Below are 140859 nucleotides of genomic sequence, written 5' to 3'. Positions count from 1 at the left end.
AGTGCATATATAGGATTTGATGCAAGCAACACGTTGTGACCCTGATTGAATAAGAATAGCCCAAACGGTTTTCATCATACAGGCTTTATTCCAAGGAGAGATCTTCTTGATGCCTAAATGCTAAACCCCTTCATTCTTTGGATGGAAACCTTAGTCCCAGCTAATTAACTTTAGTTCTTGTAGCTTTTGTGTCTTTGTCTTTCCATAAGAAAGCATTTGATTTCTGCTTCAAGAGTCTTGTGACTTTCTTTAAAATGCTCAACATGGGGTGAATAACTATTTATACTCTCTCCTCGAATTTCATAAGACTGCTCTTACAGAGAATTTCAGGTCTTCTGATTGTTTTCAAAATGGTTCTAGGTTTGAGGCCTATCATCAGCGCAAAACGTATGCTGATGTGGTTAAGGATGTTGGAAAAATGAGAAAAGGCCCCTTGGTTAATCATCTTTCCATTGTTGCTCCTGATATTAAAAGGTTGTCTAGTGATGATTGTTGGGAAATCATGCAATCAACATGAGCATATTGCAGTGGAATTGAAAATTCTTTTCAATAGTAAAATCAAATGTTTGGTTTGTTTAACATAGAAAATCTAATTAACTAGTAGTAAAAATATTGTTATACCTTCAAATCCTAATTGTCAAAATCTCAAAGTTCAAAATCCTATGAATGGAAACCTTCAAACATCAAGGCAAGTTTTTTAAGTGCTCAATCTCCAATGGTAATCCACGGACACCATAAGGCCAATTGGCTACTGTTAGCTACGGTCCTTTCGGTTTTCCTTTCAAGAATATCAAAAGTGTCTCTTATCGTTGTATAGGGTATGGCCCAAAGATTGTTATTTCATAAAATAATAATATCAGGGGTACAATTCAAGCCAAACTCGCAAGTTGGTGAACCACCTAACTCATGGATAGGTCTACTTGAAATTTTTTTATAATAATTCATATAATTGTATAAAAAATAATAAAATACAACTAAAATATCCATGAATTATCATTCATACATTTTTTTTTTCATTTACATAAAGAAACTTACATTTTACAATAAATAAATGATCAAATAGAGGCTTGCTTGAGCAATCTACCAACACCAATACACTAATCATTTGAAAATTTATTTGAGATCTATATTTATACGAAGGAATATGGTTTTTATATGAAGGAGTCTTAGACCAATTTAATTACCATTGAAGTTGTACCTTTTAGAGTTGTAAGGCCTTTCACAGTTTGGAAAAATAATTAGACTCTCATGTAAGTTGTAGACAAACAAAGACACGAACGAACAATAGAATTAGGCTCATCGTTAAATAAAATTCTTTTTTACTTTATATAAATAAAAAAGGGGTCATCGTTTTCCATGCTCTGCTTTGAGAATCTAATAAACAATTGCTTGAAGGAAAAATAGAATTAGATGTGGAGGCATAGTCACTGTCAAACCTTGTTCTATAAAATAATTACGACGTCATTTACATGCTCAATAGAATATTTGTATATTTAGGAAGTTCGAGGAATCGTTAAAAGACGATATTGCCCATAATGGTACCATTAAGTCGATTAAGCCTCGAACTAGTTCAAATAGGAATTTTAAGGTGAAATTAAGAGTTTCACAGTTTAGGGATGACTCAAAATGGTAATTCGGAGTTCGAGGATCAATTTGGAGTCAAACCGAAATTTTCACTATCTAGGGGCAAAATGGTCATTTGCCACTTTGGGACAAAATGAAAATTTTTAGAAAATATTTTTTGGCTCCATTTGACTTATTGGAGTATGATTTGAGTATTGGAGTATGATTTGAGGTTTAGAAGTGAAAAATTTTAATTTCGGTATAATTTGGAGTATAGGGGCGAAATGGTAATTTTACCACCTCAAGGGCAAATCAGTAAATTTTCACCTCGACATTTGTCCAGACCAGGGAATTTTATTCATCGTGGAAATGGATAAACATGAGAAATGTGTGGTGGAGAATTAAAGAATTAAAAGTCAAATATTTAAAATTTGAACCAATAAGGAAATGCCATGTGTCATGTTTTTATTATTTTATTATTTCTTTATAAAAAGGCAAAAAATCAGCCCATTTCTCCCATAGTGATCAGCCAAACCAGAAGAGAAGAGAAACCAAGGAAGAACAAACCCTAGGTGGGAAAAATCAAAGAGAAAGTGTTGGAATTCAAGGATTTGATCAAGAAAAGATAAAATTTCTTTAATTTTGCTAGTGATTTACCTTACCCATGCATTTTTCCTTAATTTTCATGGTTAAATTACATGTTTTCATGATGAATTCATGGCTGGTCAAAATGGGTATGGAGAGAGAATGATCTTGGATTGGTTTGATTTTTAGGTATGTTAGTGTTTTTAGGTGATTAATGATGTGTAGCATGAAAACAAGTGAAGAAAATCACCAAAGGTTTGGTGCCCATCAATAGCCGAATTCTCTAAGTGAATAATGAGGAAGAATGGGATGTTATTCTAGGTGATTTGATTAAGAAATAATAGTTTTTGGTGTAGGAATTAATGAATTATGGAAAGAAAATTAAGTAGGAAAAATCACGGAGTTAGTGTACCATTGTTGGCCGAAAGTTCCAAGAAGAAAAGTGAAGATAAATTTGCCTAATTGTGTGTTAATTAGTTGTGCTTGGTGAATTGAGGGATTAGAAAAGAAATGGAGCAAGTTGGAGTGAAATTGGACGCATTGGCCAATTTATTGGATGAAAAATCGACTTAGGCCAATACCAGGTCTATATGGCTACCCGTGCATTTTTCATTTCATATCATGCATATATATATCGAGCCTGAAATAGCTTATGACTGTTAGACACAATTTAATTGGAATATGTGTCATGGATTATGGCTAGGTGGTGAGCCATTGGATACGGGTAAAGGACTGTACCCGCGAACTGAAAATAAGAGTATTTCTACTCCTAGAACTGTGAGTAAACCTATTATCTTCTGAATTATCTAAAGTGATTTTTATCCGATTTTGTGATTTTATGAAAAATGAGTTTAAATGGTAAATCTTTATGTTTTATAAACAAAATGTGATTTAATAAAATGATTTCATAAAATTGTCTTGAAATTGAGTGATGGCTTTGAACATTTGAGTAATTGGAGACCATGTGATTTATTGTAAATTATGATTTGAATTAAATGGCTTGTGATAAATTGGCATGATTGGCTGAATTTATACCTGTGTTGAAAAATATGAACTGTCTGTTTTGCCTTGATAAATTGGTTAGTAATGTAATTGTCATGCTATGCCATTGAGATTTGATCAATTGGTGGATTAAAGATTAGCTACTGCAGTGGTGGGAGGTTCCGTGGACCAACCTATTAGAGGGGCATGGTAAACTCCTTTATATTCTCACCTCGGTCGTAGAGGCGCGTAGGGTATCTCCTGAGGTGGGCTTTTTGAGTGTACTTCACGTTAACCACCGCGTGAGAGTGAGACTCAACCAACGTCAAGGAATGGTTGTGTGTCAGATGCGAAAACATGTTTATGGGTATGGGACATTTAACAACCTTGGCGGTCTCGGTGGGATACCTTGACGAAGGTACCCGCGAGAATGATTTTGGCAGGAGCCAAGTTTTGAGAAATTCACGAGCCATATTGATTATTTGGTTGAAATGAATATTCGTGTTGTGAAAAATTTTCTGAAATGAACTATTTTTAATTGTCTCCCTTTACTCGCCTTTAGATAGTTTAGATAGTATCTGTTTACTCACTAGGATTATGTAATCATAATCTCACCCCTCTTTCTATCCATTTTTCAAGCTCAGGATAGTTTGTTGATAGTTGATTAAGACGAGAATTAATCTCGGAGTTGCATCCTAGAAAGTAAGGGTTTGTAGCCCTACACCTTCTTGGTCAGTTGGGGGCCCACGTGTCATTGTAAAAGTAATTTTATAGTTCAGTTATCTGATTTAAAGTATGTATGAACATATTTATCTTTTACACCATGTTTTGACGGGTTTCGGTATTTTTGAAGAAAAATGACGAAAATGCCCCTGTGAGCTAAAAAAATAATATTTTATTATTTTGATTTGGAAATTACTTATGATTTCTTGAAATGTGAGATTTAATAACTGTTGCTCACCGAAGAGATGCGAAAGCTGATGCTAAGCCTTGTGGGGTTTCGATTGGCATTCGGGGTAATGAATGCCTATCGAGACGTCGCGGCGGTTATCATTGGCCCGATGGGAGTTCCGAGTCGTGACATTTACTCCTAAGATTTCTTGCAAATATGCTTGTAAGGTTATTTTCAAAAGTAATATTTTCATTAAGTGTATTTCAATCATCAATCTATTTATTTATCAATGATTGTATTTGAAAAAAAAAATATTTTTAAAATAATATATTTTGTTGTAAAATGTAAAAAATAGCATTTTAATAATTGTTTTTAATTAATTAGAACACTAATTAACAAAATCCGAGTAATTAATAATATTTTAGATGCATTTTTTCCAGCATAGGCCTTGATGCATTCCTTTGAACTCTTATTTTATGAGACATGCTGTATTACTTTTCCTTGATACTTGGATAACCTAAGGCCAAAGCAAACATCCAAAATTTGTTCTTCTCTTATCATTCCTTTCTTCATGCCTTTAAAAGAATTTTTCTTCAGTGCTATAAATTTATGAGTCTCTTTGATTGTTTCCATTCAAGGCACATTGGCTGATTGGCATCAAAGGAGGCTCCACCGATCCTTCACCAGCTCTGATTGTTTCCATTCAAGGCACATTGGCTGATTGGCATCAAAGGAGGCTCCACCGATCCTTCACCAGCTCTTGGGGGTGAGTTTTCTTTTTTTTTTTTCTTCACAAAAGTAAAAAAGGGTTTTTAGATCTTTTGGATGAAACTAAAATAGTAAAAATAATTACAAACGTTTGAAATAGCTTTTAATTGGATCAATTTAGAACCTAGATACCAATAAACTTAAGAATTTGAAATTTATAAACCTAGGTTTTCAATGGAAATTTTTTTATTTTTAGTCGAAATAGGTGTTTTAGATAAGAAAAATTTGTGTTTTGATTTATGAAAATATGTTTAAAACACTTTAGTCGGTGCCAAATTGTCAAAAAAAAAAAAGAATTGAAGAGAGTTAAGAGGATTTGAAATTTTGGTTCGTAAATAAAAACAACATTTTAAACATTAAAGTATAACAAAATTTTTTTGAATATGGCATGTAACAATAATTTTTTTTAATATGGCATGTAGCAACCTTTTTTTATTAGTGACGTGTAACATGTTTTTGTACATGGAGTGTAATAACAATATTTTTTTTTTCAACATGACATGTAACATGTTTTTATATATGGCATGTTACAACAATATTTTTTTCAACATGGTGTGTAACAATTTTTTTTAACCCATGGTATGTAACATGTTTTTGTATATAACGTGTAACATCATAACGTGTAATTTTATTAAGGATATTTTTGTCAAACTTGGTTAAAAATAGTTGAAATTATAAAGAGAGTTATTTTTAAAGCATCCTATCTTTAAGAGTTATTTTTAAAAATGCGCCTATTTTTGAATTGAGCTTATGAGGAGGGTTACTTCTCACAATTTCTTCTATATTTTATAGTTTTTTTATTAATTTTGATTGCTCAATCAAAATTCAATTTTATTAAGTAGCAAGGTAGTTCTCTAGTAAGAGCCACCGATTTCTTTTTGTGTGGCTGAATGTTGGCAATTGTACAGGTTTACACTCAAGCCAAACCTTTTATGTTATTGGGAGTCTTAAGACAATTAGCTAAAGACTACCTATGACGTGTTGGGTTAGAAGCAATTCAATAAATTACATTTTTTAAAAAAATTAATACATAAACAAGTCTATAACTGAATCTGCACCTAAATATTTGACTCATTGATTGATGCATAGAGAATAGAGTTCAAATCTTCCCTCTCCCAATTATAAGAAAAAAGGTCTGTAACTGAACCAGTCAAACTAAGAAAACAAAAATAAAACAATATCCCAACCGATAGAACTATTTCATCACTTGCAACACTTTATAAATCAATGCAGAATATAAGCTGAGATTAAGCACAGATGAAGTCCGCAACACCCCAACACTGAAAAATATAAAAAACAGTTAATGCGCAGCAATACAGGATCTACTACAAAAGGAGGATCGAGGAGAAAATGATGTTATATTGATCATAGGAAATGTATAAATATTATCAATTGATCAGGACTTCATGAGTAATATGATGTTAGATTGTGTGCCGACTTATTTGATTTTTTTTAAGGCATTTGATTAGGGAATTGGAATATTTTTGCCTACTTATTTGATTTGATCATATTAGTACTTAAAAGTTTCATTCCTTTTAGTCAAAGGCGCATTGGCTCAGGAAGCATCAAGCCAGTTTCCACTCTGCTTCACCACTTCTTGGGGTTTGTACTTTCCGGGTGAGTGGATTTATTGATTAAGACTCAAAAGTAATATCATGTTAGAGCCACAATCAATTTGATTTGATCATATTAGTACTTTAAAATTTTACTTTATAATAATGAGTTTGAGTATTTAGCTTAAAGTAGCTTCATGTTATTTTTAAAAAAGAGATGGTTCAAATCTCCTTATTCTTTTGATATTTAAATAAAAACCTAGATAATTGTTTAAATAATTGTGTATATACACTTTTTTTAGTGGAATTCTTTATATGTTACAATTAATGCATAAACTATCTAATTTTTATCTATCTTTTTCCTTATTAACCTTCAACTTTAAATTAAAGTAAATTATTGTTTATAAGCATCGCAGCATTTGGCTTATTAGTTAGTACATGATCTCTCTACTTAAAAGTATGGGTTCGAATCCCCTTTCCATAAAAAAAATTATTCTTCATAAAATTTAAATTTAGCTATATCACAAACTAGAATTTGTATTGTATTAAATGATTCGAGACTTTAAATAATTATAAGATTAACATAACTAGTGAGTTTCGATAAATTTTATATCCAACTAAAAATACATGGCGATTGCAAGTATATAAGAAGAGATTTTTCATATATAATTAGAAGGAACATATAAATTATAAGTTTTCAGAATTGAGCAAAACATAAAATTTTGTAAAAAGAGTCAATAAGTTAAATGCAATTTCTTTAATTTTAGCATATTGCTAATATAACCATTAATCAGTAATACTCTTCATTGCAAACTTTTTTATTTAAATGATATTCATAATAGTAAATATATAATAAATAATAAGTGTATTTCAATCATCAATCTATTTATTTATCAATGTTTACATTTGAAATAAAAATATTTTTTAAAACAATAAATTTTGTTATAAAATGTAAAAAATAACATTTTAATAATTGTTCTTAATTAATTAGAACACTAATTAACAAAATCCGAGTAATTAATAATATTTTACATGCACTTTTTGCAGCATATATAGGCCTTGATATATGTTTTGAACTCATATCTCATGAGACATGCTATATTACTTGTCCTTGATATTTGGACAACTTAAGGCCGAAGCATGCATCCAAATTTTGTTCTTCTCCTATCATTCATTGCGTCATGCCTTTAAAAGAATTTTTTTTCACTGCTATAAATTTATGAGTGTCTTTCATTGTTTTCATTCAAGGCACATTGGCTGATTAGAAAGCATCAAAAGGAGGCTCCAGCAGTCCTTCACTAGCTATTGGGGTTGAGATTTCCCTTTTCTTTTTCCTTCATAAATGAAATTATATAAAAAAGAATATATAAAAATTTAGATCCTTGGATATGATTATATAAAAATGAAATTGTATCTTTTGTTGTCTGACCACCTCTTTTCTTTTTTAAAGATTTTATAAAAGTAATAATTTTACCCTTTGACTGAAATCTAAGTCAATAAAAGTTAAATACCATATCTTTTATATATTATTTTTATTTAATATTTTTATCAATTTTTTCTTAATTAAAAACCAATTTTTTTTACATATCAATAGAGTAATACATAAACAAGTATGTAATTGAACCGCTATTAAAAAAAAAAAAACGTATGTAACTGAACCAGTCAGAATGAGAAAACAAAAATGAAACAGCATCCCAAGAGATAGAGCTATTTCATCACTCACAACACCTTATGATTAAGCACAAATCAAGCCGACAACACCCCAATACTGAACAACATAAAAAACAGTTAATGCGCATCAACATCGGATCAACTACAGGAGGAGGATCAAAGAGAAAATGATGTTAGATTGCTCATAGAAAATAATATATTTATTTTCTTGTCAATTGATTAGGACTTCAAGAGTAATATGATGTTAGATTGTGTGCCAAATTATTTGATTTGATCAATTAGTACTTAAAAATTTCTTTCCTTTTAGTCAAAGGCGCATTGGCTCAGGAAGCATCAAAGCAGTTTCCACTCTACTTCGCCACTTCTTGGGAGCTGTATCTAGGTGAGTGGATTTTTTTATTAAGACACAAAAGTACTATGATGTTAGTCTCTATCAGTTTGATTTGATTATTTCCTCTTTTTTTATTTTAATAAGCAAGAGATAGGTTCATTCATTCATTATTGAAATGATGTCACTGGCCATGTTAAATTAATACAGCATGTTTGGTTTGTGAAATACATAATAATATAATAAAATAATTATTTTATAAAAATAAATTAAAATAAAAATATAATAGTTATTACGTAGTTTGATGTGATAATTGAAATAGGAAATGAATAGTTATTATGACCTATTACAGTATTTGATTGGTAAAAATAGCTTAATTTGGAATAAGAAAGTAATAAACGATAAAAGACAAAATATCTTTTATTATTTATGAGATTATTTATTTTTATTTTATTTTATAAATATTAATAATTTATAATTAATCTATTTAAAACATTAATAATTTATAATTTAAATATTAATATTTTATTTATAATTTAGTCATTAAAATTATAATATATTAACATTTTATTTATAATTTAAATGTTATTATGCTTATTTATTTTTATTTTATTTTATAAATATTAATAATTTATAAATTATTAAAAATATTAAGGTTTAATTGATCATTTAAATATTAATATTTTATTTATATTTTAATCATTAATATTCGAAGGGTTGTAAATTTCTAAACTTATGAGGGGTAATTTAGTCTTAACAAATTTTGAAGCTATTCCATTAGACATAGAATAGTTAATACCAAGAAGGGGTTGGGTGTAGTTAAAGAAGACTTTTTTTAATATATCAAAAGAACCTTGATAATTTTTTAAATAATTAGGTGCATATATAACTCTCTATTAATTTTTTTATTCTAACTTTTTTTAGTGGAATTCTTTATATGTTACAATTAGTGCCTGGACTGTCTAATTTTTATCTATCTATATATTTCCTTATTATCCTTAAACTTTTGATTAAAGTAAATTGTTCTTCATAAAATTTAAATTTAGCTACATCACAAACTAGAATATGTATTCTATTAAATCATTCAAGAGTTTAAATAATTATAAGATTTACATAGTGAGTTTCAATAACTTTTATATCGGGGAAGAGATTTTTCTTGATTAATAGATAGCATTTTCACTTGCACGGATAAGTTAAATGCAATTTCTTTGAGTTTAGCCTATTACTAATATAACCATTAATCAGTAATACATTTTCAGTGCAAATTTTTTATTTAAATGATAATGATAATGATGATGATGATGATAATGATAATAATAATAATAATAACAATAATAATAATAAACATGTGATTATGGAATTAGATGTCTTTTATAATTAATTAATTTTTACTATATTATTATTTAAAATTAATTAACTTTTAATTGTGAAATATCTTATTAATAAAATTATCTTTCAAAAATTTGTTAAAATTATCATATTTATATATCTCATTGGTTGTTTATTTTTCTAAAATATTATATTGTCATCCTATGATATTAATTAATATACACCAATTTTCTATAAACAAGCTACCAAATTAAGAAATTGATAACAAAAAATACATTAAGGAGTTTAGAATAATAAAGAAATTTGAAAAGTTAATGCCTTTTTCTCTATTTTTCTTTGTCCATCTTCCTATGTTTGCTTTTTGGGATGTCCAAACATGAAGTTAATTATATATGTATAGTTATTTCTTGTTTTAGGCAAACAAAAGACCGGCAATGACTATTGTTGAAACACTGCTAAAACTTTGGCATGGATGGGAGATACGAGTACTGGTTTTACTCAGCCTCTCATTACAAGTAATACTCGTTGCATTTGGTTCCAAAAGAAAGAGTACGGCAAGTACATGGGTCAAGGTCCTTGTTTGGTCTACATACATGTCAGCAGATTGGGTGGCAACTGTTGCATTGGGTGTTATTGCCAGGTCCTTGGGAAATAATATTCCGATAAAGCACCCACTCCAGTCATTTTGGGCTCTGTTCCTCCTCTTGCACCTTGGTGGCCCAGATACTATTACTGCTTACTCTCTAGAAGACAATGAGTTATGGCTAAGGCATTTTCTTGGTCTTGTTTTTCAAACAGGAGTTGCAATTTATATTTTATTGAGGTCTTCGTTCGACAGTGACACCACCTTCTTTTCTATAGCCATGCCAGTGTTCACTGCAGGAATTATCAAGTATGGAGAAAGGACTTACGTGCTCATGTCCTCAAGCACCAAGCTAGAACCTCCTTATTCTCAGAAACAGCTTTAACTAAGGACAACGACGTTGAAAATTCTGTAACAAGCCCAGTTGATGGCACCTTCCTACTTCGAGTTGATTTCTTTTTCAAGAGGCTGAAAGTCTTATTTGCAGACTTTATCCTTGATCGAAAGCAGGGACACCTTTGCAACAATATGATTCGCTGCTTGAAACCAGACGAGGCCTTTCAATTGGTAGAATTTGAGCTAGGACTTTTATATGATTTGCTCTACACCAAAGCAACGCTAGTCCACTCATGTTTTGGAATCTTTCTCCGCTGCATTACTTGTTTGGCCTCTGTTTCTGCATTGGTTACCTTCTCAATCATCATCGATGAGCACAAACACTTTCCGGTCGACATTTCCGTAACTTACTTCTTGCTAGTTGGAGCTGTTGTTCTTGAGGTTTATGCGCTGTTCATGCTTACTTGCTCTGACTGGACAAAGCTTTCGCTAGTTGGGCAAGAAACATGTTTTTCTTTAAAACGAATGACAAGGGATAAGAGGTGGTCTAGAAGCATAGCCAGGTACAACCTTATGAAGTTTTGCCTCAAAAAGGAGGGAACCAAGTGCATTAAAGTTGGACAGTTACTTGGAATCTATGAAAAATTAGAGAAGCATCGGAATGTGGAGTGGCAGCAAGGGATAGATGACGATCTAAAATGCCTCATCTTTGATCAACTAGGTAATAGACTTCAAAAACCTGAAGATTTTTCTAATGCTGAATTATGCAAGAAAGTATTGAATTATAGAGGTGAATGTGTGCTTGATGAGCTTAAATGGAGCACAACTGATGTAGAATTTGACGAAAGCATTCTTCTTTGGCACATTGCTACCCAACTCTGTTACCATGATGATAATCGGACTCAGGGTTTCAGTAGTCTCAATGCATGCAGCAAAATCAGCAGATGCCTATCGGAGTACATGCTTTACCTTGTTGTCATGTGTCCAAATATGCTACCCAAAGGGTTTGGTTATATAAGGTACAAAAAAGCCTGTGAGGAGGTGATCGATTTTTTTGGAAGAAAGAGAGACATGCAAATGGAAGAAGCCTGCAAAGAGTTGCTTGAAAGGGGCACTAATATTTTGCAAGGAAACAACATAATGGAAAAATTGAATGTCGCTTGAATCAAGCCCGTTATTCTCTCCAAAGGGTGCATTCCTGCGAAACAATTGCAAAATTTAAAACCTCCGAACCAGGCACGCAAAGAAAAGTGGGATATGATGAATAAAGTGTGGGTGGAACTACTGACATATGCCGCAGGTCATTGTGGATGGAAAGAGCATGCTCAACATCTCGCTAGTGGCGGACAACTACTTACTCATGTTTGCCTTCTTATGGCACATTTTGGCATTAGTGGACAATTCCAAGATAAGAGCTTTTACTTTCTCCAACTCCCTAGTGTCAAACCCTCCAAAAGAAAAACTTGGAAACTTTATAGGTGGATAAGATATATTAATTGTATATAATCAATTTATATTATCTTTAAGCATTTTTTTTAATTTTTCACTGTAATTTCATCACATTCATATATTTAAAATAAAAGTATTTTAATTTGAGCACATTTCTATTAAAAAAACAATCTATTTCAGTTTACCATTTCTTACACCATAGTTCCTCCTTCCTTGGCAAAGATGTAAGGTGCTGTTCTGCAAACCATTGGAAAATTAAATATTCAATGGGTTTGGTTATTTATATATTTTCAAAATCATTCAATTTTTTATTTTTATTCTTTATCACTATTTTTTTGACTTTTTGTTATAATCCTAGAATTTTAAGAAACTATTTTATTTTGTTTCCTTAAAATTATCTCTTGAAATAAACATTTGACACTTTTATCTCTTGGGTACATGAAAACCCCTGATATTGGAAAGAAATCTAAACTTTCAATAATTTTGATAAAATTTTAGAAATTTTTCTCACCTATAAATTTTTAAAGAAAGTTGGGGATGTTGATGATCTTTTTAACTGCATTGTTGATACCGTCAAATTCAGGTTACAAAGCTATTTGCAAGTGGCAAAAGACAAGCATACCTCTTTCTGTCAAAATATTGAATTACAAAGGTGATTGTGTGCTTGATGAAATGAAGTGCCTTGAGCTTCTTAAATGGAGCACAATTGATGTAGAATTTGACGAAAGCATTCTTCTTAGGCACATTGCTACCCAACTCTGTTACCATGATGATATTTAGAAATCGAGAGTCATTGACTACAGCAAAATCAGCAGATGCCTATTAGAGTACATGTTTTTGTTGGTATATGCCTTTGAGCCAATTGGATTGATCAAGGAATATATACTGTCATTTAATGCATATTTAATCACATAATTATATGTGATAGAGGTTTTCCTTCATGTTAGTGCAATAATAAAGAGTTATTAAGTACTAATTGGATGAAGCCCATGGAAAATAAAGGCCTTGCAAGAGAATTGTAAAGTTGTTACAATTATGAGATCACTATGCATCAAAGCTATGTTCTTAAAATTGTTCTTGGTCATTGTATTGTCAAGACAAGGCATTGACAATGTTCAAAGACTAGTACATGTTAAGCCTCCTTACTTGGAAAGTAAACAATTGATCTCATAGATTGAAATATATGGGATACTGGAGGATAACGTGTAGGTGCTTGTTAAAGAACAAGTTCACTGAATATGACCTGCTATGAGAACTTCATTTGGTATTTAACTCAAGTGCCTATGGAAAATGTTCTCATGTGATAGTCATGCAACTAGTTCTTAGACTTGAGACACCAAGTCATTTTGTATGGGGAATAACATACTTTGATTTCACCCTTACGGGTTTGGAGGTGACCAGATGCCTAAATAGGGTATGTTTGGGTATGCCATGAAGCATGCGAAAGTGAATGAGTGGTCAAGAGAGGATTCATCACCCCAAGTGATATGAGGGGATGTATCTCACTTGTTCTCAATTCTTGATTAACTTGTATAAAGTCTTTGGCCAAAGCATGATGAATTTGAGGAAAGTTAGTTTTCTAAATTTATAAGGTTAGTCATGAATTATGAGAACTAATATTGAATGTCATAAGTAGACACCGAGCCACACTTAATGACATATTCGGGATATTTGATGAAAGGACCGTATTACACTGAGAGGCTTATCACTGAAGGGCTTTGTCAAATTCTTTAATTGACTCTCTAATATTTTGGTGGTCATGATGTATTGCTAGATGCCACTCATAATCTATAAATATAAATTAATTATCAAATTGATATTTGATTATAATTTATATTTATTGCCAACATGTTAGAAGTCTAATGGGTCACACACATTAAGTGACATGATTGAGATTAAATAAGGATAATTAATTAAGTTGGACTTAATTGAAACAGACCAAAATAAAGTAAAAAATTAATTAAGTTCTCAGAGACTTAATTAAATTAAAATACAATTGTTGTATTTAGGGTTACAAATTAGTTTGGCTATATAAACATGTTATATTAGTAAACTAAAAAAAAAACTCTAAGCCTTAAACTACTTCTCAGTCGTTTCATAAAATAAGAAAAGAAAAAAAATAGTTTTCTTTGTTTGAAAAAAATAAGATTCGGCAAGAATTTTTGATCTTTTTATTTTAGAAACAAAACTTGCTAGTAGAAGTAAAAATCATACCTTAGAGAAAGTCTTATTTAGTCACTGTGTGGATTACTGTTAGAGGTCAAACACTTGGGTGGCTAAAGATTTGACAAATCCTAAAGATGAAGAAGTAAGGATTTTGATTTAATTGGCTATTGATTATGATATCTAGAGTAAGGTATGTAACTTTTAAACTTACGAGTGTTCATAATCAAATTGAAAGTTACATGAAAAACACAAACATTAATCTTGTAGGATTCGACTGTTTCTCTGATTAAATATTATTTTATTTTTTCGCTGCATTATAATTTTAATTTATTAATTATTTTCATGTTTGAGTATGAGGTCGAATCCTAACAACTTTACCTTGGTGTCATGTGTCCAAATATGATGCCCAAAGGGATTGGTTATATAAGATACAAAAAAGCATGTGAGGAGCTCATCTGTTTTTTGGAAGGAAAGAAACACATACAAATAGAAAAAGCTTGCCAAGAGTTGCTTCAAAGGGGCAGTGATGATTTAAAAAGAAGCAATATAATTGAAAAAGGGTTCTTTTTTCAAATAGGCCTCATGCATAAAGTGTTTCTGACAATAGGTCTCCTCATAATTTTAACTGTTTTTAGCCAAAAGAATTAAAATTTGGATAAAATTACCCTTAATGAAACTGACCCAGTTATTTGGTTTCGCATCTCAATCTGAAACCTATTAACGGGTCAAGTATATTTAGGTCTGCGCCTCAAACCAACTCATATTCTTTGAGTTTTTCTTGCCAGACTATTCATTTCTGGAGTATTTTTTACCAGAAAGAAAAATGTTTAAGCATTTTGAGCATTTTGGAGTAGTTTTTGATACACGAAGAAAACTTTTGAGTGTTTTGAGTATTTTTAAGTATTTTGGAGTGATTTTTGATATATGAAGAAAAACTTTGAACATTTTGAGCATTCTTTGTCAAATAGGCATATTCGATAATTATGTTTTTAAATGGAATATGGTGTGTCGTTTGAAGTTGTCGATCTTGTTGAATGAAATTCAGTAGTATTTGTGATTTTTGGGCATTGTATAACTAGTTTTTAAGTATTGCGTGACTGACTTTGGGTATTGTATGACTAGTTTTTAAGTATTGTGTGATTGGTTGATATGGTATTGCGTGACTAGTTGATAGGCATGGCGTGACTTGTTAATAAAGCATTGCGTGACTAGTTAGTAAGGCATTGTGTGACTTAGATATTGCTTAAAAATCAATCACGTAATGTCTAAAAACTAGTCACGTAATGCCTAAAACCAATCACGTAATGTCTAAAAACTAGTCACACAATGATTAAGTCACGTAATACCTAAAAACTAGTCTCGCAATACTTAAAAACCATTTTAATAAATTTCAACTCCTCAACTTTGAGATTCTATGAATAAACCAATAAACCCAAGAACCTAAAACACATACTTTTTTTTTTGCTAAGCCATGAAATTATGCATTTCATAAAAGATAGGTTACAAAACTCCATAACCCTCCAAAGCAAGACAACATATAGCCCTATCAGGAGGGCCTTGCTCACTCCCCTTATACAAAAACAAAATATACCTCATTTACAAAATATAATTTCAACTCAAAATCCCATAAAAAAATCAAAATCTCATAAAAAAAATCAAAATCCTTAGCAAACATGCTTAACAATTATCCTAATCCCAGACACAACAAAATCGTGAACCATAATAAAACCCATCAAACATGCTTTAGCTGTTCCTTCTCCTTGAGCAAAATCGCTGTCTGCAAAGAGCAAAATCGCAGTTCATCGCCCTTGAGAACCCTAAGATCCACCATCCAAAAAAATAAAACAAAATAAAATAGAGGTTGAAGTCATCTCTGCGCTTTGGATGGTGAGATAAACAGTATTTGACCAGAAAGAGAAACTGAAATTTAATTTTAAAAGTTTTGTCTGGATTGTGGGATAGAGAAAACTGAAATCATTTTAATTTGTCTGAAATTATTTAAAATGTATTATTATCAAGTCATGTCAAAAATTAACCAAAAATAGTTAAAATTATAAAAATGATATTTTTGAATTGGGCTTATGAGGAAAGTTATTTCTCACAATTTTCTCATTAAAAAATTGGAAAATGCTCAATCCAAATTCGTTGTTCCATCCAAGGGGTGCATGCTTGCAAAACAATTGCAAAATTTAAAACCCCTGAACCAAGGCAATTGGAGATGCAATGAAAAGTGGGAGATGATGAATGAAGTGTGGGTGGAACTACTGACATATGCTGCAGCTCATTGTGAATAAAAAGAGCATGGTAGTGAACTTGCCAAAGGCGGACAACTGCTCACTCACGTTTGCCTTCTTATGGCACATTCTGGCATCAGTGGGCAATTCCACGATCAGAGCTTTTACCATCTACAAGTGCCCAAGAAAGGATATTTTACGTCTTTCAAAAAAATTATTTTTGGCCTTTTTGGTTAATCATTTCATTCAAATATTGACACCTAATTATATATTACGCGTCAAATTTGAATCAAAGAAATATTTATTGATATAAAATGTTAGTGTATTTTCAAAATAAAAGATTATGTCATATAATGTAACTATTAGATTATAAATGGGTTTTTAATGTGAATGGTTATATCTCTTAGAAAAGTAACATATTGAAAAAATACCTTTAAATCCAAAAGTTGAGACAATTGAAAAACACCACACCTTAAGAGTTTGGATACGAAATGTTATCTTTTCATATTGTAGTTCAAAAATTATTTCTTATGGTATGAATGATTGTCCTTTCATAAGGTAATTATTGAAACAATACTTTTATCAAGGATTATGTCTTGCAAAATGTAGAGATATCTAAACAAAAGGTGTTCTAATGAAAGGGTTATGTCTTTGGGAAGAGATACTTGCAAGTTTATATAAAGAACTTGTTGTCAATCATTTTGAATAAGACAAAAATCGAAAAATTAAAAATAATAGAAGTGTTATGTTTTGAAAATAAATATAAATACTTGAGCTTCCATCATTTATCAAATGGAATCCAAATTCTTTATAATTTACTTGTTGCAGAAAGTTTTTTTTTTCTTGTGTTCTAAAATATATATGTAGTATTGAGAATAATTTTTTTAATTGTTGTGTTAACAATCAAGGGACCGAAAACATTATTTTGAAATAAAAGGGACCAAAAATTTCTTTTTGAAGTATTTTGAGAGAGTTTTTTGAATTTTACCCCATGAAATATGCCATCAAGTTTTAAATTAATTTTTTTCTCAACAGTTCTAAATTAATGTTACAAAATAATTTATTTTCTTATTACCTTGAAGAAGCTCCATTATTGGATTCGTTGAATATTTTGTAAAAAAGGACTTTGATTTTAACCTATTTTTTCTTTTTTTTCATAATGTTTTTTTTATTTTTCTCAATTCTATTCTTTATTATTTTTTTTTGACTTTTTGTCATTATTCTAGAATTTTAAGCGACTAGTTTATTTTATTTCCTTAAAATTATCTCTTGAAATAAACCAATGACACTTTTATCTGTTGACTAAATGAAACCCCTGATATTGGAAAGAAATCTAAACTTTAAATAATTTTGATGAAATTCTAGAAAATTTTCAGATCTTGAAATTTTCAAGAAAGTTTTCAGCTACAATTTCTTTAAACATCCATCATTGGTTGGCTTTCGTATGATGAAAACAAATATGCATCATGATGCAATTTGCGAATTATTCACGATATCGTACACCACATTTATTTATCTATATCATTATAATTATTTAATTGGGATATTAGTAATTGTATCGATTTTTTTATATTAATAAAATTATCTTATTTTAACCAAAAGAAATAATAGATGATCAAATCATATAGTTTTTATTACCCTTGAGAGATTCTTTCAACTTAAAAAGATAATAATTATTTTGAGATAATTTTCTTTGTGAAAATAAATATTAGGATTCTCTCCAAAGCTATTGACAAAACTCATAATTATTTTCACTTAAAAAAATTTAGAAAACTTGATACTTACAAACGTTTTCTAAAAATTCCATTGATTCACTTGTGACCACAGTCAATAAGCTTTCATTTCGAGTGTCATCAATCCACTTTTCATTCCAAAGGGAGCTTGATTTCCCATTGCCCACCATAACTCCAAGACACGAGTCTTGGACCAAGTTAATTGGTCTGGAAATTGTACCTCTCAGAGTTGTAAGGCCTCTGACAATTTGGAAAAATAACGAAATTCCCATGTAATAAAATTTTCCCACTCCTGTTTGTTTCTTCTTTGAATTTGTTGATGAAATAGGTTTGTCTTCTCCCTTGAGAATCTAATAGACAATTGCTTGAAGGAAGAATGGCATTAGATGTGGATGCATACGCACTCGTAATTAAAGATGCTCCGAGGAAAAATAGAATTACATGTGGATGCATATGATATGCATTGCAAAGATTACTTGTAAGGTTATTTTTAAAAGTAATATTTTCATTCAATATATCCTAAATCATCAATCTATCAATTAATCAATTAGTGCATTTAAAATAAAATAAGTTTTTATTTTAAAATGTAAAAAACAACATTTTAGTAATTGTTCTTAATTAATTAGAACACTAATTAACAAAATAAGAGTAATTAATAATATTTTACATGCACTTTCTGCACCATAAGCCTTGATATATTCCTTTAAACTCATATTTCATGAGACGAAACTATGTATTACTTGTCCTTGTAGATTATACAAAACCAAGGTCTAGAATCAATCTTTATGACTACTTGCTTTTAATTTTGTTCTTTTCTTTTCATTTCAAGGACATTCCTTGCTTCATGCCTTTAAAAGAACTTTTCTACAGTGCTATAAATTTATGAGTCTCTTTAATTGTTTTCATTCAAGGCTCATTGGCTGCTTAGAAAGCATCAAAGGAGGCTCCAGCATTCCTTCACCAGCTCTTGGGGGTGAGATTTCTTTCTTTTTTTTTTCCTTTCTTCATTAAACTAAAGAAAAGTTTAGATCCTTGACCACCTCTTTTTGTTTCTTAAATGACATTATAAAAATAATAATACTACCCTTCAGTAAAAATTAAATACTATATCTTTTATATATTATTTTTATTAATAATTTTTTTATCAATTGATCAAGACCTCTCTTTAAAAGTTTCATTGCTTTCAGTCAAATGCGCATTGGCTCAGGAAGCATGCATCAAAGCAGTTTCCACTCTGCTTCACCACTTCTGAGGTGCTGCATCTTCCAGGTGAGTGGATTATAAATATATATATATATATATATATGTATATAAAATTGGTTAGCATCGACAATAGGACTGCTCTTACTGGGAATTTGATGTCTTTTGACTGTTTTCAAAATTGCTCTAAGTTTGAGGCCTCGCATCAGCACAAAACTTATGCTGATGTGGTTAAGGGTGTTGGGAAAATGAAAAAAGGCCACTCTGTTAACCATCCTTCCATTGTTGCTCCTGATATTAAAAAGTTGTCATCTTATGAATGTTAAGATCAATTGGCTAGTGTTCGATCGGAGGCTCTCGGTTTTCTTCTTGAGAATGCCAAAAGTGTCCCTAATTGTTGAATAAGTACGGCCTAAGGACTCTTATTTTATAACATAATAATATCATGGACTGGGCTCAGATCAAGAAATCTTGTCTAAGACTTTGCTCGATTCAAGCTAAGCTCGCAAGTTGGTGAACCGCCTAATCCATTGATAGGTCTACTTTCATCTCATGGGTAAATGAAAATCCTTGATATTAGAAAGAAATCTAAATTTTTTCATAATTTTGATAAAATTTTAGAAAATTTTTTCATTTAGAAATTTTCAAGAAAGTTTTTGCTTACAAATTCTTTAAAATTCCATCACCAGTTAGCTTCCATATGATGAAAAGAAATATATATGCATCATGATGCAATATGTGAATTATTCACAATTTGGTTTACCACATTTATTTTTATTTATCTACATTATTTTAATTATTTAGAGATAATTTTCTTTGTGAAAATAATTATTAGGATTCTCTCCTAAGCTTTTGACAAAGATCATCCTTGTTTAATTTAAGACTCTTCTGCTTCATGGACGACAAAGATCATCTTTGTTTGGATCAAATGGAGAAGGGAATCAAATGTTTGAAGATATCTATAATAGAACCGAAAATGTTTAAGATCCCTTTGGGTGTTTCGTGTTACTTAGCTCGGTAGAAAATTAAACAAGCAGCATTCAAAATTCTTCGGGCTGGAACTGGTTGGCTGCACATAAAGTATGAATATGTGTTTATTTCTATTTTCAATTTTACCACTCCTGTTTGTAATTAATGAGAATCTAATAGACAATTGCTTGAAGGAAGGACAGAATTAGATGTGGAGGCATCTAAACCAAGGAGCGCAATCCATCTTTATGATTGCTTTCTTTCAATTTTGTTGTTTTCGTATCATTCCTTCCTTCATGCCTTTAAAAGAACTTTTCTTCACTGCTATAAATTTATGAGTCTCTTTCATTGTTCCCATTCAAGGCACATTGGCTACTTAGAAAGCATCAAAGGAGGGTCCAGCATTCCTTCACCAGCTCCTGGGGGTAATTTTGTATATCTTTTTTTGTTTTATTTTTATTAATATTTTTTTATCAATTGATCAGGACTTAAGAGTAATACGATGCTACATTGTGTTCCTACTTATTTGATTTGATATTACTACTTAAACGTTTCATTGCTTTCAGTCAAAGGCGGGTTGGCTCTGGAAGCATCAAAGCGGTTTCCACTCTGCATCACCACTTGTTGGGGGCTGTAAAATTTTCCAGGTGAGTAAGACAAACACACATGCACACTCTCTTGCGTTATTTGACAACTGACCACCCCTTTTTATATTCAATTTTATAAATAATGATACTACCCTTTCAACAAATAACACTACATATATTTTGACCCTCCCACAATACTCATGGTGTACAATCTGATTTTAATGCCCATAAAAGTGCAACACAAGAATTTGAATCTATCACCAAAGATTTCGTACTTTTTTACTGGGACGCAGCATAAAATTGTAAAGCAGTTCCAATAGCTAGAATTTCAGCTTTTGTTAGACTCAAGTTCACCTAAAGGACCAAAGAACAGACCCATTACATTACGATTACTGTCCCTAAGCACAACCTTACAGCTCATTACCCTCGACTTACCTCTAATAGGACCATCCACATTGAATTTCAGATCATCTTCACTTGGGAGAGTCCAAACAACCCCTTTTCTCAGGTCCACGTCTTCTTTGACCTAGTCAACATTCAAGGCATAGTCCACCATCCTATCTCCGCAATAGCATTCTCATTCTCTATTTCATAGTGTTAAAAATCAAATTGTTTCTAGCGAACCATAAAGACCTTACCGTAGCTCCTATCATAGCTATCCACCTTTTTCTCAAGGTGCTATGAAAAAAGGTTTCTGCAAAATTCCACCATTGATTGCATAGAAGAGGAGCAACCCACAGAAATCCCCATCAACAGAAAACACGACTCCGTATCGCCTACTAGAACTCACAAGAGAGTAAGATTTGTGCATATTCTTCCTCTATTTGTCTACACCGTGAACATAAAACATCCTCATGTTCAAAGGAAATTCCCCTGGTCCTTAAGAAGCTTTTTGTGGGAATGATTTCCAATGCAACACCACTAACCAAAAAAAGCACAGGGGGAACAGTTAACTTCCAGATAGAAGAATACCAAGCCCTCAGGTTGCCTGCTTGAGATTGAACTCCTATATATAACCTCCATAGCTTTCTTAACCAAGAATTGGTTAGACTGGTGATGTGACAATTAATGCATAGACTACCTAAACGGTTCATATAGGAACTGAATCAAACTTATATAATTGTAATTTTTTTTTTGTTGATTGAATTCATGCTTAAATTGATCCATTTTCAACCAACTTGCAAATATTATTATATATTGCCAAACATAAAGAACTTTCATATACAAGAATTTCCATTTAAAGAATCAACGAAACTATAATAATTATTTATCTCTAATTTCATTAATATATTAATTTTTTTTGTATGTATAATTTTGGACTATAGTTTGAGAGGTTCTTTTTTCCCATCCATAGATCATACAACACCCATCGCAAGATTTAAATTTGAGACCAACAAGAGCAAAGTGTAACGGTATTCAAAATTTTTTTGATAGAAAGATCAAAATTTGGTTTCTTTAACATAGGAAACCCCAACTAGTAATAAAAAGATTGTTATACCTACAAATCTCATATCTCAAAATCTTAAAGTTCAAAACCTTATGAACGAAACATCCAAGCACAAAGGAGTGTTGTCGCAAATCACAAATTTTTCAAGTGTCCACCCTCTGATGCTAATTCACACAAACGGTAAGATCAATTGGCTAGTGCTAGATAAGGGGCTCTCAGTTTTCTTCTTAAGAATGCCAAACGTATCTCTAATTGTTGTATAACTACGCCCTAAAGACTCTTATTTCATAATAGAAATGTTTTAAGACGCCTACTCCATGAATAGGTCTACTTGAATTTTTTTTTTAGTTATAAAAAATTATAAAATACAAATAAATGTAAAAAATAATATTTTAATAATTGTTTTTAATTAATTAAATACACTAATTAACAAAATCCGAGTAAGTAATAATTATTTCTTTTTTTGCTCAGCAAGTAATAATATTTTACATGCATTTTTTGCAGCTTAGACCTTTATATATTCCCTTGAACTCATATTTCAGGAGACATGCTGTATTATGAGTGTCTTTCATTGTTTTCATTAAAGGCACATTGGCTGATATTTTATAATTTTTATTAATTTTTTTTTGCTTAATCAGAATTCAATTTTATTAAGTAGCAAGGTAGTTCTCTAGTAAGAGCCGCCAATTTCTTTTTATGTGGCTGAGTGTTGGCAATTGTACAAGTTTACACTCAAGCCAAACCTTTTATGTCATTGGGAGTCTTAAGACAATTAGCTAAAGACTACCTATGACGTGTTGGCTTGGAAGCAATTCAATAAATCACCTTTTAAAAAGAAAAAAAAGATTGATATGTAAATAAGTTTGCAACTAAATATACACTCGAACATTTGACTCATTAGTTAGTATATGAAAAGTAAAGTTTCAATCTTTCCACCTCTAATTATAAAAAAGTCTGTAACTGAACCAGCAAACTAAGAAAACAAAAATAAAACAATATCCCAACCGATAGAGCTATTTCATTACTTGCAGCACTTTATAAACCAATGCAGAATATAAGCTGAGATTAAGCACAGATGAAGTCCACAACACACCGACACTGAAAAATATAAAAAACAGTTAATCCGCATCAGCACCGAATCAGCTACAAAAGGAGGATCGAGGAGAAAATGATGTTAGATTGATCATAGGAAATGTATAAATATTATCAATTGATCAGGACTTCATGCGTAATTAATATGATGTTAGATTGTGTGCCTGCTTATTTGATTTTTTTTTTAAAGGCATTTGATTAGGGAATTGGAATATTTTTGCCTACTTATTTGATTTGATCACATTAGTACTTAAAAGTTTTCATTCCTTTTAGTCAAAGGCGCATTGGCTCAGGAAGCATCAAGCCAGTTTCCACTCAGCTTCACCACTTCTTGGGGGTTGTACTTTCCAGGTGAGTGGATTTGTTGATTAAGACTCAAAAGTAATATCATGTTAGAGCCACAATCAATTTGATTTGATCATATTAGGACTTTAAAATTTTACTTTATAATAATGAATTTGAGTATTTAACTTAAAAGTAAGTGTATGTTTTTTCTTTAAAAAAAGTTGAGTTCAAATCCTCTTATTGCTGAGCAAAAAAAAAAAAAATCCTCTTATTCTTTTAATATTTAAAGATAAACCTTAATAATTATAATTGTGTACATACATAACTCTCTATTAATTCTTTATATATTAACTTTTTTTGGGTGGAATTCTTTATATGTTACAATTAATGCACGAACTGTCTAATTTTTATCTGTCTTTTTTCTTATTAACCTTGAACTTTTAATTAAAGTAAATTATTTTTTATAAGCATTTGAGCATTTGACTTATTAGTTAGTGAATGATCTCTTTACTTAAAAGTATGAGTTTGAATCCCATTTTCATAAAAAAAAAATTATTCTTCATAAAATTTAAATTTAACTGTATCACAAACTAAAATTTGTATTATATTAAATGATTCGAGACTTTAAATAATTATAAGATTAACATAAATAGTGAGTTTCGATAAATTTTATATCCAACTAAAAATACATGGTGATTGCAAGTATATAAGAAGAGATATTTCATATATAATTAGAAGTAACATATAAAATTATAAGTTTTATAGAATTGACCAAAACATAAAATTTTGTAAAAAGAGTCAATAAGTTAAATGCAATTTCTTTAATTTTAGCATATTGCTAATATAACCATTAATCAGTACTACTCTTCATTGCACACTTTTTTATTTAAATGATATTAATAATAGTAAATATATAATAAATAATAATATACATGTGATTATGGAATTAGATCTCTTTTATAATTAATTAATTTTTACTATATTATTATTTAAAATTAATTAACTTTTAATTGCTAAACATCTTATTAATGAAAATTATCTGTCAAAAATTAATAAAATTATTATATTTATATATCTCATTGGTTGTTTATTTTTCTAAAATATAATATTGTCATCCTATTATATTAATTAATACACACCATTCGTATATTAACAAACTCTTAAATTAAGAAATTGATAACAAAAAATACATCATGGAATTAGAATAATAAAGAAATTTGAAAAGATAATGCTCTCATCTTCTTTTTTTCTTTGTCCATCTTCCTATGTTCGCTTTTTGGGATTTCACAAAATGAATATACTTATAGATGCAAACACTATTTTATGTTTTAGGCAAAGAAGAGACCAGCAATGGCGATCGTTGAAACAGCGATTAAACTTTGGAATGGATGGGAGATGCGAGTGCTGGTTTTACTCAGCCTCTCATTACAAGTAATACTCATTGCCTTTGGTTCCAAAAGAAAGAGTACGACAAGTACATGGATCAACTTCATTGTTTGGTCTGCATACTTGTCAGCAGATTGGGTGGCAACTGTTGCATTGGGCATTCTTGCCAGGTCCCTGGGAAGTAATGCTCCGAATCAAAACCACTCACTCCAGTCATTTTGGGCTCCATTCCTTCTCTTGCACCTCGGTGGCCCAGACACTATTACTGCTTACTCCTTAGAAGACAATGAGTTGTGGCTAAGGCATTTTGTTGGCCTCGTTTTTGAGATTGGAGTTGCAATTTATGTGTTATTGAGGTCTTGGGTTGACGGTGACACTACCTTCTCGTGTATAGCCATTCCAGTGTTCATTGCAGGAATTATCAAGTATGGGGAAAGGACTTACGTGCTCATGTCCTCAAGCACGAAGCAGTTTAGAACTTCCTCATTAGACAATTTGTTACGTTTATATGAAGACAGCGGGGCAGAAATGTTTAGAGCTGACTCGTTCCTACTTCGAGTTGATAGCTTGTTCAAGAGGCTAAAATTTTTATTTGCAGACCTTCTCCTCGATCAAAATCAGAGATACCTTTGCAACAAATTAATTCGTGAACTTGAACCAAGAGTGGCCTTCGAAGTGGTAGAATATGAGCTGGGACTTTTGTATGATTTGCTCTACACCAAAGCAAGACTAGTCTACTCATGTTTTGGTATCTTTTTCCGCTGCATTACTTGTTTGGCCTCTGTTTCTGCATTGGTTACCTTCTCAATCATCATCGATGAGCATGAATACTCACCGGTGGACAGGTTCGTAACTTACCTATTGCTGGTTGGAGCTGTTGTTCTGGAGGTTTATGCGCTGCTCATGCTTACTTCCTCTGACTGGCTAAAGCTTTGGCTAGTTGTGCAAAAAAAATGTCATTTAAAACGAGTGAGAAAGGGTAGGAGGTGGTCTAGAAGCATAGCCAAGTGCAACCTTGTGAGCTTTTGCCTTCAAAAGGAGGCAACCAAGTGGATTATAGTTAAAAAGTTACTTGGCATCTATGAAATGTTAGAGAAGCATCAGAATGTGGAATGGCAGCAAGGGATAGATGACGATCTAAAATGCCTTATCTTCCATCAACTAGATAGGAGAACTAAAGAGCTTGAAGATTTCGATAATACCGAATTAAGCAGCAAAGTATTGAATTACAGAGGTGAATGTGTACTTAATGAAATGAAGCTCCTTGATGAGCTTAAATGGAGCACCGTTGATGTAGAATTTGACGAAAGCATTCTTCTTTGGCACATTGCTACCCAGCTCTGTTACTATGATGATATTAAGACAACTGATCTCTATAGTCTCATTAATGAATACAGCAAAATCAGCAGATGCCTATCGGAGTACATGCTTTATCTTTTCGTCTTGCGTTCAAAAATGTTGCCCAAAGGGATTGGTGAAATAAGATACAGAAAGGCCTGTGAGGAGGTCTTCGATTTTTTTAAAGAAAAGAGAGACATACAAATAGAAAAAGCCTACCAAGAGTTGCTTGAAGGGGGTCCAAAATTGGAAGAACTTCGATCTGATGAGTCTAGTATCCTTTTGAAGGGTCGCGATCTTGCGAAACAATTGCAAAATCTGAACAAGAGAAACCGGGGAAGGAAAGAAAAGTGGGAGATGATGAATAAAGTGTGGGTAGAACTATTGACATATGCCGCAGGTCATTGTGGATGGAAAGAGCATGGTCGCCAACTCGCCAAAGGCGGACAACTGCTCACTCACGTTTGCCTTCTTATGGCACATTTTGGCATCAGTGGCCAATACCGAGATGGGCAATTATCCCTTCGCCAACTCCCTAAGAAGAAGTTATTGACATGGTGGGAAAGAATTAAGATCAGTCATCATCGTCAACCATAGGATCATTCAAAAATTGAAGCTTAATTATCTGTTAATGGCATTTTTTAACATGTATACTTATGTGTCAAATTTTGAACTCGAAGAAATAGTTGTTGACATAAAATAATCATTTTATACCATCTTAAGGATTTTGTTTTTAATATATCATTGTAATTTCAGCGCATTCATATATTTAAAGTGAAGTATTTCATTTTAGATCTTATAATTTGAGCACATTTCTATTAGATATTCAATGATTTATATTGTCAAAATTATTCAATAAAACACTTGAGTTTTGATATTTAGTTTTACCGTTTATTTATTGTTTACTCAGTCAAAGATTATTTTATAAACATCACTGTGATACATAAAACTTTGCATAAAGCCAAGTCATGAAAAGAGACAGTTCATATGAGAGGAATTGCTCAAGGCAAGGAGCAAAGCACTTGATACAAACACCATAGTCCTATAACAGCAATTTCCATAGCCCTAGCCATCAAAAACAACACTAAGAATCCAACCTAGGCAGTAAACATCCAAATCCTGCCGAGTGAACGTATCCTAAAGACAACGTGGAATCAGATTTGCGCCCCTGCTGCCAAGAAAACTCTTCCAAATTATATCCCTTGCAAAAAACTCACAACACCACTGTAATCATATAACGAGAACCACGAGACAGCCGTAACTTTTGGAAGAAACCTCACCCCAACAAAACCAAATCAGTCACTATATTGCCCCATTGTCCCACCCAGATCCCCACTAAAAAAATGCAACAAACCCCCTGTTTCGCCACCTGCCCAAGTACAATCCCATTACACACACAGCCTCATAGATGAATTCAAAGCAAAACAAAACCCGCCCAAAACACCTCCCGCCAATACAAGCTTACGACCAAAATCAACCATAAAGCAATCACCTCTTAATATCTAAATAAGACCGGTGAGAATCCCTGTACGAGAATACTGCCAAACACAATTTCAAAAGCAACCACCAACCACCACGCAAAGAAACACACATGATTAATTCTATCATTTGCGTCAGGTATTTCCTGCAACAATACAACTAACAACTTACAATGCTAAGGTGTTGAGGATCATATTAATGTACAGCTTTTCAATGCTAGAATCATATTAATGCGCTTTTCAATGTTGGAGTTGCAATTTATGCGTTATTGAGGTCTTGGGTTGACCGTGACACCACCTTCTCGTGTATAGCAATTCCAGTGTTCATTGCAGGACTTATCAAGTATGGGGAAAGGACTTACGTGCTCATGACCTCAAGCGCGAAGCAGTTTAGAACTTCCTCATTACACAATTTGTTACGTTTATACCTATACAACGACGCAGATATATTTGGAGCTGCCCTATTTGTTGACCCCTTCCTACTTCGAGTTGATAGCTTGTTCAAGAGGCTAAAATTTTTATTTGCAGGCCTTATCCTTGATCAACGTCAGGGATACGGTTGTAACAATTTAATTCGTGAACTTTAGATCTACAAAAAATTTGTAAATACAATATAAAATTGTATAAATATTTACAATTATATTTAACTCTATCAACCATAAATACAGTCTTTAATCTAAGAAATTTCAACCTAAAGAATATAACCTGACATATTAGATAAAACAAAAACATAAAAAATATATAAAAAATTGAAGAGGTGAAGTAACTCGGATTTTATGATTATAATAAGAGGTTTGTCATGTCCAAATTAAGTAAGTCAGAATGAAGAATTATTTTTATAATCATCGCTAACTCTATATCTCCCTTTTTCATTTTTTTCAAACAAAAAACTAAGTCAACTCACTATGCTAATTTAATTTCAACTCAAGTTAAAAGTTAAGTCAAATAAATTTCAAATTTTTGTGCTATTATAATAAAAGAAAAAATTATTTAGTTTTTTATATTATTTTATTTCAACATAATGCAAGTTATTTATTTAAATTTAACTTTAAGTATGAAATTTTTTTTGAAATTTTTTTTTATAGAAGGAGAATTCAAACTTAATTTTTGTAAAGAAGATAAATTAATATACATATTTTACAATCAAATAATCAAGTAAGAAAATATTTATATATATTTATAACACCATAAATCTTTTGTACTTAAATATTTAACTTATTAATAAGTATATCTATCATCTACTTAAAGATTTATAATTTTTAAATATTTTTTTCAATTTAGTTCCTCAAAATCTCAATTTTGTTCAATTTAGTCCATATAGTATATATTTTTATTCAATTTAATCTCTATAACGTAGCATAAAAATTTTTTTATCTACCATGTGGCACTGACACGACAACATATTAGGGCCACATGGCGCTGCCATGTCATCAAGTCGATGCCACACCAGCAAAATATGTCACATCAATGTTGATGTCAGTGCTGACATCATCTTTTTAACAGTAAAATTCAATACCGTTAGTGAGAGGGACTAAATTATATCAATTGCTAAAATCAAGGAATTAAATTGTTTCGATTTTGAGTACAGAGACTAAATGAATAAAATGCATGGGTACAGAACTTGGTGGGTATTTTGACTAATTTTTAACTATATACTAATACGTTGATTTGCTAATTTGTTTCTTTTATTGAATGTCATTAATTATATATTGATTTGATAATTAAGAGTCATTTAAGTATAATTTGAATTTAATTTGTACATGTATAAAGATAGAGCTATGAATGCAAATCCCCTACCCTGATCTCATGCCCCTTTCCTGTCTCGACCTCAAAATCATGTCATCTATCTAAATTATTAAAATCTCTCGAACGATTGTATTCTTCTTCAAGTAACAGGTAAGCAGTGTTTCTTCTCTATAAGGCTCAAGAGAAGATGGTTTTCTATGTCTAACGATATTCAAAGTACTAGAGATTGTAAACTTCCCATTCCATTGCTAGACTAAGTCCAGATGGCTTCATCTTTCCGTCTCGGATTAAGAATAATAACATCATATGAGGAGCATTGAGTCTCTACTAAATCATCTGATCTAGCCAAAGGCCAAACCAAACTTGCAGCATTAATGACAATTGTTCCTTTCTGCTTGAAAGGGAAGAGTGCAACATTAACTACAGTTGTCCCTTTTATTTTTTTTTAATTGGAGAAGAGGATTCGAATATTATTTTTTAGACAATGGATCATGTATCAATCAATGAGTTAAATACTCAAGTGCAGTTACCATTTTTACTTGAAAAGGAAGAGATCATGAAATTATAGTGCATAAGCAACAAAGGCCCTTTAGGTTGGCAGCAATCAAACCAAAAATCTGTGGGTTTTCCATAATCTATTATGTTTTGCACATAGGGTTTGATATAGTTTCTTAGTTTCAAGATTTTCTTCCACCCCCATGAGCAATCACTAGACAGAGGAATAGATCACAGACTTCTGCCTGTTAGTGCATATATAAGATTTGATGCAAGCAACACGTTATGACCCTGATTGAATAAGAATAGCCCAAACGGTTTTCCATCATACAGGCTTTATTCCAAGGAGAGATCTTCTCGATGCCTAAACGCTAAACGCCCTTCATTCTTTGGATGGAAACCTTAGTCCCAGCTAATTAACTTTAGTTCTTGTAGCTTTTGTATCTTTGCCTTTCCATAAGAAAGCATTAGATTTCTGCGTCAAAAGTCTTGTGACTTTCTTTAAAATGCTCAACATGTGGTGAATAACTACTTATACTCTCTCCTCGAATTTCATAAGACTGCACTGACTGAGAATTTTAGGTCTTCTGATTGTTTTCAAAATGGCTCTAGGTTTGAGGCCTATCATCAGCGCAAAACGTATGCTGATGTGGTTAAGGGTGTTGGGAAAATGAGAAAAGGCCCCTTGGTTAGTCATCTTTCCATTGTTGCTCCTGATATTAAAAGGTTGTCTAGTGATGATTGTTGGGAAATCATGCAATCAACAAGAGCCTATTGCAGTGGAATTTAAAATCCTTTTCAATAGTAAAATCAAATATTTGGTTTGTTTAACATAGAAAATGTAATTAATTAGTAGTAAAAATATTGTTATACCTTCAAATCCTAATTGTCAAAATCTCAAAGCTCAAAATCCTATGAATGGAAGCCTTCAAACATCAAGGCAAGTTTTTTAAGTGCTCAATCTCCAACGGTAATCCACAGACACCATAGGGCCAATTGGCTAGTGTTAGCTAGGGGCCTTTCGGTTTTCCTTTCAAGAATATCAAAAGTGTCTCTTATTGTTGTATAGGGTATGGCCCAAAGATTGTTATTTCATAAATTAATAATATCAAGGGTCCAATTCAAGCCAAACTCGCAAGTTGAACCACCTAACTCATGGAATCTACTTTAAATGGTATCGCAAAACTTGAAATGTGTTTTTATAATAATTCATATAATTATATAAAAAAATTAGAAAATACACTAAAATATTGATGAATTATCATTTATACATATTTTTTTCATTTACATAAAGAAACTTACATTTTACAATAAATAAATGATCAAATAGAGGCTTGCTTGAGCAATCTACCAACACCAATCCACTAATCATTTGAAAATTTATTTGAGATATATATTTATACGAAGGAATATGGATTTTATATGAAGGAGTCTTAGACCAATTTAATTACTATTGAAGTTGTACCTTTTAGAGTTGTAAGGCCTTTCACAGTTTGGAAAAATAATTAGACTCTCATGTAAGTTGTAGACAAACAAAGACACGAACGAACAATAGAATTAGGTTCGTCGTTAAATAAAATTCTTTTTTACTTTATATAATTAAAAAAGGGGTCGTCGTTTTCCATGCTCTGTCCTGAGAATCTAATAAACAATTGCTTGAAGGAAAATTAGAATTAGATGTGGAGGCATATTCACTCCTAAGATTTCTTGCAAATACGCTTGTAAGGTTATTTTCAAAAGTAATATTTTCATTAAGTGTATTTCAATCATCAATCTTTTTATTTATCAATGAGTGCATTTGAAATAAAAATATTTTTAAAATAATAAATTTTGTTATAATATGTAAAAAATAACATTTTATTAATTGTTCTTAATTAATTAGAGCACTAATTAACAAAATCTGAGTAATTAATAATATTTTAGATGCATTTTCTGAAGCATAAGCCTTGATGTATTCCTTTGAACTCTTATTTCATGAGACATGCTGTATTACTTTTCCTTGATACTTGGATAACTTAATGCCAAAGCAAACGTCCAAAATTTGTTCTTCTCTTATCATTCCTTGCTTCATGCCTTTAAAAGAATTTTTCTTCACTGCTATAAATTTATGAGTCTCTTTCATTGTTTTAATTCAAGGCACATTGGCTGATTAGAAAGCTTCAAAGGAGGCTCCAGCAATCCTTCACCAGCTCTTGGGGGTGAGTTTTCTTTTTTTTTTTTCTTCATAAAACTAAAAAAAGGTTTATATCCTTGAATATGATTATATAAAAATGAAATTGTATCATTTGTTGTCTGACCACCTCTTTTTTTTTAATGATTTTATAAAATGATAATATTACCCTTTGACTGAAGTTTAACTAAATACTATATATTTTATAGTTTTTTTATTAATTTTTGTTTGCTCAATCAAAATTCAATTTTATTAAGTAGCAAGGTAGTTTTCTAGTAAGAGGCACCAATTTCTTTTTGTGTGGTTGAATGTTGGCAATTGTACAGGTTTACACTCAAGCCAAACCTTTTATGTTATTGGGAGTCTTAAGACAATTAGCTAAAGACTACCTATGACGTGTTGGGTTAGAAGCAATTCAATAAATCACATTTAAAAAAAAAATTAATATATAAACAAGTTTATAACTGAATTTACACCTAAATATTTGACTCATTGATTGATGTATAGAGAATAGAGTTCAAATCTTCCTTCTTTCAATTATAAGAAAAAAGGTCTGTAACTGAACCAGTCAAACTAAGAAAACAAAAATAAAACAATATCCCAACCGATAGAACTATTTCATCACTTGCAACACTTTATAAACCAATGCAGAATATAAGCTGAGATTAAGCACAGATGAAGTCCGCAACACCCCAACACTGAAAAATATAAAAAACAGTTAATGCGCAGCAACACAGGATCTACTACAAAAGGAGGATCGAGGAGAAAATGATGTTATATTGATCATAGGAAATGTATAAATATTATCAATTGATCAGGACTTCATGAGTAATATGATGTTAGATTGTGTGCCGACTTATTTGATTTTTTTTAAGGCATTTGATTAGGGAATTGGAATATTTTTACCTACTTATTTGATTTGATCATATTAGTACTTAAAAGTTTCATTCCTTTTAGTCAAAGGCGCATTGGTTCAGGAAGCATCAAGCCAGTTTCCACTCTGCTTCACCACTTCTTGGGGGTTGTATTTTTCAGGAGAGTGGATTTATTGATTAAGACTCAAAAGTAATATCATGTTAGAGCCACAATCAATTTGATTTGATCATATTAGTACTTTAAAATTTTACTTTATAATAATGAATTTGAGTATTTAGCTTAAAAGTAAGTGTATGTTTTTTCTTTAAAAAAGTTTGAGTTCAAATCTCCTTATTCTTTTAATATTTAAATAAAAATTGTGTAAATAATTGTGTACATACATAACTCTCAATTAATTCTTTATATGTTAACTTTTTCTAGTGGAATTCTTTATATGTTACAATTGATGCATAAACTGTCTAATTTTTATCTGTCTTTTTTCTTATTAACCTTGAACTTTTAATTAAAGTAAATTATTTTTTATAAGCACTTGAGTATTTGGCTTATTAGTTAGTGCATGATCTCTCTATTTAAAAGTATGGATTTGAATCCCCTTTCCATAAAAAAAATTATTCTTCATAAAATTTAAATTTAACTATATCACAAACTAGAATTTGTATTATATTAAATGATTTGAGACTTTAAATAATTATAAGATTAACATAAATAGTGAGTTTCGATAAATTTTATATCCAACTAAAAATACATGGTGATTGCAAGTGTATAGGAAGAGATTTTTCATATATAATTAGAAGTAACATATAAAATTATAAGGTTTATAGAATTAACCAAAACATAAAATTTTGTAAAAAGAGTCAATAAGTTAAATGCAATTTCTTTAATTTTAGCATATTGCTAATATAACCATTAATCAGTAATACGCTTCATTGCAAACTTTTTTATTTAAATGATATTAATAATAGTAAATATATAATAAATAATAATATACATGCGATTATGGAATTAGATGTCCTTTATAATTAGTCAATTTTTACTATATTATTATTTAAAATTAATTAACTTTTAATTGCTAAACATCTTACTAATGAAAATTATCTGTCAAAAATTAATAAAATTATTATATTTATATATCTCATTGGTTGTTTATTTTTCTAAAATATAATATTGTCATCCTATTATATTAATTAATATACACCATTCTTATATTAACAAACTCTTCAATTAGGAAATTGATAACAAAAAATACATCATGGAATTAGAATAATAAAGAAATTTTGAAAGTTAATGCTCTCATCTTCATTTTTTCTTTGTCCATCTTCCTATGTTCACTTTTTGGGATTTCACAAAATAAATATAGTTATAGACGCAAACACTATTTTATGTTTTAGGCAAAGTAAGAGACCAGCAATGGCGCTCGTTGAAACAGTGATTAAACTTTGGAATGGTTGGGAGATACGAGTGTTGGTTTTGCTCAGCCTCTCATTACAGGTAATACTCGTTGCCTTTGGTTCCAAAAGAAAGAGTACGACAAGTACATGGATCAACTTCCTTGTTTGGTCTGCATACTTGTCAGCAGATTGGGTGGCAACTGTTGCATTGGGCATTCTTGCCAGGTCCCTGGGAAGTAATGCTCCAAATCAAAACCACTCACTGCAGTCATTTTGGGCTCCATTCCTTCTCTTGCACCTCGGTGGCTCAGACACTATTACTGCCTACTCCTTAGAAGACAATGAGTTGTGGCTAAGGCATCTTGTTGGCCTTGTTTTTGAGATTGGAGTTGCAATTTATGTGTTATTGAGGTCTTGGGTTGACGGTGACACCACCATCTCGTGTATAGCCATTCCAGTGTTCATTGCAGGAATTATCAAGTATGGGGAAAGGACTTACGTGCTCATGTCCTCCAGCACGAAGCATTTTAGAACTTCCTCATTACACTATGTGTTTGGTTTACACTTTCCGGCAGAAAATTGTGGACCTGACTCGTTCCCACTTCTAGTTGCTATCTTTTTTGAGAAGCTACAAAGTTTATTTGCAGACCTTATCTTTGATCATCATCAGGGATACCGTTGCAACAAATTAATTCGAGGACTTGAACCAAGAGTGGCCTTCAAAATGGTAGAATATGAGCTGGGACTTTTGTATGATTTGCTGTACACCAAAGCAAGACTAGTCTACTCATGTATTGGGATCTTTTTCCGCTGCATTACTTGTTTGGCCTCTGTTTCTGCATTGGTTACCTTCTCAATCATCATCGATGAGCATGAATACTCACCGGTCGACATTTCCATAACTTACTTATTGCTAGTTGGAGCCGTTGTTTTGGAGGTTTATGCGCTACTCATGCTTGCTTCCTCTGACTGGCTAAAGCTTTATCTGGTTGCGCGAAAAAAATGTTCTTTAGAACAAGTGACAAAATATAAGAGGTGGTCGAGAAGCATAGCCAAGTACAACCTTGTGAGCTTTTGCCTTCCAAAGGAGGCAACCATGTGGATTAAAGTTCAACAGTTACTTGGCATCTATGAAATGTTAGAGAAGCATCAGAATGTGGAATGGCAGCAAGGGATAGATGACGATCTAAAACGCCTTATCTTCCATCATCTACATAGGAGAACTGAAGAGCTTGAAATTTACTCTGGTCGCATATCATGCATCAAACTATTGAATTACAGAGGTGAATGTGTACTTAATGAAATGAAGCTCCTCGATGAGCTTAAATGGAGCACCATTGATGTAGAATTTGACGAAAGCATTCTTCTTTGGCACTTTGCTACCCAGCTCTGTTACCACGATTATATTAAGACAACTGATCTCGATAGTCTCAACTGCAGTAAAATCAGCAGATGCCTATCGGAGTACATGCTTTATCTTTTGGTCTTTTGTTCAAATATGTTGCCCAAAGGGATTGGTGAAATAAGATACAGAATGGCCTGTGAGGACGTCTTCGATTTTTTTAAAGGAAGGAAAGGCATACAAATAGAAGAAGCCTACCAAGAGTTGCTTGAAGGGTGTCAAAAATTGGAACTACTTCGATCTCAGCAATATAGTATTATTCGGAATGGTTACCATCTTGCGGAAAAATTGCAAAATCTGAGCAAGAGAAACTGGTGGAGGGAAGAAAAGTGGGAGATGATGAATAAAGTGTGGGTGGAACTATTGACATATGCCGCAGGTCATTGTGGATGGAAAGAGCATGGTCGACAACTCGCCAAAGGCGGAGAACTGCTCACTCACGTTTGCCTTCTTATGGCACATTTTGGCATCAGTGGCCAATACCAAGATAGGAAATTATGCGATGGCCAACTCCCTACAAACCGTCAATTGGCATAAGCACATTCATATATTTAGGTCAAGTATTTCATTTTGGATCTTGTAATTTAAGCACATTTCTATTAGATATTCAATGGTTTATATTTTCAAAATTATTCAATAAAAAAATTTGAGTTTTTGATTTTTAGTTTTAATATTTATTTATTGTTTACTCAAGTCAGATTATTTGTCAACTTTGCATAAAGCCAAGTAATGAAAAGAGACAGTTCATATGAGAGGAACTGTTCAAGACAAGGAGGAAAACACCTGATACGAACACCATAGTCCTTATAACAGCAATTTCCATAGCCCTAGCCATCAAAAACAACACCAAGAATCCAACCTAGTCAGTAAACATCCAAATCCTGCCGAGTGAACGTATCCTAAAGACAACGTAGAATCAGATATGCTCCCCTGCCGCCAAGAAAATCTATCAAATTATATCCCTTGCAAAAAACTCACAACACCACTGTAATCATATAAGGAGAACCACGACACAGCCGTAACTTTTGGAAGAAACCTCACCTCAACAAAACCAAATAAACTCAGTCACTATATCGCCCCATTGTCTCACCCAGATCCCCACTAAAAAAATGCAACAACTACACCATTTCGCCACCTGCCCAAGTACAATCCCATCGCACACACAGCCTCATAGATAAAATCAAAGCAAAACAAAAACCCCCTAAAACACCTTCCGCCAATATAAGCTTATGAACAAAATCAACCATAAAGCAATTACCTCCTAATATCTAAATAAGACCTGTGAGAATCCCCGTACAAGGAAATTGGCAATCACAATATAAGAGCAATCACCAACCACCAACCACCACTCAAAGCAACATATAAGAGCACCAAAACTCTATCACTTGCATCAGGTATTTACGTCTCCTGCAACAATACAATTAACGCTTTACAGTGCTGAGGTGTTATGGATCATATAAATGTACAACTTTTCAATACCCGAACCATATTAATATGCCATGGAAAATCTATTACAACAAGCAAGAGATTTGGAATGACATATTGGTGTTTGAGGCTCATAACATCATTTTTCAAAAAAAAGAAATGCCTTACAATGCTGTCCATACTACGCGTGTGTTAAGACAGCTTCGCCAACCACGACAGAATTGTCACAAAAAATTCGGGTCGCATAAAACTTCTAGTCCTCTTGACTTTCCTCCAGATGGGCAAGCAACCCACTCTACCGAATCAGAGTCCTGAAGCTTATTTTAGTTTACCAGTGTATTTCATTGTAATTTCAGCACATTCTTATATTCAAAATAAAGTATTTGATTTTAGATTTTGTAATTTGAGCACAATTTTATTTTATTTTTTTAAAAAAATTATTTTAATTTACCATTTCATACACCATAATTCTTCTTTCCTTGACAAAAATGTATGATAAATATTTGTTTTGCAAACCATAGAAAACTAAATATTCAAAATCATTCAATAAAGCACTCGAGTTTTCTTTTTTAGTTTTAATATATATATATATATATATATATATATATATATATATATATATATATATATATAAGGGATATGAAAGAGCTGGGGCTATAATCCTAACCCTAGAGGGTGGCTGAACCTGTAAGGGATATGCCAAAGCCCTCATATATAGTTTTAAGTTTCTATATGAAGTAGTTGCTACGTATCAATCTTCCTCCCTCTTTTTTTTTTTAATTTTTTTTAGACACAATTACAGTCTTAATTACTCTTCAACCTAACCACTGATGAAATATACCATCAAATTCTAAATTTATGTTACAAAATAATTTATTTTATATATATAATCTTAAAACAAAAATGCATCATGATGCATTTTGCAAATTATTCACAAATTTGTTTCTCACATTTATTCTTATTTATCTATATTATTATAAGTTTTTAGTGTAATGACCCTTCTTTGGTCGCTATCGACATCCGAGACCTCTGAGAGATCCCCTCAAGTCCCCGAGCAAGCCTTAATGAAATTGCTCAATAACTCATTGTACACTTTTACTAAACCGTATTAATACTTAAACCATATATATTTATAACATAAATTCAACAATAAGCATAGTAATTCAATTTTGATCTTTAAGTCATAACATCACGATTAAATACATTGAGTTCAAAAAAAATCTCAAATTTTCATTTATGTCACGACCCGGAACTCTCCATCGGGCCCGTGACAACCTCCGCGACGTCTCGATAGGCACTTATTACCCCGAATACCGATCGAAACCCCGCAAGACTTAGTATCAGCTTATGCATCTCCCCAGTGAGCGACAGTTATTAAATCTCGCATTTCAAGAAATCATAAGTCTTTTTCAAATCAAAACAATAAAATATTATTTTCTAACTCATGGGGGCATTTTCGTTATTTTTTTTCGAAAACACCAAAACCCACCAAAAACATGGTGTAAAAGCTAAATATGTTCATACATACTTTCAATCAAATAACTAAAGTATAAAATTACTTTTACAATGACACGTGGGCCTCCAATTAACCAATAAGATGCGAGTCTGTGAACCTACAATTTTGTCGATGCAAGGCTAACTGAATTCCTTGATGCAATCGGCTATCTACCGGCTATCCCAAGACTAAAATGTGGGGAATTGAGGGTGGTGAGATTATAAAATCTCAGTGAGTAAACAGACACCATCTAAACTATCTAAAGACGAGTAAATGGAGACGAATTAAAATATTCTTTTCCAATATATATTTCATAACATGAATATTCAGTTTACTTAATTAATCAACATGGCTTATATATCTCACAAAACTTGACTCCTGCCAAAATCATTCTCGCGGGTACCTTCGTCAAGGTATCCCACTGAGACCACCAAGGCTGTTAAAAATTCATATTTCGCATAAAACACATTTTTCGTTGAACATCACAACCGTTCCTTGGCGTTGGCTGAGTCTCACTCTCACGTGGTGGTTAACGTAAAGTACACTCAAAAAGTCCACCTCAGGAGATACCTTACGCGCCTCTACGACCGAGGTGAGAATATAAAGGAGTTTACCGTGCCCCTCTAATAGGCTGGTCCACGGAACCCCCCACCACTGCAATAGCTAATCTATAATCCACCAATTGATCAAATCTCAATGGCATAGTATGGCAATTACATTACTAACCAATTTATCAAGGCAAAACAGACAGTTCATATTTTTCAACACAAGTATAAATTCAGCCAATCATGCCAATTTATCACAAGCCATTTAATTCAAATCATAATTTTACAACACAAGTAGGCAGTCTCCAATTACTCTATTTTCAAAAATAGTATTCGATTTTTTAGAAAATTTATAAAATCATTTTATAAAATCACAATTTCTTCTAAAACATAGCAATTTACCATTTAAACCCATTTTTCATAAAATCACACAATTGTATAAAACTACTCTAGATAATTAAGACGATAATAAGTTTACTCACAGTTTTCGAAAACTAAATTCGAGTACTCCAACTATTACTTCTCGGGTGCGATTTCTTTGCCCTTACAAGAGGATTCGCCACCTTGACAAATTGCACAATTAAGAGGTTTACTACTTTGGTACTAAACCAAAATAAACTAATTTTATGCTACTAATGCATGATATGAAGTGCAAAATGTCTAAATTTTACCTAAACGTGATGTTAGCCTATTTCAATCTTTTACCCGATAAATCGATATATGCGTCTGTTTAAACTCCAAATTAATTTTTTTCAGTTTCTATACCTCAATTGCACCCAAATTGACTTAATGTCCCTTAGTGTGATGCAAATTATCAGTCTCGATAGCAAATTACGAAAATACCCCTAGTGGGTAAAAATTCATATTTTTTCTCCGAAAATTCTCATTATTTTTCTAGGCTCATAATTCATCATTATTCATCATAATTCCTCAAATAAAACATCAAGATCAGCAGCCAATATTCCCCTAAAAAATTCGGCATAATGGGTTTCAATGGGAGAAAGTTATTTCTCTAACTTATTTTTGTTATATTTCAATATAACCTAACTAAAATTACTTAATTCAATTAAAATCAACTAAAACTCAAGCTCAAAACTCATCTATGGAGGTTTGGCCAGCATGGGTGTCCATACCCACTTTCTAATTTTGCATGAAAATGAGAAAAAAATGCATGGGTAGTGAATATCACAAGGAAAATCAATGAAATTTACCTTTTTAATGCTTAATTTCTTGATTTCTCTTGATTTTCCCCAAAATTTTCAGCTAGGGTTCTTATTTCTTTTCCCCCTTTTCCCTCCTGGTTTGGACGGCTTGAAGAAGATGAGATTCTGAAAATTTTGACCTTTTTAAAGGCTAAAATAAGATAATATTATTTTATTCATTTTTTTTGTTTTATTAATTTCTTAAATTCTAGCCATCCATTTGTTTCCAAATTTTCACCATACACTTGTCCCATATATCCATAGCTTAGATAAAATTCTCAGACTCATCCAAAGTCTTGGTGGAGTAATTTTTAAAATTTACACTTTTACTCCCGCAAAAGTCAAAAATTACATTTACTTCAAAAATTGAAAAATTACCCATTGATATATTTTTCATCCCTTATACTCATACTATTCTCCAATTTGTCAAATGTGATCTAATTTCTCTCAAAATCTCAAATTTTGTCTGTCGGTGAAAAAATTACGATTTTGCCCCTACACTCTAAAAATCACCGGAATTAAACTTTTTCACTGCCAAACCCTCAAATTATACTCTAATACTCAAATCATACTCCAATAAGTTAAATGGGGCCAAAAAAAAATCTTTTCTTAAAATTCTCATTTTGTCCCCAAGTGACAAATGACCATTTTGCCCCTAGATAGTGAAAATTTTGGTTTGACTCCAAATTGATCATCGAACTCTGAATTACCATTTTGAGTCATCCCTAGAACGTGAAACTCTTAATTTTAGCTTAAAACTCTTATTTGAACTAATTCGAGATTTAATCGACTTAATAGTACTGTTAGGAGCAATATCGTCTTTTAACGATTTCTCGAAATTCCTAAATATGCAAATATTCGATTGAGCATGTAAATGACGTCATAATTATTTTATAGAACAGGGTTTGACAATTTATATCAAAACTAATATTTATTTACATAATAATACCAAAGTACTACAACTCGACCTTTAACAACGAAACGACTCGAGAAAAAATGCTATGAGATGCCTTTACCTATCCACAGTGAACCATACGCGCCGATGATTACACGCTATGCCGATCCCTATCTGCAAAAAGGGAAAAAGAGAGGTGTGAGTGTCACAGATTCAGTAATCATCGGTTCCATGAATAAGACGTAGATGGGAAACAAGTAAACAACAGATAATTTTGAATATTAAAATGTAAGATTATAAAAACTATTTATTTCGAACGGTAGTTTGTGCCTTGTATGAAAAAGTGAGAATTTCTTATGCATTGGAATCATTTCAAGTGGTAAATCAATCAAAGCAGATAAAAGTTTCCACTCAAAAACAAATCAATAACCTTTTTCAAGACAATCATTTGAAATATTGATTTAAAACAATTGTACATAAAAGAATATCACCGTCGAAATCAATTGACATTTTACTCAAATCAAATTAATAAATTCGGACAAGCTCCTATAAAATTGAATGTTATTTAAATTTACATGTAAATCACAAATCGCCTCGTATTCGAGAAGTTAAAATTCATTTCACCGTAAAAATAAGAAAGTTGCGGAAAAACCGTTTAATTTCGTTTTCACCATATAAAGAAATATGAGTTTGAAAACTCAAAGATGCCACTCTCAAGTAGGGAATAGAAATAAACTCGTGATCCCGCTACCACGTAATAACATCCGGGAGCATCACTTCTACCAGATACCCACATTGCCATGACAGTCTCAACGATGTTGACCAACATCGAAGATATCAAATGGTCGCAACCACTTATCACTGGTGGCCTAGTCACGCACACAAACATCACAGGTTGTGACCCCCGCCACGCCTATTCATCCGTTGACAATCCGAAAGTTCACTAACTAGAGCTCATTCGTGCACGAGAATCACACTTAACCGATGTGATATCCGATCTACTATCGAATCTCTCGATTAAACAAAAACATTTTAAAAATTCAAATTTGATTTTCAAAAAATTATTTTAAATTATTCTCAAAATATTGATCACCGTATCATACTAAAACCCTCTTTTCATAAGATTTTCATTGTAAATATTTGCATGATATTTTTATACTAAAATAGCATGATAAATATGTAATAAATTCTATAAATACACACCACACAAATAATAAGACACATTTTTTAGATATAAATCATCTTGAAGAGCTTATTTTTTGATTTAGAACACTTTATGTATAATTTATTCTATATACTCAAAACACTTTTAAAATCATAACAATCACAAAATTTCTTAAAATTCTATCAATTCATATTTTTCATAATTTTTACATGTAAAATAAATCATACTTATGTATATATATATATATAATTACAAAAATTTTAAAATAAACATTTCCTGCGCACCTTACAATAATGAGACATTACATCACTATTTCTATTTACCGATTGCTCGTTACTTGCTCCGACGTACCGCAACAATACACTATCTTTACTTTCGTACTTCTCATTTGGGCTGAGTGGACCAAGTCTCCACCTTTCTTCTCTTTCCCTTTATCTTCCTCCTTGTTCCAGCCGGCCTTCTCATGAACCAGTATCGATGGACAGCACAAGCTCTCTCTGTCTCTCTCTCATCAAAACCCGGTCACCACAAGTCCAGCTTTCTCTCTTTCTTTTCCTCCCTTTCTTTCTTTCTTTTCTTTCTTTGGTGCGGCCGAACTTCCATCTCTCTTTTTCTGTCCTTTCTTCCTTCTCTTTTCTCTCCTGGTCTGGCCGAACTCCCTTCTCTCTTTTTCTTTCCTTTTGTTCCCGGCTTGGCAGATTTTCCTTCTGTCTCTCGGGTCCCAACTCTCCAGACCACTCTCTTCCTCTCTCTTTTTATTTTTTTTTAATTGGCCGGCTGATGCAAGAAAAAAGGACAAATAAATATTAATTTCATGTGCTGCCGTTTGGGGGAGAAAAACCGGACATCTCTTGTCCCATCATCCTTTTTTTTATTTGTTTCATTTCTTCTTTCATTATATGCACTGGCCGGCCCCCACATCTTTCACTCACAATCGGCTCTTTCTCCCTTTTTTTTATCTTCTCAATTGGCTGATGATAAAATGAAAGAGACAAAAGAAAGGCTTGCCTAATGTTGCTTCATGATGGGGTCGACACATGACAAGTTTCTTGTCAATGTTCCCCCACCCCTTTTTCTATCTACTTCTTTTATCATAGTTTTGTTTACTTGGCCGGCCCACCTTTTAACACACTTGCCTTAAAATGGTTTTGACTCTTTGTTTCTTAAAGTGTCGATTATGGTGAGAAGGAAAAAGATAATAATTTATTTGATATTGACTTTTCACATATAAAGATAAATTGGACAAGTTAATGTACTTATCAACTATTTTCTTTCTATTTCTCCACTTTATCTCACTTTACCTCTTATTTGACTTTTCTTTATCCTCATCCATCATTTCTCAATTATTTTATTATTTATTTTATTATTATTTATTTATTTTAATTTTTTAAATATTAAAATTTATATATAAATCTTCAATTTCATTTTATTTACTACATAACTTTTTAATTTTTATATTTTAAAATTTAATCCTTTCAACACGTTTAAAAATTCTAATTTCCTTCTCTTTTTCTTCTTTCACATGTATACAATCAAAATATTAAAGTTACACTTCAACGCGGTGTCAATATAATATTTAAATATTTACTTACCCACGTTAACTCGATTTAATAAAATCACGCGGTACAATTACCGTCATTTTTCTCCACAATTCTTCCTTACCTCTTCTCGCTCACTTAAATTAGTCTTATACTCTCCTTTCAGACTAATTTTTGTGATTAATAAAATATTGACATTTTGATATTATTTTATTTTAAAATATTCGTTTCACCCGTAACTATTTTTCGACACTTAAATTTGCAGCAAGTGACCTTTCGTTTTATCGACACGATCTTATTGATAATTAAACGAAGGCACGAGATATTACATTTAGAGATAATTTTCTTTATGAAAATAATTATTAGGATTCCCTCCAAAGCTTTTGGCAAGGCTCATAATTATTTTCACTAAAAAAATTTGATATTTACAACGTTTTCTGAAAATTCCATTGATTTACTTGTGACCAAAGCAATTGTCTCTGTAGTTCAATGCTCCACTGCCATTCTTTCCTTCTCACAGTGTCAAGAATCCACTTATCATAATTATTAGGATGTCGGTATTTTCTTGATTATCTTATACTTTATGAATATGTGTTTATTTTAATTTTTAATTTGCCCACTCCTGTTTGTACATTAATGAATTGTTTCGTCTTTGAATTTGTTGATGACATAGGTTCCTTGTTTTCCATGCTATGCCCTGAGAATCTAACAGACAATTGCTTGAAGGAAGAATAGCATTAGATGTGGCGGCATATGCACTCCTAAAGATGCTCAAAGGAAAAATAGAATTACATATGCGGACGTATATGCTCTGCTAAGATTACTTGTAAGGTTATTTTTAAAAGTAATATTTTCATTCAATATGTCCTATTCTTATTTCCTTGAAGAAGCTCCATTATTGGATTCATTGAATATTTTGTGGAAAAGGACTTTGATTTTAACCTATTCTATTTTTGTTTTATTTTTCTCAATTCTATTCTTTATTATTATTTTTTTGACTTTTTGTCATTATCCTAGAATTTTAAGAAACTAGTTTATTTTCTTGCCTTAAAATTATCTCTTGAAATAAACAAATGACACTTTTATCTCTTGGGTAAATGAAAACCCCTGATATTGGAAAGAAATCTAAACTTAAAATAATTTGATGAAATTTTAGAAAATTTTCTGATCTCAAAATTTTCAAGAAAGTTTTCACCTATGATTTCTTTAAAAATCCATCATTGGTTGGCTTTCGTATGATGAAATCAAATATGCATCATGATGCAATCTGCCAATTTTTCACGATTTCCTACACCACATTTATTTATCTATATCATTATAATTATTTAATTGGGATATTAGTAATTGTATCGATTTTTATATATTAATAAAATTATCTTATTTTGACAAAAAAAATAATAGATGATCGAATCATATATTTTTTATTACCCCCGAGAGATTCTTCTAACTTAAAAAAATAATAATTATTTCGAGATAATTTTCGTTGTGAAAATAAATATTAGGATTCTCTCCAAAGCTTTTGACAAAGCTCATAATTATTTTCACTTAAAAAAATTTAGAAAACTTGAGACTTACAAACGTTCTCTAAAAATTCCATTAATTCACTTGTGAACAAAGTCAATAGGCTTTCATTTCCAGTGTCATCAGTCCACTTTTCATTCCAAAAGGATCTTGATTTACCATTGCCCACCATAAGTCCAAGACAAGAGTCTTGGACCAAGCTAATTAGTATGGAAATTGTAACTTTTAGAGTTGTAAGGCCTCTGACAATTTGAAAAAATAACGAAATTCCCAAGTAATAAAATTTTCCCACTCCTGCTTGTTTCTTCTTTGAATTTGTTGATGAAATACGCTCGTCTTCTCCCTTGAGAATCTAACAGACAATTGCGTGAAGGAAGAATAGCATTAGATGTGGATGCATATGCACTCGTAAAGATGCTCCAAGGAAAAATAGAATTACACGTGGATGCATATGATATGCACCGCAAAGATTACTTGTAAGGTTATTTTTAAAAGTAATATTTTCATTCAATGTATCCTAAATCATCAATCTATCTATTTATCAATTACTGCATTTGAAATAAAAATAATTTTTTGTTTTAAAATGTAAAAAATAACATTTTAGTAATTGTTCTTAATTAATTAGAACACTAATTAACAAAATAAGAGTAATTAATAATATTTTACATGCACTTTTTGCACCATAAGCCTTGATATATTCCTTTAAACTCATATTTCATGAGACGACACTATTTGTTACTTGTCCTTGTTGGTTATACAAAACTAAGGTCTAGAATCCATCTTTATGACTGCTTGCTTTTAATTTGGTTCTTTTCTTTTCATTTCAAGGACATTCCTTGCTTCAAGCCTTTAAAAGAACTTTTCTACAGTGCTATAAATTTATGAGTCTCTTTAATTGTTTTCATTCAAGGCTCCTTGGCTGCTTATGAAGTATTAAAGGAGGCTCCAGCATTCCTTCACCAGCTCTTGGGGGTGAGATTTCTTTTTTTTTTTCTTTCTTCATTGAATTAAAGAAAAATTTAGATCCTTGTGTACACACAAATTTCTCGTCGAAATTTCTTGATTTGAAAATTATGAAACAAATACAAATATTTGATGATGTGAGTGATGACCTCTGTAAATTCCTCTAATTAATTTCTTCAATTCGTCTTCAAGAGTCACGAACTTGGATTTAGTCTTGATTGCGAATTTGTTTGATCTTTGCTTCAAGGGTCTTGACGACTTAATCTTGATTACGAACACTTGATCTTCGCTTCAAGGGTCTTGATGACTTAATCTTGATCATGAACACAGTATCTTGATCACGAACTTCGCTTGATATCTTGATCACGAACTTCGTTGTTGCTTGATCTTAACTTCAGAAATCTTCTATTCTTGTTGATCTCTGAAATGCTCTCAATCTTCGAATGCTCCCAATCTTCGAATGCTTCTGAATCTTCAAATGCCTCTAAATGAATCAAATGGCTTGGAGGAGCCCCCTATTTATAATGTTTGGTGGGAAACTTTGATGAGAATGTAATCTCTTTAAATTATCTCTAAATTATTTTAATTTATTTATAGATAAATTATGATGACTCATTAAAAGTCTTTTGATTGGCCGGACCTTGAGTCTTTGAATTTTGATTGGCCGAAGTTAGGTATTATTTTTAAATTATCTCAATTTATTTAGAGATAAATTAAACAATCCAATTTTATCTCTAAATTAATATAATTATTAGAGATAAATTAAATGACCAATAATTAAATTTTGATTGGTCAAATATAGGAATACTATCTCTAAATTATTTTGATTTATTTAGAGATAAATTGGATAACCAATAACTAATTTTTGATTGGTCAAAAGTATAAATATTATCTCTAAATTATTTTAATTTATTTAGAGATAAATTAGATGACCAATAACTAATTTTTTGATTGGTCCAATTTAAATATTATTTTTAAATTATCTCAATGGATAAATATATACCAATTGGTTCAACTATATGTCTTTAAAATAATCCAACCAATAAATTAATTATTTTATAATTAATTATGTGATTATGACATCATTAAATCCATGTGGCGACACGTAATTGGTTGATAATTTTTCTCCTTCTACACCTTGACCACCTCTTTTTTTTCTTAAATGACATTAAAAAAATAATAAGACTACCCTTCAGTAAAAATTAAATACTATATCTTTTATATATTATTTTTATTGATAATTTTTTTATCAATCGATCCAAACCTCGCTTTAAAAGTTTCATTGCTTTCAGTCAAATGCGCATTGACTCAGGAAGCATGCATCAAAGCAGTTTCCACTCTGCTTCACCACTTTTTGGAAGTTGTATCTTCCAGGTGAGTGGATTATATATATATATATATATATATATATATATATATCTATACTATATATAAAAGGAGAATCAGGAGTCACTGTTTTAATTTCATTCAATTGTATGTCCAATTGAATGACAAGTGTCATTCAATTGGATGTTCTATTTTTTTTTCTTCCATCCAAACGACGTCGTTTTCAGGTTGTCAACTCTTGCCTTTTGCCCCTTTGTTTGATAAAAACAACGTCGTTTTGCTCCTTTGGTGGGGTTAGATTGTTTTTTCCTGTTATTAGCTGAGGACGGTGAGTGATTTTATGGTTCTTTTTCCCTTTTGTTCACCTGCAAGGAAAAAAGAAGAACAATAGGAAGCAAGTCATTTTAGATTTTTTTTTGTTTTATTTGTATCCAACGAAAGGAGAAGAACAACAAGAAGATAGGGACAGCCGGAAGTTATTGAAAGAAGTAGAGAAAACAAAAAAAGTTGAAAAAGGAAGGGATGAAGAACTGCAGTGGTTGAAAGGTTTAACGGAGGCAAAGGAGAGAAGAATTCGATTGTTTTTTGTTGGTTAATGGGGAAAGGTAGGGCAATAAATCGTTTTTGGTTGATTGGGAAGAGAGTGGGCGAAGAAGGAATGAACGGTTCTTCAGTTTCCCAAGGGAAAATTGTTGTGGGGTGGGCGACGGTTTCGGTGGCAGGGACAAGGTAATGAAAAGAGAAAAAAGAGAAAAAACAGCAAAGTGCTCAAAACAAGGAAATAAGAGAGGAAGTAGAAAGGCGATAGATCCAACAGATTTTAGAGCTCGATGGCAAGGAGTTACAGATCGAAGAAGTCCAAGGTCTTGCCGAATCATCCGATGATGATCGTCACAAGACCTAACCACTCTAAGCATATCATCTGTTTTTGTATTATATGATTCACTATTTGTTATTGCAATTGGGATTTATTGTCGTTTTATCACTATCTTCTTAATTTTGGTTGGACTGAGGGAGGGGTTTAGGAAAAATTAAATTTATTAATATTGCATATTTCACTCTTTTTGAAGCTCACTTTATTCTTTTTGCTATTTTATTTTTGAATATTCAGTCTTTTTGTGAAAAAACAAATGCTATGTTTAACTATTGAACAGTATTTAGTCTGAATTAAAGGATTTTTAACATTTCGTTGAGTTTGATTGCTACGATTTATTATTCATGTCTAACTTTGTTTTTTCATACTGTAGTGGCGTTCCTTTAATTGATATCTAAGTGGTAATCATGTTCTCTATTTTACTATTATAAAGATTTTCGTCAATTTTATGCAAATAGTTTGAGATTGATTTTTATCAAATAGATATGGCAAAGGTTTATGATATACACCACAGTTTTGCCTTTTGGGAAGGGGGTGGCATTTTGAATTTAACATTATTATATGTTAAAGGTATTTACATATCCCATTTATTTTTAGTTCACATCGTTTAATATAAGTTGTGGTTATATGTGTTCATAAATTGTGGTTCTATCAGTATCGATTGATCATATTCTTATGTTCCTGATAGATAAAATCAGAAAATTTTTAGGAACATTGAATAGTTAACTTATTTAGTGGATTTTGATTTAGGTACTACTGTGAGAGGTTGGGTTTTGCTGTTAGAGTTTTATTAGTTTTTGAAACTGTGTCGTTTTGATCATTAGAAACAAGAAAACCATAAAGTATATACAAATTTATATTCTCTTCCTTCGTCATGTCAATTGTCAGTTGGCATGACTTTTCTGTATAATTTTTATGTTAATGCAGGCACTGTTATTGACCGGTCATTTGAGTTTGTCCCACTATTTATCAGTTTTTCCAATTCCTTTGCCTTTTTGTATTATAAATATTATACTTTTTTTTTCTTTGTAAGAGACACATTTATTTCTTTTTGTTTATAAGAGACACGTTTAGCTTCTAGATTACTCTTTGCCTTTTTGGTTTATCTACATTCTGGTTCTTTGTTTTTATCTGTTTCACTCATCTCGAAAGGTTCTATTTTTTTCTTATTATTGTTTTTTGTTTTTGATTGATTATCAATGATGTATTTTTTTGGTTTTGTTATTATAGTTAGATTGTGTTTATTTGTAATACAAACATTTACTTTGTCTAATATTGTTCACTGGTTTTCGTTTGTGTATGTTCTGCTATTTGATTTTTTTGTATTCCATTAGTTTCCAAAGACTGTACTTTTTTCTTATTATTCTTTTTTTTTCTTCACTGATTGTTAGGGATTCTTTTTTTTCTTTCAATAGTTTAATGTTAGCTTATGTTTTGTATCTTCTATGTGCATAAAACAATAAGTTTTACAATATATAAGCTACAGGAATACTTTATTTTGTCTAAGTCAATTTTTCTGTTATGGTTTGGTTGTTCTTTAACTAATAAGAAGACCTCTGTTTTTTTTTACTATTTTATTGTTTTGATTGTTCCATATAATTTTGATATTTATCAGTTTCATGATAAGATGTTTCAATTTGAAGTGTTTAAGAATTTGTTTTTATTATTTTCCTTTCTTTTATTCTATTACTTTTCAAATATCAAATATTTTTTTGAAGTTCAAAAAATTTGTATTGATCATAAAACTATACAACCAAATACATACAGACAATTCGTAGTATAGGTGTCAACCCCTGTATAGAGCTATAGGGAACAAAAAAACCTACAGCTTTCCATCCTTTTTCCCAAAGAGACCACACAGCACTCAAAAACAAAACAACCCTGCATTTCAATTAAAAAGACACAAAAAAACAAATTCACTTTCAACAAAAGAACTTAGCAATAAGAAAAACATTTTGTTGCTGACAGACACAAAAACACTAACAATCCAACAAATCCCTATCATGCTTAACTGCATACAACCTCTTTCTTTCTAACATTCCTTAGCCTCAGCATTAGTACCTTTTATCTAATTAGATCCTCTTATCTTTTGCACCTCAACTTTTACTACATTATTAGCTGTTTCATTTGTGGATCTCATAATCTGTTGCAAACTGTATCCATTTACAACCAGGTCATTGCAATTTCTTCCTTTCTTTAAGACAATTCTCTATGTTTTCTTTCCTATATTATACTTTATTGACTACAAATTGATTATATTTGATATTTATAGTATTTTATTTTCTGCACTATTTCCTGTACATATTGTTGATTTAATTAATATCTTTTTGTTTATTATACTTGAATATTATTATTCATTTTAAGTGTAAAATAAATTTTTATATTTCATATTCTTACAACCTAATGTCCATAACTACTAACTCCATTGATTATAATTTTTACCAATTATGATTACTGTTTCAATTGAAAACTAATTACCTTTTTCCATTCTGCTTTTGCAGGAAGAAATGGATAATGAATATCTTATTGACTTACAGCTGTTCAAACCACCAACACCAATCAAAGTCAAGATTCTTAGGATTTGGAAATCTACAACTCCAAACAATCCAAAAAATCTACTCAGTCTTGACTTTTTAATTGCTGATGTCAAGGTAAATTTCACAACACCATTTTCTCTGCCTAATTGTAAAAAACAATATATCAAACAATAAAACAAGTTTTTAACTTAATCATTATTCCTACTCACAGAAAAATGTTATGCAAGCGATGATTAGAGGTTTTGATGCACCTCTATTTATACCAATGTTGAAAGAAGGTGCTGTCTATCTCATTGACAAGTATCGAATTATGAAATCAAAGCACAACTTCAATGTTCTTCCTGAAGACCTGATGATAGTTCTATCAAGAATGTCAGAAGTAAAAGAAATTGTTGAAGACAACACTCAATATCCAGACTACTACTTCAATTTTGTTCACTTCAAAGATCTTCCTGATAAGATATAAAAAAAAAAAAATCTTGACAGGTAACCTTAAAAATACACTACAAAATCATAGTTTATTTTACAACAACTTTTCTCATTTTTTCTTAATTGTTTTTGCATGAAATAACATTAGATGTTATTGGCATTGTCACAACAATAACACCTGTAACAAAAGTGCAACTAAACAATAGAGATGTTCCTGTTCAAAAACGAGACATCTACATCCAAAATGCAAGGTAAATGAAAAATAATATTAACTTTGAAATTTTTAGAATTATACTACAATAATTTCATAACTAATAACTAGCACTATTTCATAATTTCATACAGTTGTGAGAGCTTAAAAGTTGTGTTGTATGGAGATATAGCATTATCCATTCAAGAACAAGAAATACTACAGAGAAACACAAATGTTGTGCTTGCATTTGCTGGATTGATGATTAAAACTTACATGCGTGAGTATATCTTATATTAGCATTATACTAACAGCATTGCATATTATACATACAAAATATACTAACAAATAAGTGCTGCCAATTTGTAGGATCATTGTATGCATCATCTTGCTCAGCAATAAGAATATACATTGATCCTGAAATTTCAGAGGTCCATGAACTCAAACAAAGGTAATGTTATCACCCTTTTGTTATTACATTCAACAATAAATATTAACATTAACAGAAAAAACAAAAAAACTAACAATGCATCATTATTTACTAGATACCAAAAACAACCCATACAAGCAGACCTTCAACTGTTGGAAGCATGCACTCAATTTCACTCTACACAACAATCCACAGTCTCAGACATTCATGTAGCTGATCTGCTGGCAATTGAACCAAAAAAGGCATTGGTAAAATATACTTCTACCTCTTTCTAACAAATAAACAAAAATCAGTAGTTTAACATCCTTAATGAAACAAAAATCATACTGTTTTTTACATGCACACAATATTGTTTTTGAAAATGATAGAATACAAAGTTCCAACTCACTGCAAACATCATTGATGTTCAAGCACCAAACGGATGGTACTACAACGCCTGTAATCAATGTGCAGTAGGTTTGCGATTCTGTGCTGGCAAATTTTGGTGCCCGATCCATGATGAAAAAACACCAGTTTTAACGTAAGTACCTTTAAAGTTTCTTCCAATTGGCATTACTAAAAAATTTATTTTTATAAATTGTACAAATGATGCAAATTTTCAACTTTCACTGCAGAATGATTTTGGAACTAATAGTTGAAGATCTAACTGGAAAAATTCAACTGCTTGCTTTTGGTCAACAAGCTGAAAAGCTAATCGGTGCTACCATTGGTGAGTTGGTTGCAATCAAAACAATAGACAAAATGGTACTTCCACTTCCTGTCAAAACACTCATCAATGCAAGAAAAACATTCAAAGTTGGCCTTACAGGAAAAGCAATAGAAGCTGGACTCACAATTTTCAAAATCTTTGACTTTGCCAACCTGACAGACTCCTCAACTGCAACATCCAAAATGTACAAATGAACAACCTATATGTTCCCAACCATCATTGCTGACAATCCAAGACAACCAATTGGAAATGCCACCATCACCAACAAATGTACAAGTTGCAAAGGAATTATTTCCAGAGGAGTCCTTAGGAAAGAAGATGAAAATTGAATAGGTAAACTCTTTCGATTCACTTACTTTTTTTTTACAACAATATGTAGAAGGAGAAAAAAATTATCAGCCAATTACGTGCTGCCATGTGGATTTAATGATGTCATAACCATGTAATTAATTATAAAATAATGAATTTATTGGTTGGATTATTTTAAAGACATATAGTTGAACCAATTCTCTTATTGATATATATTTATCCCTTGAGATAATTTGAAAATAATATTTAAATTGGACCAATCAAAAAATTAGTTATTGGTCATTCAATTTATCTCTAAATAAATCAAGATAATTTAGAGATAATATTCATATTTTTGACCAATCAAAATTTAGTTATTAGTCATTCAATTTATCTCTAAATAAATCAAAATAATTTAGAGATAATATTTATATTTTGACCAATCAAAATTTAATTATTGGTCATTTAATTTATCTATAATAATTATATTAATTTAGAGATAAAACTCAAATTGGATTATTTAATTTATCTCTAATAAATTGAGATAATTTAGAGATAATACCTAACTTCGGCCAATCAAAATTCAAGGACTCAAGGTCCGACCAATCAAAAGACTTTTAATGAGTCATCATGATTTATCTCTAAATAAATTAAAATAATTTAGAGATAATTCAAAGAGATTACATTCTCATTAAAGTCTCCCACCAAACATTATAAATAGGGGGCTCCCCCTAGCCATTTTCATTCATTCAGAGGCATTCAAAGATTCAGGGGCATTCGAAGATTCAGAGGCATTCGAAGATTGGGAGCATTCGAAGATTGAGAGCATTTTAGAGATCAAGAAGAATAGAAGATTTCTGAAGTAAAGATCAAGCAACAATGAAGTTCGTGATCAAGCAACAACGAAGTTCGTGATCAAGATATTAAGCGAAGTTCGTGATAAAGATATTAAGCGAAGTTCGTGATCAAGATATTAAGTGAAGCACGTTCGTGATCAAGACTAAGTCGTGAAAACCCTTGATGCGAAGATCAAGCAAGTTCGTGATCAAGACTAAGTCGTGAATACCCTTGACACGAAGATCAAGCAAATTCGTGATCAAGACTAAGCCGTGAAGACCCTTGACGCGAAGATCAAGTACGTCCGTATGAAGATTAAGTCGTGAAGACCCTTGACGCGAAGATCAAGCACGTTCGTGATCAAGACTAAGTCCAAGTTTGTGACTCTTGAAGATGAATTGAAGAAATTAATCAGAGTAATTTCCAGAGATCATCACTCACTTCATCAAATATTTGTATTTGTCTCATAATTTTCAAGTCAAGAAATTTCGACGAGAAATTTGTGTGTACAAATTTCTGGCACACCTAGTGGGACAATCTCTGCCTCTCATCTTCTTTCTTCAAGCAAATCTCCAAATATCTCCAAGTTGAAATGGCTCGTAAGAGGAGTATCGCCAATAAACCTATTGTCAAGCCTGCTAGAGTGAATCCTATAGTCTTTCCAACCTCATCATCAAGCACAGATGTTCCAACACATCCATATGGTACTCGGAGAAAAACAGAAGCTCTTACTAAATTGTATGATCAAACTCTCACAGTCCTTAACCCAAAATCCTTTGTATGATGCTTCTTCTCCAAGTTCCGAAGAAGTCCTTACCATGCAACTTGCTTCCTCTAAAGGATTAAGTACCAATCAACTCAAGGAATATGATGGCTACTCAAGCAGTAGCTCTGTTTCATCATCCCCTCACCAAAGCTCTTTATCAAAAGTCGATTCTGGAATGATGGTTGTCATCTCTAGAAGAACAAGTTGCGCTTCTTGCAAAGACTGTGGAATCTCTAACAACAAGCATCAGAGAAAAGGATGAACAAATTACCTCAATGATGGCAAAATTTAGTAGCCTTACTGGAAAGGCACCAATGAATCTTGGTCAAAATCAACGCCAAGATAATGAGGAGAATTCCACTACAGAAGTGGAAAATAATCTCCAACAAAAATCTAATGAAGCAGTCATCAATCAATTGAAGGAACTCATCAAAGAAGCCATCAAGGAACAAGTGGAAAGTGTCACTCAACCTTCATACACATATGCCAAGCCATATTCTCAAAGGATTGATCGCATGAAGATGCCACCAAACTATCAGCCACCAAAGTTCCAACAGTTTGATGGTAAAGGAAATCCTCGTCAACATGTTGCACACTTCATAGAAACTTGTAACAACGCTGGCACTTATGGTGATCTTATGGTGAAGCAGTTTGTTCGCTCTTTAAAAGGCAATGCTTTTGATTGGTACACAGACTTAGAGCTTGGGATGATTGATAATTGGGAGCAATTAGAACGTGAGTTCCTTAATCGCTTCTATAGCACTCGACGTGTGGTGAGTATGATTGAACTTACAAGTTCGCACCAATGGAAAGATGAGCCTGTGATTGATTATATCCATAGGTGGAGAAATCTCAGTCTTAATTGCAAAGAGCGATTGTCTGAGTCCTCAGCTCTTGATATGTGCATCCAAGGGATGAATTGGGGGTTACGCTATATTCTTCAAGGCATTAAGCCTAAAACTTTTGGGGAATTAGCTACTCGCGCTCATGACATGGAATTAAGCATGTTAGCCGCTGGAAATCAAAGACCTCCAGTGCAAGAGCCAAGGAAAGGTAAGCAAGATCTCCGCAAATGGGGCAAAGCTTTGGCAGATAAGGGCGAAGGAAAACAGTCTATGACTGTAAATACCAAGCCTATCAAAATGAATGCCAATTCAAAGAAAACCCAAGAAACAAAGCCTAGTCCCTCACAGGATAAAAAGAAAGAATCTTTGAAAGAAAGACAAGAGAAAAAGTATCCTTTCCCTGACTCAAATATCGTAGGAATGTTGGAAGAACTTCTGAAAGCTAAGCTCATCCAATTGCCAGAAATGAAGCGATCGGAAGAAGCTGATCAAGTAAATGACTCAAACTACTACAAGTACCATCGTTTAATTGGTCACCCCATTGAAAAATGTTTTGTCTTAAAAGACAAAATCATAAGTTTATACCAGGATGGGAAAATTGAGTTTGAAGAAGAAATGGCTACAGCAAATGTAGCATCAACAGCAAGCATGCTTTCTCCACTTAAAGTGTGGAGCAAGATAAAGTTCGGGTCCTTCGACTATATAATGTTGACTCCGAATGTAAAAAAAATGTCCAATCCTCAAGATAATGGGGGCAAAGCTTGTGGCTTTACAAGTGAGGATCTAGACAATGAAGGATGGATCCTAGTTACTCATCGGAGAAAAAAAAAGAAAAGTCTTCCCAAGGACATGCAAGTGCCAAAAAGATCCAAAATGGTGAAACAACCATCTAGGAAGATGATGCTAAAAGCAATGCCAAGAAAAATAAGTATGGGCAAGTGTGAAAATTTGATGGTGCAAAGGCCTAGACGACCAATCACTTTGAATGATTTCATGCCAATGCAATTCAAAAATCAAAATCCAATTCCCACATCATGTTTCCAAATCGATGAAGACGTTGGGAGTGAAGAAAAATTTAAGTTCAATTCTAATTCCTCTTATGGTGCAGCAATTACATTTTTTGACGAAGACTTATTGTTGGGGTCTACCCCTCATAATCGGCCTCTTTTTGTTCAGGGATATAGTCGTGAACAGAAGATCAATCGAATCCAAATAGATGATGGATCTACTGTCAACTTACTCCCACTAAAAACAATGAAAGAGCTTGGGATTCCTCTTGATGAATTATCAAAGAGTCACTTGATGATCCGAGGTTGTAATCTTGAATGGCAAAGATCTATAGGAAAAGTTAGACTTCAACTTTTCATTGATGATATGGAATCTAATCCATTATTTCATGTGATTGATGCTAAGACAACATATAACATGTTGTTAGGGCGACCTTGGATACATAAAAATGGTATAGTATCATCGACGCTTCATCAATGCTTCAAATATTGTAGAAATGATCAAGTGAAGACAGTCATAGTAGATGTTAAGCCATTTACTACAGCAGAGGCACATTTGGCTGATGCTAAGTTCTACTTGGAAAGTACTTTTGTCGAAGAAGTACAATCCAAAGGCGATCAGGGAAATGACGAAGGACAATCATCAAAGGGAAAGGGAAAGAAATCATCTTCATCTACAAAGGAAAATAATGACCTTATTGAAGGCTTAAAAAATTTGACTTTGCCACTTACTAGTTTAAAAGAGTCAAAATTCACTAAGTCTCCATTGAAGGGATTCGTAAGGCCAACAAAATGGCCATTGGTTGAACACGATGATCTTCTTTCTCAAAGAGCTAATGGTTTCGACCCTAATGCTTATAAGCTTCTAATAAGGGCTGGCTACAAACAAGAAGAAGTTTCTAAGTTGGTACATGAGCTTAGTGAACCAACCAAAGAAACTTCACAAGATCCTTCCAAGAATCGTAAAGTTTGGCAAAAAAAGGCAAATGTTGTCAAAGTTACAAAATCAGGGTTGGGATTTACATCCTTAAAGTTGAAGATTCATAAAGAAGCTTTAAGATATATAACGACTGAAGTTGACGATGAGGAAGAAACCCCGGTAGAGTCATCTAAACTTTCAGTTTTCGATCGCTTGGGCACAGTCACAACTCGAACTTCAGTTTTTGATCGATTAAGCATGCCCTCAAATCGAGGTTCAGTATTTAATCATATCAACAAAGATTATACAAAAGAGACTTTAAGAGATCCCATCAGTTCGAGGGTAAAAAGAAAACCTTCACAAAAGAGGAATAAAAAGAGCCTCGTGACATATGAATTAAAAGATTTTCATAGCATCATCCTTTCATGAATGAAAAGAAAAAGTGAATGGATTGTAACAAATGATGAAACATTAAAGGCTAGAAGGTGCACTATGATTGTGACTAAACAAGCCTCATCTTTAGAAGAAGAAGAGCAAGAAGAAATGGAGATCTTCACATGTAATCACATGTCTATAGTAAAAAGTGATGAAAAATCTGAAGAAGAAGATATCCAAGAGGCTCCTCCGTCATTAAAGGAAGGAAATCGACCTACAATTGATGAATTAAAAGAAGTTAACATAGGCACTACAGAAGATCCTCGTCCAATCTTCATAAGTGCTAGTTTAACTTTTGAAGAAGAAAAATCTTATATTGACCTTTTGACAAGGTATCGAGACGTCTTTGCATGGACTTACAAAGAAATGCCAGGGTTGGACCCTAAAGTTGCTGTGCATCACCTAGCAGTAAAGAAAGGCGTTCGACCCATTAAACAAGCTCAACGATGTCTTCACCCTAACTTGATTCCCCAAATAGAGGTTGAGGTCAATAAACTCATTGAGGATGGCTTTATTCGAAAAGTCAAGTACCCTACTTGGATCTTAAATACTGTTCCAGTTAGAAAGAGAATGACCAAATTCGAGTTTGTGTGAATTTTCGAGACTTGAACTATGCTTGCCCAAAGGATGATTTTCCTCTCCCTTTGACAGAAATAATGGTGGATGCAACAACTAGCCATCAGGCTTTATCTTTTATGGATGACTCATCTGGTTATAATTAAATTCTCATGGATCCAAAGGACGAAGAGCTCACTGCATTTCGAATTCCTAAAGGAATATACTGTTACAAAGTTATGCCTTTTGGGTTAAAGAATGCAGGCGCCATTTATAAAAGGGCAATGCAAAAGATTTTCGATGATGTGCTACATAGGAATGTTGAATGCTATGTGGATGATTTGGTGGTTAAATCCAAAAAGAGGGTTGATCATCTTGAAGATCTTTGCCAAGTATTCGAGAGATTGCGTCGATATCAATTGAGGATGAATCCTTTAAAGTGTGCTTTTGGAGTATCTTCGGGAAAATTTTTAGGATTCATAGTGCACCATCGTGGGATTGAAATTGATCAATCAAAAATAGATGCAATCATGAAAATGCCTGAGCCAAGCAATCTCCACGAACTTAAAAGTTTGCAAGGAAGATTGGCTTATATTCGACGCTTCATATCAAACTTGGCTGGTAGATGTCAACCATTCAGTCGATTGATGAAAAAGGATACGCCTTTTATTTGGGATGAGTCTTGTAGTAATGCTTTTAAAAGCATAGAGTCTTATCTACTAAGGCCTCTAATTTTAAGGGCTCCTACACCAGGACGTCCATTAATCCTCTATGTTGCGGCACAAAAACGCTCTTTAGGAGCACTATTGGCACCACAAAATGATGAAGGAAAGGAAAATGCACTTTACTACCTTAGTAGAACTCTTAATGGTGCAGAATTAAATTATTCTCCCATTGAGAAGACATGCTTGGCATTAATTTTTACCATAAAGAAATTAAGGCACTATTTGCAAGCTCATTCTGTGCACTTAATTTCACGAGCAAATCCCCTCAAGTATCTTATGTCAAAATCAATGCTAAGTGGGAGATTGGCAAAATGGGCTCTTTTGTTACAAGAGTTCGACATCACATACATCCCTCAAAAAGCTGTCAAGGGACAAGCACTTGCAGATTTTCTTGCAAACCATCCAATTCCAGATGATTGGAAATTTTTTGAAGATCTCCCAGATGAAGATGTTCTTTGCATTGAAATCCCTAGGCCATGGAAGCTATACTTTAATGGAGCAGCTCGACAAGATGGGGTAGGTGCAGGAGTCATTTTTATCACCCCAGAAGGAGAAGTATTGCCTTACGCATTTACTCTCATCAAAAATTGTTCCAATAATGTGGCAGAATACCAAGCCTTGATCATAGGTTTGGAGATGGCAGTGGATATGCAAATCACTCAACTTAAGGTGTTTGGAGATTCTAAGTTGGTTATAAACCAAGTCCTTACACTTTAGTTAAAAAGCTTGAGCTCTTGCCATATGTCAACTATGTTAAAAAACTTTTGAAGTGGTTTGACAAAACTAGCATAGAACATGTGCCTAGAAAAGAAAATAGGCAAGCAGATTATTTGGCTAATTTAGCGTCAGCAATTGCCTCACCAAATACAGAATTAAAAGTGCATCTTTGCAAGCGATGGATCATACCACCAATCACTCTAAGTGAAGAAGTCGACGTAGAGTCTAATGTCGTCTCAGTCCTTGAAGTGGGAAAAGAAGATTGGCGACAACCGTTGAGTGACTATCTAGAGCATGGCAAGCTTCCTAATGATCCAAGACATAAAACAGAGATAAAAAGTCGAGCTCCTCGATTTATTTATTTCAAAGATACACTATATTGTCGTTCCTTTGACAGAGTTTTTCTTCGTTATTTAGGAGATGAAGAAGCATACAAGGCTTTACAAAAAGCTCACTCAGGAATTTGTGGGGCGCATCAATCTAGAGCCAAGTTGCACTTCCAAATCAAAAGAATGGGGTACTATTGGCCAACAACGGTGAAGGATAGCATGGACTATGTTAAAAGATGTCAAGCATGTCAATTTCATGCCAATTTCATTCATCAGCCCCCTGAGCCACTCCACCCAACAGTTACATCATGGCCATTTGATGCTTGGGGACTCGACTTGGTTGGACCATTACCTAAGAGTTCCACAGGGCATCTCTACATACTCGCAGCCACAGAATACTTTTCAAAGTGGGCGGAAGCAGCCTCTTATCGAGAAGTAAAGAAAGAAACTGTTGCTACCTTCATTAGAACAAATATCATTTATCGTTATGGCGTGCCACGATGCATCATAATAGATAATGGAAAACAATTCATAATGGAGAAGTTATGTGCACAATTTAACTTCAATCAATATAATTCTTCTATGTACCACGCACCAGCAAATGGGTTAGCAGAAGCTTTTAATAAGACTTTTTGCAATCGTCTCAAGAAAGTTGCTAATCGGGCAAAGAAAGATTGGCCAGAGAAAATAGGGGAAGCTTTATGGGCTTATTGTACGACATTTCGTACACCTACTCAAGCAACTCCATATTCGCTTGTTTATGGTGTGGAAGTTGTCCTCCCATTAGAGCGTCAAATTCCATCATTGAGAATTGCCATTCAAGAAGGTCTTTCAAATGAAGATAATGTTCGCCTACGCCTTGAAGAACTTGAAGCATTGGATGAGAAAAGGTTGGAAGCACAACAACGCTTAGAATGTTATCAAGCTCGATTGTCTAAAGCTTTCAACAAGAAAGTTAAACCACGATCGTTCCAAGTGGGAGACTTAGTTCTTGCAGTGCGAAGACCCATAAACACTACACATCGTATGAGTAATAAATTTCTCTCAAAATAGGATGGACCATACGTTGTTCAAGAAGTCTACACTAATGGCGCATACAAAATTGTTGATCAAGATGGAGTAAGAGTTGGCCCAATCAATGGTAGATTCTTGAAACGTTATTATGCTTGAAGGTCAAATGCTCCTTAGCAAGAGCTTAAACTGCTTCAAAAAAAAAAAAAGCATGATAAGTTGAAAATCCTTAACAGGACGACTTAGACAAAAGTTAAGGCGAAAAAGAAAAAAAGCCTGCTAAGTCGAAAATCCTTAACAAGACGACTTAGGCAAAAGTTAAGGCAAAAAAAAAAAAAAGCTTGCTAAGTTGAAAATACTTAATAGGACAATTTAGGCAAAAGTTAAGGCAAAAAAAAAAAATGAACTACGTTATGACTTGATCCTTCTTTGTATTAGGAGGTACGTAGGCAGCTTGGTTCCATTGCCAAGTTCAGTCACACCACAAAAAAAAAAAAAAACTCTTGCATCAAGCATGGCTCAATTCTTTATGATGATGAAGCTACCAAGATAAAATATCGAAGAATAAATCAAACGTACTATTGAAGGATGGTTCAAGGTCAATAAATTTACAAACTTGTCCAAAGTATTCTTCAACTATGTTTTTCAACGAGGCTGAATCAACAGTTTCGCTATGGGAAGAAACAACCTCTTCTTCATATCTTCATTCTTGGAGACAATGAAAAGATCTTTGTAATCCTTGAAGTATACCATGGTGATAATAAATTGTGTGCTATTTTAAAGAGCACCTCCCAAAGATTAACAAGTGCTATTATAAAGAGCACCCTCCAAGGATAATAAATTATGTGCTAGAATAAAGAGCACCTCCCAAGGATCAACAAGTGCTATTATAAAGAGCACCCTCCAAGGATAATTAATTGTGTGCTGTTTAAAAGAGCACCTCCCAAGGATCAATAAGTGCTATTATAAAGAGCACCCTCCAAGGATAATAAATTGTGTGCTATTATGAAGAGCACCCCCCAAGGATCAATAAGTGCTATGATAAAGAGCACTCTCCGAGAAAAATAAATTGTGTGCTATTATAAAGAGCATCACTTTAAATTGCTGCCAATTTCTCTGCTTCAATTTGAGCTTGCTTTGATTATAGACTGATAAGTGTGAGATTTAACTGTCAATAAAATATCAAATTATTAGTCTAAAACAACAATTTACAAAAAAAAAAAAAAAGTTGAAGCAATAAAAAAAAAATCATGGCAACGTTGGATTTCCTTGGCATGGCAATTTACAATGGTACGTACAGGAAATTGATAAGAACATATTGGCCAATTCTTGGCCTCTTGAATGTTTGCCTATATTCATGTAATGTGGCAAGATGAATGGTGGTTTGGCATGGCAATGGAGACAAGTGGCGGCTTGCATATCAATTGAAAGAAATCATGGCTAATATAATTTTCTTTCCTAAGTGTGTAATGTGGCAAGATACAAAGTTCATGAGCCTTATAAATGTGGCAGAAAGATGATGTAACGTGGGCATTAGTCAATTGTTTAAATCTTGGCTTAGTTGTATAACATGGCAAAAGCATGAGGATTAAAAGACTTTAGCCAATTCTTGGCTCCCTTTTGGCTTTGTAACGTGGCAAGTGGTGGCTTATCATGGCAATTAGATAAATGGTGGCTTGCATGCTTTTAACATGGGAATTAAAACAAGTGGCGGCTTGTAGCTTGGGAATTGGAATAAATGGCAGCTTGCAAGATTTTAGCATGCAAAATAATGGGAGTTGCATAATTAAAAAAGCCCATAAGCAGGCGAATTCTACTGCCATGTTAATAAAGGGAAGAGAAAGAAAGGACAGCATACCTTATAATTTTGAGAAGATGAAAAAATCGGTCTTGCTTGCTTATGGAATATCCGTAATGCTCAAGTTGATTTTGATGTGCAAATTGACAAGGGAATTCCCTTTTTATAGAGTAAAAAGACAGTCCTTGTTGATTAAGGAATGTAATCCTAATTGCAATATACTTCTTTAAATAGTTTTATTGCAATATACCTCTTTCAAAATTATAGCTTTATTGCAATATACTTCTTCAAATAGTTTTATTGCAGTATACATCTTCCAAGATTATAATTCTCTTACCAATGAGCAAGCATAATGCAAATTTAATTTGGATTGCAAGTATACCAAGACACATTAGGATTTTAAGAAATCCTAGAAATTTTAAAATTTCAAGACTTGTCCACTTGTTACATTCAAAATCATGTGTGAACAAGTCTTGAGGGGGCATTTGTAGAAGGAGAAAAAAATTATCAGCCAATTACGTGCCGCCATGTGGATTTAATGATGTCATAACCATGTAATTAATTATAAAATAATTAATTTATTGGTTGGATTATTTTAAAGACATATAGTTGAACCAATTCTCCTATTGGTATATATTTATCCCTTGAGATAATTTAAAAATAATATTTAAATTGAACCAATCAAAAAAATTAGTTATTGGTCATTCAATTTATCTTTAAATAAATCAAGATAATTTAGAGATAATATTCATATTTTTGACCAATCAAAATTTAGTTATTGGTCATTCAATTTATCTCTAAATAAATCAAAATAATTTAGAGATAATATTTATATTTTGACCAATCAAAATTTAATTATTGGTCATTTAATTTATCTCTAATAATTATATTAATTTAGAGATAAAACTCAAATTGGATTATTTAATTTATCTCTAATAAATTGAGATAATTTAGAGATAATACCTAACTTTGGCTAATCAAAATTCAAGGACTCAAGGTCCGACCAATCCAAAGACTTTTAATGAGTCATCATGATTTATCTCTAAATAAATTAAAATAATTTAGAGATAATTCAAATAGATTATATTCTCATCAAAGTCTCCCACCAAACATTATAAATAGAGGGCTCCCCCTAGCCATTTTCATTCATTCAGAGGCATTCGAAGATTCAGAGGCATTCGAAGATTCGAAGACATTCGAAGATTGGGAGCATTTGAATATTGAGAGCATTTCAGAGATCAAAAAGAATAGAAGATTTTTGAAGTAAAGATTAAGCAACAATGAAGTTCGTGATCAAGTGACAACGAAGTTCGTGATCAAGATATTAAACGAAGTTCGTGATAAAGATATTAAGCGAAGTTCGTGATCAAGATATTAAGCGAAGCACGTTCATGATCAAGACTAAGTCGTGAAGACCCTTGATGCGAAGATCAAGCAAGTTCGTGATCAAGACTAAGTCGTGAAGACCCTTGACGCGAAGATCAAGTACGTTCGTGATCAAGATTAAGTCGTGAAGACCCTTGACGTGAAGATCAAGCACGTTCGTGATCAAGACTAAGTTCAAGTTTGTGACTCTTGAAGACGAATTGAAAAAATTAATAAGAGGAATTTCCAAAGATCATCACTCACTTCATCAAATATTTGTATTTGTCTCATAATTTTCAAATCAAGAAATTTCGATGAGAAATTTGTGTGTACACAATAATATCATAAAGAGAATCAAAATAAAAAGTATGTAATTCTATCATGTAAACAGGAGATGCAAAACACAAGCAAAGGAATAAGCATCAAACTTTTTGGACAAAGCAATAAGTTCTGCCATATATGCAGAATGTTTTTGTTATGTGCATATTACAACAATATATATGAAAAAAATCAACAGATAATATCACAATGACCAAATTTTGTATGCTACTATTTTGTTACTACTATCAATATGTCTACACCATTTTTTATGTATATTTCAAAAACTACATAAACACCTCTTACTTTACAAATATGTAATATACAATTTCTATTACTTATGTTCTTCTAACACTTCAATTTTCCACAAATGTACAAATTTGTTTTCTCCTTTATATACAATCAACTATTATGTAAGAAAATTAATTTACTTCATAAATAACTTTCTATTATTGAAATTTTTTTATCTAATTAACAACCCGCAGCATCGCGCGGGCTGTCTTCCTAGTATATATAAAATTGGTTAGCATCTACGATAGGACTGCTCTTACTGGGAATTTCATGTCTTTTGACTCTTTTCAAAATTGCTCTAAGTTTGAGGCCTCTCATCAGCACAAAACTTAGGCTGATGTGGTTAAGGGTGTTGGGAAAATGAAAAAAGGCCCCTCTGTTAACCATCCTTCCATTGTTGCTCCTGATATTAAAAAGTTGTCATCTTATGAATGTTAAGATCAATTGGCTAGTGTTCGATCGGAGGCTCTCGGTTTTCTTCTTGCGAATGCCAATAGTGTCCCTAATTGTTGAATAGGTACGGCCTAAGGACTCTTATCTCATAACATAATAATATCATGGACTGGGCTCAGATCAAGAAAATCTTGTCTAAGACTAGGCTCGATTCAAGCTAAGCTCGCAAGTTGGTGAACCCGCTAATCCATTGATAGGTCTACTTTTATCTCATGGGCAAATGAAAATCCTTGATATTAGAAAGAAATCTAAATTTTTTCATAATTTTGATAAAATTTTAGAGAATTTTTTCATTTAGAAATTTTCAAGAAAGTTTTCACTTACAAATTCTTTAAAATTCCATCACCAGTTAGCTTCCATATGATGAAAACAAATATATATGCATCATGATGCAATATGTGAATTATTCACAATTTGGTTTGCCACATTTATTTTTATTTGTCTACATTATTATAATTATTTAGAGATAATTTTCTTTGTGAAAATAATTATTAGGATTCTCTCCTAAGCTTTTGACAAGGCTCATAATTATTTTCACTTAAAAATGACGAAATTCCGATGCAATAAGTCGAACACAAACAAGGACAAGAATTAACAATTACTGGGCATCCGATAATCTTGAAAAGCAAGAATTTAAGACTCTTCTGCTTCATGGACGACAAAGATCATCCTTGTTTGGATCAAATGGAGAAGGGAATCAAATGTTTGAAGATATCTATAATAGAACCGCAAACGTTTAAGATCCCTTTGGGTATTTCGTGTTACTAAGCTCGGTAGAAAATTAAACAAGCACCATTTTTAGATTATTTCATTCTCAATTTCTCATCATAGAATTTCACCAAATCCATTTTTATCTTTTTTTAAATCGTATCTCATCAAAGAATTTCACAACTTTCACTAAATATTCTTCAATTTTTCATTCAGCTAATGATAATGGATGATTTGGTCATTTTCCCATTTGCTTACTAAGAAGATTCTTGGTTAGCATGGATCTAAAGATTCCCGGTTAGTTTTTTTTTTTTTTTTGAATGATGAGCACTGCCAGGCTGTGCTTGAACAAATATTCTGTTTTATAAAATACGTGGATGCTGCATTTATACATTCTCAAAGGCAACCTTGTTGTCAATGCTAGTTGGAGGTGAATTGAGCACTTGGAGCTTTAAAAACCAGAAAATAAGTATTATGTTAAAGAAAGGGTAGTCATGAGGACCAATGCCTCCGGTGATTTACTCGTTTCAGGATGCAAAGATTCCCGGTTAGTTAGTAAGGTGATGTTCTCAAGTCTTCTTATTTTATGTTAATTTTTTTCATTATTTTTTTAAATTTATGTTAATTGTCTTCATCGTTTCTTCACCAAATATATATGTTTTTATTGTGTAAGTTTTAACTCGAAGGTACATGTTCGTGTAATCATTGATTCGAGTACTCTTTTTTGTTCTCTTATTTTTTTTTAATTTTGATCATGATTTATGTAGTTCAAGTTTAGATTAAGGTTTGTTATAATACTAATTAGGGACTTTAAGCATGATTGATTGATTTAAGCACTAGTTGTGAATAGAGGTCGAGAACCTTGCATCATTTTCTTTGTAAACATCTAGTTAGGATTTTGCACAATGATATCAATAAGAATATGCTACATAATATATAATATATAAACCAGCAAGGCATTATTGTAGGACGAAATAAAATAGATAAAAACAAGGCTTAACGTCCTCCTAATGGGAGTTTTGATGTGGAAATGGTGGAATACTTTGTTCATTTTTGAAGAAATTATCTGGGTCAACCATGGCCTTCACTCGAGCCAATCTCAGGAAATTGCCCTTGAAGTACTTAGCTCCATAAACTTCCGCAACCTCAAAATCTGTATAGTTGCTGCCATTGCTGCCGAGGTCAAGGTCTCTATAGTTGAGGAATGCCTCCCTTGGGTTGTTGGAGACGTACGGAGCCATTGCAGCATGTACGTTTCTTGACCAGTTGATGTACTGTTTTCTGGCCTCCATGCTACCATTCGTCCAGTATACTCCATACTCAATTTTGTAAAGGTTTCCAGCTCTATGTGGAAATGGCGTTTCGGATGCTGATATCTCAGCCATTCTACCACCATAGGGGCTCATTTCAACAAAATTACTATCAGTAATTTCCATCAACCATTTCCATAAGGTTTCTAATCCAGTCACAGGAATCACGTCTTTGACGTAATCTGACTTGACTTTATAGAAAAATTTGTTCTGTCTTCTATTGAGCAAGACATCAACGGATGTTCCATTTTGGTAACCAGCCCAAAAAAGGGTAGACCGAATCCAACTCATTTCTAAGCAATTATCTTGCTTCAAACTTAATTCAGGAAAGCTCGCATTCATCAGTTGCAGAAGCCTTTCGGTTCCTCCAAGAAACTGACCTACGAAAGAAACTTGGACGGTGTTGTTGCCACTGGTTCCAGTTACCCCAACAGGCGTGGCTCTGATAAAAAGATCTCGGTGTAGTTTATGGGCAACTTGTTGCCAATGATAAACAATATCTGTTGCCCCTTGTTCCAAAGTCCTTAGCACCTGGAAAACATTGACTTTCGCAGGAACGCGAACCAGTTTGATTTTCCATGAGAGGATGACCCCAAAACTAGCTCCACCACCTCCATTGATAGCCCAAAATACATCTTCTCCCATGGACTCTCTGTTTAGTATCCTACCATTGACATCAATCATTTGTGCATCAATGACATTGTCCACAGTGAGGCCATATTTTCTCATCAAGGGCCCGTAGCCACCTCCACCGACGTGCCCACCAATGCCCACAGTGGGACAAATTCCTGCTGGGAAGCCATGGACTTGACTTCTCTCTGCAATCCGATAATAAAGTTCCCCAATAGTCGCCCCAGCTTGAACCCATGCCGTCTCACTTTCCAAATCGATCTGGATAGACCGAAGATTAAACAGATCAAGTACAATGAATGGAACATAAGACACATATGAAAGACCCTCGTGATCATGACCACCACTCCGAGTTCTTATTTGAAAGCCATAATGCTTTGCGCAAATAATGGTTGCTTGGATATGGGACTCATCCTGGGCTGCTATAATGGCCCCTGGTTTCGGAGTTAGAGGAGTTAAAAATCTAAGGTTATTTGCACTTGACTCCAAAACAGATTGAAAGGAGGAATTATTGGGGGTGTATATGGAATCAGTTATTGGTTTAGAAGAATTGGAATGTTTAGGAAGGCATCGCAGAAACTTATCCAGACCTGAATCTGATTTTACCAACGGAATTGAGAAAAAGAGGATGTAAACAATTCTGATCAATAGCATCGAGTTTGAAGCCTTCATGTTTCTGTTGGTGATTAAATTCTCTCTTGTTTTCCTTTGATCAATGCATATGTATTTGTTGAGAGTTAAGAATATTTAAGATATGTACTCAAGCTGAACCCTGACTAGGATCCTGTTGGATTTGACTTTTCTAGTAAACTAAATTGTCACGCCGGATGTAACATGTTAACAAGTTTGCAAGTTAAAATATTTATAGTTGACTTTCACATAATGGGAGGTAAGCAATGAATTGTCTTTACAAGTTCAAACTAAAAAAGTGCCCTGGATTACAATCAAGCAAAGTCAAAACATTCCTGAACTTAACTAGCCCTTGATCGGCCGCAGCACAAAGTACCACATAGCAATCAAGATCACGTCGAGATGCCAGACCACCAGAAGACTCAGGGCCAGCTGAACCAAAAACAGTTTTCTCCTAAAACCTACACCGAGTAGCCAAGGTCAAGGTCTTAGCAGCAGACCACCTTAAATTAAATACTTTAATGCAAATATTTTATCTTGTTATTAATTTGCATAATTAAAAAATTTGTTAATAAATTGTAAGTTAATGTAGAAACTCCAAATAGTTAGAAGTCTAACGTTCTACTCGAATCCAAGTTGTACACGTTACCTTCCTTTACAAGCCAGTAATATTCCCCGTTGCAATCCAATGCGTACCGTATCAAAATAAAATACTTGGTATTTTTATTTAATTCTACACATACCCAATAAATGACAATCTCCTTTTTTTGGCACATGTCCAAAAAATGTTAGGTCGGCAATATATATTTGAAATGATTTTTTGGAATGGTAATTATATTCTAACTAGCATACAGAAGAAGTTAATTAACGGTTGATATTAAAATTTACATCTAAATAAGGGCTTTGATTAATTTTAAAGAAAAGGTTAGAAGTTCAATTGATTTCCAAAAAAAAAAATACTCCAATTATATATATATATATAAATGTGGTGTAAGGGGTTCCAAATTTTTGTGAAGACTATAGTACGCTTTTGCTTTTAATCAAATTTATATTTAAAATTTAGATGTCATTTTATGACTTAATACATATTATTAGGCTGCTTCAAAGAAGAATTTGACTTTGACAAATAATTGTTTCACAATAAAATATTTCTGCAGCACATTAATGGGGGAGTAATCAATAAGAAGATATGGTTTAATTGTTTCTATACTATTTTCGTTGGACGGCACTGCAAGTCTGCAAGGTTGCATCCAGCCATGATGGATGCCAAGAGAAGGCTAATATAAAAAGTCATGTTAGATATGTATTAAATAATATTTTTCAAAGTTATTATTTTAAAAATAATATTGCTAATGTCTAGTAACTTATCATATTTATAGTCAATAATATAAAATATATGTGCAAAAATATTTTAAAACTATTATCTTAATTTTTTAAGATGATTATTAAATATTAGACTCTTACTTTGATTTGTTTAAAGAAGATTTGAATATAATTTTTTGAGTAAAAAATGTATGCCATTAAATTAAATTAAATGATCAAACTTAGTTCATTGAATGATTATTCTACGAAATAACCATTTATAGATTAAACCCCAAAATCGTGGATTAGCCATACTAGCTGCATGTTTGGTAAAAGGTGAGTTTTGTATGTAGCTCTAAATAGAATCTTAAACTCATAAAATTTAACATCCAATAAGAACTAATATTGATTTGGTAAACTTTTTTTTTCCTCATAGTTTGTTACAAACAAAACTTTCTATTTGTATCTAAAAATGGAAATGCATCAATATTCATATAAAAGGGCTTTCAAAATAAAACAAAAAAATTGACGGTTTAATCACATAGGCCAAGTGGCCAACCATATATCCAGGATAAACTTTAATTTGATGAACAAGAAAAACTAAGGTTTATATTTTTATTTATTGTCGATGTATTTATACACTATTACTCACGGTGAATCCTATTAATCACTGTAGAGTGTTATCTCACAAATGTATAAAAGTAAAAGTTTAAAAATCTTTCAAAATAAATATTTTTAAATTGTAAAAATTTATTTTTGAGAATTTCAACTTTTAAATTTATTTATTATCAAGATGACCAGATGACAAGGTTGATGGATAGTGTATCAAATATAAACCCGAAGAACTACTAATTCTTTGACAATAACAAATTAAAAAAGGCTTGTATATAGTGCTCATTTTGACTTCGAAGATGGAAATGGCGGAATACTTTGTTCGTTTTTGAAGAAATTTTCGGGATCTACCTTGGCCTTGACTCGTGCCAATCTCAGGAAATTAGTTTTGAAATACTTGGCGCCATAAACTTTTGCAACGGCAAAATCCGAGCTGTTGCTGCCATTGCTGCCGATGTCGAGATCCCTGTAGTTGAGAAATGCCTCCCTTGGTCTACTAGAGACGTAGGGAGCCATGGCAGAGTACAGTTTTCTTAGCCATCCTACGTACTTTTTGGTGGCTTCACTGCTCTCTTCCGACCAGTGTACGGTGTATTGAACTTTGTAAAGGTTTCCACCTCTGTGTGCGAATGCCGTTTCAGACTCGGGAATCTCAGCCATTCTTCCACCATAAGGGTTCATCTGGATCCATATGCTCTCTATTCGCATCATCATCTTCCACAAGGTTTCTAAACCCGCCTTTGGAATCACGTTTTTAACGTAGTCAGACTTGGTTTTGAAGAAGACTTTGCTCTGTGGCACTCTATTGAGCAAAATGTCAACGGATGTCCCGTTGGGGAAGCCAGCCCAGTAAAGCGTGGATTCAATCCAACTCATTTCTATACAGTCATTTCGTTGCAAGCCCAATTCTGGAAAGCTAGCTTGCACCAGTTGGAGAAGCCTGTCGGTTTGTCCAAGAAAATGGCCAATGAAAGAGACTTGTACCGTCTTGTTGCCCTTGCCATTCCCAGTGATGGCTACGGGGGTGATACGGATAAAAAGGTCTTCATCGAGTTTATAGGCAACTTGTAGCCACTTATAAACAAGATCTGTTGCCCCTTGTTCCAAAGTCTTTTTCACTTCGAAAACAGTTACTTTAGCAGGGACTCGAACCAGCTTGATCTTCCATGAGAGAATGACTCCGAAGCTAGTTCCACCGCCACCTCTGATAGCCCAAAAGACATCCTCTCCCATGGACTTTCTGTCAAGGATTCTACCATTGACATCAATTAATTGCGCGTCAATGACATTATCTATAGAAAGCCCAAATTTTCTTATCATAGGCCCGTAGCCACCTCCAGTTAAATGACCGCCTACGCCTAAGGTGGTGCAGACTCCAGCTGGGAAAGCATGGACATTGCTTCTCTCTGCAATCCGATAATAGAGTTCTCCAGTGGTTGCCCCTGCCTGAACCCATGCAGTCTCTCTAGCCATATCAATCTGTATAGATCGAAGATTAGACAGATCAAGGATGACAAATGGGACAGAGGACGCGAATGAAAGGCCCTCATAATCATGTCCACCGCTTCGAAGTCGTATCTGCAAACCGAAATGTTTTGCACAAAAGATAGTTGCTTGAGCATGAGATTCATGCAGAGCAGCTATAATGGCCATAGGTTTCAGGGTTGCATTTGCCTGTGTTAAAACTCTAAGGTTATACGCATGCAGCTCGTAAACAGATTGAAAGGAAGGATTGGTGGGAGTGTATATGGCATCAGCGATGGGTTTAGAAGGATCGGAATAATGTTTGGGAAGACATTGGAGAAAATCATCAAGCGCTGAATATGATGTCACCAATGGAATCGAGAACAAAAGGGTTGAAAGAAATGGTAAAAGTATAGACCTTGACGCCCTCATTTTTCTGCTAGCAAACTATAGAAGTACACACAACCTCAACCCAATTGGCTTGTGTAGTCTTCTTTGTTTCCATTCTATGGTGTATTTATAGAGTAACAGAAGGTCATTATAGAGTGAATGCCAGCTAATACTGTCGCAAAATTAATAACTCTAATACCAAAGTAAGCGTGTCCGGATAAGGAAGTGGGAAATCTGCAGGGATTTTTGCAGATTCTAGGCGATTTTACTTTAAGAAACATTTCTTTGATCGTAAGCACAGTGGTCAGCGGTGTGATTCAAACTTTAGGACTTCAAAACTAGTATCAATAATTCAGCCAAGAAGGTCTTAGGCCTCCAGGGACACGCAGCTCTACCCATTAGTTTTTTAGAAATTAAAATTTCTACCCTGCTAGTTCATAAGATTTTACTATAGCCTAAAAAGATTTGAAGGCTTTTCACTTAAGTCCTTAGAGAAAAGAAGTAGATAGCATTTATCCATATCTTGGGAGAAGACACTATTTTCCAAATAAAACAAAATAACACTATTTTCTTAGGAGAAAGACATTATTTTAAATATTGTGTTAAAATTGCATTAATTTTGAAAATAAGGACTAAAATGAAAACAAAATAAAACTTAAGGGAAATAATCACTTCGTGCACAAAGTTTCGTGTGCCTATGAAAAAGATAATCAATGCTGGGCCACATTCCCACTTTTCCCCCTTTTTGGTAAGACATGAACTCAGTTTCTTTTAATTTTATTAAAATACTGGAAGATCGGATGATATTTTGTTAGCTGTTTGACAAATATAATTTTTTTCATGACAAATATCATTATTTTTTTAATTATTTGATAAAAGATTTGTGTTTGATACACTATCTCAATGCATGGATTTTATATGTTATAGAATTGAACTAAATATATCACTTCACTAATAAATAAATTTAAAAATTAAGAAGCTTAAAAAATAAATATTCATAATTTTAAGATATTTATTTAAAATATTTTTAAATTTTTATTTGTACACTTGTATGAAATAACATTATTTGATGAATTAATAGTATACGAATCAGTCCACCAAATATAAGATCACATAGATATGAAAAAAAGATAGAGTGGCACAATCCGCAGTCTTTACATGGTCAATCTATAACACTTTTGGACGGAGCAACCCTTATGAGTCAAATGACATCAATAAAAAAATTTTTTGATGTTTAAAAATTATATTCTTATTTTTTTTTAATATTTTATTTGTATATTTTAAATTTACTTTTCACTTTTCTAAAATTAATTTGTTATTAAAGAAAAAATTAAAAAAAAAGAGCTAAAAAGGGAAGAAATACTAGTATAGGTAGATTAAGTAATGGTTACATAAATAAGATCACTTGAGGGAAAATAATAAATTCATCAAACGTTGAAGGAATGGAGGACTCATAATTGATGGAAATATTTTATTTTATAATTTATTGTCGCTGACTTCACTATATGGGCGGCTTTCTTTGAATATTATTTATATAATAATATATGTTACGTTGATCCATCTTCTTCAATCTTTTGGTCAATGGATGCACATGGTTGAGAGAGAAGGCCGAAAAGCAGCCCAATTGGCCAAGTGCAAGGGTAGAACAAGAGAAGAAGAGCATCCTTCACGTGGTGTTCATTTATCCCTCCTTTCTAGTTGCATTATTTGGTCAAAAAAGGAAAACCACCAGAAGAATCAAACATCACTCAATCAATTTGGCTTTGATTTTATTCATTTTTTCCTTCAAAATATGAGCTTCATTTGGGAACCCATATGTAGATTTTTGGGTCGGTTTGTAACCCTATATCAAGTTAGAACCTGATATTCCAACTCTGAAATCTTCCGAATAAGTCAGTTGGAGTTTATTAGATGGGATAGCTTTTGTTATGTACACCAAAAAAATTATACGGTTACTATGAATATTTTTGTGAATATTGACATATTGTTTTGGCATGATGTGTGGGTTGAGGAGAGATCACTCAAGGAGGTTCAATCAAGACTACTCCAACTTGCAAAACACAAGGAGGGAAAGGTCAACGAGGATTATAAAGGGGGAATGCTCAATGAGATAAAATGGGAGATTAATTTTCGACGGGAGGTACTTGATAGAGAGAAGGAAGTGCTAAAAAAATTATTACAATGTCTAGATGGTGTTTTTCTCATGCCTAGCTGAAATGACCAATTGATTTGGAAATGGGATGTGAATGGAAAATTCTCAATTAGGACATTTTTCAATAATGATGGGGAGAATGGGTGTGATGACAATCTAAAGGTATTATGAAATTTAATTACGATCAAACGTACAATGCTTCTTGTGGATGGCATACTTGGATAGTGCACCTACAAAATGTTTCCTTATCTCTGGAGGAGTCTCAATACCGGAAGAGGAGTGGTTATGTCCTTGGTGTAAAACTTCATTAGAGGATGGAAATCATGTGCTTTTATATTGCGAATGGTTGTAGACTATGTGGGGAGACATTATAAATTGGTGGGGAATATTGGATTGCATACCGGAATCCATGGCTTTGTTCATAAAACAACTAGCGGCGTTATTTGGGTCTACAGGATCATATAGTGGTTCATTGTGCGTGGGGACTATTTTGGGAGAGCAAAATGAGATGATTTTGTTGGATATTTTCAAATAAAAGATATCAGAATAAAAGAAAAAATTATGATCGTTGAAAATTAAAATTAAGAGAAGGGTTATATCTGTTGAAAATAAATAAAATAAAATAAAAAGAAAAGTCACGTCTATTTGGAAAGACTAACACGAGCAACTGTTTGAAATAGATACAAACAGTGTCTGTTGGAAACAGACATCTAAGCTTATAAAAGAGGACCCCATTTATCAACATAATCTATATTGAAAAATAGAAAAGTCATTCCTTCCTTTTTCAAATTTTTTTCAAATTTTCTTCTATATTATTTTCCTAAAGAAAAAATATTATAGAAGTTTAATAATCTTATTATACTCTGTTGAGTGCTCAATGGATTGATTTCGTCAGTGCAAAACAACGTCAATTACTAGGTTACATTATATCGTTAAGGTTTATACGCCGGTAACTCTTTTGCATACTACAAGTAGGGGCTAATAAAACTTTAAAAACAGTGGCATTGATATATGCTTTGAAGCAAATTTATAAGTTTTCTAGTTTGGTGTTCTAACATATTTTTCAAAAGAAAAAGTAGGGAACTAAAGGCAATAGCACAATTAGTGAAGCTAAGGGCACTACATTGGCTAAAGGCTATTGATGGAGAGGAGAATTTTGGTGTGGAATTATGGTGCGAAACCAAAAGTTGAGTACTTGCTAGGAAACCAATAGTAGAGGAAAATTTTGGTGTGCAATTTTATGCTGTTTTTACATGGGGGCAGTGTGTTAGCAGAAATGCTGTTGAATGGGGAGGGACTATAAAATAAATGTTAGGAGTAAAGCAATGTAGTAGCAGAGAAATTAAGGATGAGGGAGAAATCATGTATGAAGAAAAAATATATTTATGACAACAACATCACATGCATATCAAAATCTTTTTTTTTTTTTTTGCTTTTATGGCCATTAAGACTATCAATACGAAGCATCTGCAATTTTTTTATTATTATTCTTAAAAAATTAAATTGGAAATTATTATTCTTATTTTTTATTTTCTTATAAGTTAAAACAAATACTATTTTTACTTTTTGATTGAATGCAAAAGAATTATATACTGATCAAGCATCTCGTAAAATAGCATTAAGCAAGTGGTAAGGCAACCTTTCTGTAAGTGATTGAATATTTCTTTTTCTTTGGCTTCATTGAATTTCAAAGCATATTCCACCCATATGTAACATTAGTTTAGCATGTATTATAATATTTTAATCCATAAATACCTTAATTAACCAATAATCTTAGATAAAAAAAATCATCTTATATATTTATCGGCACTTGAATTTTAATCTATGTAAATGGGGTTTAAAGGTTGATACATGTCGTATTAGAAAATTTTATAAAAATTAATAAATTAATTAATTATTGAATAGATATATCAACTTTATTAAAATTCTGTATGTGTATAAATAAGAAAATTGATATAAAATAAATGCCATAAAATTATGAAGGTCTTTTATTTTTTCACGTTTTCACATAAAATTTGTTCAAATTAGACAAATAAAATACTATACTAGTATGATCTCTTTTCCTCAAATAAAATTTGGTTGCACAACAATCTTTTGTTTTATTCTTAAGAAAGAAGAAACTTAATTTTTTTCTACACTTCTAGCAACCGAAAAAACAGTTATAGACAGATAATAAATTAATAAAAATACTATATCTGCCACCATTTGATTCAGTTGCCTTAGTATGGAAGTATGGGAATACTTTGTTCATTTCTAAAGAAATTGCAAGGATCAACCTTAGTCTTAATATGCACCAATGTGTTGAAATTTCCCTTGAGATACTTGATTCCGTAAACTCTTCCTTCCATGTAGCTTTGTCTTCTATTGTGGTTGACACCCAAATCAATGTCTCTGTAATTGAGAAATGCCTCCCTTGGGTTTCTGGACGCGAAACGAGTCATGCATCCATGGAGCTTCCTCGTCAAACTTATGTAATGATCCGCTGCTTCAGTGCCAGGTTCATTCCAATTCGTTACGTATTGAATCTTCCATAGGTTTCCAGCTCTGTGGGGGAAAGGTGTTGCTGCCGATCGAATTTCAGCCATCCTCCCACCGTAAGGATTGAATATCAGTTGTGGCACCTGTAGTTCAATTATTCTCTTCCAAAGCCACTCTAAATCAGCCTGTGGAATTGGTTTCTTCACGTAATCTGATTTCCTCTTCAGGAAAACCAATGATGAAGAAGTTCGATCCAACAAAATTTCTGTTTCTTCTCGATGGAAATGTTGGTCCAGAATAGGACAGATTGAACCCAGCTTGTTTCAATGCAATCGGATTGAGCTAAACCCAGTGCAGGAAATCTCTCATTCATGATAGAAAGAAGTCTCTCAGTCTCCGAGGAACAAGGAAATGAATGCAGCCCTTACGGTCTTTTCTCCAGTGTTTCGACTGCTGTTTACAACATCCAGGACAAGTCTGACAAAGAGGTCTTCAGGCAGCTTATCCTCAACATGTTGCCACAGGTCTACAATATCCGTTGCATCTTCTCCCAAAGTTTTCTCAACCCGAAAGACACAGACCTTTTCGGGAACACGAACCAACTTAATTTTGTATCCAAGAACAACACCAAAGCTTGCTGCCCCACCTCCTCTAATGGCCCAGAAGATATCTTGACGCATGGATTTTCTATCATGAAGTCTGCCATTAACATCAATGAAATATGCATCGACGATGTTATCGACAGAAAGACCATATTTTCTCATCATATTACCATAGCCACCTCCACCAAGGTGATCACCGACGCCAACTGTGGGACAAACACCAGCTGGGAAATCATGTGTTTTGCTCTTCTGGGAGACTCTGTAGTAAACTTAACCAAGAGTTGCTCCTGTCTGAACCCAGGCAGTCTCGCTTGCTACATCTACATCAATGGATCGAAGATTGAACATGTCAAGGACAAAGAAAGGAACAGTAGCAACATATGATAAGCCTTCATAGTCGTGGCCACCACTTCGAATCTTCATTTGAATGTTATCCTTTTTGGCACAAACAGTGACAGCTTGGATATGGGACTCATGCATAGCAGTGAGAATAAGGAATGGTTTCGGGGTGAAGGTCTCACTGAATCGAAGATTTCGAATGTAAGATTGTAGAACGGAGGAATAGGAGGGATTTTGAGGAGTGAAGATTGCTGCGGAGATTGGGTGAGATGGATGAGAATTGTGTAGTAGACATTGAAGAAAGCTTTTCTGGGCAGAATCTGAAGTTCACTGTAATGAAATGGAAAGAAGGAGAACAGAAAGCAGTGAAACAACAGCAGCAGGCCTTAAACTTCCCATGATTTTTTGAATGATGTCCAAAGTGAGAAGATGTAGAAGGAATTTATAGGAAAATTGCTGGTTCAAGCTGGAATGCGTTGTACCAAAAAAGAAAGGTTCGAATATGTAGCAGCTATGTCATGCACACGTTCATCTCAGTCACTTCTGCACTCTCCCAAGGGTTAGAAGCTCAATTAGATCTTGTAAATGAGAATTCAATTTCAACTTTTGTAAGAAGAATATCATATATCTTCTAGTGAGTGAAATATTCAAGAATTAATTAAAACAAAAAAAATTACTTGAAAATGCTTAAAAAATTCAGACTCATAAAAACCATGGACTGTGTTCTTTCCCCCCTAAAATTAACAAAACGTTAATGAATATTTTCAATCAATTAATTGAGTTATCTATTTAATGAAAGTAACTCACCTAGCTATTTTATCTTTTTCTACAACTCGAATTCAATCATTAAAAACCTTCATGTAAAGTATATGTTCCTATTAAAGTGACGTCAAAGAAATTTTATATCAGTTACATTTCATATCGAATAGTTATAGAATACAATGAAATCTTATTTGTTTGTATCTTTTACTAACGAAATCAAATCATTAAAAACTTCTTATTGAGAGGCGAAAGGCGAAGTTATTAATCTTATACAAGATGTTTTGCAAGCAAATAATGTATAAGGGATTTGATTTCTTAAAGAATTAAAGAGGATTGTTATTAGAGTTCTTTTTTCAAATAGGCCTTATGCATATGGTGTTTTTGACAATAAGTCTCTTTATAATTTAAACTGTTTTTAACCAAGAAAATTAAAATTTGGATAAAATTACCCTTAATAAAACTGACTCATTTATTTGGCTCAGTGTCTCAACCTGAAACCTACTAACGGGTCAAGTATATTTAGGTCTGTGTCTCAAACCAACTCATATTCTTTGAGTTTTCTTCGCTATATTATTCATCTCTGGAGTATTCTTTACTAGAAATAAAAACGTTTAAGCATTTTAAGCATTTTAGAGTAATTTTTTATACACGAAAATTTTTTTTGAGCATTTTAAGTATTTTTAAGTATTTTGAAGTGATTTTTTATATATGAAGAAAAACTTTTGAACATTTTGAACATTCTTTGTTAAGTAGGCATATTCGTTAATTATGTTGTTCAATGGAATGTGGTGTATCGTCTGAAGTTGTTGATCTTATTAAATGGAATTCAATAGTTTTTGTGATTTTAGGTATTACGTAACTAGTTTTTAGGCATTGCGTAATTGACTTTGGATATTGCGTGACTAACTTTGGGCATTGCTTGACTAGTTTTTATGTATTGTGTGATTGGTTGATATGGTATTGCGTGACTAGTTGATAGACATTGCGTGACTTGTTAGTAAGGGATTGCATGACTTGTTAGTAAGATATTGTGTGACTTAGGCATTACTTAAAAATCAGTCACTCAATGTCTAAAAACCAGTCACGTAATGCCTAAAACCAATCATGTAATGCCTAAAAGCTAGTCACACAGTGATTAAGTCACGCAATATCTAAAAACCAGTCTTACAATAGTTAAAAACTAGTATAATCAATTTCAACTCCTCAACTTTGGGATTCTATGAATAAACCAATAAACTCAAGAACCTAAAATATATAATTTTTTTTTTGCTAAGCCATGAAATTGTGCATTTCATAAAAGATAGGTTACAAAACTCCATAACCCTCCAAAGCAAGACAAAATATATCCCTATCGATAGGGCCTTGCTCGCTTCCCTTATACAAAAATAAAATATACCCCTTTTACAAAATATTTCCTAAACAATTTTAACTCAAAATACCATAAAAAAAATCAAAATTCCCAACAAGCATGCTTAACAATCATCCCAATCCCAAACACAACAAAACCGTGAACCACCATAAAACTCATCAAACATGCTTTAGCTGTTCCTTTTCCCTGAGCAAAGTCGTTGCCTGCAAAGAGTAAAATCATTGTTCATCACCCTTCAGAACCCCAAGATCCACTATCTAAAAAAATAAAACAAAATAAGAAACAGTTTGATGTCATCTTTGCGCTTTGGATGGCGTGATAGATAGTATTTGACTAGAGAGAGAAATCAAGATTTAATTTTGAAATTTTATCGGGATGGCTTGATAGAGAAAACTGAAACCATTTTAATTTGTCTGAAATTGTTTAAACGATATTATTATCAAGTCATGCCAAAAATTGACCAAAAATAGTTAAAATTATAAAAAATAATATTTTTAATTGAGCTTATGAAGAAGGTTATTTTTTACAATTTCCTCTTGTTATTTGATTTGTAAAATGTTTCTAAAAGTTCTTTATCTGTAAAGATTTTTTCTGAGAGACATATCTCTTGAAAAATGACCGATGGTGACAGTAGCGGTGGCGAGTAACAGGCAAGTGATTTTAAGATTGGACGGCCGATCTACTTCCTTTGTTTTCATTTGTATGCCAATAATGCCTTTCTCCAAGACCCTTTCTGACCGTCTTCCCGTTCTTGCCCGTACCTTTGGTGAAACTCCAAGAACCATCCTGGGACTCTTCCAATTAGGCCTAAGGTGGAGCCTGCGGTTGGAGCAGCGTTGCTAACTTGGAATGATCTCATGAAAGAATGTCTTCAGGAACCCGATGTCGTACCGTAGATTTCTTTGTTGATTTCAGAATTCCGATAGCTACTTGTGCAACAGCTGTTGCATGTCAAGGTGTAAATAATATGAACAGAAATTATGAAGGAGCAGTGGCACTCCTGCACTGATCTATCTTATTAGGCATTTCCTTTTGGGAATGATGTTTCTAGAGGTGGTCTTTTATTACCAAAACAAGTGCAATATAACCAAAAATGGGAATCTCAATTGGATGTAATGCAACTGCTTATTAAAAAAAAACAAAAAGACAATATAAACTATTCATAGAAGACTTGAATTTCATAGTTTTGCACAGTTAATCGCTTAACTTATGAAGTTGGGTCGATTAATTCACTTCAGAAGCAAAATTCAAATTTGAGTTTCAAATTTAATCGATTAACATGAAACTTTAATTCGACTAAATCATTCCTGGAGTTTTTCAACTTTGTTGCCGTTTCACCTTAGTCCATTAATATTAAATATCAGTTCACTAAACTTCAGCATATTGCTTTTTAATTAACTTATCAAATTAATGGATTAATCTTACTTTTATTTCATCTTATTTGAGAACTTCCAACAATTCATTATCATTTTCAAAATAAAACAGAACTTGATAATTTCAAAAATTTTATGTCTATATGAAGGTATCTTTTCAATGGAAAACCTCTCGTATAGGTTAGCTCCATCATAAATAAACAAGTAACTTCTCTTTTTCTTTTTTGCCTTTAGAAAAAGGGTAATTTACTTTTCTTTATTTTCTTTAATACAATAAAAGATATTATGAGTCATCATTGTGACAAAAGCATAACATTGGATGTTGGTAAAGGCGGAAGAATTGAGCAGCTTCAAAGCAATTAAAATCTCAAGAGTAGAGTGGTTTGTATCATATTTGCAATTTACGGACGATACTGTCCTATTTTTAAGGTGAATTTTAAGGGACTGTGAAATATCAAAAGAGTTCTCATAGCTTTCAAATGAGATTAAAGATAAATCATGAGAAGACATGTCTCTGTCCCTTAGGGGTGCCGTGGGAGCAAGGAGAATTGATTGCAAGTGTATTTGATTGCAAGGTGGGTTCTCTTCCTTTTTAGCTATTTGGGGGTCACAGTATGAACCAAAAAATTTCGACATAGGTTGGTGGGTTGGCAAAGGAAACTTCTTCCTTTGGAGGTAGGGTTACTTTGATTAGTTCAGCTCTTTCATCTCTTCCTCTGTATTTCATATCAATCTTTAAAGCACCAAAGGAGTGATTCATAATGTCTTTGTTCATAAAACTGTTAGATAGTTTGTTAATATTGGACTTATTAATGAAAAGTTGTAACTAAAGAGTTATAAATAATTACCTTATTAAAATATAACTTTTAATTGAAAGGTTATTAGATATAATTTTTAATAGTTATATCATGAAAGATTATTAGATACAACTATTGAATAGTTATTTTATGAAAGAAAACAACTGTTTGAAGAGTTGCATTATGAAAAAAAAAAAACAAGTCTTTTCATTGAAAGACGTATATGTTGGTTTATTATATAAATAATATTCTTACACTGTAATTTTCACAATTCTGATAAGTGTGTTAAGGATTTTGTTGTATTCTAGAGGTTGAGAAAATACTTTAAGGAAAGTATTAATTCACAATCTCAAAGTCACTCTTCTTTCTTCTCAAAATGCCTTCCTTCTTCTCAAATATTTCTAACAATCTTAAGGTATTATCTCCAAACTTTTTATAATTATTTTGTGATGGAGACTGGGTTGGATTCAAGTGTGAAGGTTCACTTCTAAAATCAAGAAGTAATCACACTCGATAAGTTTGATGGAATGAATTTTACTAGATGGAGGGACATGATGGTATTCCTATTAACCACATTGAAAATTTATTGTGTTTTTGAGACGGATCAACCATCAAATCCAAAAGAGATCACGTTAGCAAAAGCAACATCTTTTGAAAACATTGTTGCAACAACTATTGCTGCAACCATTACTAATAGCATGTTTGGTTGGGGGAATGGCTAAGCCATTCCCCCTTTATTCCCAAGGGATTTTGGTTCCTTTGTTTGGTTGAGAAATGATCCAAAGAATAGCCATTTCATAAGAATGGTTATTCTCCAAAATCTTTCAAAACCAAGGAATAGCTAATAACATCCTCTCCCATGGTATTAGCTATTCCATGGTTAAGGAATAAATTCACAAATTGATAAAGACAAAAATACCTTTACAAGTTTAAAAAATTACAACTTCATTTGTATAAAATATTATTTTTCTCTCTCTCCTCTTTCTCTCACTTGATTCCAACTATTAATAAAATATTAATATTAAATTATAAATAAAATATTAATATTTATATTATCAATTATTAATAAAATAAATGATAAATTATTCCTATTTAAAAACAAAATAAATTAAAAATAAATAAACATAATATCATTTAAATTATATAAACAATATTAATAATTAAATAATCAATTATTAATATTTTAAATAAATTACCAATTATTAATATTTAAAAAATAAAGTAAAATAAATAAAAAATTAATCATAATAATATTTAAATTAAATAAAATATTAATATTTAAATTATCTATTATTAATATTTTAAATAAATAATCAATTATTAATTTTCAAAAATAAAGTAAAATAAAATAATTGATCATAATAATATTTAAATTAAATAAAATATTAATATTTTAAAATATAAATAATTAAATTATAAATAAATATTAATATTGAAATTATCAATTATTAATATTTCAAATAAATTATCAATTATTAATATTTTAAAAATAAAATAAAATAAAAATTAATCATAATAAAATTTAAATTAAATAAAATATTCATATTTAAAATATTAATTATTAATATTTTAATTAAATTCTAGATTATTAATATTTAAAAAATCTAATAAAAATAAAATGTCATATAAATAATAAAGGGTGTTTTTATCTTTTTATTTTCTATTCCTTTCTTTATCGAAAATTATTGTTACCAACCAAACACTACAATAAGTCATAATAATTATTTATGTCATATTCCTTTTGTCATACCAAACTAAGTAATAACTATTCTATTTTATTCCCACCTCATTCTATTCCCACATAATAGTTATTCTATTCTATTCTATTCTTGTCTATTCCGCCAACCAAACGTACCATAATGTTAACGTGGAGAAACAAAAATGTGATGAGTTTATATGTCGTGGATACATTCTCAATTCTCTCACTGATCAATTGTATGATCTCTTCAAACGTAAGACTTCAGCAAAGGAAATCTAGACTGTACTTGAGGAAACATACAAAAAGGAAAAAAAGAGTACGGATAAATTTCTTGCATTTAGATACTTCAAGTTTACCATGATAGATGCCAAACCAATTATGGATCAAGTACATGAGTTATGAATTCTGGCCTCTAAATTAAGCAAACTAGAAATAAAAAATCATTACTCACTTCAAGTGGGAGCAATTTTGTCCAAACTTCCACCTTCTTGGAATGGATATAGGAAAAAAATTTTGCATTCTCCAGAAAGTTTTACTATTGAAGAGTTTCAAACTCGTTTACATATTGCGATAGACAATTGTGCTAAAGATGCACTCATTCTTGGGTCAAATACAAATCTTGTTAGTGAAAAAAAAAAAAGGTTCTAGAAAATTGAAAAGAACTAGAGTGCAAAAAATTTGACTTCAAGAAATCCAAGAAATATGAGAGTGATAAAATGTGTTATCATTGTGGAAAGAAATGGCATTTTATCAAGGAGTGCCAGTTCAAAAATTTTGAAAATGTTGAAAACAAAATTGCTACTTCTAGTTTTAGAAACAAGGTAAACCTTGTTGAACGTGATGTTAAAGAGCTTGTTGCGATGGTGACTAAAATGCAATTGGAATGGTTACCGAAGTAAATATGGCTACTGTAACAAAACATTCAGAATGGTGGTTAGATTCCAGTGCTACTATTCATGTTTGCAATGATAAAAAGTAGTTCAAGAGTTATGACAAACTTAAGAGACTAGAAGAAATTATAATGGGGAACCATAATCCTACTAAAGTGCTTGGCAAAAGAACGGTTGAGTTAAAATTTACCTCAGGGTAGAAATTAACTTTACTTAATATATTCCATGTTCTTGAAATTAGAAAAAATATTGTATTTACGCATTTATTGTGTAAGAATGATTTTAAGATTATACTAGAATCCGATAAGGTTGTAGCATCGAAAAATGCTATATTTGTTGGAAAAGGATATTCCTGTAACAGAATGTTCGAACTCAGTATCAATGAAATGAATAATTCTTGTGCTTATACGGTTGAGCATTCTTTTGATTTATGGCATGCTAGACTAAGTCATTTAAATTTTCAATCTTTAAAATTTATGTCAAAACATGGTTATATTTCATGTCAAAAAGGTAGTGTTGAAAAATGTGAAATTTGTATTGAGGCAAAAATGACTAAGAAACCTTTTCCAAAAGTTGAAAGAAAATTAGAATTATTAAAACTTATACACTTTGATATTTGTGAACTAAATGGTTTACTAACAAGAGGAGAGAAATGGTATTTTATAACATTTATTGATGATTATTCTCGCTTCATTCATGTTTATTTAATGAAACTAAATGATGAAGCTTTTGACAAATTCAAAGAATTTAAAACTGTTGTTGAAAATCAAAAGAAAAGAAGATTAAATTTCTTAGAAGTGATAGAGTAGGAAAATATTTTCTAGACTTGTTTTCTCTATTTTGTAAAAAGAATGAAATAATTCATCAAAGAACACCTCCCTATGCATCTCAACATAATGGATCAGCTGAAAGAAAAAATAAAACATTAGTAAATATGATAAATAGTATGTTGTTAAAAGCAAAGGCTTCTTTTAATCTTTGGGGAGAAGCACTTTGGACAGCATGTCATATAAGTAATAGAGTTCTTTTAAAAAAATTACTTATGATGCCATATGAATTATGGAATAATGATATAAAACCAAAATTGAATTATTTGAAAGTGTGGTAGTGTATAACTTATTATAAAATCATAGATCCTCATAAGACAAAATTAAGATCTAGAGGCATTAAAAGTATTTTTATTGGTTATGCATAAAATTCAAAGCATATAAATTACTTGACTTAAATTCTAATGACATAGTTGAATGTATACATGTTGATTTTTTTGAAAACAAATTTGTTAATTTTGAAAAAGAAAAGCACATTGAATTGGCTCCAATAGTTGGTGAAAAAAGAAATGAAATTAATAAACCTCTTGAATCAAGAAGGAGTCAAAGATTAAGAAAAGAGAAATATTTAGATTTTGATTATGTTACTCTAGATTCAATTATTTTTGTAGTTGAAGGAAATAGAACCAATATACTAAATAAAACATCGATTCTACTAAATGTAGATGAAGAATCCAAAACTTTTAGTGAAGCAATGTCTTCAAGAGATGCAACCTTTTGAAAAAAAGTTGTGAATGATGAAATGGACTCAATAATATCTAATAATACATGGGTCTTAGTTGATTTACCTTCAGGTTCTAAACCAATTGGATGTAAATAGGTGTTTAGAATGAAATATAATACAGATGGTTTTGTACAAATCTTTAAAGGAAGATTAGTTGCTAAAGGTTTTAAACAAAAGGAAGGCATAGACAATTTTGATACATATGCTCCAGTAACTAGAATAGCATCCATTAGAACACGTATAGCATTAGCTTCAATCTATAAGTTGCATATACATCAAATCGATGTTAAAACAGCTTTTTTAAATGGTGATTGAAAGGAGTAAGTATATACGGAACAATCAGAAGGTTTTATACTTGAAAATGAGAAAAAAGTTTGTGAATTGGTTAAATCACTTTATGGGCTAAAGCAAACTCCTAAATAATAGTATGAAAATTTTGATTCATTCATATTATCATATGATTTTAAACATAATGGGGCTGACAAATGCATTTACTCAAAATTTACCAAAGATTATGGAGTAAAAATATGCTAATATTTAGCAATAACATGATCGGCATAATGAAACAAAGAAATATTTAACCTTTGTATTTAAAATGAAGGATTTGAATGAGGTTGATACCATTTTGGGTATGAAAGTTCATAAACATAATAATGGTTATGCTATTAATCCAAGTCAATATATTGAGAAATTGATCAATAAATTTAAACATCTCAATATAAAAGAATTTAGTACTCCATATGACTCAATTATGAAAATGCATGAGAATGGTGACCAAATAATTACACAACTTGAATATGCTAGTGCTACTAGAAACATTATGTATGCTATGCATTGCATTAGGCTAGATATTGCATTTGTAGTTTGCAAATTATCAAGATGTACAAGTAGGCCTAGTAAAATTCATTAGAAAGCCATTGGGAGAGTTCTTGGATATCTTAAAAGAACTAAAAATTTTGGCTTATATTATTCAAACTATCCAAGAGCATTAGAATGACACTCTCATGAAAGTTGGATTACTAGTACAAATGATAATAAGTCCACCTCAAGTTGGATTTTTACACTAGGAGGTGGTGCCATTAGTTGGGCATCTAAAAAACAAGCTTGCATCTCATATATAATAATGGAGTTTAAGTTTATAGCTTTAGTTGCAGTAGGAAAGGAAGTATAATGGTTGAAAATTTTGTTATTAGATATAAAATTGTGGCCACAACCGATGCCATACATTTCCTTATATTGTGATAGTGCTGCTACAATATCTAGAGCATATAGTGATGTCTATAATGAAAAATCTAGACATGTTAGTTTAAGACATTATTGCATTAAAGAATTAATCTCTAATGGGGTAATTACCATAACATATGTTAAATTTGTAAGTAATTTGATCGATCCTCTGATAGAAGATTTACCAAGGGATTTGCTAAGTAGTACTACAAAAGGAATGGGTTTAAAATCCCTATTAGACACCAAAAGCGGGAACCCAACTTTTAATTAGTAACCTCTAATTACAAAGTTCAATGTGGAAAAAAAAATTATTGTTAAGTATCTGTGATGCACTATTAGAACTTTTTTCTCAAAATCTTGTTTGAAAATAATGCAGTCCATTGCATATAGAGGGTGAGTTTATACTTTTTATGGAGTTTGAATATTATATTATGGAAAGAAAAATGTCTAGAGCAATTGGGACATTAATGAAAACTCCACCTACATAAACATAAGGAGTGATGCTGTTTCAACAAGAAAATTTTGGGAGATTCTCTTGTAAATGTTTATTATGAACAGGATAAGCACATGACCATTATGGTGCTATAAGTGGACGACCATTTACAGAAATAGAAATGAATATTATGTGTGATGTATCTTCAATTCTAACACTAAGAGTCGAGGTGCAATCTACAGACACCATTTACTTTGTTAGGGTTCTGAGATGCATTTACTAATTGATGGTTCAAATCAAAAAATACCTTCTTATATGCGTAATATTCATTTTGTGAAAAGTAAAAATAAATAAATATATATATATATATATATATCTTATAGAAAAAATCAACATTTCAAACTAGTGGGGAATTGTTAGATAGTTTGTTAATGTTGGATTTATTAATAAAAAGTTGTGATCAAAGAGTTATAATGATTACCTTATTAAAATATAACTTTTAATTAAAAGGTTAGTAGATATAACTTTTAATAGTTATATTATGAAAAGAAACAACTATTTGAAGAGTTGTATTATGAAAAGAAACAAGTCTTTTCATTGAAAGACATATACGTTAGCTTATTATATAAACAACATTCTTACACTGCTATTTTCACAATTCTGATAAGTGTGTTAAGAACTTTATTGTATCTTGGAAGTTAAGAACATACCTTAATGAAAATGTTAATTCACGCCCTCAAAGTCAATCTTCTTTCTTTCCAAAATTTCTTCCTCCTCCTCAAATATTTCTAACAAAAACGACTAGCTGCGTTATGTGGGTCTACGGGATATGGTAGTTCATTGTGTGTGGCGACTATTTGGGGAGAGCAAAACAAGATGATTTTTGAGAAGAAAAAGTGGGAACCGAAGGCGATTGCACAATTAGTGAAGCTAAGGGCACTATGCTAGCTAAAGGCTATAGACGGAGAGGAGAATTTTTTGGTGAGAAATTATGGTGGGCGAAACCAATGTTGATCACTTGCTAGGAAACCAATCGTCGGGGCTGAAAACATAAAGGAAGTGGTGTGGATGCCATCAAGAAATTTTTTGGGTCCATCGGATGTTGGAGTGCTTAAAAATTCCTCTAGAAATATTTTTGTAATTTTTTCTAGGCCTAATGGTGTGGCAGATTCAAATCTAGCTGAATTGGAGATATTCGTGGCATTAGTATAAGGTATTATGGATGAAGGTAGTTTTTTATGGTTAATCTGTGCTGATTTTTTTTTTCTAAGCCAATCAAAGATTTCATTAGAATTAAGTAGTAGGTACAAAAGAAGGCTTGTAAGCCATAGGTACAGCAACTGCAAGCAACAGATGAAAAGTACTCTCTGTTGCAAAGAACATAAACAAAAGAAAAAGCTAAAGACAGCCCCTGCCTACAAAATGAACTTAAAAAAAAACAGTGCAGCAAAGAGCAGCCAAACAGAGAGAAGATAGCTCATGATAGTAATAAAACAATGATGAATAAAACAAAGTGTGGTAGTCCATAATAGAGAGAAAGAACTGCAGGAGAGGTTTAAGTCAAATGAACCATTTAAGTCAACTCACCACCAAGTAGAAAATGATGTGTTATTATTGACACCATACTTTGCCAAGGAATCAGCAAAACCGTTGCCTTCTCTAAAGATATGCTTAAAAGAAACCATACCTAACGTAGCACAAAGAGAGTCCAACTCGTTAAAAGTACTCCTTTTATCCCACGATCGTTGTTCAACTGAGTTAATCTATGAGAGAGCTACATGCGAATCAGATTCAATGATTAAAGGAGATGCTGTGTAAGGAGTTGCAGCAAAGGGTAGTAGAGCCTTTAGGATGGCCATTAGCTTTGCAAAGTTGGAGTCCTGTAAGCCGAGAGGGCAGAAGAATAAGCCAACTACATAACCTTCCGAATCTCGAAGAACGCCACCACAACCAGCAGGTCCCGACTTACCTTTGGCCAAGTCATCGACATTAAATTTGAATTCACCAGTGGGGGGTGGAGACCATGAAGTGCCCACACGGTGGCGAGGTGGCATTCACTTCCTCAAAGAGAGACGTGGTTTGGTCCACCATCCCAAATCATCAATGGCATGGACACCTTCACAAGCTCGTATCCAAAACATTGAGCGCTATTTGATGAGGAAGAAAATTTGGAGGCCATTTTTGGAGATGCTGTGCTGATTTTACACGGGGCCAGTGTTTCTTGTTAGCAGAAATGCTGTTGAATGGGGAGAAAGTATATATAAAATAAGATTACTATTTGATACACTGACAGTATATAGTTTTTATATACTATCAAGTCACCAAATCTTGACACTTCATTAATGAGGTAAAAAGAATAAAATTCACTTTTTATTTCTTTCAAAATAATAAAGTCTCAAAACGATATTAAGTTTCAATATCAACCTTTTATTTCTTTCAAAATAATAAGGTACTATTACCTAAAAACCTCATTAATGAAATGTCAAGATTTGATGACCTAATAGTGTATAGAAGACATCAAATATTATTCCTATAAAATATATGGTAGGAGTTTTGCCTATTTCAAAGTTATGCATTGTCTAACCCTTTCTGTTTATAATAAAGATGAAAATTATATCTGTGACAACATCACATGCATATCAATTTCTATTTTTTTTATTGCTTTTATGGATCATGCCATTAAGACTAAGGACGTGAAGCGTCTGCAATTTTTTTATTATTATTCATAAATAATTAAATTAGAAATTATTATTCTTACTTTCATTTTCTTATAAGTTATAACAACATTGTTTTTTTTTTTTACTTTTTGCTTTAAAGAAAAAAAATTAAATACTGATCATGACGTAAAATAGCTTTAAGTGGTAAGGTGCTGAGCAAAAAAAAAAAAAAAGTGGTTGAAACTTTTGGTTTTTTTGGCTTCATTGAATTTGAAGCATATTCCATCCATATGTAACATTAGTTTAGCATATATTATAATATACGATTATAAAAAAAATCATCTTATACATTTATGGGCACTTGAATTTTAATCTCCGTAAGTGGTGCTTAAAGGCTGATTCATGTCTTATTAGACATGTTTATAAAAATTAATATTTAATTAGTTATTAAATAAATATAATATTAATTATCTAATCAATTAATTCGTAAAATTTAAAAGCTTCACCTGTGTATAAAATAATATTTTTATGATCTACAGTAAGTACCATAAAATTATAAAGATCTTTTTTTCACGTTTTCACATAAAATTTGTTCTAATTACACAAATAAAATATTATATTAGTATCATCATTTTTTTCCAAATAAAATTTGGTTGCACAACAATCTTTGTTTTATTCTTAAGAAAGTCGAAACTTATTTTTTCCTACACTTCTAGCAACCGAAAAAACAGTTATAGACAGATAATAAACTAATGAATACACTATATCTGCTACCATTTGATTCAGTTGCCTTGGTATGGAAGTGTGGGAATACTTTGTTCATTTCTAAAGAAATTGCCAGGATCAACCCTAGTCTTAATTTGCACCAATCTGTTGAAATTTCCCTTGAAATATTTGATTCCGTAAACTCTTCCTTCCATGTAGCTTTGTCTTCCATTGTGGTTGACACCCAAATCAATGTCTCTGTAATTGAGAAATGCCTCCCTAGGGTTCTTGGACACGAAACGAGTCATGTATCCATGGAGCTTCCTCGTCAAACCTATGTAATGATCTGCTGCTTCAGTGCCAGCTTCATTCCAATTCGTTACGTATTGAATCTTCCATAGGTTTCCAGCTCTGTGGGGGAAAGGAGTTGCTGTCGATGGAATTTCAGCCATCCTCCCACCGTAAGGATTGAATAACAGTTGTGGCACCTGTAGTTCAATCATTCTCTTCCAAAGCCACTCCAAACCAGCCTTTGGAATTGGTTTCTTCACATAATCTGATTTCCTCTTCAGGAAAACCAATGACGAAGGAGTTCGATCCAACAAAATATCTGTTTCTGTCTCGATGGGAATGTTGGTCCAGAATAGGACAGATTGAACCCAGCTTGTTTCAATGCAATCGGATTGAGTTAAACCCAGTTCAGGAAATCTCTCATTCATGATAGAAAGAAGTCTCTCAGAGTCTCCGAGGAACAAGGAAATGAATGCAGCCCTTACGGTCTTTTCACCAGTGTTTCGACTGCTGTTTACAACATCCAGGACAAGTCTAACAAAGAGGTCTTCAGGCAGCTTATCCGCAACATGTTGCCACCGGTCTACAATATCCGTTGCATTTTCTTCCAGTGTTTTCTCAACCCGAAAGACAGTGACTGTCTCGGGAACACGAACCAACTTAATTTTGTATGCAAGAACGACACCAAAGCTTGCTGCCCCACCTCCTCTGATGGCCCAGAAGATATCTTCACCCATGGATTTTCTATCATGAAGTCTGCCATTAACATCAATGAAATATGCATCGACGATGTTATCGACAGAAAGACCGTATTTTCTCATCATAGTACCATAGCCACCTCCACCAAAGTGCCCACCGACGCCAACTGTGGGACAAACACCAGCTGGGAAGCCATGTGTTTTGCTCTTCTCGGAGATTCTGTAGTAAACTTCACCAAGAGTTGCTCCTGTCTGAACCCAGGCGGTCTCGTTTGCTACATCTACATCAATGGATCGAAGATTGAACATGTCAAGGACAAAGAAAGGAACAGTAGCAACATATGATAAGCCCTCGTAGTCATGGCCTCCACTTCGAATCTTCATTTGAATGTTATCCTTTCTGGCACAAACAATGGCAGCTTGGATATGGGACTCATGCTTAGCAGTGAGAATAAGGAATGGTTTCGGGGTGAAGGTCTCATTGAATCGAAGATTTCGAATGGAAGATTGCAGAACAGAGGAATAGGAGGGATTTTGAGGAGTGAAGATTGCTGCAGAGATGGGGTAAGATGGATGAGAATTGTCCAGAAGACATTGAAGAAAGGTTTCCTGGGCAGAATCTGAAGTTCCCTGTAATGAAATGGAAAGAAGGAGAACAGAAAGCAGTGAAACAACAGCAGCAGGCCTTAAACTTCCCATGGTTTTTTGAATTATGCCGAAAGCGAGAAGATGTAGAAGGAATTTATAGGAAAATTTCAGGTTCAAGCTGGAATGCGTTGTACCAAAAAGGAAACGTTTGAATACGATGCAAGTCATCTATCATTTTGACCAGGAAGATTTCAACATGTAGGATTACAAACGTAATATAATTGGCCTTTGACATTCTGGATTTATGAATGTCAACTGTGAGTTATCGTTGGTGAAAGCAGCCATTATATTATTATATGTGTATGATAAAGGATGTGGCCGTCATACACGTTTGTTTCCAGATCTTCTACCCACAGGTGATAGGCTCCTGCTATGTCATGCACACGTTCATCTCAGTCACTTCTGCACTCTCCAAGGGACTTAGAAGTTCAGTTAGATTTTGTAAAAGAGAATTCAATTTCAACTTTTGTAACAAGAATATCATATAGAAATATTTAAGAAATAATTAAAACAAAAATGTTAATTGAAATTGCTAAAATAATTTGGACTCATATATATCACGGACTGTGTTTTTTTCCCCCTAAAATTAACAAAAAGTTAATGAAATTTTTTCAATCAATTAATTGAGTTATCTATTTAATGATAAGTAACTCACCCAAACATATTATCTTTACTACAATGATAGTGGCCGAGATAGAATTTCATGTATAGAGGAACCAACAAGAGATAGATTAGTTGTGGGGTCTAGTGACAGTGGGCTTGAGAATAATTCTATTGTAATATATTTTACTTTAATTTCTAAGTTTATTATAATTACTTGTTGACTAATTGCTCTTATCAGATAAAAAATTTATTGTAAAAGTAAAATTATAAAATTAAAAAAAATAAAAATATATTATAAAATTTTAAAACTTTTAGAGAGGACGAGATCTCCTACTAACCCTCTATTTTCTCTGCCACTTACTCGACTTCAATCATTAAAAGGCTTCATGTAAAAAATATGTTCCTCTTAGAGTGATGTTAAAGAAATTTCATATCAATTAAAGCAGGGATATACTAAGAATTTAAATATAATAGAAATCACTTCACTTATTATTAATTGATTTTTAAATTGAAAATGTCTTAAAAAATTGACATAATATTAAAAATGGTGTTACATCACCCATTTTTATTTTCTTCATAATAAATTGGTACATGATAGTTTATTATTTATACAGTTGAAAGAGAGTATTTAAATAATAATAATAATAATAATAATAATAATAATAATAAAGATAAGAGTCTCCAGTATTTCTCCATTCCAGTTTCCTTAACCAGTTTACGGTTGCCCAAACTACATCCCCATCATTAAACAATTTGTCTTTATTAGAAAAGAAGAGCAAAAGAACAGGGATTGACTTTTCAATGTCTGCCAAACTTTTTACATTTAGCTTTTCCGTAAATGATTTGTTTATCTAATTAAATTGTTCATTTTTATTATATTTAAATAAAATTAAAAATTTTTATTTTAAATCAAATAAATATTTCAAACTTAACAAAAATGTAAACGCCGTTACATGATAAAAATGTATAAATCTTTTCACATTCGAGCTAAAATACTAATGCCACGTGGAAGTCTTTTGTCAATTAGACAAAAGACCTGTAACAACGTACTAATTAGGATTTTAATAAAATTCTCAATACCTTTTGATAAACGTAAATAAAATTATAAACGATGTTAAGTTTAATGCCAACTATCTCCTTTTACCTAATACAAATTGAATAAAATAGTGTAGTATATGGATTTTATTATCTTTTATATGTATTGAAGAAATAGAAATGGGGTTGGGGCTAACGGAGGCAAAGCACATGAGCTGAACGTGCAGTGGCGTATGCAGTTGCCTGGTGGCATTCAAATGTTCAAACATAGAGAAAGGAAGAGCCCCATGAAAGGTGCCTAAGTTTGAGCTACTCATCTTCAGATTTTAGACTTGGCCTTAAAGGATAAGCTTTTCAAACTTTCAGTCAATTTTGGATGGCAACTGCCTTTTCAACTATTAATCCACATATATATTAGACACTCGAAGGATCAAATTTGGGGTACATTTATATATTTATTAATAAAAACGTTTGATTTAATTTTCGTAAAAATAAAAAAAGACAATAAAATAGAGACAAAGGGAGTGCTTATCTTCCATTAATAAGCACATAAAGTTTACTACTTCTTATGTTAAGTCAAAATTGGAGCTAACATGGGAGTAATTTATTTTTATAGGGTGGGATAGATGTTGACTGTGTTCTACCTTTTGACCCTCATAAAATGATGAAATCAAAGTGGATTTACGTAAATTACATCATGAACCCATAAAATGCAAGTGGCTTCTTTGGAGAACTCACTATTTTCTTCGAAAAGCAAAAAATAATAATAAAGAACAACAATAAAATGGAAAAATCTTACATATTTACTATTAAATTTCGTTCAAACTATTGACATTCTTTGACTTTTAACTAATTAATCAATTATTTTTTTTCAAACAGTAAAATAATGCATCTAATTATTTAATTATTACATAATTTATTTTTTTTGAATTGAGAGAATAGAGATTCAAACTCTACTCTTTGTACAAAGGGATCATACATCAATCGATTAGTCAAATAGACGGGTGTTATTTAATTATTACATGATTATTGATCAATCATTTCAAAAGTCATAAAATCATTTTCTCAAAAAAAAAAGTCATAATTTTGTTCTACTTTGTCTTGACAAAGTCAAAAGGGTATTTCTTTACGCTTTAGCCCGCCTCTTTAGTTCATTGAACTTCGACGAAAAAAAATACCATACACAATGCAAATTCCATAAGCAAATAATAATTTTTGATACATTAAATTAGATCTATAACTTTTTGATAGAATCAAATTTTGTTATATAAAATAAGAATTTATGAGTTTATAAATTAATTTAATATATAAATAGAGACCATAACGAGTCATTTTTTTTCAATAAAATTATAAAAATTATCAAGACAAATTATTAAAGATAAATTAGATGTACATGTAAGCTAAGTCAGAAAGACAAATATTTTAAAGACGGCGTTCTTTTTTGTGGGATATTTGGATAAGTGAGAGACGACATTTGGGTAACAAAAATAGACTAAATTGCTAACATATAAATCAAATGATTACGCAACTTTGTTGTATATATTAATCATTGTCTTATGTTGCTAGCTAGGCGACTGTCAATGTCATCCCCCTTTGATTAAAATAAGTCACGTTTTTGGTCACGGCACTCATGGTATTCGAAAATAACACTATCATTATATAATAATAATTAGTTATGATAATCGATACAATCTTTTTCATGATTATATAAAATGCAGATTCGTCAAAAAGTGACAAAAACATCATTTTCTTCGGATTTTACTTGATGAAGTGATTAATTTTAATAAAACAAATAATATAGTTAACAATTGTTGAGATGAGAAAAGAGTGATCTTTCTCAATTTCATTGTCTTTGTTAGCTCATCTCAAAATTAACTGCTTGAATATTGGCAACCGAATGAATTACGTACAAACATATGCCTTTGATCTGTTCAATATTTCTTTCATGGAACCATTGATTGAATGGCAACAATTGACTAAAGTTAATCTGAGCAAAAACCATTGACTAAAGTTAAAGTATGATTTAAGGGTAAACAGCCACGTACTTTGTGTAATTAAGTAAGATATTGTTCTACGCAAAACAATGCAAAATATATGAAAAGTGTCTTCTACCCTATGCCCAGAACCTTAAAACCCTATTTTCACCTGAGGGTTTTGCTTGTAATAGGCTAGGATAGGAACCCTTTTTAGTTTTGCATCCCACCATCAAGGAAGAAATTCAATTCTAAGTAGTTATGACTAGGTTTTATCTTTTTAGTTTTCACCAAATACATGTATCTATACAGCAACCATTCCTCGTGCTTCTGAACATGATCTCTGAAACCAAGATTCTTTGATATCGATTTGCTAGGACTTCCACTTTTGCTATTCTTAGAAAAGAATAATGCAACTGAGTTGTCAAAATAAATCTTTAAAGGTCTTTCCCAAGAGTTTATAACTCTGATACCAGAGATAAAATTCCTCAACTATACTGCTTCACAGTGGCCTTTTTCTTTTTTGAAAAGCATATGAATTGCATTGATAAATATATGAATATGTATAGTACAGACAAGGTAGATAAAAAAACCTTGCCTGTATTACATGAAAGTATGCCCTGTCACCCCAGAAAAACATCAGTATACAAAAAAGGCTAGCAGAACCACCCTTGCACATTAGCAGGGCACCAGATCAGAACCGAAACACACCCCTGTACAAACTGCTACATACAAGCCGACTCATTGTTATACATATTCAGCAAAAGTCAAAATAAATCACCATGCTCACAAGACAGGGGCGGATCCTCCTTTTGTAATGCCTACCAAAGTTTTTAAAAATTTTTCCATATTATATAAAATTTTTAAATATTTTTTAAATTGTTTTAATGGTTCCCTCAAAATAATTTGTTGTTTAATAATTAATACAAATAAAGAATAACAAAATGATCCCACATGCCTCACTCAACTTTAAAGTTTTTTTTTCCTTCAATTTATATTATTATTTTTATTTATATTTGTTTATTTTTTTTATTTCTATTCTATTTGCTCATATGTTCTAAGTTTTTATAGATTTTCTTTTTTAAATATTTACGAATCATCTACCATATTCTTTTTTTCTTTGGTTATGCTATATGTGAGTTTCATCTTTTACTTATCATGTTTTTTTTTTTTTTTCTGTTATGTAGATTTTATTTTTTATAATTTTAATCTTTAAAAATTAATAAATTATTATGTAATTCTTAAATATAAATTGTAATGTTACACTGTTACTTAAAATTCAATCAATGTATCATTTTTTATTAATTTTGATTCTGTAAAAAGAAATTATCTTGAGTATATCTTTTTAATATGTTTTATGTTTTGCTTTTTTTTACTCAATCAAATGAAAATTTTTTATTAAGTATCATGAAATTGATACAAAATGTTGGCAGAGCCAAGTAACACAGAACAACGAGACCCATCAAAGGTCTATTGTCCAAACAAATGCCTAAATAAACATAACAAATAGCCTGAGAGCCACATAGCAAAGGACCAAAGCTTTAAGGAGAAACACCTATCCAACAAAGGATAAACCATCTAAATAGAACGAAGGACCATCACAAAACAAGCATAAATCGGAGAGCTCAACATCTTCGAACAAACAAATTAGCAGCAATTGAAACAAAACTCATCAAGCCCAAGACATACCAAAATCAATAACAGACTAAAGCATTCTGCCCAAAACATCCTTGCCAATTAAGCAAACCAATAGAACCCTCATCTCAACCCATAACTCATACATGATTGCTGAAAACACAACGCCATAACACAACCAGAAAAAGCCTTTCACCCAACCTACTCAACTGGATCAAGTTTGGCACCATGCATGACTTCTTTGGCTGAGATAATTGTATGCAATAAAAATTTCTGGCAGCTGATAAGACCAAAGAAAATACCAACAACAAGCCCTGCGAAATTCCGAAGAACTCCTCCACAACTTGCCGTTCTTGCAAGAAAAGCATATCAACCTTATTGGGTCTGAATATTGACAAACTTTTTGAGTTTTTAATGAACAACTTGCACCACACAAGATGCAAATCGTCCAAATGATTCTCTTACATTTGAGCCACTAAGCCTCAGTTCTTCAACTCATGAATAAGAGCAATGTAAATCAAAACGTCCAAAACTCAATCTTAAAGAAATAGATGTTTTTAGTACATAATCAATAATTGATGAATTTGAATCCAGGAAACATAGTCGAGCACAACTTTATGAAAAAACTATTGTAAGTTTATTTTTTCTTGATTTACATGTTATATAAAATTATTTTCTATTATCAATCTTTTAATTATTAGTTAAGTTTAACATGTTAGCTATTTTTAAACCTTATTTCTCTGTCTTTGACCCCCCAATAAGAGTTGGCTAGCTCCACCCTTGAGCACACATATAATAAACAGCAAAACAACCCATCTCAATAAGCACACATATATCAGGCTTAAGCCGCAAAACTCAACATGAATACCCAGCATTTCATTCATTATTAACCGGTGCATATTCAGTTGCAACAGAGTTGAAGTTTAACAAGTTCACCTTAGGCTGAATCCACAAAAAGGTTTTGTGCCATTTGTACCCCATCTTTAGCCAACATGTCAACTACTTCAATGGCAAACCTAGGTATATGTTTGATCTGCCAACATTGGACCTTAGCAAGAAGCTTTGATAATTGGATAATGTGGGATCTCATTCTCCAAGGTACATTGGTCGGATTGAGGGTCTATTGCACCACATTGTGGGAATCACATTCCAACAATAAAATATGATTAGATCTCCACCTTGAAGTGGCATAAATCAAAACAACCTCTTTGAGTGCCAACAGCTCTACCATATTAAAGTCAGAGTGGCTAATAGACTTGGAGAAAAAAGTAAGAGTAACCCTATTCTCATATTTTAAAATGCCATTAATACCAAATTCCCTAAGGTTACTAGTAAAAGCTCCATTCGTATTGAATTTGAGAGCCCCAGATTCTAGTTTTTCCCATGTCACCCTATCCTTGATCCTTTTACCACGTTTGGTATTAATTCCTTCACTCGAAAATCTAGCAAGATCTCCAATAGAAAGGTTGAGATCTGGTCATTTAGCATTCATCCACCAAGCCACTTTAACTTTAGTGAGTTTAAAAACATGGTAGCCAGCCTAGTCTTTCCATTTGAAAACGGCCTCATTCCTAGCCATCCAAATAGCTTAAATGACAACATAACATGCCATTTTCCATATTAAATCATTACAATAAAGACTTGGCAAGCTCAAACCAAGAAAGAAAACAAGAAATGGTATCTTGGTGAGTGACTCAATCCACATTCCACATAGCTCCCCACTGTTGCCAAAGGGCTTACATTTTTCGTTTCTTAAGCCCCACTGCCTTAAGACCCCACGATCGATCCACCTCTTTTTCATTTGTCCAAACATGAAATCTTGACCCCGCCACTATCTCGAAGTAGACATTTTAGTGTTCATGCATTTACCAAATTCAAAATCCGAATATCCAACAAATTTTAGCTAGTCAGAGTGTTTGTAAGTAAGCATGTAGTTCCTAGTTCCCTATGGATATTTCATGACCTTCTTGACAGTTTTATAATGTACCATTCTAAGGTTACTTTAATATCTACCAAACATTCTTACTGCAAATTCAATATCTGGTCTAGTGCATACTTATGCATACAATAAGCTTCCCACTAGATATGCATAAGGTACACTTTTCAACTATTCTTTCACAAAATCATTTTACGGGCATTGCTTGAAATTTTCTCCTTTCACAATAAGTGCAACTATAAGAGAACTTTTCAAGGTAGGCTTTTTGAAATAAACCTAATTTCTTCAAGGATCTATCTTTGCATATCTCTATGCCAATGTTATAAGAGGCTTCACCTAAATCCTTAATTTGAAAGTTTTAAGAAAGACAATCTCACACAGCAACCCCAAGTCATTGCTTATGAGTAAATTGCAATCAACATAAAGGATTGAGAAAATGACTTTACGCCTACTAACTTTGAGGTATCACGTTGATCAACAAAATTTTCTATGAATCTAAATGAAATAACAACATTGTGAAATTTTGTATACTATTGGTAGGATGCTTGTTTCAATCTATATGTTGACTTTTTTAATTTCCAAACTATATGACTCTTTTTATAGAAACCTTTAGCTTGACTCATGTATAATCTTCTTCAAAATCCCCATTCAAGCATGTTGTTTTCATGTAAGCTACCAAAGCCATAAAAAAACTAAATGAATCTTTCTTCGACACTAGAGTGTCAAAAACATTTCTTGGTAATTAATGCATTTCTTAAGAAACACCAAATGTAATTTATATTTTATTTACCAAATGAAATTAATGTAATTTATTGTAGAAAGTACAAATATATATCATAAAGTCAATTGGTCCATAGTTTGCAAACCAAAAAGATTAGGTGGGTTAGGGATCTCTAACCTTTCTCACAAGAATCTTACCCTTCTTGCCAAATGGTGGTGGCAAATATGGGATAGATAAGGAAGGTCTATGGAGACATTTGATTGTTGGTAAATACGAGACTGGTGATACTCTATGGATTCCCTTTGTATCAAACACGTCCAGAATGTCATCGGTTTGGAAAAGCATTGTCTAGCTTCCATCCAATGAGGAAGTTCAAAATCTGATTGGAATACACACTTGCCATTGGATTATAGGAGATGGTGCCACTATCTTTCTATGGCTTGAGAACTTGCCTCTCTCCTCCAAGTATCCTCTTTTTTTCTCGTTGGCAGTGTACAAAGACATGCAAGTCACCAATGCCAAGCCTAATGGGACATGGTTTTTTAGTTTCAGATAGGCTCTTTATTCTTGGGAAAAGTCAAACTATGAGGAACTTTTGTGTAAACTATCTTCAGTTGTTCTTGTGTAGGGAAATAAGGATAAATTAGTATGGATGCATGACCCCTAGGGGAATTTCTCTGTGAAAACTTTTTGTTCTAGGTTAAATGCCGGTGATGATAATCATACAGTATGGTATCAATCTATATGGAAACTATTTATCCCACCAAAAGTTCTGTGCTTCCTTTGGCTTGTAGTCCTCAATGTAATCCCTACGAAGGCTTTTCTCTTCTCTCGTGGTGTGCAATTTAATTCCAATCAGTTGCGTTGCATTTGCTGCTATCTTGTTGAGGAGAGTTGTTCACACATATTACTCACATGCAACTTTAGTTAGCTCATCTGGGGCCTTGTTCTCTAATGTTGGGGTGTTGCCTGGTGTGCTTTTCCCACCACTTTTGACTTTATCTAAGAATGGTCTCTTTGCCCGTTTGGTGGCAATGCTTCTAAAAGATGGATGATCATCTGTGGCGCTACTTTATGGTCATTATGGCTAGCACGTAATGAATCCATTTTCAATTCCAAGTTTTGGGATGGTCTCCAAATCCTCTTTCTTATTAAGCTGCGCTCTATGTTTTGGATTTAAGCATGTGAAGGTAATGATGCGATCGATGATATTGGTTGGTGGTTTGATTCGCGAAACTACCTTTGTCAAAGAACCCAATTCCACCTTCAGTTTGGCATGTCATGGTTGTAGACACCTAAAAAATAAATAAAAAATATAAATTAAAATAAAATAAAATAAAATATAAAAAAATAAATAAAGAAAATAATAAAAAATTAAAAAAAGAAAAAAGAAGAAGAGAGGTATGGCTGGGCGTAGCCCAGCCATCCCTTCCCCAACCACCATGCGTGATGGGGCTCTGGCCACCAACTTCTTGGTGCCAGAACCCTATTGCCAGGTTGTCCAAATTTTTAGACAACCCAACTGTTAAAAAGAAACATGCAAAACCAAAAAAGGGGAGAACCACATATCAAAAAAATCTACCAGCAACAAGCTACAGTAGCCACAATAGAAAAAGATCCATCCACCAAAAAAACTGAAACACTCAAACAACAAAAACACAACGATTAACCCAAAAAAAGCCACAATCAAACACAAAAAAAAATAGAGCAAAAAGAAAAAAAGAAGAAGAGGGAGAGAGAAGAGAAGAAGAGTGCGACGTCGGCAAGGAGAAAGAAGAGAAAGAGAAGGAGGAAGAAAGAAAGAGGAAAAAGAAAGGAGAGGCCAGCGGGGGAAAGAAATGAGAAGAAAGAGAAAAAAATAAGAAAGAGAAAAGAAAAAGAAAGAGAGAAGAAGGGGGGAGCGGCTAGGAGAGAAAGAAAAAAAGAAAGTGAAAGAAAGAAGAAAGAGAAAGGAAAGGGAAGAAAGAAAGAAAAAAGAAAAAAGAAAAAGGAGAAAGGAGGTGGGGGGCTCCTCACGGTATTTTTTGGAGAAATTTTTGTATGTTGTTGTACCTTTGGTGGCTTACCTTGGCCCACGTAGTTTTGTCCTTTTTGAGCTAATCTAAACCTACACAAGGTAAGATCTAACTTGCATGCCTTTTTACTTTAATTTTTTTTATTTTTATTCATTGTGGTGGCTCAATTATTTATGTTAAAGACATATTATTAGGAGTATAAGGATAATTTAATTAAGACAAAAAATATATTATGTAGAGATTATGTGATATTTCAAAGTAGAAAAATAACAACAAAATATAAAGAGGTAAATGAAAATATGCGTAAATATTTGATAAAAAATGGATATAAACAAATATCCGAAAAAAAATAAAAAAATACTAAAAAGATGATAATGGTTGTAATAGTAAATATATATATAATTGGGATCAATATTCATATTTAGATACTTGTAAATATAATATATATATATATATATATAAACAAAAAATAAAAATAAAAAACAACGACATGATACAAATATAAAAAATTATAAGAAAAATGAGATGATTGTTTGAGAAATTCCATCTACGAAAGGCAAAGAGTTGTCTCTTTTAAGTGGATTTTTTTTTTGGTGCGAAGTTTGAGACGGATTTTCACCGAAGCGTCGGGATAAATCCAAACTCTAAACTCCAATACCCATTAAGTCAAATAGTCATTGTTAAAAATAAATAAATTTACATAATGTTGCATCCAAACTTAAATTAGTTAATTAGCTTAAATAAATATTACTAAATAAAGTTAATTTATTCGTTTGAAAAAATTAATTAATTGTTTATTTGATAAGTTATATAATCAAGTTAAACGTTAATCAACAATGTTAATTAAAAGATATGGATCTAAATAAAAAATAAAAAAAATAAAATTTAATAATAATAATAAAATAAATAAATAATTCATGAAAAAAAATGACAAAATAAATATATAAATAAGGTGATAAATTATTAAACACATAATTGGATGAATTATGAACCGCTTAAGTCAATAAACGCGTGCATGTAGACATCATCACTTTATCCTGTCATAGTATGCCACATTTATCTTGCAAATGGTGCGAGAGTTCCGATAATGGGATTTCTCCGAAGAGCTTGTAAAGAACAGTTCTTCCGGGGATATCTCTAGGTGAGAAAAATTTCGAGATTTCACCAAAGTGTTGGGATGGTCTTCGAATGATTTTCCAATAAAAGATTACCGACCCCATTATTTAAAATAAACAAGTCATGACATCATTTTACGCTTGCATCATGTGCATACGTAAAACCAAATAAAAACTCTCAGTCAGTCAATTTAATAAAAATTTAATTAATAAGTAGGGATTAAATTAAAAGTAGGCTATATTAAGATAACTTAAGATTAAATGGTACCGTTCGTGGAACGGGCGCCACGGAGGTGCTAACCCTTCTCCGTACGTAACCGCACTCCCGAACCCATCTCTAAAAATGTGGACCAGTTCTCATTCTTTCGACGAACCTAAAATTAATTTAGGACTTCGTCGATTAGAATCAGATTAATAGGTGACCAATCACATCTTAGATAAAAAAGATTGGTGGTGACTCCTAAACCATCTTAATTTTCGCCCGTGTCTGGCGGACGGGTTCCCAGACCCGCACGTTTCGACAATGGTTACCCCTTCCCATTAGTGAGTTTAAATTCAATGTTGATGGCTCACCCAAAGGTAAACCGGGACATGCTAGTTGCAATAGTGTGTTACGCAACTCTGATGGTTTTTTAGTAGGCTTGTTATTCATTCCATTTGGCTTGCGTGACTCCAATTATGCAGAATTAATGGGCATCCTGCATGCTCCACGCCTTTTTTCTGCCTCCACCTATGTCTCCTCTTCCTTAATTGCCAAATCGGATTCATGGGTTGTTCTCTCCTAGATTAACTGTGTGGATTGAATACCTTGGGAAAAATGGCACATGTTCAACGAGATCGATTCATTGCTGCTTTCGATTGGTAATGTGTCTTTCACTCACGTCTTTAGAGAAGGTAACTCATTCGTAGACTCTTCGGACAGGTATGGTGTTCATTTTCTACTCCCTTCTCTACTTGGTGGTGAGCCCATGATGTGCTGAATGATTCTAATGTTGCTGTTTTGTTTTATGTTCCATTGTCATTCTTGCTCTTGAGCTCTCTTTATCTGTTGATGTTTTCCTCGCTTGTTCAGTCTATTTTTGTCTTTTTTCATGTAGGCTACTTTAGGTTCACTTTGTTTGCTAGTGTTTTAGTTTTTTTAGCACAACAGTTGTTAATTGTTGCTTGCAGATGTTTGTACTAGCTGGCCTCTAGGCTAACATTCACTATAGTCTTAGTGATTTTAAGAAATTTTATCTTGGCTAAGCAAAAAATATATATATCATAAATCACTTTAAAAACACAAAAATATACAGCAAAATATTATTAAAAATATACATAAATGGATGTCTCCAAAGATATGAAATATTACCTTGCTTCAAATTCAAATTTTAAAATAAAAGAATAGAGATTATGAGATTAAAAACTACTACTTCTTTTTATATAATTCAAGACATGAAGAATCTTATTTATACATGAATATAATTAATTTGAAGAACGGATAGCAATGTCCTCATTTTCAGTACACAAATGACACATTATAACAAGGCTTTATTTATACTTAGTAAGAATCTAGGGTAGCGTTTGATATAAGGGCAGTGGAAGCACATTCCCTGCAATGTGTCCAATTTTTTAGTGTGAGTGTCCTCACTATCAATAAAGCACTAATCATATCATCAATTTTCCTCATCATCGTAAAAGAGATGGGATACTTTGTTCATGTCGAAAGAAATTTTGCGGATCAACCATACTCTTCACATGAATCAATCTGTTGAAGTTATTCTTGAAATATTTCAGACCCCAACTACTTGCTTGTCTATAGCTCGTGTAATTGCCTTTGTTGTTGCTTCCAAGGTCAAGATCCCTGTAGTTCATGTAAGCTGCTCTGGGAGATTTTGAAACGTAGGGTTCCATGTACTTGTAAAGCCTTCTCATAAAACTTATATGCTTCTGAGATGTTGAAGCATCTTCTTCTCCCCATCCCACTTCATAATGAATATTAAATAAATTCCCTGCCCTGTGAGGGAAAGGAGTCTCAGACTCTGTAATCTCATCCATTATGCCACCGTAAGGACTAAAGATGAGCTGAAACCACCCATGCTCCACTTCGTAAAACCATTGCCATAGACCTTCTAATGCAATTTCAGGAATAGGTTCCTTAACATAGTCCGATTTTCCTTTGAAGAAGAATGCTGTACGTGTCCTGTTAAGCAAAATATCAAAGGATTCATTATGTGGGATTCCTGCAAAGTAGAGGGTGCTTTGGATCCAGCTCATTTCAATGCAGTCTTCTTTAACTAATCCAAACTCTGGAAAACTTTCTTGCATCAATGCGATTAGTTGATCAATTCTACCAAGAAACAAGGAAGTAAAAGAAGCTTGAATTATTCTTTTTCCTTCTTGGCTTGAAGGCACGGCTTTTAAAAGGAGTCTGAGGTACAAATCTTCATGAATCTTTTCTGCAACAGATTGCCACTTATGAACAAGCTTTGTTGCATTCTCTTCCAATGTCTTTTTCACTGTAAATACAGTCACAATTGATGGAACAGAAACTAACTTCACTTTCCAAGCAACAATGACTCCAAAACTGGCTCCACCACCTCCTCGAATGGCCCAAAACAGATCTTCCCCCATAGAGTTTCTATCAAGAATTCTTCCATCGACATTAACTAAGTGTGCATCAATTATTTGATCAGCAGCAAGGCCAAACTTGCGCGTTAACATGCCGTAACCTCCTCCGCTGAAATGACCCCCAATGCCCACAGTGGGGCAAACACCAGCTGGGAAGGCAAGAGTTGTGCTTTTCTCTGCAATTCTGTAATACAGTTCACCTATAGTTGCACCAGCTTGAATCCATGCAGTGTTATTTTCTTTGTCAACATCGATTGATCGTAAGTTAATCAAATCAAGGATGACAAACGGAACTGGAGAAACGTAAGAAAGACCCTCGTAGTCATGACCACCGCTACGAATTCTAATCTGCACGTCATGTTCCCTTGAGCAATTAATGGTTGCTTGGATGTGGGAAACATGGGAGGGCGTAACTATGACCGAAGGTTTCGGGGTAGTTGGTGTAGAAAACCTAGCATTCCGAGCGGAAAGCTCCAACACGGATGAATATGATGAACTGTTTTGAGTGTAAATGAGTCTGGCGTTAATGTCAGAATGTAGGGAAAGGCATTGCAGAAAGCTCTCACGAGTATGGACCAAAGTTGCCCACGAAAATGAGAATAGAACAATAAGAAAGAGAGGCATCGAGAAGCTAGGCGATTTCACTTAGGGTTACTCGATTTTGTGCTTGAGAGATTGCCAGGCTTCCCATCTCATGCTTCTTTTATAATTTGGATTTGAATGAAAGAAAATAAAGATAGGTGAATGGGAGCAATCAACAACACGGAAAGTCAACTTGGATTTGATGAAAATAATTATTTAGAGGTGAAAGAGAGCAATCCACCACGTGTAAAATTAATGTGGGTATGATGAAAAGATTTAACACGGGCTAAAACGTAGACAGGGATGTATCAACTTATTCAAGTTCGAAGGCAGCTTTAAATTAATAGTTTTGCCCCCACTGAGATTGACAAAACATCAAAACATGGAGTATATGAATCCTTTTTGGTTGAACAATCAACTTTAGATTTACATTATTGTATAAGAAAATATACCACAAATCACTTAAAGAAATACAAAAGTATACCACAAAAATGTTACTAAAATGTATATAAATGGACGTCTATTGAGAAACTCTAATGATTAAAACTTGAATTTATCTTGCAAATTTCGAATTTAAATTTTTGAAAAATAGAATAGAGATTACGAGATACTATTATTATTTTATATAATCGAAGACAGAAGTCGTCTTATTTGTAGATGTACAAGCTTCGAGGGTCTGAGAGAGTCAAGCAAGAATCGGAAGTCACCCTAGTTATGGGAATTGTTGGCAAATCACTGTCTGCAGTTTGGAGTGAGAGTATTTTGTCTAGTGATTTTAGGTACTCATGCTCGTACTGAAGGGTCAATGTCTACTGGGTTTCGGTGGATTGCTGCTTTTGATCTTTGTTGGAACGTTTGGGTTATGTGTGGGGCACTCAAATTGTTATATATTGCCAGGGGCTACAGAAGGAGTGGCCATGTATTTATGCAAAAAGCGGTCACTAAGGCTGAACATAAGTCTCCTGCATGCCAAGCTAGAGACGTATTTCAACACCATGTGTTTCCATATGGTTTTCCTTTGTTATTACTTCCAAGGTCAAAAATAAGTTCCTTAACATAGTCCCATTTTCCTTTAAAGGATTTTGCAGTATGTGTCCTGTACTAAGCAAAATATCTAAGGGTTCACTTTATGGGATTTCTGCAAAGTAGAGTAACTTTGGATCCAGCTCATTTCAATGCAGTCTTGTTTAAGTAATCCAAGCCCTGGAAAACTTTCTTGCATCAATGCGATTAGTTGATCAATTCTACCAAGAAACAGGGAAGTAATAGAAGCTTGTATGAAAGCTCCAGCATGGATGAATAGGAAGAGCTGTTTTGAGTGTAGGCGTGAATGTGAAAATGTAGGGAAAGGCATTGCATAAAGCTCTCGTGAGTATGGGCCAAAGTTGCCTATGAAGACAACAAAAAGAAATAGAGGCATTGAGAAGCTAGGCGACTTCATAGGGTCACTAGCTGGAGAGATTACCAGATCTCCCTTCCCACTCTTCTTTTAGCACCCAAGGTCAATGCTTGTGCTCTTGCGCCCTATTCCATTGACAAGTTACCTGTCAATTACCTCTTTGACCAACATTTCTGTGTACATTTCTACTTTTTCTCCAATACTTGCCATTTGGATATGTTGAAAAGAATTTGAGGTGAGGTGAAAAAGAGCAATTAACAATGCCTAGAGTTCAAGTGTGGGGATTTATTAAAATGTCTATATATAAAATTAGAAACTTTAATAAAATCATTTTTTGCCTCATAATTCAAATTAATACTTTTGCCTCCTCTAAAATCTATAAAAATCTAAAATCTAAAACATAAAAATCTTCTTCCATCAAAAAATAAACTTTAGATGTCATAAAAAAATCTTAACTATAATTTTATGCGAAATTGCTTACTATGTCTCATCTCTTTACAATTGTAGGTAAGAGTCCATATCATCTCCTACATAGATAACAATTAATGTTGTGCATGATAATAAACAAAGAAACCTTAACTAAGTTAAAAGTTAGATATCTTTAATTTAAAGCCACTGAATGGAATTAAATTTTTTTTATAAATTGGATAAATTTTATTAATAATAATAATGTTCCATGCAACTCACATAAAATACTTGATTGATCTTTATCTTAAAAATACTTATATATAAATACAAATGTTTCTAAAATATAATGTTTGAAATATAAACACTACAACACTTTTTACTTTTTAATGCACAATTTTTGTTACAATTATTTTAATGTAACTAAATTCTTCCTATAACATTTAATACATTTTTATTTAGCTGCACTATTTAAAATGTAATCACTTAAAGTAAATTAAAATAGAGTTATCTTAAAATAAATTAGAATAGATTTTGATAAGAGAAAGAGAAGCCCACAAAATGAAAACAACTATGGCCCATATAATTATTTTACAAGGACAACCTAAGTAAACAATCTGCCTTTTGTGAGTCTTAACAATTCTTTTTTCCTACTGTTCGACTCTTCCTCTCTCTTACTTCATTTCGCACCAAACTTTTTTCAGATTGTTTCACTCTCCATTTCTCATCATAGAATTTCACCAAATCCTTGTTTTTTCTTTTTCTTGAATCGAATCTCATCAGATAATTTCACTAAACATTCTTCGATTGTTCATTCAGCTAATGATAATGGATGATTTGTTCATTTTCCCATTTTCTTACTAAGAAGATTCTTGGTTGGCATGGATCTAAAGATTCTCGGTAAGTTATTACAGTGATTTTCTCAAGTCTTTTGACTTTATGTTAACTTTCTTCATTATTTTTTCAAATATATGTTAATTTTCTTCATTATTTCTTCACCAAATATATATGTTGAAAAGAGCTTTTATTGTGTTTCAGCTCATAGTTACATGTTTGTGTAATCCTTGATTCAGGTACTCTTTCTTTGTTCTCTCTTTTTTAAAAAAAAAAATTGATCATGATTTATGTAGTTCAAGTTTAGATTAGGGTTTGTTGTAATACTAATTAAGGACTTTGAGCATGATTTATTGATTTAAGCACCAGTTGTGAATAGAGGCCGAGAACCTTGCACCATTTTCTTTGTAAACATCTAGGTAGGTTTTCATGTTATGATATCAATAAGATTACAGTTGAGCATGATTTCATAAAATGAAAAGCTATTAAATTAAAAGTTGGAAGTATAAAGAATACCCTGCACTGATGCGAGCAACTTCTCTTGCAAGAAGAGAAAATAAGCTCTTTAGTTTATGGTGGAAAGACCTTTTATGTAGTTTGTAGATAATAGCTCCTCATGATCTAAATGTTTAAGTCCTGGTTAAATTTTCAAGTTCTTTAAAATGCCCCATACTTTGATATAGTGATAAATAAAGCTTATCGGATATAAATTGAGGTATAATAAGGTATTTTGGGAACCAAAGAGACAAGATAAAATTTTTAGAATAAAATAATATTTTATTAATAAAATAATATTAAAATATTAATATTTAACCGGATGTCGAAATCAGTCATGAAAAAAAAGATCATATGGTTAATCCAAGTGGGGGAGAAGATGTAAAGCCTGACTTTATAAAATAGTTGTCATGACATACATGTGATGGATAGCATGTTTGCCAGCTATAAGAGTTCCGAAGAATTTACAAAAGTCGGTATTGTACCTAGAGGTACAACAAAGTTGATTTAAGCCTCGAACTAGATCAAATAGAGATTTTAGGATGAAATTAAAAATTTAAAGTCCTAGAATGACTTAGAATGGTGATTCGGAGTTCGAAGATTAATTTGGAGTCAAACCGAAAATTTCACTATCCAATGGTAAAATGGTAATTTTACCACTTGAGGACAAAATGGGAATTTTTTTGAAAGATTTTGATCACATTTGACTTATTGGAGTATGATTTGAGGTTGAGAAATGAAAAATTGTAATCCCGGCATTTTTCTGAGCATAGGGGTAAAATGGTAATTTTGCTACCCCATGGGTAAAATTGTAATTTTCCACCACAAGGACACTTGTCTAGCACATGGTCTTCCCCTATCTTCGTTTTGACCTTTGACTAATCATGTGGTGGAGAATGGAAGCATAATTATTAAAGTATAAAAAGAAAAATGGACCAATAAGAAAATGACAAGTGTCAAGCTTAGGATATTTTATTATTTAACTTAAAAATCAGCATAAATCAGCCCATTATCTCTCCAAATATTCGGCCAAGCAAGGAAGAGAGGAAAAGAAAGGAAGAACAAACCCTAGGTGAAGAATTTCAAGAGAAAAAGTGTGGAAAATCAAGGAAAACAAGTGAAAAAGGTAGGATTTTTCAACTTAAGCTTGAAATCTATTTTCCTTGAGCATTTCTCCTTATTTTTCATGCTTAAATTACATGTTTTCATGATGAATTCATGGCTGGTCAAAATGGGTATGGAGAGAGAAAGATGTTAGATTGATTTGATTTTAAGTTATGTTAGTGTTTTTAGTTAGTTTAGCATATTTAGAAACAAAACAACAAGAAAAGAATCCATTTTCCCCATGAACCTTCAATGGCTGAACCCTATGTGAAGTGTAGAAGTAATGAATTGATTTTGTGATCAAGTGAATTGGTTGAAAAATTGATGAAATGATGATTTATGGTGAGAAAATGGAATGAGAAAATTTTTAGTGATAGTGCACCACAATGGCCGAAATTTTCAAGAAGAATTGTGAGGGTTGTTAGGCTGAATTTTAGATTATTGGAATTGTATTTAGTGAATTAAAATATTAGAAATGAAATGGAGCAATTTGGAGCCAAATCAGACACAATTATCATTTAATCGGGTAATTTGCCAAATTAGGTCAGCACCGCATTTAAGCGGTAGTCGGATAAGTTGCATATCATATTATGCATATACACCGAGCCTGAATTGATTTTATAATGGTCAAGCATTAATGTGGTGAATTATGTATTGTATATTGTGGGTAGGTGGTGAGCAAATTACAGTGGTAAAAGTCAGAGATTGTGCTTGAAGATTGAGATTAAGAGTACATCGACTCCTAATACTGTGAGTAACCTTACTATCGTCTTAATTATCTAAATTGGTTTTATCCGATTTTGTGAATTTTATAAAAAATGAGTTTAAATGGTAAATCTTTTTGTTTTACAAACAAAACGTGTTTAAATAAAATGATTTTATAAATTGTCTTGAAATTGAATGATGACTTTGAAAATAGAGTAACTGGAGACCACTTGAGGTGCTGTAAATTTATGATTTGAATCGAATGGCTTATGACAATATTTGCATGAATGGCTGAATTGATATTTGAGTTGAAATATATGAAATATGTATTTAGCCTTGAAAGACTGTGAATTACAATAATTGTCATATCATGTTATTGAATTTTATTGATTAGTGGGATAATTATTAGCTTACTGCAGTGGACGGGTTTTCGTGGACCAACTTATTAGAGGGGCACGGTAAACCCTGTTGTATCTTACCTCAGTATGAAAGGCGCGGGTGGATAACTCCTGAGGCTAAAACTTTTAGAGCTTACTTCATGCCAAACCACCACGTGAAGGGGAATTCAACCAACGCTAAGGAACGACTATGTTTACAAAATAAAAACATGATTTATGCGTACATAACTTTTTAATAGCCTTGGCGGACTCGGTTTGGGATAGCCCTCAGTCAAGGTATCCTTGATAACTGAGTATGAGAATAATTTTTGACATGAGCCAAGTTTTTAAGATACTTATAAGCCATATTGATTATTTAAATGAAATGAATATTTATGTTGTGAAATACATATTTAGATGGAATATTTTAATTGTCTCCATTTACTCGCCTTTAGATAGTTTAGATGGTGTCTATTTACTCACTGGGATTTTATAAGCTCACCACCCTCATTTCCTCACATTTTAGGCCGGGAAAATTTCATAGTTAGCTAACTTTGACAAGTACCTTCATTTGGACTTGAATCGGCAAAAGCTGTAGGTTTTTAGCTTTCGATGCATTTTGGTTAGATGTGGGCCCATGTGTCATTGTAAAAGTAATTTTATGCTTTGGTTATTTGCTTTATAGTATATATGAATATAATTCACTTTTACGCTATAAGAATTATTTACCGATAGCTTTATAAAAATTATTTTACAAGAAAATAGTTTATTTTATTGAATATTTTTATTTTACTCAAATGGTCAAATTCTCACTTCAAATGTACGTTTTAGATACTTAATTTGTTTTTAAATCACTAAATATATATATTTTCTGCTTACCTACTACATTTTTAGTAAGTTTTGAGATTTTCAACGAAAAATGACGAAAATGCCCCTGTGAGCTAAAAAATAATATGTTATGTTCTAATTTGAAAATGACTCGTAATCATTCGAATTACGATATTTGATAATTATTGCTCACCGGGGAAGTACGAAAGCTGATATGAGAGTCTTGCGAGGTTTCAATCGGTATTCGACGTGAAGAATATCTGTCGAGGCTTCGTGGCGGTTGTCACGGGTTCGATGGGGAGTTCCGGGTCGTGACATTCTTAGATTTTGCTTTCAAGGGAAAGATGGTGTTCATTTACTTTATATTGATCCAAAGTACCAGAAATGCATTAAATGGCCTGACTTTGAATTTCCAATAAAACAACTTTAATCAATTCAAAGCAAATTTCAGTTTCTTTGCCTTCAATCGAATGTATCTACCGGGTGCAAGCTCTTAATTGCATTGGGCTGCTATTCAAATTCCTATGTCTTTTCTTCATTTCTTTTTTCTTTCTTCTATTAATCTATTTCTTAATTTATATTTGTTTGGCATAGTATTTCAATAATGAAAACTTTAGAGTGGTATTGACAAGTTGCATTATTATATTAACCATTAATTTTGTTAGAGTGCTTTATGACATCTAAGTATATGAGTAACAGAACAAGGATAAAATAGTTTGCTAAGACTCAACAGCATTGGAGATTAATGCTTTAAAAGGTATTGACAACAATAGTGCTGTTAATTTATCTCTCTTTATCCTTTCATTATCTTTTCATTTTGATCATGATATAGTTCAAGTTTAGATTAGTGCTTTTAAAATATTATACTTTTAATTTATTTGTTAATTTGGTATGAACGTGTCAAGGAAAGGTCTTCACACCTCAATGATACCCTTTAGTTCACATCCAGTACAAAATCTTCTAAGGTGATCTTAATTTACATTTACTCTGTGTTAATTAATCAAGATTCCATGTGTTCCACTTTCTCTTTGTTTAAAATGCTGCTCCAGGATGAAGATGTAAGTATTAAAATATAAGTAAATAAGAATTAAGATATTATTGTATTTTTTAGTAAGAAGATCCAGTATTTATTTTATCAACCTTATAATACTTTTCTTAGCTAGTAAAAGCGAGAGAAGAAAGGAAAACAGAAATGAAATAAAACTTGGAATGTGAGGAAAATGAAATAGAATTCTAAAGCAGATATCCCCATTTAAGAATAAAGTGACATACGTTTGTGATATTTTGCTACCTTATATACTTGAAGTATAATGTATTGGCCTATATGGTAATTCCATTACATATAAATCATGTTTAATGTTATAGAAGCAATTTTACGAATTTACTTTCATATTCAGAACTTAGAACCTGTAATTCATGGTTAAGGGAGGAAATTAGATTCCTTAGATGAGACATATTTAAGAGTCTATGAAAAGCTGTCTATATGCTTGTGAAACTAAGCCTATAGAAGGTATGTCCTTTTAAATTATGAAAATTTCCTATGTTCTGTTAGTATATTACCATTTTTTTCTTTGGTGCTTTGTCATTATGTTTTCACATCAATTCTATTAATTTACGTAATTTTGTTTTTCTATGAGTGTGTGGTGTGGGTATCACATACATCTTACATTCAAATCTTACAAATCAAGAGAAAATTTGTAAAAAATCATCCTAAAGTAACTTTGAGGTTAAGTTCGATTTTTTGAAATACTATTAATCCATGTTGTCAAGAATGTGCTTTCCAATCTTCAATGTTATTTCTTTTTTTACTCAACCAATCAAAGATTTCATTGATAGTGAATATAATTACAAAAGGTAGTAACTGCTACTCAAAGAGAGCAGTGACGTCGCCTGTTAAACAAACTAAAACAATATGACTCTTGTCAAAAAAGTCCCCACATCATGAAACAGAAAATAAGTAGAGAAAACTGAGATAGAAAAAATGATCAAAGATGAAAGGATGCCCCTATCCTCTGTATTGTGACAGCATCAAAACAAAAACAAACACACCATAAACTAAAAGGAGCAAATTATGTGAAGAAAAAGTATCTAAAAGCAGGCTGCAATAGTTATCACCACCAAGCAGAAAAAGTAGAATTGTTGTCAACCCCATACTTGGCTAAGGAATCAGCAAAGGCATTACCTTCCCTTAGAATGTGTGAGAGAGTGACATGACCAAGTGAGTGAAGGAAAGCATCAATTTCGTTAAAGACTCGCAAGAATTCCAAGGTTGATGCAATTCATTATTAATCCATGAGGTAGCAACCTTTGACTCAAATTTGATGATCAAGTTAGACCCATTATAAAGAGATGAGGCAAAGAGGTGCAAAGCATACAGGATGGCCATAGGCTCCGCAATGTTAGACTCTTGGCAACCAAGGGGGCCAAAGAAAACCACAACAACAAATCCGTCCGAATTCCTAAGGATGCCACCGTAACTAGTCGACCTCGGTTTGCCTCTAGTAGAGACATCAACATTGAATTTGAGATCACCGTCATTGGGGGGTTGCCATAAGACACCTAGACGTTTGTGGAGAGGAGTCCTCTTGGGAAAGGAAATGCTTGGTTCTATCCACCAGCCAAGGTCATCAATAGAGTTGGTTCCCTCACATGCATCATCTAAAACTCGTGTAGTACCATCCTAAAAGAGAATTAAATATGAAAGAGGACAAATAATGAATCTTTTTATAACATTACCAGTTTTCTATGTTCCCTTTTTTTTCCTATTTTTGCTTTATTTTCAAATCAAATCAAAGAGGATAAATAAATTTTTGTTAGTTGGTCAATGAGTATGCTTTGTCTCATATTATATAACGAACTACTTGCAAATTAATCTTTGTAGGTAAAGAAGGTTGGGAACTGCAATGTCAGATGGTTTTATTAGGTAGGAGAATGGACAAACAAATATGTATAGAGAGGAATTAAATAGAAGAAGAGAGACAGAAAGAGAGATTACTAAAATTAGTTTATCATTCTTAATGAAATCCCATATTGTACACATTGTAAAGACCTTTGAAAATGGTTTTTGAGGCAGTAGTTGTTGTAATTTGATTTTAGAGGAACATGTGTTTTTATCATAAAACGTGGTGCAATTTGTTGCATATTAGAAGCTTGTATATGTCTTTATCTTATACCTTTTAATTGCACATTTTATATGCTACCATATGATTTAAGGTTGCAGCATAAAATATACAACTGCACTTTAATTTTGTTGTTGAATCCCATAAACAAGTATAGCCATGCTTTTCCATACATTGACTGCATATTTTTCACCTATGGCGCCTGCAATTTTTTTTGCAGCCAAAGGTAAAAAATGTTGTAGTGAAATAATTAAAATTTTGTACCATAAATCTATAAATTATTCAATATAATTAGAATTCTTAATTATTTACAAATTAGATAAACCGTATTAACATTTATCATGGAAAATAGTCATTTGATGCAATTAGAATACTTACTAACACTTAGATAAATCTTATTGTTATTATTAGTACATAGACAAATTTGCTTAAGATAGAAATTTTGTTTTTCTAACACTACAACAAATTTGACATAAAACAGCATATTTTTAAAATGTTTTATAAAAAATATTTTTAATAACACTTTTTTTATATACTTTTTAGAACATTTTGTAGATTTAATTTCACTATATAAATTTTTATATGCATTATGAACAAAATGTAACTATAGAAATTGCATACACTAATAAACATTAAACGTTTTATATTGCTACCAAATGTAAAAAAAATGAAACCAAAAGTTAAATAGTTGTACTTTTTAAGATTTTACTACACAAAAATATATGTTGTTTAAAAAAGTGTGATTAAAACTCAATTTTGTTATAATAAAAATTTTTCCAATTTAGGATGACAATTCTTGTAAACACTAACACATGTCCTTAAAATTGCTGCAAGAAATTTATACCTAGTTGATTTCTTGATAGTCAAAAAATTTTTGAATTACTACCTCTTGTTCAATTAAAATATAAATTCTTATCTTCAAATTTTATGTTGTAAGTCTCGAATTCGAATCTTGAAAGCAAAAGGACGGAGATTACAGGACAAGAAAGTGTTATCTCTTTTCACCTAACTTAAAGCACAAAGAATCTTATTTGTTAATGTATATAATGAATATAAATATTTTGGAGACTGCATAACGATGTCCTCAATTTTCAATGCATGCATCTAACCAAAGTGCCTTTATTTTGGTTCCATGTACTTGCAAAGCCTTCTCATAGAACTTATATGCTTCTGAGATGTTGAAGCATCTTCTTGCCATGCTACTCCATAATTAATGTCATATAAATTCCCTGCCCTGTGAGGGAAAGGAGTCTCAGACCCTGCACTCTCGTCCTTTATGCCACCGTAAGGGCTAAAGATAAGCTCCATCGTCCCAGATTCCTCTTCGTAAAACCATTGCCATAGACCTTCTAATGCAATTTCAGGAATAGGTTCCGTAACATAGTCCCAGTTTCGTTTGAGGAAGCTTGCAGCAATTGTCCGGTTAAGCAAAATATCAAACGATTCACCTTGTGAGATTCCTGCAAAGAAGAGGGTACTAAGGATCCAGCTCATTTCAATGCAGTGTTTTTTAACTAATCCAATCTCTGAAAACTTTCTTGCATCAATGCGATTACTTAATCAACTCTACCAAGAAACAAGGAAGTAAACAAAGCTTGTGTTGTTCTCTTTCCTTCTTGGCTTGAATTCACGGCTCTTAGAAAGAGTCTGATGTACAAATCTTCATGAATCTTTTCTGCAACAGATTACCACTTGCGAACAAGCTTTGTTGCATTCTCTTCCAATGTCCTGTTCACTGTAAATACAGTCACAGTTGATGGAACAGACACTAACTTTACTTTCCAAGCCACAATGACACCAAAGCCGGATCCTCCACCTCCTCGAATGGCCCAAAACAGATCTCACCCTGTAGAGTTTCCATCAAGAATTCTTCCATCGACATTAACTAAGTGTGCATCAATTACTTGATCAGTAGCAAGGCCAAACTTGCGCATCATCATGCCATAACCTCCCCCGCTAAAGTGACCCCCAACACCCACAGTGGGGCAAACACCAGCTGGGAAGGCAAGAGTTCTGCTTTTCTCTGCAATTTTGTAATACAGTTCACCTATAGTTGCACCAGCTTGAATCCATGCATTGTTAATTATTTTGTCTGTGTGATTTTCTGCGCCAACATCGATTGATCGCTGTTAATCAAATCAATGATGACAAACGGAATTAGAGAAACATAAGAAAGACTCTCGTAATCATAACCACAACTTCGAATTCTAATCTGCATGTCGTGTTCCCTTGAGCAGTTAATTCTTGCTTGGATGTGGGAGACGTTGGAGGGCGTAACTATGACTGAAGGTTTCGGGGTAGTTGGTGTAGAAAACCTAGCATTCCGAACGGAAAGCTCCAAGACGGATGAATAGGAAGAACTGTTTGCAGTGTAAATGAGTCTGGCGTTTATGTCAGAATGCAGGGAAAGACATTGGAGAAAGCTGTCATGAGTATGAGCCAAAATTGCCCACGACAATGAGAATAGAACAAGAAGAAACAGTCATTGAGAAGCTAGGCGACTTCATTTTGGGTTACTCGATTTTGTGCTGGAGTGATTTTCAAACATCCCATCCCATCCTTCTTATAGCACCCAAGGTGAACACTTGTGCTACGTTACACTTTTACTAACACCTAATTTTGTTGACAAAGATACGTTACGTCTAGATTTCATTGTTGACCAATATTTGTGTACGTACATTACTATAATCCCCTTATTTACATTGGTTGGACGTTTCTCTTTGTAATCAAGTTTTGTATAATTTGGATATGGTGAAAAGAAAATAAGGAGCGTAGAGAGAGAGAGAGAAATTAACAATGGCTAAAACATAGACAAGGATGGAGCATAGGAATCTTCAAATTAATACTTTTGCCCGCACTGAAATTTATCAAAAATTAAAATATGGAGCATAGGAATCTTCTTTGGTTGAAAAATCAACTCTAGACTTACATTATTATATAACAAAATATGCCACAGAATGTTATGAAAAATATACCCCAATTCATTAAAATAAATACCAAAGTATACCATGAAAATGTTCTAAAAATGTATATAAATCATTGTCTATCTTGCAAATTTGGAATTCGAATTTAAAAAAAAAAGAATAAAGATTATGAGATGAAAAACTATTACTTTTTTTTTTTATAATTCAAGGCACGTAAAGTTTTATTTCTAAATATATATATATTGAAAAATACATAAAGATATATTCAATTTTTAATACACACATAACAGATGCACTTTTATTTATGCTTAGAGAGAATCTAAAACCCCATATAGTATGAGTATCCTCTCTATCAATAAAGCATTATTTAATTATATCATCTATCTTCCTCATTCTCGTAAAAGAGTCGGGACACTTTGTTCATGTCTAAAGAAATTTTGTGGATCAACCATATTCTTCACATGAATCAATTTGTTGAAGTTATTCTTGAAATATTTAAGAGCCCATCTGCTTGCTTGTGTATAGCTTGTGTACTTGCCTTTGTTATTACTTCCAAGATCAAGATCCCTGTAGTTCATGTAAGCTGCTCTGGGAGATTTTGAAACGTAGGGTTCCATGTACTTGTACAGCCTTCTCATAAAATTTATATGCTTCTGAGATGTTGAAGCATCTTCTTCTTCCCATGATACTCCATAATGAATGTTATATAAATTCCCTGCCCTGTGAGGGAAAGGAGTCTCAGACTCTGAAATCTCATCCATTATGCCACCGTAAGGACTAAAGATAAGCCCCAACGTCTCAGATTCATCTTCGTAAAACCATTGCCATAGACCTTCTAATGCAATTTCAGGAATAGGTTCTGTAACATAGTCCGATTTTCCTTTAAAGAAGCCTGCTGTAACTGTCCTGTTAAGCAAGACATCTAAGGATTCACTTTGTGGGATTTCTGCAAAGTAGAGGATACTTTGGATCCAGCTCATTTCAATGCAGTCTTCTTTAACTAATCCAAACTCTGGAAAACTTTCTTGCATCAATGCGATTAGTTGATCAATTCTACCAAGAAACAAGGAAGTAAAAGAAGCTTGTACTGTTCTTTTTCCTTCTTGACTTGAATTCACGGCTCTTAAAAAGAGTCTGAAGTATAAATCCTCATCAATCGCTTCTGCAACAGATTGCCACTTGTGAACAAGCTTTGTTGCATTCTCTTCTAATGTCCTGTTCACTGTAAATACAGTCACAGTTGATGGAACAGAAACTAACTTTACTTTCCATGCCACAATGACTCCAAAACTGGCTCCTCCACCTCCTCGAATGGCCCAAAACAGATCTTCCCCCATAGAGTTTCTATCAAGAATTCTTCCATCGACAGTAACTATGTGTGCATCAATTATTTGATCAGCAGCAAGGCCAAACTTGCGCGTCATCATGCCATAACCTCCCCCGCTAAAGTGACCCCCAACGCCCACAGTGGGGCAAACACCAGCTGGGAAGGCAAGAGTTGCGCTTTTCTCTGCAATTCTGTAATACAGTTCGCCTATAGTTGCACCAGCCTGAATCCATGCAGTCTTTTCTTCCGTGTCAACATCAATTGATCGCATGTTAATCAAATCAATGATGACAAACGGAACTTTAGAAACATACGATAGACCCTCGTAGTCATGGCCACCACTTCGAATCCTAATCTGCATGTCATGTTCCCTTGAGCAATTAATGGTTGCTTGGATGTGGGATACGTTGGAGGGCGTAACTATGACTAAAGGTCTCGGGGTAGTTGGTGTAGAAAACCTAGCATTCCGAACGGAAAGCTCCAACACGGATTCATAGGAAGAACTGTTTTGAGTGTAAATGAGTCTAGCATTAATATCAGAATGTAAGGACAGGCATTGGAGAAAGCTGTCGTGAGTACGGGCCGAAGTTGCCCACGAAAATGAGAACAGAACAAGAAGAAAGAGAGGCATTGAGAAGCTAGGCGACTTCATTTTGGGTTACTCGAATTTGTGCTTGAGAGATTGCCAGGCTCCCATCCCTTGCTTCTTATAGCACCCAAGGTGAATGCCCTGCCTTGCAACCTATTCCGTTGACAAGACACGTTGCGTCTCCATTTCCATTTTGACAAATATTTGTGTACATATATTTCTACGTTTCTCCCCTTATTTTCCATTAGTTTGACGTTTCTCTTGGCCATCACGTTTTGTATAATTTTTTACGAAACTATATACGATGTCTCATCTTTCAATAAAATTAGTTTAAACAAAAGAATATATCGTTGTCAATTGCAAAACAATGAACAAAATACATTGTTTTTAGTTCGATTGAAGGTTTTTGACCAAAATATTTAATGTACATAACGAGAAATATATTTTTTATCTCATTACTTTTGTTGTCACGTGCAATGCATATGAATATTTATTTTATTCTTTATTTTTAAATAATAATTATTATAAATATAAATATTTGTAAATTTTTGTAATATAAATAAATATAGATTAGATATAAATTTTCCAATCGGTATTTCACGATATCAACAAATTTTTTCATCTGTAAATGCCCTTTCATTTTAATAGTCACATGCTAACACATAGAGATATCTCTTTGTAAACTATATATTTTCCAAAGTTGTATGCTTAAGAGAATTTTCTTTTATCTTCTTTCAAATTTTCCCACTTAGGACGACAATTCTTGTTAACCCTAACACATGTGTTTAAAATTTCAGCAAGAAATTTATACCTTGATCAATTGAACTATAAATTTGTCCAATAGCTTGAAAGAATTTTTGTCGAAGCTTAAACTTGTTGCAAGAATTCCAAATAAATAAATAAATAGTCAAATCTCCCCTACCAATTAATCTCGTATTTATCGTCATATTGACTCAAAACATAATTAATATATAATTGCTTGAGTATAGACTTGAAAATTACACAAAGTTTTATCATTAAAAGTCAAAGATAGTGCTATTGGAAATTACACAAATATTTATCAAAACATATTTAGTAATTAATTTTCCTCTCTCTTTCTCTCCCATATCCAAAATAAGGATAAGTACAATTTGAAGATAATGATAAATTAATTAACTTACACGTCTTAAATTCCTCTTGTATCATTGGAAACAAAAAGGTCAAAGAGTCGTTCGCAATTTATCGTAGAAAAAGTTTTACAAACTTCCTTTCTCGAAGCAAATGAATGCGTCATGAGATCCTAAGACCAAAGGATTTTGGAAATACATCACGGCATGAGGAAAGATAAACATACCAAACCCTTTTTCCACGTGAAATAACTGCATGCACGGGGTCCATATATAGACTATAGTTGCCGGGAAAATTATTCAGTTGGTCACAAAAGTTTTTCGAATTGTTTTGTTTCGATCATTCACCTTTCGGAAAATTACACTTTGATCACTAAAATTATGAACGTTGTACATATATATTTCCATCATTCACCTTAAGATAAAAACAGAAATGTCAAGTAGAATTTAAATAAATATTTTTTAAAATTCTATATATGGAAAGAAATACGCAAATCAAAATGGGCGTTGATCGATTTAACATGTTTAGCACTTGTCGGTACTCCAACATATCTCCAAAGCTCTTGGCATACAATTACTGAGCTAAAAGAAAAAATAATTGTTGCTTAAATGTGGGAGGGCGTACAATTAAAGGTATGATTAAAAAATAATGATATCATCTATCTTCCTCATTCTCACAAAAGAGATGGGACACTTTATTCATATCTAAAGAAATTTTGCCAATCAACCATACCCTTCACATGAATCAATTTGTTAAAGTTATTCTTGAAATATTTAAGAGCCCATCTGCTTGCTTGTCTATAGCTTGTGTAGTTGCCTTTGTTATTACTTCCAAGATCAAGATCCCTATAGTTCATGTAAGCTGCTCTGGGAGATTTTGAAACGTAGGGTTCCATGTACTTGTAAAGCCTTCTCATAAAATTTATATGCTTCTGAGATGTTGAAGCATCTTCTTCTTCCCATGATACTCCATAATGAATGTTATATAAATTCCCTGCCCTGTGAGGGAAAGGAGTCTCAGACTCTGAAATCTCATCCATTATGCCACCGTAAGGACTAAAGATAAGCTGCAACGTCCCAGATTCATCTTCGTAAAACCATTTCCATAGACCTTCTAATGCAATTTCAGGAATAGGTTCTGCAACATAGTCCGATTTTCCTTTAAAGAAGCCTGCTGTAACTGTCCTGTTAAGCAAGACATCTAAGGATTCACTTTGTGGGATTTCTGCAAAGTAGAGGATACTTTGGATCCAGCTCATTTCAATGCAGTCTTCTTTAACTAATCCAAACTCTGGAAAACTTTCTTGCATCAATGCGATTAGTTGATCAATTCTACCAAGAAACAGGGGAGTAAAAGAAGCTTGTATAAATGCATGTCATGTTTTCTTGAGCAATTAATGGTTGCTTGCTGAGCTAAAAGCAAAAATAATTGTTGCTTAAATGTGGGAGGGCGTACGATTAAAGGTTTGAGGGTAGCTGGTGTGGAGAACATAGCATTCCGAATGGAAAGCTCCAGCATGGATGAATAGGAAGAGCTGTTTTGAGTGTAGGCGTGAATGTGAAAATGTAGGACAAGGCATTGCAGAAAGCTCTCGTGAGTATGGGCCAAAGTTGCCTATGAAGACAAAAAAAAGAAATAGCGGCATTGAGAAGCTAGGCGACTTCATTGGGTCACTGGCTGGAGAGATTACCAGATCTCCTATCCCACTCTTTTTATAGCACCCAAGGTCAATGCTTGTGCTCTTGCGCCCTATTCCATTGACAAGTTTCCTGTCAATTACCTCTTTGACCAATATTTCTGTGTACATTTCTACTTTTTCTCCAATGCTTGTAATTTGGATATGTTGAAAAGAATTTGACGTTAGGTGAAAAAGATACAATTATAATTTTATACGAAATTATAATTTTAAACTTATTCCGTCGAAAAATATTTATGTGAAAAAGATACAAGCATAAAAATCTTATTCCGTCGAAAAACAAACTTTAAACGTTCATAAAAAAATCTCAATTATAATTTTATGCGAAATTACTTACTATGTCTCACCTCTTTACAATTGTGGGTAAGAGTCCATATCATCTCCTACATAGATAACAATTAATGTTGTACATGATAATATACAAAGAAACCTTAACTAAGTTAAAAGTTAGATATCTTTAATTTAAAGCCATTGGATGGAATTAAATTTTTTTTATAAATTGGATAAATTTTATTGATAATAATAATGTCCCATGCAACTCACATAAAATACTTGATTGATCTTTATCTTAAAAATACTTATATATAAATACAAATGTTTCTAAAATATAATGTTTGAAATATAAACACTACAACATTTTTTACTTTTTAATGCACAATTTTAGTTGCAATTATTTTAACATAACTAAATTCTTCCAATAACATTTAATACATTTTTATTTAGCTGCACTATTTACAGTGTAATCACTTAAAGAAAATTAAAATATATTTATCTTAAAATAAATTAGAATTGATTTTGATAAGAGAAAGACAAGCCCACAAAATAAAGACAACTATGGCCCATATAATTATTTTACCAAGACAGCCCAAATAAACAATCAGCCATTTGTGAATTTTAACAAATCTTTTTTCCTATTGTTCAACTCTTCCTCTCTCTTACTTCATTTCTCACCAAACTTTTTTCAGATTGTTTCACTTTTCATTTCTCATCATCGAATTTCACCAAATCCTATTTTTTTTTCTTTTTCTTGAATAGAATTTCATCAGATAATTTTACTAAACATTCTTCGATTCTTCATTCAACTAATAATGATGGATGATTTGTTCATTTTCCCGTTTGCTTACTAAGAAGATTCTTGGTTGGCATGGATCTAAAGATTCTTGATTAGTTATTAAGATGATTTTCTCAAGTCTTTTGATTTTATGTTAACTTTCTTCATTATTTTTTCAAATTTATGTTAATTTTTTTCATTATTTCTTCACCAAATATATATGTTGAATAGAGCTTTTATTGTGTTTCAGCTCATAGTTACATGTTTGTGTAATCCTTGATTCAGGTACTCTTTATTTGCTCTCTCTTTTTTTAAAAAAGAATTTGATCATGATTTATGTAGTTCAAGTTTAGATTAGGGTTTGTTGTAATGATAATTAGGGACTTTGAGCATGATTTATTGATTTAAGCACCAGTTGTGAATAAAGCCTGAGAACCTTGCACCATTGTCTTTGTAAACATCTAGTTAGCCTTTCATGCCATGATGTCAATAAGATTATAGTTGAGCATGATTTCATAAAATGAAGAGTAGTTAAATTAAGTTGGAACTATAAAAAATACCTTGCATCGACGCAAGCAACTTCTCCTGCAAGAAGAGAAAATAAGCTCCTTAGTTTATGGTAGAAAGACCTTTTATGTAGTTTGTAGATGATAGCTCTGCATGATCTAAATGTTTAAGTTTTGGTTAAATTTTCAAGTTCTTAGATTTGGTTTTTCAAGGCAAAGATGGTGTTCATTAACTTTATATCAAACTAGAGTACCAGAAATGCATTGAATGGCCTGACTTTGAATTTCCAATAGAACAACTTTAATTAATTTAAAGCAAATTTCAGTTTTTTGGCCTTCAATCGAATGTATCTCCAGGTGCAAGCTCTTAATAGCATTGGGCTGCTATTCAAATATCTATGTCTTTTCTTCATTTCTTTTTTCATTCTTCTATTAATCTATTTCTTAATTTATATTTGTTTGGCATAGTATTTTAATAATGAAAACTTTAGAGTGGTATTGACAAGTTGCATTATTATATTAACCATTAATTTTGTTAGAGTGCTTTATGACATCTAAGTATATGAGTAACAGAACAAGGATAAAATAGTTTGCTAAAACTCAACAGCATTGGAGATTAATGCTTTAAACGGTATTGACAACAATAGTGCTGTTAATTTATCTCTCTTTATCCTTTCATTTTCTTTTCATTTTGATCATAATATATGTAGTTCAAGTTTATATTAGTGCTTTTTAAATATTATACTTTTAATTTATTTGTTAATTTTGTAGGAACGTGTTAAGGAAAGGTCTTCACACCTTAATGATACCCTTTAGTTCACATCTAGTGCAAAATCTTCTGAGGTGATCTTAATTCACATTTACTCTGTGTTAATTAATTAAGATTCCATGTGTTCCACTTTTTGTTTGTTTAAAATGCTGCTCCAAGACGAAGATGTAAGTATTAAAATATAAGTAAAAAAGAATTAAGATATTATTGTATTTTTTAGTAAGAAGATCCAGTATTTATTTTATCAACCTTATAATACTTTTCTTAGCTATTAAAAGTGAGAGAAGAAAGGAAAACAGAATGAGATAAAACTTGGAATGTGAGGAAAATGAAATAAAATTCCAAAGCATATATCCCCATTTAAGAATGAAGTGACATAAGTTAGTGATTTTTTGCTACCTTATATACCTGAAGATTTATGTATTGGCATGTATGGTAATTCCAATACATATAAATCATGTTTAATGTTATAGCAGCAAGTTTACAAATTTACTTTCGTATTCAGAGCTTAGAACCTGTAATTCATGGTTGGGGGAGAAAATCAAATGAGACATATTTAAGAGTCGATGAAAAGCTTTCTATATGCTTGTGAAACTAAGCCTATAGAAGGTATGTCTTTCTAAATTATGAAAATTTCCTATGTTTTGTTAGTCTATTACCATTTTTTTATTTGGTGCTTTGTCACTATGTTTGTGCATCAATTCTATTAATTTATCTAATTTTGTTTTTCTATGCGATTTTGGTGTGGGTATCACATACATCTTACATTCAAATCTTACAAATCAAGAGAAAATTTGTAAAAAAATGATCCTAAAGTAACTTTGAGGTTAAGTTCGACTTTTTGAAATACAATTAATCCATCTTGTCAAGAATGTGCTTTCCAATCTTCAATGTTTTTTTTTTTTTACTCAGCCAATCAAAGATTTCATTGATAGTGAAAATAGTTACAAAAGGTAGTAACTGCTACTCAAGGAAAGTAGTGACTCCGCCTGTTAAACAGACTAAAACAAGATGACTCTTGTCGAAAAGGTCCCCACATCATGAAACAGAAAATAAGTAGAGCAAACTGAGATAGAAAAAATGATCAAAAATGAAAGGATTCCCCTATCCTTTGTATTGTGACAGCATCAAAGCAAAAACAAACACACCATAAACTAAAAGGAGCAAATAATGTGAAGAAAACGTATTTGAAAGCAGATTGCAATCGTCATCACCACCAAGCAGAAAAAGTAGAATTCCTGTCAACCCCATACTTGGCTAAGGACTCAGGAAAGACATTATCTTCCCTTAGAATGTGTGAGAGAGTGACATGACCAAGTGAGTGAAGCAGTGCATCAATTTCATTAAGACTCGCCAAGAATTCCAAGGTCGCTGCAATTCATTATTAGTCCATGAGGTAGCAACCTTTGAGTTAGATTCGATGATCAAGTTAGACCCATTATAAGGAAATGAGGTAAAGAGGCGAAAAGCATAAAGGATGGCCATAAGTTTTGCAAAGTTAGACTCTTGGCAACCAAGGGAGCTGAAGGAAACCCCAACAACAAACCCGTCTGAATTCCTAAGGACGCCACCATAACCAGCTAACCTCGATTTGCCTTTAGTAGATCCATCAACGTTGAATTTGAGATCACCATCATTGAGGGGCTGCCATAAGACACCTAGACGTTTGTGGAGAGAAGTCCTCTTGGAAAAGGTAATGCTTGGTTTTGTCCACCAGCCAAGGTGATCAATAGAGTCGGGTCCTTCACATGCATAATCTAAAACTCGTGTAGTACCATGCTAAAAGAGACTTAAATATGAAAGAGGACAAATAATGAATCTATTTATGAAGTTACCAATTTTCTATCTTTCTTTTTTTTCCCTTTTTTGCTTTATTTTCAAATCAAATCAAAGAGGATAAATAAATTTTTGTTAGTTGGTCAATGAGTATGCTTTGTCTTATATTATATAATGAACTACTTGTAAATTAATATTATCTTGCAAATTAGTCTTTGCAAGTAAAGAAGGTTGGGAATTATAATGTTAGATGGTTTTATTAGGTTGGAGAATGGACAAACAAATATGTACAGACAAGAATTAAAGAGAAGAAGAGAGAAAGAGAGTGAGATTACTAAAATTTGTTGATCATTCTTAATGAAATCTCATATTGTACACATTGTAAAGACCTTTGAAAATAGTTTTTGAGGCATTAGTTGTTGTAATTTGATTTTAAAGGAACATGTGTTTTTATCATAAAACTTGGTGCAATTTGTTGCATATTGGAAGGTTATATGTGTCTTTACCTTATGCCTTTTAATTGCACATTGTATCTGCTACCATATGATTTAAGATTGCAGTCATATAATATACAACTAAACTTTAATTTTGCTATTGAATCCCATAAACAAGAACAATCATACTTTTCCATACATTAGCCGCAAAATTTTCACCTATGGCGCCTGCAATTTTTTTGCAGCCAAGGGTCGAAAATGTTGTAGTGAACTAATTGAAATTTTGTACCATAAATCTGTAAATTATTCAATATAATTAAAATTCTTAATTATTTACAAATTAGATAAACCTTATTAGCCTATACAATGGAAAATAGTCATTTGATTCAATTAGAATGCTTACTAACAATTAGATAAATCTTATTGTTATTATTAGTACATAGACAAATCTCTTTGGAAACTACATAATTTCCAAAATTATTTGCTTAAGATAGAAATTTTGTTTTTTTAACACTATAACAAATTTGACTAAAGACGGCATATTTTTAAAATGTTTTATTAAAAATATTTTTAATAACACTTTTTTTATATACTTTTTGGAATATTTTGTAGATTTAACGTTACTATATAAATTTTTATATGCATTATTAATAAAATGTAACCATAGAAATTACATATACTAATAAAGGTTGCATCTTTTTATATTGCTACTAAATGTGAAAAAAATGAAACCAAAAGTTAAATAGCTGTACTTTTTAAGATTTCACAATACAAAAATATATGTCGTTGAAAAAAGTGTGATTAAAACTCAATTTTGTTGTAGTAAAAATTGCTGCAAGAAATTTACACCTAGTTGATTCTTGATAGTCAAAAACATTTTGAATTACTACCTCTTGTTCAATTAAACTATAAATTCTTATCTTCAAATTTTATCTTGTCAGTCTCAAATTCGAATCTTGAAAGCAAAAGGGACAAAGATTACAGGATAAGAAAGTGTTATCTCTTTTTACCTAACTTAAAGCGCAAAGAATCTTATTTTTTAATGTATATATTGCATGTAAATATTTAAGAGACTGCATAACGATGTCCTCAATTTTCAATACATGCACCTAACCACTAAAGTGCTTTTATTTATGCTTAGTAATAATCTAAAATCATGTTTAGTGTGATGTGAGTATCCCCATAATCAATAAGGCACTAATTATATCTTTTACCTTCCTCATTCTCACAAAAACGATGGGATGCTTTGTTCATGTCTAAAGAAATTTTGCAGATCAACCATACTCTTCACATGAATCAATTTGTTAAAGTTATTGTTGAAATATTTAAGGCCCCATCTGCTTGCTTGTCTATAGCTCGTGTAATTGCCTTTGTTATTACTTCCAAGGTCAAGATCCCTGTTGTTCATGTAAGCTGCTCTGGGAGATTTTGAAACGTAGGGTTCCATGTACTTGCAAAGCCTTCTCATAAAACTTATATGCTTCTGAGATGTTGAAGCATCTTCTTGCCATGCTACTCCATAATGGATGTTATATTTTCTGTGTAAACATCGATTGATTGCATGTTAATCAAATCAATGATGACGAACGGAATTAGAGCAACATAAGAAAGACTCTCGTAGTTATGACCACCACTTTGAATTCTAATCTGCATGTCGTGTTCCCTAGAGCAATTAATTGTTGCTTGGATGTGGGAGACGTTGGAGGGCGTAACTATGACTGAAGGTTTCGGGGTAGTTGGTGTAGAAAACCTAGCATTCCGAACGGAAATCTCCAAGACGGATGAATAGGAAGAAGTGTTTGCAGTGTAAATGAGTCTGGCGTTTATGTCAGAATGTAGGGAAAGACATTGGAGAAAGCTGTCATGAGTATGTGCCAAAATTGCCCACGAAAATGAGAATAGAACATGAAGAAACAGAGTCATTGACAAGCTAGGCGACTTCATTTTGGGTTACTCGATTTCGTGCTGGAGTGATTTTCAGACATCCCATCTCATCCTTCTTATAGCACCCAAGGTGAACACCTGTGCTACGTTACTCTTTTACTAACACCTAATTTTGTTGACAAAGATACGTTATGTCTAGATTTCATTGTTGACCAATATTTGTGTACGTACATTACTATAATCCCTTTATTTTCATTGGTTTGACGTTTCTTTTTGTAATCAAGTTTTATATAATTTGGATATGATGAAAAGAAAATAAGGAGCGTAGAGAGAGAGAGAGAGAGAGAGAAATTAACAATGGCTAAAACATAGACAAGGATGGAGCATAGGAATCTTCAAATTAATACTTCTGCCCGCACTGAAATTTATCATAAATTAAAATATGGAGCGTAGGAATCTTCTTTGGTTGAAAAATCAACTCTAGACTTACACATTATTATATAACAAAATATGCCGCAGAATGTTATGAAAAATATACCCCAATTCACTAAAAGAAATACAGAAGTATACCATGAAAATGTTCTCAGAATGTATATAAATGATTGTCTATCTTGCAAATTTGGCATTCGAATTTAAAAAAAAAGAATAAAGATTATGAGATGAAAAACTATTCACTTTTTTTTATAATTCGAGGCACGTATATAAAGTTTTATCTCTAAATATATTTATTTTGAAAAATACATAAAGATATATTCGGTTTTCAATACACACATAACAGATGTACTTTTATTTATACTTAGAGAGAATCTAAAACCCCATATAGTATGAGTGTCCTTTCTATCAATAAAGCATTATTTAATTATATCATCCATCTTCCTCATCCTTGTAAAAGAGTCGGGACACTTTGTTCATGTCTAAAGAAATTTTGCGGATCAACCATACTCTTCACATGAATCAATCTGTTGAAGTTATTCTTGAAATATTTAAGAGCCCATCTGCTTGCTTGTGTATAGCTTGTGTAGTTGCCTTCGTTATTACTTCCAAGATCAAGATCCCTGTAGTTCATGTAAGCTGCTCTGGGAGATTTTGAAACGTAGGGTTCCATGTACTTGTAAAGCCTTCTCATAAAATTTATATGCTTCTGAGATGTTGAAGAATCTTCTTCTTCCCATGATACTGCATAATGAATGTTATATAAATTCCCTGCCCTGTGAGGGAAAGGAGTCTCAGACTCTGAAATCTCATCCATTATGCCACCGTAAGGACTAAAGATAAGCTCCAACGTCCCAGATTCATCTTCGTAAAACCATTGCCATAGACCTTCTAATGCAATTTCAGGAATAGGTTCTGTAACATAGTCCGATTTTGCTTTAAAGATGCCTGCTGTAACTGTCCTGATTGTACCTGTCCTGTTAAGCAAGACATCTAAGGATTCACTTTGTGGGATTCCTGGAAAGTAGAGGATACTTTGGATCCAGCTCATTTCAATGCAGTCTTCTTTAACTAATCCAAGCTCTGGAAAACTTTCTTGCATCAATGCGATTAGTTGATCAATTCTACCAAGAAACAAGGAAGTAAAAGAAGCTTGTACTGTTCGTTTTCCTTCTTTGCTTGAATTCACGGCTCTTAAAAAGACTCTGAAGTACAAATCCTCATCAATCGCTTCTGCAACAGATTGCCACTTGTGAACAAGCTTTGTTGCATTCTCTTCTAATGTCCTGTTCACTGAAAATACAGTCACAGTTGATGGAACAGAAACTAACTTTACTTTCCATGCCACAATGACTCCAAAACTGGCTCCTCCACCTCCTCGAATGGCCCAAAACAGATCTTCCCCCATAGAGTTTCTATCAAGAATTCTTCCATCGACAGTAACTATGTGTGCATCAATTATTTGATCAGCAGCAAGGCCAAACTTGCGCGTCATCATGCCATAACCTCCCCCGCTAAAGTGACCCCCAACGCCCACAGTGGGGCAAACACCAGCTGGGAAGGCAAGAGTTGTGCTTTTCTCTGCAATTCTGTAATACAGTTCGCCTATAGTTGCACCAGCCTGAATCCATGCAGTCTTTTTTTCCGTGTCAACATCAATTGATCGCATGTTAATTAAATCAATGATGACAAACGGAACTTTAGAAACATAAGATAGACCCTCGTAGTCGTGGCCACCACTTCGAATCCTAATCTGCATGTCATGTTCCCTTGAGCAATTAATGGTTGCTTGGACGTGGGAGACGTTGGAGGGCGTAACTATGACTAAAGGTCTCGGGGTAGTTGGTGTAGAAAACCGAGCATTCCGAGCGGAAAGATCCAACACGGATTCATAGGAAGAACTGTTTTGAGTGTAAATGAGTCTAGCATTAATACCAGAATGTACGGAAAGGCATTGGAGAAAGCTGTCATGAGTACGGGCCGAAGTTGCCCACGAAAATGAGAACAGGACAAGAAGAAAGAGAGGCACTGAGAAGCTAGGTGACTTCATTTTGGGTTACTCGATTTGCCCTTGAGAGATTGCCAGGCTCCCATCCCTCGCTTCTTATAGCACCCAAGGTGAATGCCTGTGCTACATTACACCCTGCCTTGCAACCTATTCCGTTGACAAGATACGTTGCGTCTCCATTTCCATTTTGACCAATATTTGTGTACATATATTTCTACTTTTCTCCCCTTATTTTCCATTAGTTTGACGTTTTTCTTGGCCATCACGTTTTGTATAATTTTTTACCAAACTATATACTATGTCTCATCTTTCAATAAAATTAGTTTAAACAAAAGAATATATCGTTGTCAATTGTAAAACAATGAACAAAATACATTGTTTTCAGTTCGGTTGAAGGTTTTGATCAAAATATTTAATTTACATAACGAGAAATATAGTTTTTATCTCACTACTTTTGTCGCCACGTACAATGCATATGAATATTTATTTTATTCTTTATTTTTAAATAATAATTATTATTAATATAAATATTTTTAATAATAGATAATTGTAAATTTTTGTAATATAAATAAATATAAATTAGATATAAAATTTCCAATCGATATTTCATGATATTAACAAATTTTTTCATCAATAATGTCCTTTCATTTTAATAGTCACATTCTAATAACACGTAGACATATCTCTTTGAAAACTATATATTTTCCAAAGTTGTTTGCTAAAGATAGAATTTTCTTTTATATTCTTTCAAATTTTCACACTTTAGGACGACAATTCTTGTTAGCCCTAACACATGTGTTTAAAATTGCAGCAAGAAATTTATACCTTGATCAATTAAACTATAAATTTTTCCAATAGCTTGAAAGAATTCTTTTTGAAGCTTAAACTTGTTGCAAGAATTTCAAATAAATAAATAAATAGTCAAATCTCCCCTACCAATTAATCTCGTATTTATCATCACATTGACTCAAAACATTATTAATATATAATTGCTTGAGTATAGACTTGAAAATTACACAAAGTTTTATCATTAAAAGTCAAAGATAGTGCTATTGGAAATTACACAAATTTTATCAAAACATATTTAATTAGTAATTAATTTTCCTCTCTCTTTCTCTGCCATATCCAAAATAAGGATAAGTACAATTTGAAGATAATGATAAATTAATTAACTTACACGTCTCTCTTGTATCATTGGAACAAAAAGGTCAAAGAGTCGTTCGCAATTTGTCGTAGAAAAAGTTTTTACAAACATCCTTTCTGGAAGCAAATGAAAGCGTCAAGAGATCCTAAGACCAAAGGATTTTGGAAATGCATCACGGAATGAGGAAAGATAAACATACCAAACCTTTTTTCCACATGAAACAACTGCATGCATGTGGTCCATATATAGACTATAGTTGCAGGGAAAATTATTCAATTGTTCTGTCACGACCTGGAACCTCCCTCGGGCTCATGACAACCGTCGCGACGTCCCGATTTACACTCATTAACCGAAATGTCAATCAGAACCCCACATGGCTTACGTATCAGTTTCTTGCCTTTCTTGTGAGCAATCATTGTTAAACATTCCGTTTTAAATAATTACTAATCGTTTTCGGCTCAAGTAAATCAAAAGATAAAATTTTTTAAAAGGATTTATAGACAAATATTACTATTCAAAATATTGATAAAAATATAATATTTTTATATAAAATAATATTATAGAAACACGTGTAAGTAAAATAAATTCATACATACAATAATTTACAAAATTATAATGTACAATAATAATTACAATGACAAGTGGCTCGTAAATACACCAAGTGTTGGTGATAGTAACCTACTGTCTGTGAGATAGAGAGGTCAACTGAAATCCTCGACAAAATCGGGTACTTACAAGCTACCACAGGCTTCAAATATTTGGAAAAGAGGTGGGTGAGATTTTGCAATCCCAATGAGTAAACAGACATTATTATAAATATCTAAAGGCGAGTAAAATGGAGGCAAGTTTAAACAATAAATCACAAACCATTTCATAAGGTTTTCAATTTATTTCTTAAACCATAAAATATTTGTAATTTACCAAAACAGTTGTTAAGGCTTATGACTTTTATTAGAAACAGGGCTCAAGCCAAAAACTAGTCCTTAGGGATACTTTGGTCGAGACATCTAACCGAGTCCGCCAAGGTTGTTAAGATATTTACATGTTAAACACATGTTGGTTTTGAAAACAAGTCGTTTCTTGGCGTTGGTCGAGTTACACATTCATGTGGGGGTTCGACATGAAGTAAGCTCTAACACTACCCAAGGAGTTACCCTCCTCCCCTCTACAACCGGAGTAACTATGCAACCGAGTTTACCGTACCCCTCTAATAGGCAGTCTACGAAAACCCGTCACTGCAGTGACTAAACCCACCAACTTTAATAAAATTTCGACAGTATAACGTGGCTTTTATTTATTTGCCCAACTTGCATAGTAAAAGACAGCTTACATAAATTTCCAATGTAATTATAAAATATAGCCACATATACTCATATATCATAAGCCATTCATAGGAAAATATATTTTTCAAGACAATCGGCAGTCTCCCATTACTCAATTTCATGATCAAAAGTTTCTTATTTCAGATAATCAACACTATATATTTATTTGTCATATTTATTTCTAAAACATCAAAAGTCTCATTTTAATCTCATTTTCGTTCCATAAAATACATAAAGAGCATTTAAAAATAAACTCTAGATAATTTACAATAATAATAGGTTGACTCACAGTTTTCGAAAACTAAATTCGGGTACTCTAACTATTACTCATCGGGTGCGATTTCTTTACACTTGCCAGAAGATTCGCCACCTTGAAAAATTGCACAATTAAGAGGTTTACTACTTTGGTACTAAACTAAAATAAACTAATTTATATTACTAATGCATGATATGAAGTGTAAAATGTCTAAATTTTATCTAAACGCGGTGTTAGCCTATTTCGATCTTTTACCCGATAAATCGATATACTCGTCTGTTTAAACTCCAAATTAATTTTTTTTTCAGTTTCTATTCCTCAATTGCACCCAAATTGACTTAATGTCCCTTAGTATGGTGCATATTATCAGTCTCGATAGTAAATTACGAAAATACCCCTAGTGGGTAAAAATTCGTATTTGTACTCTGAAAATTCTCATTATTTTTCTAGGCTCATAATTCATCATTATTCATCATAATTCCTCAAATAAACATCATGATCAGGAGCCAATATTCTCCTAGAAAATTCGGCATAATGGGTTTCAATGGGAGAAAATTATTTCTCTAGCTTATTTTTGCTATATTTCAATATAACCTAACTAAAATCACTTAATTCAATTAAACTCAACCAAAACTCAAGCTCAAAACTCATCCATGGAGGTTTGGCCAGCATGGGTGTCCATACCCACTTTCTAATTTTGCATGGAAATGAGAAAAAAAAAACATGGATAGTGAAAATCACAAGGAAAATCAATGAAATTTACCTTTTTAATGTTTGATTTCTTGATTTCTCTTGATTTTTCCCAAAATTTTCAGCTAGGGTTCTTATTTATTTTCCCCCTTTTCTCTCCTGGTTTGGAGGGCTTAAAGAAGATGAGAATTCTGGAAATTTTGACCTTTTTAAAGGTTAAAACAATATAATATTATTTTATTTATTTTTTTAATGTTTTATTAATTCCTTAAATTCTAGCCATCCATTTGTTTCCAAATTTTCACCATACACTTGTCCCACATATCCATAACTTAGATAAAATTTTCAGACTTATCCAAAGTTTTGGTGGAGTAATTTTTGAAATTTACACTTTTACCCCCGTAAAAGTTAAAAATTACATTATTGCCCCAAAAACTGAAAAAGTGTCCATAGACATATTTTTCATCCCTTATACTCATACCATCCTCCAATTTGTCAAATTTGATCTAAATTCTCTCAAAATCTCAAATTTTGTCTGCGAGTGGTAAATATACGATTTTGCCCCTACACTCTAGAAATCACTGAAATTAAACTTTTTTACTTCCTATCATTAAATTATACTCCAAATAGTTAATCTTGGTCAAAAATTTCACCCCATGATCAAATTATTATCTTAGGTGGCAAAATGACAATTTTACCCCTAAACATCAAAATTTTTAATTTTTTTCCAAATGAACCTTCGAACTCCAAACAATCATTTTTAGTCATTCCTGGACTGTAAAATATTAAATTTCATCCTACGATTCCTATTTGAACTAGTTCGAGGTTAAATAAATTCAAGTGTACCGTTAGGTACAATATCGGGTTTCGTCTATTCTTAGAGACTTTCTTAGCCTAATAACATGCCACTCAGTGCATGTATGTCATGGCATGTGTTTATAGGGTCGGGTTTTACAATTCTACCCCCCTAAAAATAAAATTTTGACCTCAAAATTTCATTTACCAAATCCGACAAATAGATGCGGGTATTGGTTCCTTATTTGATGCTCTACTTCCCATGTCATTTCCTCCATTCGAGTACTTTTTCACAACACTTTGACCATTGAAATACTCTTGTTCCTCAATACTCGATCCTTTCGATCCAAGATACTCAAAAGTTGCACCTCAAACTTCAAATCGTCATGCAACTCAATCGAAGGTGCTTCGAGAATGTGAGAGGGATCTGGTACATATTTCTTAAGTATGGAGACATGGAAAATGTTGTGGATCCAATCTAACTCCGGAGGTAGTTCTAACCGATAAGCCACTGGTCCAATTCTCTCAATAATTCGGAATGGTCCAATATACCTCGGGTTAAGCTTTCCCCGCTTCTCAAATCGAATCACACCTTTCCACGGAGAAACCTTAAGAAAAACTCTATCATCGATCTCAAACACCAAATCTTTTCTCCGTTTATCTGCATAGCTCTTCTGCTTATCCTGGGCTACCTTTAGCCTCTCTTGTATAACCTTGATCTTGTCATTAGTTAGATCAATCAATTCCACACTAACTAACTTTCTTTCACCCACTTCATCCTAACAAAGTGGAGTACGACATTTCCTTCCATATAAAGCTTCGTACGGTGCCATACCAATGCTAGACTGAAAGCTGTTGTTGTAAGCAAATTCCACTAACGAAAAGTGTCTATCCTAACTCCCAAGAAAATCCATGGCACAAGCCCTCAACATATCCTCCATGGTTTGGATAGTCTTCTTTGACTGACCATCCGTCTGTGGGTAAAAAGCAGTGCTAAATTTCAATTTGGTTTCGAGAACTTCTTGAAATTTCAGCCAAAATCGAGAAGTGAATCGAGGATCTCGGTCTGACACTATAGAAATGGGAACTCCATGTAGCCTCACAATCTCATCTATATAGAGTTGAGCTAGCTTCTCAATAGAGTATGTACTATGGACAGTTAAAAAGTGAGCGAACTTAGTCAACCGATCTACGATCACTCAGATCGCATCCTTTCCCCTCTGTGTCCACAGCAGTCCTAAAATAAAATTCATAGTTACATGCTCTCATTTCCACTCGGGAATAGATAAAGACTGAAGTGTACTTACTGGCCTCCGATGCTTCGCCTTAACTTGCTGACATACGAGACACTTTGCTACGAATTCTGCTACGTCTCGCTTCATTCCTGGCCACCAATAATTCTCCCTGATAGTCATATACATCTTGGTGCTTCCAGGATATAATGTATAGGCAGATGAATGGGCTTCTTCCATGATCGCCTGTCTTAGTTAGTTTCCCTCAGGAACACAAACTCGATCTCTAAACATCAAGACGTTATGCTCTCTGAATCTAAATTCACTAACTCCCCCATCGATCAATTTTTGAATTTCTTTTCTTAACTCATCATCAGACCTCTGAATGTCCTTGATCTGGTTAAGTAATGAAGGTCGCACAATGAAGCTTGCCAATAAGGATCCATCCTCACCATTTCTCAACTGGACCCCAAGAGATTTTATCTCTAATAATACTGAAAAATAACAATTCTGAAGTGTTGCTAAAGACGATGAAGACTTACGACTTAAAGCATCAGCTACAACGTTCGCCTTTCCCGGATGATAGTCTATCACCAAGTCATAATCTTTTATCAACTCCAACCATCGCCTTTGCCTCAAATTAAGCTCCTTCTGAGTGAGCAAATATTTTAAACTCTTGTGATCCGTAAATATCTGACAATGCTCACCATACAAGTAATGCCTCTAGATTTTTAAAGCAAACACCACTACTACTAACTGTAAATCATGGCTAGGGTAATTTGCTTCATGCCTCTTTAGCTGTCTAGAAGCATAGCCACAACTTTTTCATCCAGCATCAGTACGCACCCCAACTCAAACTTTGAGGCATCACTATATACTACAAATCCCTTACCACTCACAGGAAGTGTCAATACTGGAGTAGATGTTAATCGATTCTTCAGCTCCTGAAATCGACTTTCACACACATCGTCCCACTTAAACTTAACTCCCTTACGAGTTAGATGGGTCAAAGGAGCTGCTATTAAGGAAAATCCCTGAACAAACCTCCAATAATAACCGACTAATCCAAGAAAACTATGAATCTCCGTCACTGTCTTAGGTTGCTCCCATTGTAAAATTGCCTCTATCTTCTTGGGATCAACATATATTTCAGCTCCCGATACTACGTGTCCCAAGAATACCACTTCTTGTAACCAAAAGCCATGCTTCGAAAACTTTGCATACAACTGTCTTTCCCGCAAAGTCTGTAATACTATACGCAAGTGGGTAGCGTGCTCATCATTATCTCTCAAGTAAACCAGGATGTCATCAATGAACACAATAACAAACTTGTCCAAGTAAGGGTGAAACACCCTGCTCATGAGATCCATAAAAGCTGCCGGTGCGTTAGTTAACCCGAAGGGCATGACCAAGAACTCATAATGATCGTACCGAGTCCTGAACGCTGTCTTGGGTACATCCTGTTCTTTAATCCTCAACTGATGATACCCAGACCTCATATCAACCTTAGAAAACACTATAGCTCCTTGTAATTGATCGAAAAGATCATCAATCCTCAGCAATGGATACTTGTTCTTAATGGTCATTTTGTTAAGCTGTTGGTAATCTATACATAACCGAAGTGTACCATCTTTCTTTTTCACAAATAAAATCGGTGCTCCCCACAAAGATGTACTAGGGCATATAAAACCTTTGTCCACTAACTCTTGCAACTGTACTTTCAACTCCTTCAACTCTGCCGAAGCCATTCTATATGGAGAAATAGAGATAGGGGTAGTA

The 140859-nt window shown here is 32.6% G+C and overlaps 6 protein-coding genes, 1 non-coding gene and 7 pseudogenes across 9 annotated transcripts; 4 read left to right on the top strand and 10 right to left on the bottom strand.

Moving 5' to 3' along the window:
* The first annotated feature begins 10104 nt into the window (after positions 1-10104).
* On the top strand, positions 10105-19697 carry LOC108662404 (uncharacterized). Its single transcript, XM_088807296.1, has 5 exons — positions 10105-10604; positions 10673-11630; positions 11826-12067; positions 19359-19440; positions 19563-19697. Exons 1-5 carry the CDS (start codon positions 10105-10107, stop codon positions 19695-19697), a joined length of 1917 nt encoding a protein of 638 aa, XP_088663422.1.
* Positions 19698-23757: 4060 nt separating this feature from the next.
* Positions 23758-27251, top strand: LOC108662403 (uncharacterized). The gene is made up of 2 exons (XM_018122735.2): positions 23758-23817; positions 25084-27251. Exon 2 carries the CDS (start codon positions 25102-25104, stop codon positions 27070-27072), a length of 1971 nt encoding a protein of 656 aa, XP_017978224.1. The 5' UTR covers positions 23758-23817; positions 25084-25101; the 3' UTR covers positions 27073-27251.
* Positions 27252-28715: 1464 nt separating this feature from the next.
* LOC148761955 (small nucleolar RNA snoR8a) lies at positions 28716-28808 on the bottom strand. Its single transcript, XR_016027263.1, has one exon. It is a non-coding gene; the product is annotated as a small nucleolar RNA snoR8a (small nucleolar RNA).
* A 5816-nt stretch (positions 28809-34624) lies between these two features.
* Positions 34625-36611, top strand: LOC108662402 (uncharacterized). The gene has a single exon (XM_018122734.2). It carries the CDS (start codon positions 34648-34650, stop codon positions 36565-36567), a length of 1920 nt encoding a protein of 639 aa, XP_017978223.1. The 5' UTR covers positions 34625-34647; the 3' UTR covers positions 36568-36611.
* Positions 36612-52097: 15486 nt separating this feature from the next.
* Positions 52098-53766, top strand: LOC148761954 (uncharacterized). Its single transcript, XM_088807614.1, has 7 exons — positions 52098-52196; positions 52291-52415; positions 52505-52586; positions 52681-52813; positions 52934-53085; positions 53180-53274; positions 53374-53766. Exons 2-7 carry the CDS (start codon positions 52397-52399, stop codon positions 53466-53468), a joined length of 576 nt encoding a protein of 191 aa, XP_088663740.1. The 5' UTR covers positions 52098-52196; positions 52291-52396; the 3' UTR covers positions 53469-53766.
* Positions 53767-67564: 13798 nt separating this feature from the next.
* Positions 67565-69284, bottom strand: LOC18595153 (berberine bridge enzyme-like 7 pseudogene; annotated as a pseudogene).
* Positions 69285-70930: 1646 nt separating this feature from the next.
* On the bottom strand, positions 70931-73065 carry LOC18595152 (berberine bridge enzyme-like 17 pseudogene; annotated as a pseudogene).
* Positions 73066-77350: 4285 nt separating this feature from the next.
* Positions 77351-78949, bottom strand: LOC108662387 (berberine bridge enzyme-like 8 pseudogene; annotated as a pseudogene).
* A 13004-nt stretch (positions 78950-91953) lies between these two features.
* On the bottom strand, positions 91954-93713 carry LOC18595147 (berberine bridge enzyme-like 8). Its single transcript, XM_018122561.2, has one exon. The coding sequence runs from the start codon at positions 93696-93698 to the stop codon at positions 92088-92090; it is 1611 nt and encodes a 536-aa protein (XP_017978050.1). The 5' UTR covers positions 93699-93713; the 3' UTR covers positions 91954-92087.
* Positions 93714-106115: 12402 nt separating this feature from the next.
* LOC108662384 (tetrahydroberberine oxidase-like) lies at positions 106116-107949 on the bottom strand. The gene has a single exon (XM_018122685.2). The coding sequence runs from the start codon at positions 107912-107914 to the stop codon at positions 106349-106351; it is 1566 nt and encodes a 521-aa protein (XP_017978174.1). The 5' UTR covers positions 107915-107949; the 3' UTR covers positions 106116-106348.
* Positions 107950-118257: 10308 nt separating this feature from the next.
* On the bottom strand, positions 118258-119791 carry LOC108662399 (tetrahydroberberine oxidase pseudogene; annotated as a pseudogene).
* A 485-nt stretch (positions 119792-120276) lies between these two features.
* LOC18595146 (tetrahydroberberine oxidase pseudogene) lies at positions 120277-122063 on the bottom strand (annotated as a pseudogene). The gene has a single exon (XR_016027144.1). The product of XR_016027144.1 is annotated as a tetrahydroberberine oxidase pseudogene (transcript).
* Positions 122064-123758: 1695 nt separating this feature from the next.
* Positions 123759-124892, bottom strand: LOC108662398 (berberine bridge enzyme-like 28 pseudogene; annotated as a pseudogene).
* Positions 124893-131899: 7007 nt separating this feature from the next.
* LOC18595145 (tetrahydroberberine oxidase pseudogene) lies at positions 131900-133694 on the bottom strand (annotated as a pseudogene). The gene has a single exon (XR_016027136.1). The product of XR_016027136.1 is annotated as a tetrahydroberberine oxidase pseudogene (transcript).
* Between the last annotated feature and the right edge of the window lie 7165 nt (positions 133695-140859).

Source organism: Theobroma cacao, chromosome 6 (assembly GCF_053813885.1).
Source record: "Theobroma cacao isolate CCN51 chromosome 6, ASM5381388v1, whole genome shotgun sequence".
Classification (NCBI taxonomy): Eukaryota; Viridiplantae; Streptophyta; class Magnoliopsida; order Malvales; family Malvaceae; genus Theobroma; species Theobroma cacao.
The sequence above is the reverse complement of the archived record's forward strand: the minus strand, read 5'-3'. Positions and strand labels throughout refer to the sequence as shown.

Coding starts and splice junctions, on each gene's coding strand:
- LOC18595147 (XM_018122561.2), bottom strand. CDS start 93,698: ATGGGAAGTTTAAGGCCTGCTGCTGTTGTTTCACTGCTTTCTGTTCTC.
- LOC108662403 (XM_018122735.2), top strand. CDS start 25,102: ATGGCGATCGTTGAAACAGCGATTAAACTTTGGAATGGATGGGAGATG.
- LOC108662384 (XM_018122685.2), bottom strand. CDS start 107,914: ATGCCTCTCTTTCTTATTGTTCTATTCTCATTTTCGTGGGCAACTTTG.
- LOC108662404 (XM_088807296.1), top strand. CDS start 10,105: ATGACTATTGTTGAAACACTGCTAAAACTTTGGCATGGATGGGAGATA. Junction 10,605..10,672: donor CTCATGTCCTCAAGCACCAA/GCTAGAACCTCC, acceptor TTCTGTAACAAG/CCCAGTTGATGGCACCTTCC. Junction 12,068..19,358: donor AAAACTTGGAAACTTTATAG/GTGGATAAGATA, acceptor CATTGCTTTCAG/TCAAATGCGCATTGGCTCAG.
- LOC148761954 (XM_088807614.1), top strand. Junction 52,814..52,933: donor TTGAACCAAAAAAGGCATTG/GTAAAATATACT, acceptor TGAAAATGATAG/AATACAAAGTTCCAACTCAC. Junction 53,275..53,373: donor GCTAATCGGTGCTACCATTG/GTGAGTTGGTTG, acceptor TTGGCCTTACAG/GAAAAGCAATAGAAGCTGGA.
- LOC108662402 (XM_018122734.2), top strand. CDS start 34,648: ATGGCGCTCGTTGAAACAGTGATTAAACTTTGGAATGGTTGGGAGATA.